Source organism: Salvelinus namaycush, chromosome 21, assembly GCF_016432855.1.
Source record: "Salvelinus namaycush isolate Seneca chromosome 21, SaNama_1.0, whole genome shotgun sequence".
NCBI lineage: Eukaryota > Metazoa > Chordata > Actinopteri > Salmoniformes > Salmonidae > Salvelinus > Salvelinus namaycush.
The window spans coordinates 23,109,905-23,231,800 of NC_052327.1; the positions used below are offsets into that span (position 1 = coordinate 23,109,905).

Sequence of the window (121,896 nt, forward strand, 5' to 3'; positions counted from 1 at the left end):
TCGCAATAGCTTCTCCCCTCACAGACTTAACAAAGGCACAACTACCCCAGACGGTGCGATGGAGGACACAGAGGCGGCTTTCCAGGCCCTGAAGGATGCGCTACGTTCGCACCCGGTACTCGTCACCCCGGACTTCTCAAAAAACCTCCTGGTCCAGACAGACGTGTCTGACACAGGGGTAGGTGCCGTTTTGTCCCAGGAGCAGGAAGGTGAGGAGCACCCCATGTATGTCAGCAGGAAGCTCCTCCCGAGGGAGAAGAAATACTCGATTGTCGAGAAGGAGGGCCTCGCCGTGAAGTGGGCACTGGACACCCTCAAGTATTACATCCTCAAGAGGAAGTTCACCCTAATAATTGACCATGCTCCACATGTGTGGATGGCAAGAGGTAAGGACACGAATGACCGTGTCACCCACTGGTTCCTGTCCTTACAGTGATTCTCTGTCATCCACAGGTCGAGGGCCCAGCACAGCAATGCGGACGCCCTATCCAGGAGGGATGCAAACCTAGCCCATGAGCATGCCTCCCTCCCAGTCAGGGCTAAGGGGGGGTATCTCAGTAGGTCTACCCCGGGGGGTGGTAATAGAGGGGAGGTACGTGAGGTGACATTGGCTCCCTCTGCTGGGAATACGGGAGCTGGGCACCCCGACACGGACAGCTCTAAGTGGAGGTAATTAGAGGTGGCACACCGCGGGAGAGAAGGGGGAGAGACCGACACCAAGCAAAAGTAGAGAAGAAGGACCGAGCGAAACCGAAGTGATTTTCTTTGTTATATTTATTTTCTGTCTTAGTAAAGTTGTTTTTGCGGACTAAAGCCTCCCTGTCTCTGTGTCAATCTCTGTGTCAATGCACGCTCAACCCAACACCCCACTGTTTACCACAGTATCTTTACTTTTACTCAAGTATGACATTTGGGTACTTTTTCCACCACTGATTTTTCCCATAGGGATTTTACCTTATGACAAACAATGGCTTATTCATCACAAAACCATTTGATGTTGCCTATTTTAATGATGACTTTATTGGCAAAGTGAGCAAACTTAGGCAGGAAATGCCACCAACGAAGAGTGAGCCATCGTACTCATGCATAAAAAAACAATTATGAAAGAAAAGCAATACAAGTTAGAATTTTGTAAAGTTAGTTTGGGAGAGATGGAAAAGGTATTGATTGTTATTGATAATAATGACACACCTCCAGGCATTGACAACTTAGCTGGAAAGCTGCTGAGGATGGTAGCTGAGTCTCTACCCACTCCTATCTGTCATATCTTTAATCTTAGCCGAAAGGAAAGTCTTTGTCTTCAGGCCTGGAGGTACGCCAAAGTCATTCCGCTACCCAAGATTGGTAAAGCGGTCTTTACTGGTTCTAACAGCAGACCTTTCAGCTTGCTGCCAGTTCATAGCAAACTGTTGGGAAAAAATGTGTTTGACCAAATACAATGCTACTTCTCTGTAAATAAATTGTTCAGGATGCTTATAGAGAAAGGCACTCAAAATGCACTGCACTGACACAATTGACTGATGATTGGTTGAAATAAATTCATAAGAAGACTGTGGGAGCTGTACTGTTAGATTTCAGTGCAGCCTTTAAATATTATTGACCATAACCTGTTGTTGGGAAAACGTATGTGTTATGGCTTTTCAACCTCTGCCCTATCGTGGATTCAGAGCTATCTATCTAATAGGGGTTTCTTTAATGGAAGCTTCTCTAATGTCAAGCATGTAAAGTGTGGTGTACTGTAGGGCAGCTCTCTAGGCCCTCTACTCTTTTCTATTTTTACCAATGACCTGCCACTGGCATTAAACAAAGCATGTGTATCCATGTATGCTAATGAAATCACTGAAACCCTTAAAGAGTTGTAGTCTGTTTTGAAATGGGTGGCCAGTCATAAACTACCCCTGAACATCTCTAATACTAAGAGCATTGTATTTGCTACAAATCATGTTCTAGACCTCAGATGAATTTAGTAATGAATGGTGTGGCTGTTGAACAATTTGAGGAGGCTAAATTGGTGTCACCTTAGATTATAAACTGTCATGGTCAATTGTTTGCATAGTCACTGACACACACACTTAGCCCACCAGACATGCCATAAGTGATCTTTTCACAGTCCCCAGGTCCAGAACAAATTCAAGGAAACGTAGAGTATTATACCAAGCCATGAGTGCATGGAACTCCCTTCCATCTTATATAGCGCAGGTGAACAGCAAACCTGGTCTAAAAAAACAAATAAAGCAACATCTCATGGCACAACGTCTCTCCCCCATGTGGCCTACTTGTTGTGTGTACTGTATGTACTGACATGTACAGTACCAGTCAAATTACTATTGTTTGTACAGATTAATGTGGTACCTTCAGGCGTTTGGAAATTGCTCCCAAGGATGAACCAGACTTGTGGAGGTCTACAATTGTTTTTCCTGAGGTCCTGGCTGATTTATTTTGATTTTCCCATGGTGTCAAGCAAAAAGGCACTAAGTTTGAAGGTAGGCCTTGAAATAGATCCACAGGTACACCTCCAAAACTATAGTTTGTTAACAAGAATTTATGGAGTGGTTGAAAAATGAGTTTTAATGACTCCAACCTCCAACCAAGTGTATGTAAACTTCCAACTTCAACTGTATATCATTGGAAAGATTCAGAGCTATATATTAGACACATTTTTGGGATGTTCAGGTCAACAGAACCTTGACCATTGAGCTCTAGGATACCATGATACCTTTAATCTCTAGGGGCGTCAGGTAGCGTGACAGTTGGGCCAGTAAACGAAAGGCCGCTGGTTCGAATTGCCAAGCCGACTGCGTGAAAAACATATGTTGATGTGCCCATGAGCAAGGCACTTAAGAGCATCTGCTAAATGACAACAATTGTAAACATGTAAATGATGCTACCAAGATTACAGATAACCCTGAATGAATCGTGAATAATTATGAGTCTGAGAGTTACAGTGTCAAAGACCATACCTCCAAGACATGCTAACTTCTCACCATTACCAATAACTGGTAGGTTACTTGTATGAAATATAATTGTAGTATGCCGAATAAAATCTTAACATTTTCATTGTGATGTTCAATACACAACCAAATGAGCCAGGTGTGCCAGATATAAAGATGTTAAATTATTTATAGAGCTGTGGTAAGAATGTGCCCAAAAAGCTGTGTGAATTGCAGATTTCTGAATATGTCATAATTGCAACATTTAATCTTCAAACATATAAAAATGTTATCCTGTTAACTCTTTTCATAAAATTCCAATACATTTAACCTAGTATCTTGATGATGAGAGCAGCAAACCATTACACATAGTTTGACTCAATTAAGGTGTATTCTTCCAATGGGGCCATAGCAGATTGGTCTGTTACTAGAATACTAAAAGTAATATAATTGGCCTCAACAGGCCCAACATTGGATTTTTACTACATTGTAATGGAATGTATGGGGCAGGTTTATAGTCCTCAGTTAAAGGATAACATTGTTATAATTTTAATCCGCCCAAATCCATGATTATTTACATGTTTAAATCCATTTCACATGTTTGAAGATGAAGTATTGCAATTACGGATTGAAACACATACAGAAATGAGTGATTCGGACAGGTTTTTGGGAACATTCTTACCACAGTTCTGTGAATAATTGAACATCTTTACATATCTGTCGCACTTGGCTCATTTGGTTGTGTATTTTACATCACTATGAACATTTTAAGATATTATTGGGCATGCTACAATTATGGTCATACAAAATTGAGTTGTTTGGCGGCCATATTGGATACGTGAATCCTTTGATGGCCCTTTTTCTACAAATCTTTTTAAAACCCCGTTCTGGCTGTGTGTGTGAAATGTTGTGCCTCTATCACCAAATTTATAATCCAAAAACATAGCTGCCCAACTACATGGAATTCAAAAGCTAATCTTCTGACATTTTAATGTGAATTGGCTATTTTTAAACAATAGTTGTAGCTGATAGCAAAGTTGATTATATTATATATAATTTGAAAGGTAATTTTATGACATTTCAGAACCACTTCAAATGTATCAGGGTTTTGTTTTTTAAACTATTTATACAGGTAATTATGATATGTACCCTAGAGTTCCAAGGTCAAGGTTCTGTTGACCTGAACATTCCAAAAATGTGTCTGATGGATAGCTGTGAATCTAAGCTCTACAATGATATACTGTACAATTAAAGGGTATACGTGAGTAATAACTTGTTCAAAGGAGGCTGGTGGGAGGAGCTATAAGAGGACATGCTAATTGTGATGGCTGGAATGGAATAATGGAAACAAACACATCAAACATATGGAAACCACATGTTTGACTCCAGTCATTACAATGAGCCTGTCCTCGTATCGCTCCTACCACCAGCCTCCTCTGATTTTGTTATATACTGACATTGTTTGTAATAGGGTAAAATTCTTATGGGAAAACTGAATGGGATGGAGGGATGAAAGAAAGTGTGATAACACATAGAACGCTACCATTGCTTCACTGCATTCACACATTTACCAACTTTAGGGACGTTCAAGAAAATCACTATGAAACATCATCGGCCCAAGTGAGCCCGACCAAACCCCTTGGCTCATGGACTAGAGATGATTGGAAGAAAAATAATTCTGTATTGTGGTCAGTAGGTCATCATCTACAAGCTGCAGGGTGTACCTTTAACGAACTGTTTAATAAACTACTAAGTTTGTCCTTGAAAAAATGGAAGTAAGCCTTGTCTGCGAACAACAGATACCTTGCATTTAAAGGCCTTAATTTCATTGTTTCAATATTGCATATTCATCTAATGACATACATCTTTACAGTGTTCTCTGCAGTCTGCTGCCATCGGTTGCTCTGCTCATCCCTGCGAAACAGACAATCGTGAGAGTCATCATTGCGCTGGGCTTCAATTGCCTTGCTGTGTCATGACGAATGGCAACTTTAATTCTGATTGTGTTGGAAATGACATGATGGTAACTGAAGTCATGTGACGTGAATTAAACTGTTGCAGATTTTGTGTCCCCTGACAGAATGGTCATAAATGGAAGAAACAATTTGGAACTTGTTTGTCAATCTGTCAGTGTTTTTGTGCCTGAGCTTAATAGCAGTATCTGTGACAACAGCATGAGAATCCATGGAGTCCAGTACAAGTTGTTTAAAATAGGTGGCTCATAGAGGCTTATCACAATATTTGGGCATCAAGGAGTATTGTCACTTCAAATGTCCAAGTAAATTAACTAAAACAGTACTGTCAAACAGATCTGCATAATTATTGAAATCAATTACATTAACTAATCATCAAACTCATTAATATATACTCAAACTCATAAATAAATATTAATTCGTCAGTATTCAGCATTAACTTTACTGAGAATTAAATGTGATAGGCTTATCAGGTCGTCATGTCTATTTGAGAGACTTATCCACAAAATAATAAACAGCTACAATCTCCCACTACATGTCATTCTCAAATGCATAGCCTATCATACTGTCACCAAAACCCACAAAGATATTCCACAGAACCCTGCTGTAGCGGCATCTTCCAGAGATTATAAAAAATGTATGGTGAATTTTGCAGTAAAATTGCAGTAAAGTATTAGGCAAACAATATGAATGAATTATGGCGTTAATAACTTTGATATCTTGCACATCTCTGGCACTAGTCCACCACAACATTTGCGCACCTACCTTATATCCATTCTTGATGATTGATGTGCATGGACACACTTCCCCAATTTCTTGTTTCTTCAGATTATTTTCAGCTCTGTTATTCACCTTGAATACTGTGTAGCTAATAATTGTTTGTTGTCTAAGAGAATTTACAGTCTCGCGGACCAGCAATGAGGCTATGATGCGCCTTCACAGCCTCTTCAACGCTCTAAGTACCGCATGCTTTCATCATGGCTCATGGCTCCCCCTTGCGTTGAACCGCTGCCCAAGTGCTGTCATTCACATAGCCTAGGCTACTACTTTTCTTCCATCTTTCACTTACATTAAACTGGACCCAATTTATGCCGTTTTGTTAATCATTAACCCCTGTAATCCTAAAATATGCCGTTCTGCATGCAGGAATACACACTCCTATAGATAATTCAGCCAGTCATCAAGGCCTACAATTATTTTTGACTCAGCTATGGAGGCTTTCTTACAGGGTTCTGTTATTCTGATGGTAATCACTAGCCTGTAGCCTACAATGTACATTATTCCCTAAAATTAACACAGCAGGTCTAGCCCTCTACTTGCACTTCACCTTCACAAGTCCATCACCTATGGGACAGCACCATCCCACTCAAATCAAATCGTATTTGTCACATGCCCCCAAATACAACAGGTGTAGGTAGACCTTACAGTGAAATGCTTACTTACAAGCCCTTAACCAACAATGCAGTTTTGAAAAAATACATAAAGAAAAATACAAAATAAAAGTAACAAATAATAAAAGAGCAGCAGTAAAATAACAATAGAAAAGCTATATACAGGGGGTACAATATGTGGGGTCACCGGTTAGTCAAAGTAATTGAAGTAATATACACATGTAGGTAGAGTTATTAAAGTGACTATGCATAGATAATAACAGAGAGTAGCAGCAGCGTAAAAGAGGGAGGGGGAGCAGTGCAAAAAGTCTGGGTAGCTATTTGATTAGATGTTCAGAAATCTTATGCCTTTGTGGTAGAAGCTGTTTAGAAGCCTCTTGGACATAGACTTGCCACTCCGGTACCGCTTGCAATGTGGTAGCAGAGAGAACAGTCAATGACTAGGGTGGCTGGAGTCTTTGACAATTTTTAGGGCCTTGCTCTGACACCGCCTGGTATAGAGGTCCTGGATGGCTTGAAGCTTGGCCCCAGCGATGTACTGGGCCGTACGCACTACCCTCTGTAGTGCCTTGCGGTCGGAGGCCGGGTAGTTGCCATACCAGGCAGTGATGCAACCAGTCAGGATGCTCTCGATGGTGCAGGATCTGAGGACCCATGACAAGTCTTTTCGGTCTCTTGAGGGGGAATAGGTTTTGACGTGCCCTCGTCACGACTGTCTTGGTGCTTGGACAATGTTAGTTTGTTGGTGATGTGGACTCCAAGGAACTTGAAGCTCTTAACCTGCTCCACTACAGCCCCGACGATGAGAATTGGGCATGCTCGGTCCTCTTTTTCCTTTAGTCCACAATCATCTCCTGACACCAATGTAAGATTTTATTTATATACAGTTGAAGTCGGAAGTTTACATACACTTAGGTTGGAGTCATTAAAACTCGTTTTTAAACCACTCCGCAAATTTCTTGTTAACAAACTATAGTTTTGGTAAGTCGGTTAGGACATCTACTTTGTGCATGACACAAGTAATCTTTCCAAAAATTGTTAACAGACAGATTATTTCACTTATCATTCACTGTATCACAATTCCAGTGGGTCAGAAGTTTGCGTATACTAAGTTGACTGTGCTTTTTAACAGCTTGGAAAAATGTGTGTCAATTGGAGATGAACCTGTGGATGCATTTCAAGGCCTACCTTCAAACTCAGTGCCTCTTTGCTTGACACCATGGGAAAATCAAAAGAAATCAGCCAAGACCTCAGAAAAAACATTGTAGACCTCCACAAGTCTGGTTCATCCTTGGGAGCAATTTCCAAACGCGTGAAGTTACCACATTTATCTGTACAAACAATAGTACGCACGTATAAACACCATGGGACCACGCAGCAGTCATACCACTCAGGAAGGAGACGCGTTCTGTCTCCTAGAGATGAACGTACTTTGGTGCGAAGAGTGCAAATCAATCCCAGAACAACAGAAAAGGACATTGTGAAGATGCTGGAGGAAACAAGTACAAAAGTATCTATATCCACAGTAAAACGAGTCCTATATCGACATAACCTGAAAGGCCGCTCAGCAAGGAAGAAGCCACTGCTCAAAAACTTCCATAAAAATGCAAGACTACGGTTTGCAACTTCACATGGGGACAAAGATCGTACTTTTTGGAGAAATGTCCTCTGGTCTGATGAAACAAAAATAGAACTGTTTGGCCATAATGACCATCGTTGTGTTTGGAGGAAAAAGGGGGAGGCTTGCAAGCCGAAGAACACCATCCCAACTGTGAAGTACGGGGGTGACAGCATCATGTTGTGGGGGTGCTTTGCTGCAGGAGGGACTGGTGCACTTCACAAAATAGATGGCATCATAATAAAATAAAATTTGGTGGATATATTGAAGCAACATCTCAAAACATCAGTCAGGAAGTTAAGGCTTGGTCGCAAATGGGTCTTCCAAATGGACAATGACCCCAAGCATACTTCCAAAGTTGTGGCAAAATGGCTTAAGGACAACAAAGTCAAAGTATTGGAGTTTTTCTTCTAAAGTATTGGAGTGGCCATCACAAAGCCCTGACCTTAATCCCATATAAAATTTGTGGGCAGAACTGAAAAAGTGTGTGTGAGCAAGGAGGCCTACAAACTTGACTCAGTTACACCAGCTCTGTCAGGAGGAATGGGCCAAAATGTACCCAACTTATTGTGGGAAGCTTGTGGAAGGCTACCCGAAACGTTTGACCCAAGTTAAACCATTTAAAGGCGATGTTACCAAATACTAAGTGAATGTATGTAAACTTCTGACCCACTGGGAATGTGATGAAAGAAATAAAAAATGAAATAAATCATTCTCTCTACTATTATTCTGACATTTCACATTCTTAAAATAAAGTGGTGATCCTAACTGACCTAAGACAGGGAATTTTTACTAGGATTAAATGTCAGTAATTGTGAAAAACTGAGTTTCAATGTATTTTTCTAAGGTGTATGTAAACTTCCGACTTCAACTGTAAACTCAGCAAAAAAAGAAACGTCCTCTCACTGTCAACTGCGTTTATTTTCAGCAAACTTAACATTTGTAAATATTTCTATGAACATAACAAGATTCAACAACTGAGATGTAAACTGAATAAGTTCCACAGACATGTGACTAACAGAAATGGAATAATGTGTTCCTGAACAAAGGGGGGGATCGAAATCAAAAGTAACAGTCCATATCTGGTGTGGCCACCAGCTGCATTAAGTACTGTAGTGCATCTCCTCCTCATGGACTGCACCAAATTTGCCATTTTGTGCTGTGAGATGTTACCCCACTCTTCCACCAAGGCACCTGCAAGTTCCCGGACATTTCTGGGGGGAATGGCCCTAGCCCTCACCCTCTGATCCAACAGGTCAAAGACGTGCTCAATGGAATTAAGATCCAGGCTTTTCGCTGGCCATGGCAGAACACTGACATTCCTGTCTTGCAGGAAATCACGCACGGAACGAGCAGTATGGCTGGTGGCATGGTCATGCTGGAGGGTCATGTCAGGATGAGCCTGCAGGAAGGGTACCACATGAGGGAGGAGGATGTCTTCCTTGTAACGCACAGCATTGAGATTGCCTGCAATGACAACAAGCTCTGTCCGATGATGCTGTGACACACCGCCCCAGACCATGACAGACCCTCCACTTCCAAATCAATCCTGATCCAGAGTACAGGCCTCGGTGTAACGCTCAGTCCTTCGACGATAAACGAGATTCCGACCATCACCCGACAGGACAAAACCGCAACTCGTCAGTGAAGAGCACTTATTGCCAGTCCTGTCTGGTCCAGCGACAGTGGGTTTGTGCCCATAGGCGACGTTGTTGTCGATGATGTCTGGTGAGGACCTGCCTTACAACAGGCCTACAAGCCCGCAGTCCAGCCTCTCTCAGCCTATTGCGGACAGACTGAGCACTGATGCAGGGATTGTGTGTTCCTGGTGTAACTCGGGCAGTTGTTGTTGCCATCCTGTACCTGTCCCGCAGGTGTGATGTTCAGATGTACCGATCCTGTGCAGGTGTTGTTACACGTGGTCTGCCACTGCGAGGACGATCAGCTGTCTGTCTTGTCTCCATGTAGCGCTGCCTTAGGCGTCTCACAGTACGGACATTGCAATTTATTGCCCTGGCCACATCTGCAGTCCTCATGCCTCCTTGCACCATGCCTAAGGCACGTTCACACAGATGAGCAGGGACCCTGGGCATCTTTCTTTTGATGTTTTTCAGAGTCAGTAGAAAGGCCTCTTTAGTGTCCTAAGTTTACATAACTGTGACCTTAATTGCCTACCGTCTGTAAGCTGTTCGTGTCTTAACGACCGTTCCACAGGTGCATGTTCATTAATTGTTTATGGGTCATTGAACAAGCATGGGAAACAGTGTTTAAACCCTTTGCAATTAAGATCTGTGAAGTTATTTGGATTTTTACCAATTATCTTTGAAAGATAGGGTCCTGAAAAAGAGACGTTTCTTTTTTTGCTGAGTTTATATATATTTTACCTTTATCTAACTAGGCAAGTCAGTTAAGAACAAATTCTTATTTACAATGACGGCCTACCAAAAGGCAAAAGGCCTCCTGCGGGACAGGGGCCTGGAATTAAAAATAAATAAAAAATAAATACAATATAAATAGGACAAACACACATCACAACAAGAGAGACAACCCAACACTACATAAAGACAGACCTAAGACAACAACATATGACAACACAGCATGGTAGCAACACAACATAACAACAATATGGTCGCAACACAACATGGTAGCAGCACAAAACATGGTACAAAAATGATTGGGCACAGACAACAGCACAAAGGGCAAGGTAGAGGCAACAATACATCACACAAAGCAGCCACAACTGTCAGTAAGAGTGTCCATGATTGAGTCTTTCAATGAAGAGATTGAGATAAAACTGTCCAGTTTGAGTGTTTGTTGCAGCTCGTTCCAGTCGCTAGCTCCAGCGAATTGAAAAGAGGAGCGACCCAGGGATGTGTGTGCTTTGGGGACCTTTAACAGAATGTGACTGGCAGAACGGGTGTTGTATGTGGAGGATGAGGGCTGCAGTAGATATCTCAGACATGGGGGAGTGAGGCCTAAGAGGGTTTTATAAATTACCATCAACCAGTGGGTCTTTCGACGGGTATACAGAGATGACCCGTTTACAGAGGAGTATAGAGTGCAGTGATGTGTCTTATAAGGAGCATTGGTGGCAAATCTGATGGCCGAAAGGTAAAGCACATCTAACCGCTCGAGAGCACCCTTACCTGCCGATCTATAAATTATGTCTCCGTAATCTGCAGGGGGTGGCAGGTACTCTAGTGGTTAGAGCGTTGGACTAGTAACCAGAAGGTTGCGAGATCAAATCCCCAAGGTAAAAATCTGTCGTTCTGCCACTGAACAAGGCAGTTAACCCACTGTTCCGAGGCTGTCATTGAAAATAAGAATTTGTTCTTAACTGACTTGCCTAGTTAAATAAAGGTAAAATAAATCAACATTTTATTTGTCACATTCACATGGTTAGCAGATGTTAATGCGAGTGTAGCGAAATGCTTGTGCTTCTAGTTCCGACAATGCAGTAATAACCAACAAGTAATCTAACCTAACAATTTCACAACAGCTACCTTATACACACACAAGTGTAAAGGAATGGAATATGTACATAAAGATATATGAATGAGTGATGGTACAGAACGGCATAGGCAAGATGCAGTAGATGGTATCGAGTACAGTATATACATATGAGAAGAGTAATGTAGGGTATGTAAACATTATATTAAGTGGAATTGTTTTAAAGAGGCTAGTGATACATTTTTTACATGTATGGCAGCAGCCACTCAATGTTAGTGGTGGCTGTTTAATAGTCTGATGGCCTTGAGATAGAAGCTGTTTTTCAGTCTCTCGGTCCTTGCTTTGATGCACCTGTACTGACCTCGCCTTCTGGATGATAGCGGGGTGAACAGGCAGTGGCTCAGGTGGTTGTTGGCTTTGATGATCTTTATGGCCTTCCTGTGACCACGGGTGGTGTAGGAGGGCAGGTAGTTTGCCCCCGGTGATGCGTTGTGCAGACCTCACTACCCTCTGGAGAGCCTTACAGTTGTGGGCGGAGCAGTTGCCGTACCAGGTGGTGATACAGCCCGACAGGATGCTCTCGATTGTGCATCTGTAAAAGTTTGTGAGTGCTTTTGGTGACAAGCCGAATTTCTTCAGCCTTCTGAGGTTGAAGAGGCGCTGCTGCGCTTTCTTCACCACGCTGTCTGTGTGGGTGGACCAATTCAGTTTGTCCGTGATGTGTACGCTGAGGAACTTACTACCCTCTCCACTACTGTCCCGTCGATGTGGATAGGGGGGTGCTCCCTCTGCTGTTTCCTGAAGTCCACGATCATCTCCTTTGTTTAGTTGACGTTGAGTGTGAGGTTATTTTTCTGACACCACACTCCGAGGGCCCTCACCTCCTCCCTGTAGGCCGTCTCGTCGTTGTTGGTAATCAAGCCTACCACTGTAGTGTCGTCTGCAGACTTGATGATTGAGTTGGAGGCGTGCATGGCCACGCAGTCGTGGGTGAACAGGGAGTACAGGAGAGGGCTCAGAACACACCCTTGTGGGGCCCCAGTGTTGAGGATCAGCGGGGTGGAGATGTTGTTACCGACCCTCACCACCTGGGGGCGGCCCGTCAGGAAGTCCAGTACCCAGTTGCACAGGGCTGGGTCGAGACCCAGGGTCTCGAGCTTGATGACGAGTTTGGAGGGTACTGTGGTGTTAAATGCTGAGCTGTAGTCGATGAACAGCATTCTCACATAGGTATTCCTCTTGTCCAGATGGGTTAGGGCAGTGTGCAGTGTGGTTGCGATTGCGTCGTCTGTGGACCAATTGGGTCGGTAAGCAAATTGGAGTGGGTCTAGGGTGTCTGGTAGGGTGGAGGTGATATGGTCCTTGACTAGTCTCTCAAAGCACTTCATGATGACGGAAGTGAGTGCTACGGGGCGGTAGTCGTTTAGCTCAGTTACCTTAGCTTTCTTGGAAACAGGAACATTGGTGGCCGTCTTGAAGCATGTGGGAACAGCAGTCTGGGATAAGGATTGTCCATAAACACACCAGCCAGCTGGTCTGCGCATGCTCTGAGGACGTGGCTGGGGATGCAGTCTGGGCCTGCAGCCTTGCGAGGGTTAACACGTTTTACTCACGTCTGCTGCAGTGAAGGAGAGTCCGCAGGTTTTGGTAGCGGGCCGTGTCAGTGGCACTGTATTGTCCTCAAAGCGAGCAAAGAAGTTGTTTCGTCTGTCTGGGAGCAAGACATCCTGGTCCGCGACGGGGCTGGTTTTCTTTTTGTAATCCGTGATTGACTGTAGACCCTGCCACATACCTCTTGTGTTGAATTGCGACTCTACTTTGTCTCTATACTGACGCTTAGCTTGTTTGATTGCCTTGCGGAGGGAATAGCTACACTGTTTGTATTCGGTCATGTTTCCAGTCACCTTGCCCTGGTTAAAAGCAGTGGTTCGCGCTTTCAGCTTCGCTCGAATGCTGCCATCAATCCACGGTTTCTGGTTGGGGAATGTTTCAATAGTTGCTATGGGTAAGACATTGCCAATGCACTTGCTAAGGAACTCACTCACCGAATCAGCGTATTCATCAATGTTGTTGTTTAATGCAATGCGGAACATATCCCAATCCACGTGATCGAAGCAATCTTGAAGCGTGGAATCAGATTGGTCAGACCAGCGTTGAACAGACCTGAGAGCGGGAGCTTCCTGTTTTAGTTTCTGTCTATAGGCTGGAAGCAACAAAATGGAGTCGTGGTCAGCTTTTCCGAAAGGAGGGCGGAGGAGGGCCTTATATGCGTCACGGAAGTTAGAATAACAATGATCCAGAGTTTTACCAGCCCTGGTAGCACAATCGATATGCTGATATGCTGACAGTTTACATAGAGTCAAATAAAGTTCGTTCAGGGCCATCGATGTGTCTGCTTGGGGGGGAATATATGCGGCTGTGATTATAATCGAAGAGAATTCTCTTGGTAGATAATGCGGTCGACATTTGATTGTGAGGAATTCTAAGTCAGGTGAACAGAAGGACTTGAGTTCCTGTATGTTGTTATGATCACACCACGTCTCGTTAATCGTAAGGCATACCCCCCCGCCCCTCTTCTTACCAGAAAGATGTTTGTTTCTGTCGGGGCGATGCGTGAAGAAACAGCTAGCTGTACCAACTCCAATAGCGTGTCTCGTGGGTAAGATGGTCATCTGAATCAGGGTTAGTTTGGCAGCTGGGGTGAAAGAGGAGTGATTACAATAGAGGAAACCAAGTCTAGATTTAACTTTAGCCTGCAGCTTTGATATGTGCTGAGAGAAGGACAGTGCACCATCTATCCATACTCCCAAGTACTTGTATGAGGTGACTACATCAAGCTCTAAACCCTCAGAGGTAGTAATAACACCTGTGGGAGGAGGGGCATTCCTCTTACCAAACCACATGACCTTTGTTTTGGATGTGTTCAGAACAAGGTTAAGGGTAGGGAAAGGCTAAACAAAATCTTAAAATAGGATATAGAAAGATAACCCAGATGAACAAATAGGTCAAAAGTCTTTAACACCACCATCCTCATAAAAAAGGTTAAACCACATGACCTTTGTTTTGGAGGTATTCAGAACAAGGTTAAGGGTAGAGAAAGCTTGTTGGACACTAAGAAAGCTTTGTTGTCGAGCATTTAGCACATTATATGGGGAGGGGCCAGCTGTATCATCTGCATATAAATGGATAAGAGAGCTTCCTACTGCCTGAGCTATGTTGTGATGTAAATTGAGAAGAGCGTGGGGCCTAGGATTGAGCCTTGGGGTACTCACCTGGTGACAGGCGATGTCATTATCAAAATAGCCTCCAACACTCTACTCAGCAAATTGGATGCAGTCTATCACAGAGCCATCCGTTTTGTCACCAAAGCCCCATATACTACCCACCACTGCGACCTCTATGCTCTCGTTGGCTGGCCCTCGCTTCATATTCATCACCAAACCCACTGGCTCCAGGTCTTCTATAAGTCTTTGCTCGGTAAAGCCCCACCTTATCTCAGCTCACTGGTCACCATAGCAGCACCCACCCGTAGCACGTGCTCCAGCAGGTATATATCACTGGTTACCCCCAAAGCCAAATCCTCCTTTGGCCGCCTTTCCTTCCAGTTCTCTGTGGCCAATGACTGGAACGAACTGCAAAAATCACAGAAGCTGGAGACTCATATCTCCTTCACTAATTTTAAGCGCCAGCTGTCAGAGCAGCTTACAGATCACTGCACCTGTACATAGCCCATCTGTAGATAGCCCATCCAACAACCTCATCCCCATACTGTATTTATTTATTTATCTTACATTTATTGCCTTACTTCCCTTATCCTACCTCATTTGCACACACTGTATATAGACTTTTTCTATTTTATTATTGACTGTATGTATGTTTATCCCATGTGTAACTCTGTGTTGTTGTTTGTGTCGCACTGCTTTGCTTTATCTCGGCCAGGTCGCAGTTGTAAATGAGAACTTGTTCTCAACTAGCCTTAAATAGAGGTGAAATAAATAAAATAAAAATAAAAATAATTGTGGAGTGTTTGTTGTAGTCATGTTTAATATTGAGCGCACGGTAGCGCCAAAGCACAATAACGTTGCCCGTTTATGGCTTAAGCTGACAGTGTCGTATTTTGATGACGTCACTGCAATGGCCGCTCTCACTGTATCGTGTAGGTTTTTTTTATTTCCTCCAGCATAGCAGATAAATAACCATACCATTATTTATTGTAGAGCCTCAGACAAAGAGGAAGAGAGACGGGGTTGTTCTTAACGCCGCCTGTCTTCAACGAGGTTCAGGTTGGAAAGGTGACTGAAAATATTTCAAGTTTATCTAGCTAACGTTACTGGTGTTTGTAGGGGGAGGGTTGCATTGTTAATTGAACAGACAAGCATGCTTCGATAGCAGACCAGAAAGTGGTATTTTGCGTGTATAAAGTTGCTTTTCAGTTGTATTGGTTGGTTAAATCTATGTTTAACTCATTGTGGCATCTTCTAAATACAAATCAGACGTTAGCTTCTTGTCTGGTATAGCCCTCGCAGTTTTCGGGCCTGCTTCACCCGGTAACTAGCTAACGTTAGCATTGTTGTTGTAAGCTAACGAGACATCTTTTCGTCCTACTGCGCCTCTTATTTTGCTTATCTATCTAGCTACGTCATTGTTCTACTAAAAACACCGAGTCCCCCCAGTTTTAATATGAACATTGTGTTGAAGGCAGCAATGATCACCTGCTCTAGTTGAAACATAACTAGTTAACGTTCGCTAGTTAACTTACCTATAAAATGTGATTTGATTTAAAATATCAATATGTAATCATCTCTGACAGACTTATTGACCTGCGTGAAGTTTACCATTCTCGAGATATGGCGGATGCACTCGCTACATGCATGTAGCTTATTACGAACTTTGTAGCCATATGCAATCAGATAACTAGTTACAATTCGCGCTTTGACGTCTTCCATCGAGAAATGGATAGACTCCCTATATAATTTCAATGAGGTCACATTTTCTTGGTCACATACAGTACCAGTCAAGTTGACGCCTACTAATTTAAGGGGTTTTATTTTTACTACATTGTAGAACAATAGTGGACAAACTATGAAATAACACATGGAATCATGTCGTAACCAAAAAAAGACAAATCAAAACATATTTTAGATTCTTCAAAGTAGCCACCCTCTGCCCTGACAGCTTTGCACACTCTCCACCATCTTTACCTGGAATGCTTTTCCAACTGTCTAGAATGAGTTCCCACATGCTGAGCACTTGTTGGCTACTTTTCCTTCACTCTGCTGTCCAACTCATCCCAAACCATCTCAATTGGGTTGAGGTCAGGTGATTGTGGAGACCAGGTCATCAGATGCATCACTCTCCTCCTTGGTCAAATAGACCTTACACTGCCTGGGTGTGTAAAAAATAAATAAATGATAGTCCCACTAAGCGCAAACCAGATGGGATGACGTATCACTGCAGAATGCTGTGGTAGCCATGCTGGTTTAGTGTGCCTTGAATTCAAAATAAATCACTGACAGTGTCACCAGCAAAGCACCATCCCACCACCTCCATGCTTCACGGTGGGAACCACACATGTGGAGGTCACCCGTTCGCCTGCTCTGCGTCTCACAAAGACACAGTGGTTGGAACCAAAAATCTGAACTTTGGACTCATCAGACCAAAGGATAGATTTCCACTGGTCTGTTGCTTGTGTTTCTTGGCCCAAGCAAGTCTTCTTAATATTGGTGTCCTTTAGTAGTGGTTCCTTTGCTATAATTTGACCATGAAGGCCTGATTCACACAGTCTCCTGTGAACAGTGGATGTTGAAAAGTGTCTGTTACTTGAACTTTGTGAATCATTTATTTGGGCTGCAATTCTTGAGGCTGGTAACTAATGAACTTACCCTCTGCAGCAGAGGTAACTCTGGGTCTTTCTTTCCTGTGGTGGTCCTCATGAGCCAGTTCCATCATATTTCTTGATGGTTTTTGCGACTGCACTTGAAGAAACTTTAAGTTCTTAAGAAGAAGAAACTTTCAAAGTTCTTAATTTTCGATATTGACTGACCTTCATGTCTTAAAGTAAGTATGGACTGTTGTTTCTCTTTGCTAATTTGAGCTGTTGCCATAATATGGACTTGGTCTTTAACCAAATAGGGCTCTCTTCTGTATAGCACCCCAACTGATTGGCTGAGCTGCATTAAGGAAAGAAATACCACAAATTAACTTTTAACAAGCCATACCTGTTAATTGAAATGCATTCCAGGTGACTACCTCATGAAGCTTGTTGAGAGAATGCCAGGAGTGTGCAAAGCTGTCAAGGCAAAGGGTGGCTGCTTTGATGAATGTCAAATATAAAATAAATGTTGGTTACTACATGATTCCATATGTGTTTTTTCATAGTTTTGATGTCTTCGATATTATTCTACAATGTAGAAAATAGTAAAAAAAAAAAAAAAAAAAAAATGAATGAGTAGCTGTGTCCAAACTTTTGGCTGGTACTGTATACTGAACAAAAATATAAACCCAACATGAAACAATGATTTTTCTGAGTTCATATAAGGAAATCAGTCAATGTTCTTTTATAATCTCCACCCGGCACAGCCAGAAGAGGACTGGCCACCCCTCATAGCCTGGTTCCTCTCTAGGTTTCTTCCAAGGTTTTGGCCTTTCTAGGGAGTTTTTCCTAGCCACTGTGCTTCTACACCTGCATTGCTTGCTGTTTGGGGTTTTAGGCTGGGTTCCTGTACAGCACTTTGAGATATCAGCTGATGTAAGAAGGGCTATATAAATTGAATTGAATGGAACTAAATTCATTAGGCCCTAATCTATGGATTTCACATAACTGCGGGGGCGCAGTCATGGGAGGACATAGGCACACCAACTTGGGATCTAGGCCCCGTCAATCAGATTTACTGACAGACATATGGGCCTAGCTCCAAAGTGGGTGGGCCTATGGCTGCGCCCAGTTTCATCAGCTGTCCGGGTGGTTGGTCTCAGTTGACCCCGCAGGTGAAGAAGCTGGATGTGGAGGTCCTGGGCTGGCGTGGTTACACGTGATCTGCGATTGTGAGGCCGGTTGGACGTACTGCCAAATTCTCTAAAATTATGTTGGAGGTGGCTTATGGTCGAGAAATTAACATTCTATTCTCTGGCAAAAGCTCAGGTGGACATTCCTGCAGTGAACATGACAACTGCAGATTTTATAGCGTCCTTTTATTGTCCCCAGCACAAGGTTTAATCAGCTTTTTGATATGCCACACCTGTCAGGTGGATGGATTATCTTGGAAAAGGAGAAATGCTCACTAAGTAAACAAATTTGTGCACAAAATTGGAGTGAAATGTGGAACATTTCTGGGATCTTTTATTTCAGCTCATGAAACATGGGAACAACACTTTGCATTTATATTTTTTTCTCTGTATGTTTATCAGATGTTATTGCAGGTGTTTCAAAATGCTTGTGATCCTAGCTCCAAAAGTGCAGTAATATCTAACGATACACACTAATGTAAAATAATGGAATTTAGAAGTATTAGGACGCGCAATGTCGGAGTCAGGAATATGTATATGTACAGTTGAAGTCGGAAGTTTACATACACCTTAGCCAAATACATTTAAACTCAGTTTTTCACAATTCCTGACATTAAAACATTTCCTGTCTTAGGATCACCACTTTATTGTAAGAATGTCAAATGTCAGAATAATAGTAGAGAGAATGATTTATTTCAGCTTTTATTTCTTTCATCACATTCCCAGTGGGTCAGAAGTTTACATACACTCAATTAGTACTTGGTAGCATTGCCTTTAAATTGATTAAGTTGGGTGAATTTTGGCCCATTCCTCCTGACAGCTGGTGTAACTGAGTCAGGTTTGTAGGCCTCCTTGCTCGCACATGCTTTTTCAATTCTGCCCTCAAATTTTCTATAGGATTGCGGTCAGGGCTTTGTGTTGGCCACTCCAATACCTTGACTTTGTTGTCCGTGAGCCAATTTTCCACAACTTTGGAAGTATGCTTGGGGTCATTGTCCATTTGTAAGACCCATTTGCGACCAAGCTTTAACTTCCTGACTGATGTCTTGAGATGTTGCTTCAATATATCCACATAATTTTCCTTCCTCATGACGCCCTCTGTTTTGTGAAGTGCACCAGTCCCTTCTGCAGCAAAGCACCCCCACAACATGATGCTGCCACCCCAGTGCTTCACGGTTGGAATGGTGTTCTTCGGCTTGCAAGCCTCCCCCCTTTTCCTCCAAACATAACGATGGTGATTATGGCCAAACAGTTCTATTTTTGTTTCATCAGACCAGAGGACATTTCTCCAAAAAGTACGATCTTTGTCCCCATGTGAAGTTGCAAACCGTAGTCTTGCATTTTTATGGAAGTTTTTGAGCAGTGGCTTCTTCCTTGCTGAGCGGCCTTTCAGGTTATGTCGATATAGGACTCGTTTTACTGTGGATATAGATACTTTTGTACTTGTTTCCTCCAGCATCTTCACAATGTCCTTTTCTGTTGTTCTGGGATTGATTTGCACTCTTCGCACCAAAGTATGTTCATCTCTAGGAGACAGAACGCGTCTCCTTCCTGAGTGGTATGACGGCTGCGTGGGTCCATGGTGTTTATACTTGCTTACTATTGTTTGTACAGATGAACATGGTACCTTCAGGCGTTTGGAAATTGCTCCCAAGGATGAACCAGACTTGTGGAAGTCTACAAACGTTTTTTTCTGAGGTCTTGGCTGATTTCTTTTGATTATCCCATGATGTCAAGCAAAGAGGCACTGAGTTTGAAGGAAGGCCTTGAAATGCATCCACAGGTACACCTCCAATTGACTCAAATGATGTCAATTAGCCTACCTAAAGCCATGACATCCTTTTCTGGAATTTTCCAAGCTGTTTAAAGGCACAGTCAACTTAGTGTATGTAAACTTCTGACCCACTGGAATTGTGATACAGTGAATTATAAGTGAAATAATCTGTCTGTAAACAATTGTTGGAAAAATGACTTGTTATACACAAAGTAGATATCCTAACAGACTTGCCAAAACTTTGGTTTGTTAACAAGAAATTTGTGGAGTGGTTGAAAAACGAGTTTTAATGACTCCAACATAAGTGTATGTAAACTTCCGACTTCAACTGTATGTGTGGTGGGAAGTATAGACATTATGGAGAGTATATGAATATAATATGTAGTATATCTAAAGAGTGGTATATGTACAGCAGTAGTTATACAGCGCATTCGGAATGAATTCAGACCCCTTCCCTTTTCCACATTTTGATACATTACAGCCTTATTCCAAAAAGGATGACATAAATACAAATCCTCATCAATCTACACACAATACCCCACAATGACGAAGCGAAAACAGGTTATTAGAAATGTTTGCTAATTTATTTACATAAGTATTCAGATCCTTTGCTATAAGACTAGAAATTGAGCTCAGGTGCATCCTGTTTCCATTGATAATCCTTGAGATGTTTTTACAACTTGATTGGCGGCCAACTGTGGTGAATTCAATTCATTGAAAAAGAAAAGGAGAGCTGCACACCCTAGGAGCTCAGATGCAATAATTAAATAACCTAATATCCAATGTTTCGACAGACGAGCTGTTTTCATCAGGGTTTTTCAATTCATTGGACATGATTTGGAAAGGCACATACCTGTCTATATAAAGGTCCCACAGTTGACAGTGCATGACAGCGCTTTCTTTGGTACAGGAACAATGGTGGACATCTTAAAGCAAGTGCGGACAACAGACTGGGATAGGGATTGAATATGTCCGTAAACACTAGCCAGCTGGTCTGCGCATGCTCTGACGCGGCTATGGATGCCGTCTGAGCCGGCAGCCTTGCGAGGGTTAACACGCGTAAATGTCTTACTAATGTCGGCCACGGAGAACGAGAGCTCACAGTCCACGGGAGCGTTGGTGGCCCGTGTCGGCATCACTGTGTTTTCTTCGAAGCAGGCAAAGATGCTGTTTAGGTTGTCCGGGAGAAAGATGTTGGTGTCCGCGACGTGGCTGGTTCCCCTTCATAATCTGTGATTCTCTGGAGTCCTTGCCACAAATGTCTCGTATCTGAGCCGTTGAATTGCAACTCAACCATACGAAGGGCATGACTGTTTGTACTCAACCATTTTCCCACTCACCTTGCTGTGGTTAAATGCGGTGGTTCACGCTTTCAGTTTATTTTGGCAGTTATCTGTATATTGCCTAGAGACATTGTCTTTGTGTACTAAACCAAATGTATCTATTTTAATAACAAGACAGTTCTATAAGTAAATACTTTCTTCTGTTTTAGTGGATCATTCTCCAATGGACAACCCCGAGAGCCCCACCCAGTCTCCTGAAAGCCCCAACCAATCACCCCAATCCCCAGAGGAAGAGAGGGGCATTTCTGACAGCGAGTTCCTGGCATCCCCCGAGGAGGAGGACAGGCTGCTCTCTGACAGTGAGCTGCTGAATGATGAAGACAATGGTGGTTTAGATGAAGAGGGTGGTGAAGTTGGGGACTCTGAGCTGGATGATGAAGAAGATGGGGGGGTGGTTCAGGAGCGTATCTCTGACCCAGAGGATGATGAGGCTGATGGGGAAGGTGGAAGGGATAGGCATACTATTCTAGAACAGGAGCAGGAGGAGTCAGTGGGGATGGTGATGATGGGACAGGAGCGACAGGAAAGCCAATCAGATGAGGAGGAGGACCGGATCAGCCAAACTCCTAAGTCCCCTGATTCTGAGCCAGAGCAGGAGAGGTCATCCCCCTTAGCTGAGGAGATGTCCAGACATGAGAAGGAAGATGAGAGTGGGGAACCGTCTGTGAAGCTGGCAGTGGAGACAGCAGAAGTAGATGATGAAGAGGAGGAAGAGAGACTGAGGAGGAGGAGGGTGGTGGTGAATCAGATGAAGGAGGAGTTGTCATCTGTGTCCAGGGAGCTTGATGAGCATGAGCTGGACTATGACGAGGAGGTTCCTGAGGAGCCCAATGTTCTAGCGCCTGAAGAAGATGACGAGGTGGAGAAAGGACCCAGAGAAGGGGATGAGAAAGAGGACAAGAGCGTCAAAAAGAAAGAGAAGATACCAATCCTTCCTCCATCCCCGAAAGATGGTCCACCTAAGAAGCCTGAAGAGTCCAGGGCTCAGGACAGAGGAAGGAGAGATTCCTTTCGTGACAAAAAGGACGAGGATGATGGAGAGATTGATGAGGGAGAAATAGATGTAAGTAATGTGATTTATATGTTCTCTTCAATCTGCATTATAGTTTTAATCAAGAGACTGATTTCTTTGAGTATGCAGGGCAACTCACACTGAGATAAGGGAGGGAAGCAAAACAGGAGAACAGATCAAGTACAGAACTGCAAAGTCAGAACTGGGGCTGTTGCAGTGACCATATTACCGTCACACCAACAGGCATGTGTATTGACCGCAGTCAAATTCACTTAAAAGAGGATTCCAGCTTTCTACTGCAACTAGATTCATTTCTCAGCTGCTAATATTAAGCACATTTCTCCTCTAAACCAGAGTAGCGTAACCCGGCACGATGAAAAAAGGAACTGCAGGTAAACGCAGCCTCCATTCGCTATTCGAGTGCATAAGGATAACGTCTTTTTTTCCCTTGCCCCAGTTTTGCACATTTGATAATGGCCCATTTTAAATCGAAACTAATTCCACATATTATTAAAGACAAGATTATATTGAGAATAATCTGATGGGTGAAAATATGATCACTTGATGAGAGAACAGCGATCGCAGCCTGAGGCAAGGAACAGAGCACAAGCTTTTTTTGTGACTTTCTCAAATCATCAATATACTTGCATCATGCAGCCCTTATATGTTTTGATTTCTAAGACATTCTAAGGTTTGTATTATTCACAGCTAAAGTTGCAAAAAATGATGGACTTTTTAAAGGGTAGACTTTCCAAAGGCGCCCATCAGCGGCTTGTATGTGTGAAGGCCTGAAGATGCTGAACGTGTTATGTTAAAGGTAAATTACAGTGAGACCAGCAGTCATTTGCATGACAGTTACCATCTGACAAAATTTAACGACCGCCACAGCCCGAGTCAAAACCATGTGACAATACAAATAACCTGCCCTGCAATACAAATTGCACCCTGTCCCACTGACCTAGGGTTCCAGCAGTGTCATAAGGTTACTTCACGGATGCACATGGGTAAGTGGGTTGATATTTAGCTGTTCCATTTGTGCAGGATGATGACCTGGAGGAGGGAGAGGTGAAGGACCCCATGGACAGGAAGGTCAGACCCAGGCCCGTCTGCAGGTTCTTCATGAAAGGTACCTCAACGTACTCTCCTGTGCACCACTCGTGTGTACAACACCTGTCTTTTGACGAAACTACACTGTGCAAACATTGCGTGTGCAACTTGAGCATTCCATTCTACACCAGAGACGTATCATGAAGGTAAAACCGAAGGTAAAAACGTGAACCACTTGATCAGCAACACAAGCCTTGCGTTTTGTTTCTTCGCTGATGTTCTGCTTCTGTGGCCTGGCCTGTGTAGCGTTTCTCTTCAATGTTATGGTCCTTTTGAAGCAGTGATATTGAAGACACTTGTTTCATACAGCAGGGGGAAGCATTGTACTTCATAACTTAAATGAAGATAATGTGGTAATGGAATATTATTAGGAGCCAAGCCACATACAGCGATGATGGATGTCAATTTACACCCAAACGCAATTTACTTCAAAGTATTTGAATTCAATGAAAATATGCTTTTTCCAATTCCCATGTATCTGTTTTCAAAATGATACAGCTCTGTTTTTCTTTTCCAGGTAACTGCACATGGAGTATGAATTGTAGGTTCATCCATCCAGGGGTCAACGACAAGGGCAACTACTCTCTCATCTCCAAGCCAGACCCCTTCTCTCCCAACGGGGCACCACCTGGAGCACCCCACCCTCTCATTCCTGGAAGCAACCCCTGGGTATGCACCACCTCTGGCCCGCAGTATGTGGACGTGAAGAGTGTGTGTGTGTGTTTCTGCATTGGGTAAATGTATTGTGTTTACATCTGTTTCCCTGTCTCAGGGTGGACCTGCTGTTGAGGAGCTCCCTCCACCCCCTCCTCCAGTGGAGCCTCCTGTGGAGAGTGCCTGGGAGAGGGGTCTGAGACATGCCAAAGAGGTATACCACCCTCTCAGCTCTTACAAGCATATATGTACTCCTCTTCTGTACAGGTTATTTTTCAGCACCAGCTGATTTTGAGTATGTTGACTTTTTAATTGACATGTTTTCTGAGAGGGTTCCCCTGCTACATTTGGCTCGTGAAGCGTCTTTATAATGATAAAAGTGTGCATGTGTGTTGGGGTTGTTCAGTCAGCAGGTTATGGTGAAATCCCAGACTTTCCTCGTGTAAAAACTGCCCTATTCCTCTAGGTGTTGAAAAAAGCTACCATACGCAAAGAGCAGGAGCCAGACTTTGAGGAGAAGCGCTTTAACGTGACCATTGGAGAGGATGAGAGAGACTTTGACAAGGAGAATGATTTCTTTAGGGAACGCAGCTACCGCATCACCAGAGAAATCAGAGACCCAGGGTAAGCTCAGGAGCTATGGTTCAAAAGAAAATATCTTGCCATAGTGGATGTTTTTAAGAATTGTTTTAGACTACGTCTCTGTTTAAACCGTTTTTGGCCTTTTCTTCCCCCGTAGTGACTTGGAGTTCAGAGACCCAGTCTATCCGTAAGTACAATGTAGGGGAGGTAGTAACATCCTCTTTTCATGCATCTCTTATCTCTACGTTTCCCTGCTTGATGATCAGCTCCTGCTCTGCTGTGAGAAAACAGCTGGTCAGTTATAATGATCAGCCCACTCCACTAGGCCTTATGATTCATTTGTCAATACATGTCTAATTATGGGTTTGTTCAAATATACAAATAAAATTAACCCTAAATTATATAGATGGTGTATATAGCTGCACAGCTATTTATCTCTATTGTACGATTTGTCCTTGTTTCTGATGTCATTTCAGTAACGACCCTTATGCTGATCCATATTATGACTATGAGATGGAGGCCTTCTGGAGAGGGGGACAGTATGAGAACTTCAGAGTGCAGTACACAGAGACCCCTCTGCCCTATCACTACAGTGTAAGTACACTCAGAGAGACATCCACCACCCAAGGACTACACAACTTTAAACACAAATGCACAATCGATATTAACTTTGTCGAATTTGCATTTTACTTGTAAGCCTTTTGGTTAAAGAGATTCTTGAATGTGCCGTTAAAGCGTAAAGCAGGTTGAGCCTTGCTGGAGGTCTATGGCAGTGTGTTTACAAACCCACCTGTATGAATGTTAGGAGCGTGAACGTGAGCGGGACCCGCGAGAGCGCCATCGTGACCGTGAGCGGGACCACCGCGAGCGAGAACGCCGGCAGAGAGAACGTGAAAGGGAAAGAGAGAGGGAGCGAGAGAAGGAGAGAATGCGCAGAAAGGAGGAGTGGGAGCGGGATCGCATGAAGCGTGATGAGAAGGAGAGGCCCGTCAGGGAGCGGCCTCCACGTGAACCTCGGGAGAAGAAGGAGGGGGAGGACAAGCAGCCTAAAGGTCCCCCCATGTCCCCCACCGATACCAACATGCCCCCCAAGTGAGTAGCATGTCCTTTATTACCGGTATCATGTCCTCTAGACCAGGGTTTCCCAAACTCTAATTTATCATAACTATTACAGATAACAAATCCTAATTGCTGAATTGCCCCATATATGATATACATACATACATACATACAGTTGAAGTCTGAAGTTTACATTCACTTGGGTTGGAGTCATTAAAACTTGTTTTTCAACCACTCCACACATTTCTTGTTAACAAACTATAGTTTTGGCAAGTCGGTTAGGACATCTACTTTGTGCAGGACACAAGTAATTTTCCCAACAATTGTTTACAGACAGATTATTTAACTTATAATTCACTGTATCACAAATCCAGTGGGTCAGAAGTTTACATACACTAAGTTGACTGTGCCTTTAAACAGCTTGGAAAATTCCAGAAAATGATGTCATGGCTTTAGAAGCTTCTGATAGGCTAATTGACATCATTTGTGTCAATTGGAGGTGTACCTGTGGATGTATTTCAAGGCCTTCCTTCAAACTCAGTGCCTCTTTGCTTGATGTGAAAATCAAAAGAAATCAGTCAAGACCTCAAAAAAATGTGTAGACCTCCACAAGTCTGGTTCATCCTTGGGAGCAATTTCCAAACGGCTGAAGGTACCATGTTCATCTGTACAAACAATAGTACGCAAGTATAAACACCATGGGACCAAGCAGCCATCATACCGCTCAGGAAGGAGACGCTTTCGGTCTCCTAGAGATAGTGCAAATCAATCCCAGAACAACAGCAAAGTACCTTGTGAAGATGCTGGAGGAAACAGGTACAAAAGTATCTATATCCACAGTAAAACGAGTCCTATATCGACATAACCTGAAAGGCCGCTTAGCAAGGAAGAAGCCACTGCTCCAAAACCGGCATAAAAAAGCCAGACTACGGTTTGCAACTGCACATGGTGACAAAGATTGTACTTTTTGGAGAAATGTCCTCTGGTCTGATGAAACAAAAATAGAACTGTTTGGCCATAATGACCATCGTTATGTTTGGAGGAAAATGGGGCGGAAGAACACCATCCCAGCTGTGAAGCACGGGGGTGGCAGCATCATGTTGTGGGGGTGCTTTGCTGCAGGAGGGACTGGTGCACTTCACAAAATAGATGGCATCATGAGGGAGGAAAATTGTGTGGATATATTGAATCTCAAGACATCAGTCAGGAAGTTAAGGCTTGGTCTAAAATGGGTCTTCCAAATGGACAATGACCCCAAGCATACTTCCAAAGTTGTAGCAAAATGGCTTAAGGACAACAAAGTCAAGGTATTGGAGTGGCCATCACAAAGCCCTGACCTCAATCCCATAGAAAATTTGTTGGCAGAACTCAAAAAGTGTGTGCAAGCAAGGAGGCCTACAAACCTGACTCCGTTACACCAGCTCTGTCAGGAGGAATGGGCCAAAATTCACCCAACTTATTGTGGGAAGCTTGTGGAAGGCTACCCAAAACATTTGACCGAAGTTAAACAATTTAAAGGCAATGCTACCAAATACTAATTGGGTGTATGTAAACTTCTGACCCATTGGGAATGAGATGAAAGAAATAAAAGCTGAAATAAATCATTCTCTCTGCTATTATTCTGACATTTCACATTCTTAAAATAAAGTGGTGATCCTAACTGACCTAAGATGGAATTTTTACTAGAATTAAATGTCAGGAATTGTGGAAAAACTGAGTTTAAATGTATTTGGCTAAGGTGTATGTAAACTTCCCATTTCAACTGTACATACACTGTACCAGTCAAAAGTTTGGACACCTACTCATTCAAGGGTTTTTCTTTATTTGTACTATTTTCTTGGTTGTAGAATAATTGTGAAGACATCAAGACTATGAAATAACACATATGGAATCATGTAGTAATGAAAAAAGTGTAAACATTTCAAAATATATATATACATACACATACAGTGCCTTTGGAAAGTATTCAGACCCCTTGACTTTCTCCACGTTTTGTTACGTTACAGCCTTATTCTAAAATGGATTAAATAAAAAAACACCTCAGCAAACTGCACACAATACCCTGTAATGACACAGCGAAAACAGCTTCTTTTTTTTTATATATATATTTGCAAATTTATACCAAAAAAAAAACAGATACCTTATTTACACAAGTATTCAGACCCTTTGCTATGAGACTCGAAATTGAGTCAAATCAACTTATATTTGTCACATGCGCCGAATACAACAGGTGTAGACCTTACAGTGAAATGCTTACTTACAAGCCCTTAACCAATAATGCAGTTTTAAGAAAATACCAACAACAAAAAAGTAACAAATAATTATATAACGAGGCTATATACAGGGGGTACCGGTGCTGGTACACTGGTTTGTCGAGGTAAATGAGGTAATATCTACATGTAGGTAGAGTTATTAAAGTGACTATGCAAAGATAATAACAGAGTAGTAGCAGCATCGTGGAAGAAGGGGTAGCCATTTGATTAGATGTTCAGGAGTCTTATGGCTTTGGGGTAGAAGATGTTTAGAAGCCTCTTGGACCTAGACGTTCCGGTACCACTTACCCTGCAGTAGCAGAGAACAGTCTATGACTAGGGTGGCTGGAGTCTTTGACAAAGTCTATATAAGTTTCCACAGTTGACAATGCATGTCAGAACAAAAACCAAGCCATGAGGTCGAAGGAATTGTCCGTAGAGCTCCGAGACAGGATTGTGTCGAGGCACAGATCTGTGGACTCCAGTCTGCTGTTGGTCCCGCCTCTAGGTACCTAGTTGTGCGTGTTGTGTGTGCTATGGTTGCAGTCTAATTTCTATATGGGGGAGAGAGCATGAATTTGCACATCCCATATGTGGTAAGGATGAGTCGAAATCCCCCAGTTACTGACCCGACAGGTCCAGTAACCTTTCAAGGATGTCTCTGTACTTTGCTCTGTTCATCTTTCCCTCGATCCAGTCTCCCCGTCCGTGCCGCTGAAACACATCCCCACAGCATGATGCTGCCACCACCATTCTTGCTGGAAGGCCTCCTCTGAGCATCCCATTGGTTTCATCATCCACACCCACCCCCTGGAGCACCCCCGGGTGGTACGGTCCTCCAGGACATCTACAGCACCCGGTGTCACAGGAAGGCCAAGATCAGAGGACCTCAGCTACCCGAGCCACTTCCTGTTCACCCTACCACCATTTAGAAGGTGGAGACAGTGCAGGTTTATCAAAGCTGGGTCCAAGAGACTGAAAAACAGCTTCTCTCTCCAGACTGTTAAACAGTCACCACTGAGCCAGCTGTTGCGAGATAATTGAAAGTACATTTCTTTACCATAAGCTGCCTCCAATGTCGTTTTAGAGAATTGGGCAGTACCAACTGGCCTCACAACCGCAGACCACATGTAACCACGCCAGCCCAGGACCTCCACATCCGGCTTCTTCACCTGCGGGATCGTCGGAGACCAGCCACCTGGACAGCTGATGAAACTGTGGGTTTGCACAACCGAATAATTTCTGAACAACTGTCAGAAACCGTTTTAGGGAAGTTCATCTGAATGCTCGTCGTCCTCACCATGGTCTTGACTTGACTGCAGTTTGGAGTCGTAACCGACATCAGTGGGCAAATGCTCACCTTTGATAGCCACTAGCACGCTGGAGAAGTTTGCTCTTCACGGATGAATCACGGTTTCCCGGTATGGCATTGTGTGTGCGGGCTGTTTGCTGATGTCAATGTTGTGAACAGAGTGCTCCATGGTTGCGGCGGGGTTATGGTATGGGCAGGTTTAAGCTACGGACAACGAACACAATTGCATTTTAACGATGGCAATTTGTAAGCACAGGATACCGAGATGAGATCCTGAGGCCCATTGTTGTGCCATTCATCTACCACCATCACCTTATGTTTCAGCATGATAATGCACTGCCCCATGTCACAAGGATATGTAAAGAATCCCTGAAATCTGAAATGTCCCAGTTCATGGCCTGCATACTCACCAGACAAGTCACCCATTGAGCATGCTTGGGATGCTCTGGATCGACAGCGCGTTCCAGTTTATATCCAGAAACATCGCACAGCCATTGAAGAGGAGGGGGACAACATACCACAGGCCACAATCAACAGCCTGTTCAACTCTATGCGAAGGAGATGTCACGCATATATATTTTTTAAGGTGTCTGAACAACAGATGCATATCTGTATTCCCAGTCATGTGAATTTCATAGATTAGGGCCTTATTTATTTCAATTGAATAATTTCCTCATATGAGCTGCAACTCAGTAAAATCTTAGAAATTGTTGCACGTCGCCTTTTATATTTTTGTTCAGTGTACATAGTCATTGAACACCGGCCACTTTAATACATTGTACATACCGTTTTACCTACTTCATATGTATATACACTGTATTCTAGTCCAGGCTCATCCTAAATAACTACTGCTGTACACACTTTATCTATTCATATAATTGTCCATACAGTCTATACACACAATCATATACATATATATTTATTTTCCGGACTCAGACATTGCTCGTTCAGATTTTTTGTGGATTTGTGTGTATTGTTTTGTATTGTTTGGTATTAATGCACTGTTGGAGCTAGAAACATAAGCATTTCGCTGTACCTGCGATAACATCTGCAAAATGTGTACGCGACCAATAACATTTTATTTGAAACTGACAAAATAATGGAAACACAAACATAGTGTCTTAATAGGGCGTTGGGCAACCACGAGCCATAACAAATTCAATGCACCTTGGCTTAGATTCTCCAAGTGTCTGGAACTCTATTGGAGGGATGCGAGACCATTCTTCCACGAGAAATTCCATAATTTGGTGTTTTGTTGATGGTGATGGAAACCGCTGTCTTAGGCGCCGCTCCAGAATCTTCAATAAGTGTTCAATTGGGTTGTGATCTGGTGACAGAGACAGCCATGGCATATGGCTTACATTTTATACATGCTCATCAAACTATTCAGTGACCACTCATGCCCTGTGGATGGGAGCATTGTCATCCTATGGGGGCGTAGCCAAAATAATGGCTTGCCCAGCATTTTTCTACATGTCCCTAAGCATGATGGGATGTTAATTGCTTAATTAACTTAGGAACCATGTGTGGAAGCATCGGCTCTCAATATACTTCGTATACCTAATTTACTCAAATGTTTCCATTATTTTAGCAGTTACCTGTATCTTAGTTTGCAAGGTTGGAAGACTTTAGAAAAGCAAGTACTGAATAAGACTCACATTCCTTTCAGTCTTTTACCCAGATTTTAGCAGAGAAGGATATTTACACCAGTCAGGAGGATACAGACAGGTCACTACTGTATACAACTTAACAAGCAGAGGGGGATTCAAAAGTACAGTCTTCGTCAGCCGATATGTATAAATCATTAGGGCCGGGACGATACCAGTATGACAAAAAACATTCAAATCCTGCTGTATGTAAAATATTGTGTGCTTGGAAAATAAATAAACTGGACTCTGGATGACAACAATGATGTTTGTTTCCAACATTAGGGCTGTTTTCCTAAAGAAATTTAAATCTGTTTTGTTTCTTTGCCACAACACTAACGAGTATCCAGATAAGGGTATCGTCCCGGCCCTATAAATCATGTCAAAACATTTAGAAAAAGCTTTCTCGAAATATCCCAACCTAAAAAAAGACCAATCAAATGTGTGTGTGGAAGTGGGCATGACCAATGGCCAAACATTTTAGAGGCCCCCCTCTTGGCTGCAGACACAACTTTGGTGTTTTAAAGCTAATTTCCTTAAATTCTACACTTTTTGCCATGGGACTGAGAGGAAAAAATCAATTTTCAAGCTAATTTCCTTTTCTTAAAAGGGCCAATCTGCAGTTCCCACATACATTTTTGGATATATACCCATTAATTGTTGAAGAATATAATTTAGGCTTATAAATGCCTCATAAGCTTAGTTAAACTTTCAAACCCCATCAGAACCCTAAATATTTGCTTATATTTACGCTAATGTCAGTAAACATTGTAAATGTAAACAAAAACACGGAATGGCTCTGTTGATGAATTTCAAGAGTGGTTACATTTCTCCAGGCCCATCACTATCCAGCTACCTGCCCGGTTTTCAGCTCTGCACATTGAGACTAATGCCCCTTGTATATATAGTCATTAAATGCTGGTCACCTCATATTCTGTTTATATACTGTTGTTTACTCACTGTGTATGTATACAGTGCATTCGGAAAGTATTCAAACACTGATTTTTTCCACATTTTGTTAAATTACATCCTTATTCTAAAATGGATTAAATAGTTTACTTTCCTCAGCAATCTACACATAATATCCCATAATGACAAAACAAAAACTGTTTTTTAGAAATGTTTGCAAAATAAATTTTACATTTTCATAAGTATTCAGACCCTTACTCAGTACTTTGTTGAAGCACCTTTGGCAGTGATTACAGCCTCGAGTCTTCTTGGGTATGACGCTACAAACTTGCCACACCTGTATTTGGGGAGTTTCTCCCATTCTTCTCTGCAGATCCTCTCAAGCTTGGATGGGCAGCGTCGCTGCACAGCTATTTTCAGGTCTCTCCAAAAACGTTAGATCGGGTTCATGTCCAGGCTCTGTCTGGGCCACTCAGAGACTTGTCCCGAAGCCACTCTAGGCTGTGTGCTTAGGGTCGTTGTCCTGTTGGAAGGTGAACCTTCGCCCTCAGTCTGAGGTCCTGAGCACTCTGGAGCAGGTTTTCATCAAGGATCTCTCTGTACTTTGCTCCGTTCATCTTTCCCTTGATCCGGACTAGTCTCCCAGTCCCTGCCGCTGAAAACATCCCCACAGCATGATGCTGCCACCACTATGCTTCACCGTAGGGATGGTGCCAGGTTTTCTCCAGACGTGACGCTTGGCATTCAGGCCAAAGAGTTTGATCTTAGTTTCATCAGACCAGAGAATCTTGTTTCTCATGGTCAGAGTCCTTTAGGTGCCTTTTGGCAAACTTCAAGCGGACTGTCATGTGCTTTTTACTGAGGAATGGTTTCCGTCTGGCCACTCTACCATAAAGGCTTGATTGGTGGAGTGCTGCAGAGATGGTTGTCCTTCTGTGCCTTTCCAAATCATGTCCAATTAATTGAATTTACCACAGGTGGACTCCAATCAAGTTGTAGAAACATCTCAAAGATGAAACCTGTTTTCGCTTTGTCATTATAAAAGCCTGTTTTCGCTTTGTCATTATTGTGTTGTAGATTGAGGATTTGTTTTTAATCAATTTTAGAATAATTCTATAATGTAACAAACTGGTAAAAGTCAAGGGGTCTGAATATGTTCCCGAATGAACAGTAAATGTTGAACTGGAATGCAAAAATGCGCTGTAAAGTTACTGGCCCTGTCGAGCCAGTGACTGACAAATGTTAATGTTGAACCATGCACAAAATAAAATAAAGGTTGAGAATTGTGCGACCTGCAAAACACGACCCAGCCAAGCCGCACTGCTTCTTGACACAATGCCCGCTTAACCCGGAAGCCAGCCGCACCAATGTGTCGGAGGAACACTGTACACCTGGCAACCATGTCAGCGTGCATGCGCCCAGCCCGCCACAGGAGTCGCTAGAGCGCGATGGGACACGGACATCCCGGCCGGCCAAACTCTCCCCTAACCCGGATGATGCTGGGCCAATTGTGTACCGCCCCATGGGTCTCCCGGTCGAGGCTGGCTGCGACAGAGCCTGGACTCGAACCAGGATCTCTAGTGGCACAGCTAGCACTGCGATGCAGGGCCTTAGACCACTGCACCACTCGAGAGGCTCCCCACACCTATTTTCAAACATTCTGGTTAACAAACCTTATTTACTAGCTTTGTATGAAAGCGCGAATGTTCAGGTTGGGAAACTCCAATACCGGAATCTTCACCACACACAAGAAGCAACAAAGAACTGTTGGCTTTCTATTCAAAAGAGGTTAGGCCTACATTTAGGTTATACCCAGCCATACAAGTACTGGAACTGTGATTGATGGCCTAGATGAGTGCATAACATGGCATCAGCATATGATGTAGTCTAGGCTGTGTGTTTACACTGCAGCATCAGATTTGGCTCTGGGTTTGTTGAGACTTTCTGTTCGAGCATCTGTCCAAATATTTGGCTGAGTAAATGGGAAAGATTCCCAGTGTTGAAACAGCTCTGATCCATACCTTACTCTACAGACTCTACAGAGAGGACAGTGAAACATCGCATCCCTTTAACCTCCAATCAGTCAGTGACTGGACTGGTGCCGTCACTGAACATTCTTTTGCCATCACAGGAACAGTCTTTTGTGCAGAATGTTTTGAATGTGTGAATAATTTTTTGGGGGGTCATCAGATAAGGTCTGTGACAGCTTGTTCTGCGCTCATCTCCTCCAGGAATGTTGCAACATATCATGTTGTGATTTCAGTGTCTTTGTTTCTCTTACCTGGGAATAACTGAAGGGATGTCTTGCCATACTATGTAATGAACATAAACTGAGGAATGTAAACATTGTATGGAACCTTTTTTATTTTGTATTTCTGTCTCATTCATTTGTGATGCTTTATTGCTAAACGTGTGATTGATTTGATTGCCTCTCTCAACCCCTCTTCCCAGTCGGCCGATGATGGAGCCGCCTCTCAAAACGGAGCTGATATCCATGTCCAAGCGGCCAGATGAGTGGAAGGACCCCTGGCGCCGGTCTAAATCCCCCAGGATACGTCCGGGCATGTCCGGGTCACCACCGCGGGGCCGCCGGCATCACCGGCCCTCTGGATCCTCTGTCTCACTGTCCAACTCCTCTAGGTAGCTTTCAATTCAGCCTTACCTCTAGTCTGGTACTCTGGTAACACCTTAAATCAACACTTTAAAACAATGTTTTTATTCTTCAGTAAGTTATATCTACTTGAGTACTATGGGTTTCTGTGCGTGTGTTAGAGTGAGGTTAACTGTGGGTTCTGTTTTGCAGGTCTTCGTCCCGCTCTTCCTCCTACACAGGCTCCGGTTCATCTCGGTCTCGCTCTCGCACCTCGTCTTTCAGCTCATACTCCAGCCACTCCTCCCAGCACAGCTCCTTCAGCGGCAGCCGCTCCAGGTCCATAACACACACACTGCCTGTCTGTCCACCCCCACAACACTGTGTGTTGAATAGGACACCCATTCACTGAGAGCATGGTAACCTGTAATCTCAGGTCTCCCATAAGAGAGCTGATATGTATCATGGATCGGAGATGACTTAGGGTTGTATTAAACGTGGCCTCCTGTTTGTCTCACTGCAGGTCCAGATCGTTCTCCTCGTCTCCCTCTCCGACCCCTTCAGCACAGAGAAATGCCAAGAATAAAGCAGCGGCCCCACTGGCCCTAGGGCCCAAAGGGTAAAGCTATGCTCATCCGTCCATAGACATACTGTATATTCATCAGTTGTGCTGTGCACTTCCATACACAACTCACACAGATCATATGTACTTTTCCTTTCATGGCTCAAGTCAATATAGATACTGAGTCAATATTAATACTTCAAAGTCTTACATAATAATAGGGTCGTTTGCATGTAATGCACATGCTGTATTGTTCATCTTAGACATGTAGCTAGCATGCCTCTAGTATTAGTCTGTTGAATCACTGTCTCTTGAACAAAGCATGTGTTTTTCCCTCATGGATGTGACGTGTGTGAATGCTGCATGCCAAACAACAAACCAATGCCTTATCATCCTTAAGCATCCCGTCGAAACCTGGTGCACCTTCCCCTCCTGGTAGGGAGAAGGCTCCCCCCAAGAAGGCTCCAAGCCCACCACTGCCAGGCCAGCCTGGGAAACCCCCCAAACCCACCCTAGAGGGGGCTAAGCCTGGCAACTCCCGCGAGCCCCGTGAGGTGGGCCGACCCATGCCACCTCAGGAGGGGGGCCGACCCATGCCACCTCAGGAGGGGGGCCGACCCATGCCACCTCAGGAGGGGGGCCGACCCATGCCCCCTCGGGAGGGGGGCCGACCCATGCCTCCTCGGGAGGGTCAGGGGGGCCGACCCGTGCCCCCTCGGGAGGGTCAGGGGGGCCGATCCATGCCGACTCGGGAGGGTCAAGGGGGCCGACCCATGCCGCCTCGGGAGGGTCAGGGGGGCCGACCCATGCCACCTCGGGAGGGTCAGGGGGGCCGACCCATGCCGCCTCGGGAGGGGGGCCGACCCATGCCGCCTCGGGAGGGGGGCCGACCCATGCCGCCTCGGGAGGGGGGCCGACCCATGCCGCCTCGGGAGGGGGGCCGACCCATGCCACCTCGGGAGGGTGAGGGGGGCCGACCCATGCCACCTCGGGAGGGTCAGGGGGGCCGACCCATGCCGCCTCGGGATGGTCAGGGGGGCCGACCCATGCAGCCTCGGGAGAGGGGCCGACCCATGCAGCCTCGGGAAGGGGGCCGAGCCATGCCGCCTCGGGAGGGGGGCCGAGCCATGCCGCCTCGGGAGGGGGGCCGAGCCCTGCCGCCTCGGGAGGGGGGCCGAGCCCTGCCGCCTCGGGAGGGGGGCCGAGCCCTGCCGCCTCGGGAGGGGGGCCGAGCCCTGCCTCCTCGGGAGGGGGGCCGACCCGTGCCTCCTCGGGAGGGGGGCCGACCCGTGCCTCCTCGGGAGGGGGGCCGACCCGTGCCTCCTCGGGAGGGAGGCCGACCCGTGCCGCCTCGGGATGGAGGCCGACCCGTGCCGCCTCGGGAGGGGGGCCGACCCGTGCCTCCTCGGGAGGGGGGCCGACCCATGTCACCTCGGGAGGCGGGCAAACCCCTCAACCTGCGGGAGGGCCGACGGAAGGAGCGGCAGCAGCACAACCCACCCAGGAGGTAGGAAAGAAGTACACATTTGGTCAGAGATGGCCATTTGTCTATCACAAGTTTCTTTGTCACATTCAACACAGCCAACCTGAAATCTCAAGGTTATCCAATGATATACGAAGGTGTAACAGGGCTCGACATACAGGGCTGCCCGCTTGCCTAGGGATGTTTTGGACACCCTCCGGGCCTGTCAATCATTCATGTCAGTGGCTCGCTTTGGCCAGTGAAAAAAATATCGTAATAATGGTATTTTCAGTCTAGGCTATAAAATTAATTAAAAAATTACATTAATGCCCCTAAGCTGTTAGTTCATGTACATTGCTGTGAAAAAGTATTTACCCCCTTTCTAATTTTCTCTACTTTTGTATATTTTTGATACTGAATGTTAAAAGATCTTCAACCATAACCTAATATTAGATAAACGGGACTTGAGTGAACAAATAACACAACAGTTAAATACTTCTTTAATTTATTTCGTAAACAAAGGTATGCAACACCCAATGCCCCTGTGTGAAAAAGTAATTGCCCCCCCTTACACTCAATAACTGGTTGTGCCACCTTTGGCTGCAATGACTCCAACCAAACACTTCCTGTAGTTGTTGATCAGTCTCTCACATCGCTGTGGAGGAATTTTGGCCCACTCTTCCATGCAGAACTGTTTTAACTCAGTGACATTTGTGGGTTTTCAAGTATGAACTGCTTGTGTCAAGTCCTGCCACATCTCAATTGGGATTAGGTCTGGACTTTGACTAGGCCACGGCAAAGTTTCAAATGTGTATACTTTTTAGCCATTTTCATGTAGACTTGATTGTGTGTTTTGGATCATTGTCTTGCTACATGACCCAGCTGCGCTTCGGCTTCAGCTTACAGATGGGTGGCCTGACATTCTCCTGTAGAATTTTCTGATACAGGCAGAATTCATGGTTCCTTCTATTAAGGCAAGTCGTCCAGGTCCTGAGGCAGCAAAGCATCCCCAAACCATCACACTACCACCACCATGCTTGACCGTTGGTGTAAGGTTCTTACTGTGGAATGTGGTGTTTGGTTTTCTCCAGGCATAATGAGACCCATGTCATCCAAAAGGTTATACTTATGACTCATCTGTCCATAGAACATTCTTCCAAGAGTCTTGATGTTCTTCCAGGTGCTTTTTGTCAAACTTGATTGAACTTTTTGGATGAGATGGGTCCCATTATGCCTGGTGAAAGCTCAACACTTCATTCCACAGTAAGAACATAGGCCTACCCACTTGGCAGTCAGGCCCAGCCAATCAGAATGAGTTTTTCCCCACAAAAGGGCTTTATTACATACAGAAATACTCCTCAGTTTCATCAGCTGTCCGGGTGTCTGGTCTCTGAAGATCCTGCATGTGAAGAAGCCGGATTTGGAGGTCCCGGGCTGGCGTGGTTACACGTGGTATGCGGTTGAGGCCGGTTGAATGTAATAACAAATTCTCCAAAACAACGTTGGAGGTGGCTTATGGTAGAGAAATCAACATTAAATTATCTGGCAACAGCTCTGGTGGACATTCCTGCAGTTAACAAAATTGTGGAATTGTGTTTTGTGACAACTGCACATTTAAGAGTGGACTTTTATTGTCCCCGGCACACGGTGCACCTGTGTAATGATCATGCTGTTTTATCAGCTTCTTGATATGCCACACCTGTCAGGTGGATGGATTATTTTGTCAAAGGAGAAATGCTCTCTACCAGGGATATACCGTAATTTCCGGACTATAAGCCGCTACTTTTTTCCCACGCTATGAACCTCGCGGTTTATACAATGACGCGGCTAATTTTTTTAATTATTTTTTTTTCACAAGATTCATGCCGCCAAAAAACTGACCACCGTCACATAATGTGACGTAAATCGAGCGCGCTCAAACTTGCCATCATTCTGATTACGGTAGTCATTTTGTCACCCTCATCATGGCAAAGACACGGAGAAATGCATATGATGCAGCTTTCAAGTTGAAGGCGATCGATCTGGCTGTTGGAAAAGGAAATAGAGCTGCTGCACAGGAGCTTGGCCTTAATGAGTCGATGATAAGACGTTGGAACTGTGCAGATCCGACTGAAAGCCATAACAATCGCCACCGCAATGAAGTTTGACTTTCTTGGTAGGCTACTGTTTACTGCTATTTATTTTTTATTTTTGTTACAAGCCGTGTTTCGTTTAAAGGCTGTGTAAAGTTCATTTGTTTCAATGTACCGGTAGGCACTTGCGGCTTATAGACGTGCGGTTTATTTATGTACAAAATACATATTTGTAAAAAATTCTGTGGGTACGGCTTATATTCAGGTGCGCTTAATAGTCCAGCAATTTGTGCATACAATTTGAGAGAAATTTGCTTTTTGTTGCGTATGGACATTTTCGGGGATCTTTTATTTCAGCTTATGAAACATGGGACAAACACTTTACATGGTGCGTTTATATGTGCAGTTTTGTCATGCATCACAATGCCACAGATGTCTCAAGTTTTGAGGGAGCGTGCAGTTGGCATGCTGACTGCAGGAATGTCCACCAGATCTTTTGCCAGAGAATATAATTTTCATTTCTCTTCCATAAGCTGTCTCCAATGTTGTTTTTGAGAATTTGGCAGTACGTCAGACGTATGGCGTCGTGTGGGTGAACGTTTCGCTGATGTAAACGTTGTGAACAGATTGCCTCATGGTGGCAGTGGGGTTATGGTATGGGCAGCCATAAGCTATGAACACAATTACATTTTATCGATGGCAATTTGAAAGCACAGAGTTCCCGGGACGAGATCCAATGGCCCATTGTCATCAAATCAAATTTTATTGGTCACATACACGTGTTTAGCAGATGTTATTGCGGGTGTAGCGAAATGCTTGTGCTTCTAGTTCCGACAGTGCAGCAATGTCTAACAAGTAATATCTAACAATTTCTTAACATATACCCAATACACACAAATCTAAGTAAAGGAATGAATTAAGAAACTATAAATATATGGACAAGCAATGTCAGAGCGGCATAGACTAAGATACACTAGAATAGAATACAGTATATACATATGAGATGAGTGCAAGATATGTGAACATTATTAAAGTGGCCAATGATTTCAAGTCTGTGTATATAGGCAGCAGCCTCTCTGCTAGTGATGGCTGTTTAACAGTCTGATGGCCTTGAGATAGAAAGTGTTTTTCAGTCTCTCGGTCCCAGCTTTGATGCACCTGTACTGACCTCGCCTTCTGCATGATAGCGGGGTGAACAGGTAGTGGCTTGGGTGGTTGTTGTCCTTGATTTTCTGCCTGTGACATTGGGTGCTGTAGGTGTCTTGGAGGGCAGGTAGTTTTCCCCCAGTGATGTTGTGCAGACCGCACCACCCTCTGGAGAGCCCTGTGGTTATGGGTGGTGCAGTTGCCGTACCAGGCGGTGATACAGCCCGACAGGATGCTCTCAATTGTGCATCTGTAAAAGTTTGAGGGTTTTAGGTGACAAGCCACATTTCTTCAGCCTCCTGTTGCACCTTCTTCACCACTGTCTGTGTGGGTGGACCATTTCAGTTTGTCAGTGATGTGTACGCCGAGGAACTTAAAATGTTCCACCTTCTCCACTGCTGCCCCATCGATGTGGATAGGGGGGTGCTCCCTCTGCTGTTTCCTAAAGTGCCATTCATTTGCCGCCATCACCTAATGTTTCAGCATTATAATGCACGGCCCCATTTCTTGAGGATCTGTACACAATTCTTGGAAGCTGAACATGTCCCAATTCTTCCTTGGCCTGCATACTCACCAGACATATCACCCATTGAGCATGTTTGGGGTGCTCTGGATTGACGTGTACAACAGCGTGTTCCAGTTCCCGCCAATATCCAGAAACTTAGCACAGCCATTGAAGAAGAGTGGAACAACATTCCACAGGCCACAATCAACAGCCTAATCAACTCTATGCGAAGGAGATGTGTCACGCTGCATGAGGCAAATGGTGGTCACAACAGATACTGACTGGTTTTCTGGTATCTGTATTCCCAGTTGCGAAATCTATGGATTAGGGCCTAATGAATCATTTCCTTATATGAACTGTAAATCAGTGAAGTCTTTGAAATGGTTGAATGTTGCGTTTATATTTTTGTTTAGTACAATACTACTCCGCTAGCTAGAGACTTCACTGGGTCTCATTTTGATCTTTTACAAATCAAGTTGTTTACCTTATTTTCAGGCTGTATTTCACAGGGAGGCCTAATACCAGGCGTATTTGTGTGGGTGTGTTTTATTTTTATTGAACTTGCATGACCGGTATCCCTCAGCTCACAAAGACACTTTGTATGGTAGCTAGATTAGCATCAGGAGGGGCCTTTTCCGTGAGCATTGCTGTGTGTTGGTGGAAGAGCTATCCTCTGTCTCAGGGTCAGGTGACACTATGGCTGGGCCTTCATCGGAAAGAACCTAGGTCTGGTGCTGTGCTGTAGAAGGGAAGGAAAGGACAGCGTGGGGGCGAGCCACTGGCTGTGGTTTCTCTGCCTGCCTTGGTAGAATACACTAGGCTCACACTATGTGTGTGGTGTGGTGTTCCCTGTGGATGACCTCATGTAAAACTTTTTGTCCAGTGGTCCTGCAGCTCTAAAGACACATTGTCCTCCCATGTAAAATGACTTTACCACACTTTTTATGTTAGTAATTTTGTTCAGCAATGATTCATAGTCAATGGGGTGGCATTTTTCCACTTTTGCTTGACTCCTTCTATTTAGTGGAACATGATCTATTACTTAAATTCATACCATGCATGCATACATTTTGAATAGGCTACTGTATGAATGCTTTTCTTTGATCTCCACTTTTAGTGGTTTATAATATTGAAAGGATGTGAAAAGTAGTACAAATATTTGTGTTTTTATGTTAATTTCATTTACGTAGAGTGCTTTGGAACTGATCACCAACCTCCATGTACAGTAGTGGCCAAAAGTTTTGAGAATGACACAAATATTAATTTCCAAAGTTTGCTGCTTCAGTGTCTTTAGATATTTTTGTCAGATGTTACTATGGAATACTGAAGTGTAATTACAAGCATTTCATAAGTGTCAAAGGCTTTTATTGACAATTACATGAACTTGATGCAAAGAGTCAATATTTGCGGTGTTGACCCTTCTTTTTCAAGACCTCTGCAATCTGCCGTGGCATGCTGTCAATTAACTTCTGGGCAACATCCTGACTGATGGCAGCCCATTCTTGCATAATCAATGCTTGGAGTTTGTCAGAATTTGTGGGGTTTTATTTGTCCGCCTGCCTCTTGAGGATTGACCACAAGTTCTCAATGAACACATTCTTATTTTCAATGACGGCCTAGGAACGGTGGGTTAACCTCTCTGGGGTAGGTGGGACGCAATCGTCCCACCTGGCCAATAGCCAGGGAAAATACAGAGCGCCATATTCAAATAAAATGATATAAAAATCAAACTTTCATTAAATCACACATGTAAGATACCAAATTAAAGCTACACTCGTTGTGAATCCAGCCAACATGTCAGATTTCAAAAAGGCTTTTCGGCGAAAGCATAAGATGCTATTATCTGATGATAGCACAACAGTAAACAAAGAGAGTAGCATATTTCAACACTGCAGGCACGACACAAAACGCAGAAATAAAAATATAATTCATGCCTTTGACGAAATTCTTTTGTTGGCACTCCAATATGTCCCATAAACATCACAAATGGTCCTTTTGTTCGATTAATTCCGTCGATATATATCCAAAATGTCGATTTATTTGGCGCGTTTCATCCAGAAAAACACAGCTTCCAACTTGCGCAACGTCACTACAAAATATATCAAAAGTTACATGTAAACTTTACCAAAACATTTCAAACTACTTTTGTAATACAACGTTGGGTATTTTTAAACGTTAACCTGTTTGGGCTGCAAGCCCGACGTCGGTACACTTATGACAACATCCAGCTCAAGTGCAGGGCGCGAAATTCAAAATGTATATTTTTAAAATATTTAACTTTCACACATTAACAAGTCCAATACAGCATTTGAAAGATAAACATCTTGTGAATCCAGCCAACATGTCCGATTTTTAAAATGTTTTACAGCGAAAACACCACGTATATTTATGTTAGTTCACCACCAAATACAAAAGAGGACAGACATTTTTCACAGCACAGGTAGCATGCAGGTAGCATGCACAAAGCCAACCTAACTAACCTAGAACCAACCAAACTAACCTAGAAACAACTTCCTCAGATGACAGTCCTATAACATGTTACACAATAAATCTATGTTCGAAAAATGTGCATAGTTGAGCTATAAATCAGTTTTACATTACTGCTACCATCACAGCTACAGTCAGAAATAACACGGGAGTAGCCAGAGTAAATACAGACACCAACGTCAACTACCTAATTACTCATCATAAAACATTTCAGAAAAATATATGGTGTCTAGCAAATGAAAGACAAAGATCTTGTGAATACAGCCAATATTTCCGATTTTTTAAAGTGTTTTACAGCGAAAACACAATATAGCGTTATATTAGCTTACTGCAATAGCTAACACACAACAGCATTGATTCCAGGTAATCGGTAGCGATAGCACAGTTCGACAGATATATGAAATAGCATCCCAAATTGGGTCCTACCTTTGTTGATCTTCCATCAGAATGTTGTACAAGGGGTCCTCTGTCCAGAACCGTCTTTGTTTGGATCCAGAACGAACTCTTTCCCTCTTGAATTAGCAAGCACACTGGCCATGCGGCGCTAACCTCTCCTTCGTGAACAAAGTCATACAACGCAACACGCCTAAAGTCCCGAATAAATTTCAATAATATAATAAAACTATATTGAAAAAACATACTTTAGGATGATATTGTGACATGTATCAAATAAAATCTAAGCCGGAGATGGTATTCGCCCATAACGACGGCTTTCCAGAAGGCGAGTCCAGGTTCAACTTCGCGCTTTCGGAAGAAAAAAAAATGGCGGACCCTTCATTCCAAGATGATGTATTCAATCTCAGAACAAGATAATCAACTCATTTCTGCTCTCACTTCCTCTTGACACCCAGGGGAAGGTGTATGACGTGTATGTATAGTCCTAAGCGACATGCCCATTTATAGACAAGCTCTTGAACAGAGACCTCGCTTTCAGAAATCTCACTTCCGGATAGGAAGTGGGCTGCAGAAGGAGTTCTGTTTCACTTAGAGAAATAATTCAAACGGTTTTAGAAACTAGAGAGTGTTTTCTATCCAATAGTAATAATAATATGCATATTGTACGAGCAAGAATTGAGTACGAGGCCGTTTGAAATGGGCACATTTTTCCAGGTTACTCAATACTGCCCCTTGCAGCCATAACAGGTTAATAATCGATCAATTTGAAGACGGGATGATCTGTGTTCAATACAAAAAGAAAACAAACTGACGCAACTTTTTTGGTAATGTGCCTCTCTCAAACAATTTACTTCAAGTGACCCTCATTTACGATGGCCGTACTTCTTCATTACACAAAGGAATAACCTCAACCAATTTCCAAAGACTGGTGACATCCAGTGGAAGCGGTAGGAACTGCAAACAAGGCCCTTAGAAATCTGGTGTCCCAATGAAAACTCATTGAAAAGACAGTGACCTCAAAAAAATAAAGATTCTGAATGGTTTGTCCTCGGGGTTTTGCCTGCTACATAAGTTCTGTAATACTCACAGACATCATTCAAACAGTTTTAGAAACTTCAGAGTGTGTTCTATCCAAATCTACTAATAAAATGCGTATCTTATTGTCTGGGGAGGAGTAGCAGGCAGTTGAATTTGGGCTTGCTATTTATCCAAAAGTGAAAATGCTGCCCCCTACCCCGAAGAAGTTAACTGCCTTGTTCAGGGGCAGAACGACAGATTTTTACCTTGTCAGCTCAGGGATTCAATCTTGCAACCTTACGGTTAACTAGTCCAACGCTCTAACCACCTGCCTCACTAGGGGCCTGCCTGTTACGCGAATGCAGTAAGAAGCCAAGGTAAGTTGCTAGGTAGCATTAAACTTAATCAATCATAATCACTAGTTATAACTACACATGGTTGATGATATTACTAGTTTATCTAGTGTGTCCTGCGTTGCATATAATCGATGCAGTGCGCATTTGCGAAAAAGGACTCGTTGCTCCAACGTGTACCTAACCATAAACATCAATGCCTTTCTTAAAATCAATACACAGAAGTATATATTTTTACACCTGCATATTTAGCTAAAAGAAATCCAGGTTAGCAGGCAATATAGGTGAAATTGTGTCACTTCTCTTGCGTTCATTGCACGCAGAGTCAGGCTATATGCAACAGTTTGGGCCGCCTGGCTCATTGCGAACTAATTTGCCAGGATTTTACGTAATTATGACATAACATTGAAGGTTGTGCAATGTAACAGGAATATTTAGACTGATGGATGCCACCCGTTAGATAAAATACGGAACGGTTCCGTATTTTATGTATAAATGTTTTGTTTTCGAGATGATAGTTTTCGGATTTGACCATATTAATGACCTAAGGCTCGTATTTCTGTGTTATTATGTTATAACTAAGTCTATGATTTGATAGAGCAGTCTGACTGAGCGATGGTGGGCACCAGCAGGCTCATAAGCATTCATTCAAACAGCACTTTTGTGCGTTTTGCCAGCAGCTCTGCTGTTTATGACTTCAAGCCTATCAACTCCCGAGATTAGGCTGGTGTAACCGATGTGAAATGGCTAGCTAGTTAGCGAGGTGCACGCTAATAGCGTTTCAAACGTCACTCGCTCTGAGACTTGGAGTGGTTGTTTCCCTTGCTCTGCATGGGTAACGCTGCTTCAAGGGTGGCTGTTGTCGTTGTGTTCCTTGTTCGAGCCCAGGGAGGAGCGAGGAGAGAGACGGAAGCTATACTGTTAACCTGGCAATACTAAAGTGCCTATAAGAACATCCAATAGTCAAAGGTATATGAAATACAAATGGTATAGAGAGAAATAGTCCTATAATAACTACAACCTAAAACTGCTTACCTGGGAATATTGACTCATGTTGAAAGGAACCACCAGCTTTCATATGTTTTCATGTTCTGAGCAAGGAACTTAAACGTTAGCTTTCTTACATGGCACACTTTTACTTTCTTCTCCAACACTTTGTTTTTGCATTATTTAAACCAAATTGAACATGTTTCATTATTTATTTGAGGCTAAATTGATTTTATTGATGTATTATATTAAGTTAAAATAAGTGTTCATTCAGTATTGTTGTAATTGTCATTATTACAAATACATTTAACCCTCCTGCTGTCCTCTGGTCATTTTGACCCCACACAGTGTTGACCCTCCCGCTGTCCTTGGGTCATTTTGACCCGACACTGTGACCCGGCACTATGTTGATTAACTCTCCCGCTGTCCTCGGATCATTTTGACCCAACCCGACACTGTGTTGTCCTCGGGTCATTTTGACCCCACACAGTGTTGACCCTCCCGCTGTCCTCGGGTCATTTTGACCCGACACTACAGCAGTGAAAACAATCACCTCCATGATATTATGCAACTTGAAATTTGATGACTTGTTCTAGACTGACCCCAGTAGTACAAAAGTGAATGGGTACATGTTCGTACATGTCCAGACATGTGGAGCAGTGAAAACAATCCCCTCTAGGATATTATTCAACTTGACATTTGATGACTTGTCCTAGACTGAGCACAGTAGTACAAAAGTGAAATGTTGCCTTTATTCATGTATCCGTGTAAGCTGTAGGAAACAACAGATACTAATATTGTCATGGGTACATGTCCGTACATGTCCGGACATGTGGTCTTGTCCAAGGTGCTGAAGCCATGACAGTGCGTTTCACTGCTGAACAGGTTCTAGAACAGATTTATTTAAATGTCCAGCAAGACTTCTCTGATTCTGAAGAGGAAGTGGAGGATGTGTCAGAAGATGAAGATGGGGAGGAATACAACCCAGAGCAGGATGCATCAGAAGAAGAAGAGGAAGAACTCCCTCAAGCTAAGAGAGACTTTCCTGTCAAAAAATGGCAAAATCAAATGGTACTCAGTAGCATATCACAACCAGGGCAGGGTGGCAGAGCATAAGGGCCTGGAGATGACCCCGGGACCCACAACGTATGCCGTTTCCCATGCCCATGACATGGCCTCGACATTCTACCTGTTCATCACACAAGCAATAGAAAAAATCATCCTGGACATGACAAATCTGGAGGGGTTTCGAAAATATGTAGACAGCTGGAAAGGGATGGATGAGACTGCCTGCATGCCTCCATAGGGCTGCTAATCTTAGCAGGTGTATACAGGTCCCGAGGTGAGGCTGCAGCTAGTCTATGGGATGCAGAGAGTGGAGGGGCGATTTTCCGTGCCACCATGCCACTCAAACGCTTTCACATTTACTCAAGACTGCTACGATTTGATGACCGTGAGTCAAGACCTGCAAGACGTGCGAAAGACATGCGACAGACAAAGTCCTCTACAACCCAGGGCCTGACGTGACAGTGGATGAGCAACTGGTTCCATTCAGAGGTAGTGTATATAGGTTATCTAGGTATATCTAGGTTTCTTCCTAGGTTCTGTCCTTTCTAGGGAGTTTTCCTAGCTACCTTGCTTCTACACCTGTATTGCTGTTTGGGGTTTTAGGCTGGGTTTCTGTACATCACTTTGAGATATCAGCTGATGTAAGAAGGGCTTTATAAATAAATATCAAATGATATATATATAATACATCCGTGACTGTTTCTGTGTCAAATCAAATCAAATCAAATGTTATTTGTCACATACACATGGTTAGCAGATGTTAATGCGAGTGTAGCGAAATGCTTGTGCTTCTAGTTCCGACAATGCAGTAATAACCAACAAGTAATCTAACCTAACAATTCCACAACTACTACCTTATACACACAAGTGTAAAGGGATAAAGAATATGTACATAAAGATATATCAATGAGTGATGGTACAGAACGGCATAGGCAAGATGCAGTAGATGGTATAGAGTACAGTATATACATATGAGATGAGTAATGTAGGGTATGTAAACATAAAGTGGCATAGTTTAAAGTGGCTAGTGATACATGTATTACATAAAGATGGAAAGATGCAGTAGATGATATAGAGTACAGTATATACATATACATATGAGATGAGTAATGTAGGGTATGTAAACATTATATTAAGTGGCATTGTTTAAAGTGGCTAGTGGTACATTTTTACATAATTTCCATCAATTCCCATTATTAAAGTGGCTGGAGTTGAGTCAGTATGTTGGCAGCGGCCACTAAATGTTAGTGGTGGCTGTTTAACAGTCTGATGGCCTTGAGATAGAAGCTGTTTTTCAGTCTCTCGGTCCCTGCTTTGATGCACCTGTACTGACCTCGCCTTCTGGATGATAGCGGGGTGAACAGGCAGTGGCTTGGGTGGTTTCTGTGTGACACCGATACTAATAATTACCCACGATGCTAATCTCTTCTTGCCAAAGGACGTTGTCCTTTCCGGCAAGCCAGCAAAATATGGCATCAAGTCATGGGTGGCCTGCGACGCCAAATCCAGCTACGCTTGGAAGATGCAAGTCTACACCGGGAAGCCGACCAGTGGAGGCCCAGAGAAGAACCAGGGGATGTGGGTTGTGCTTGATGTGACAGAGGGACTGAGGGGTCACAATGTCACGTGACAATTTCTTCACCTCTTATGAACTCGGGCGGCAGCTCCTGAAGAGGAACGTCACCATGGTTGGCACAGTTCGAAAGAGCAAGCCTGAGCTCCCACCTGCACTGATTGCGTCAAAGGACAAAGAGGTCTTCTCATCAAGGTTTGCCTTCACACCCACCACCACTAGTTTTCTACCTCCCAAAGAAAAACAAGAATATGTTACTTCTGAGCACACTGCACACAGAGGCTGAAATTAGCCATCGCCAGGACAGGAAGCCAGCCATGATCCTAGACTACAACTGCAACAAAGGAGGTGTGGACCACCTAGATAAGGTGATTGGAACATACAGCTGCAGAAGGATGACTGCCCGCTGGCCCCTGGTCATCTTCCACAAAATCATTGATGTTTCCTCCTACAATGCCTTTGTGATATGGAGAGATCAACCCTAGCTGGATGCCTCGTAAGCGCAACAAGAAGAGGGTGTTCCTGGAGCAGCTGGGAAAGGCACTTGTAACTCCATTCATCGAAAGAAGGGAGCATCTCCCCCGCACAGACGCATCTGCAGCAGTTGTGAAAGCTGTTCAGAGGGCCAGATCTTATGATCAACCTGAGGAGCCACTAGACACTGCCCCAGCCACTGCCCCAACTGGGGCAAGTAAGAGCTGTCAGATCTGCCCACCAAAGAAGGACTCTAAAACACATACTGTGTGCTGCAGGTGTAAGAAATATATCTGCAAAGGCTGTGCACATGCATACTGTCACACATGTGCTCATTGGGGGTTTAGTCAAGGCGGGTCAGTTTGACCCGGAGCACACGGGGTGTATACAGAATATGAGGACAACGGGAGGGTTAAAAAATCGGCCGATTAATCGGTATCTGCTTTTTTTGGTCCTCCAATAATCGGTATCGGTATCGGCGTTGAAAAATCATAATCGGTCGACCTCTAATGAGTAGGACAGCTTGATTAGATGAGTAGGTTAGCTTGATTAGATGAGTAGGTTAGCTTGATAAGATGAGTAGGTTAGCTTGATAAGATGAGTAGGACTTGAAGACATGATGCTGTTGTAGGCATTTCCTCTTGGGTTTCCCTCTCGGGTGAACTTCAGTTTATGTCAGTCAGTTTGTTAGTGATTCTCCTATATTTAAAAAAAAAAAAAAATCTGCCGGGATGCGCTTTTAAAGGGATATGGTGAGATTTTGCCAATTAAGTCATGAACTCATGGACACCATTTTTCTCTGTGTGCAGTTAGGAGGTTGCTAACGAGCGTCAGCGCTGTTTCTAACTAGCGCACTGACTGGAGGTCTATGGGAATAGCTAGCTATGCTAGACTCAAGTCATTGCGCTAACACTAACTTCGAACTGCACGCAGAGCTATGCAAAAATCTCACATTATCCCTTTAAGATAAGTTACAATGTATATAAGTAAACAGAGAGAGCAGTGGCGCGACTGAGCGCCACGAGCACACAGCCACCGCTTGCTCCTCATAATCTCCCTACGGTGCAGAGGTGACCATCAGTTATATTTCAGTTGGTGGCAACATAATTAAATGTTCATGCATTTTGGAGTAGAATGTCCTTTTAAAAAGTCACCAAAAGTGGCCTTCTCACAGTCATTCTACAACAACACTCCTGCTCTGACTAAAATCTTCCGTCATATGTGATACCACACTCCATTCCTCCTCTGCAGGGACAATAGTTTCTTTTCTATTATATGAATATGACCTATAAACCCTTGCCAAGTATGCAATGGAACTGATGCGTTGTTACAGTGATGTACAATCTGCTATTAAAAGTATGCTGATCTTTTCATTAACTCAAATATATACCTTTTTCCCCCCTCTCCTGTTTTTCTATTCCCCTGCTCCAGGCAGACGGTCAGTGGCAGTGTGAGTGGCAGTAGTTACTCTGGCTCCAGCTCTCGCTCAAGATCTCGTTCCTCCTCTGCATCCATCTCACCTTCCGGATCCAAGAAGTCCAGGTAGAAAAAACAGATCCCACTTCCACTGCTGGGTAAATGCAGTGGTGGAAAAGTACCCAATTGTCATACTTGAGTAAAAGTAAAGATACCTTAATAGAAGTAAAAGTGAAAGTCACCCACTAAAATACTACTTGCGTAAAAGTCTAAAAGTAATTGCTAAAATATACTCAAATTCCTTATTGGGAATGGGGTGGCAGGTAGCCTAGTGGTTAGAGCGTTGGGCCAGGTTGCTGGATCGAATCCCTGAGCTGACAAGGTAAACATCTGTTGTTCTGCCACAGAACAAGGCAGTTAACCCACTGTTCCCTGGTAGGCCGTCATTGTAAATAAGAATTTGTTCTTAACTGACTTGCCTAGTTAAATAAAGGTAAAACATTTTTATATTAAGCAAACCACGGATAGCCAGTGGCACACCAACACTCAATCATGATTTACAAACGAAGCAAGTGTGTGAATTAGACCATTTTCCTGTCTTTGCTAATCATTCAAAATATAACGAGTACTTTTGGATGTCAGGGGAAAATGTCAAAATAAAATTTGCTTTAGGAATGTAGTAATGTAAAAGTTGTCAAATTTAAATAGTCAAGTACAGATACTTTCAAATATTTTTACTTAAGTACTTTACACCTCAGGATAAATGAGCATTGCACTGATTTACACACAAATACAGAATAAACTACAACGTAACGTCTGAGGAAGTGATGCTGAACGGGTATTCCTTTGAGCAGGTAGTCTTATCCGCCCACAGCTTAATTATTAGGATATTGGTAATCCTCCAAATCGACAAGATGTGGATATGATTGTTACTTGGTTTCTTTTCAAACCACACTGAACAAACTACATATAGAAAGCCAGATATGACTGCTTTAAAAGCTGGCAATAATGGTGTTTAGTAAAGCACTTTGAAACGGACATGTATTGAATCCTTTCTCTCTTCTTGCTATGTATCCACTGGTCAACTTTGTAGAAAATCCAGGTACTACGTCAATTTTATCAGCCTTTTCTTTTCCCTGTACACCTGCTTTTCTTCATTCATCTTAACTGTAATTCATTTGTTTGATATCTTTGCCATGTTGCCCCACCATTCACTAATTTGTTACTCTCTTTACGTGTGTGTTGTAATCATAACTTTTTTCTCATTCTATAATATATATATTTTTACTGTGATGTATGAGTTAAACTACGTGTAAACAATGTGTTTTTGTGGAGCAGCACTGAGTCTCTTTCCCTGTGTTCTGTGTGGTCTCTGTGCAGGTCTCTGAGTGTGAGCAGTGTGTCTAGCGTGTCCTCGGCCTCCAGCAGCAGCTCTGTGAGGAGCGCTGACTCAGATGACATGTACGCCGACCTGGCCAGCCCTGTGTCGTCAGCCAGCTCCCGCTCCCCAACCCCAGGACACCCCCATGCCCGCAAGGAGAAGGGCCCACCACGGGACAGGGGCCCCAACAAGGACAAAGGTAGTGGTCAGGCTTTTGTTATAGACTCTTGACTCACTCTGTATTGTGTTTAGGTTGGTGTGACACAGCTATAACAGAATCACAGCATTTAGTGGTTGTTGGTGATATACGTAGTGCTCTCCACACAGGGAAGCCCACTAAGAAAGATGAGCCCCATCCCCCCAGGGAGGACCGGAGGAAGATGGATCCCTCAGGCCTCCCTCCCAGAAACACTCACGGTCCCATGCCCAGGTCTGGGCCTGGCAGCAGGGGCCATGGTCCTGGTGGCCACCCCATGCACCCGCCGCACGGACCGCCCATGGGTCCCCCTGGAGGTTACGGCCAGCACAAAGACATCAAACTCACGCTCCTCAACAAGGTGACTAGTACTGGATTACTGTTGGAAGTCAACTTCTCTTACCCCAACCCAGGTAGACTACAAGTGATGAGTCTTTGAAGTTCTCTGAAGAATATGTAGATACGAGTTACACTAATATTACACCCTGTGACACTGATGTCATTACGGGGTTTTGACTTTGGGGAAGGACAGTCAGTGTCTGACTTCCTCATACTCTTGTGATGTTATCAGTGAGACTGAATAAGTAGATATATTATTATCAAGCCTCTGTATACAATACTTTTGTTTTCTCTAACATTTACTCTCGGTTAACTGATATACAAACATTATTTGAATACCACCATTGAAGATGTGATTTGATCTCAATTTAATCTACTCCATTTTGCATTTGTTGAATGTCTGACGAACCACGGCTCTCTCTCACTCTGTAGCAGCAGGCAGAGCGGGGTAACAGGAAGCGATACATGCCTTCAGACAAGGACAGGCCGACCTCTCCACTCAGCAAGAGGATAGCAATGTCTCCTGAGAGAGGTGAGGGCCTCAAACTGTCGAGAAAAGTCAGGGATGAATGTGTTCTTCCCAAGGAAATCACACACACAAACATGCACACACACATACACACACAAATATGTGGTTCAGTTAACCCAAATGTGGAAATCCAACACCAGAGAAACCTCACAATAGGCTGCATTCTCTATGATCTGTCCACACGTCCCTGTGGTATTGTTGGTAATCAACTTCCCCTCAATGTCCTGCAGGTCGTGGTGACAGGAGGATGCCTGGACGGCCCCCACTCTCTCCTAGAATGGACCGGCCCAGAGGCCAGGGCCCTCGTCCCATGCCCCCACTGGGAGAAAGGTAGGTGCCCTCTGTACTGCTTCTCACCCCAGATCACACACACGACCCCAACCTGCCACCTCTTTGTTGGTGCTGCCCTTCTCCACTGCAGTAGTGATGTGATTTTAAGATGTAAGAGCAACCACATGCCTTTGTTTTGAATGTAGAACAAGTCACGAAAGTGGAATCCCAGAAGTATATGATATTTAAGCAATAAGGCCCGAGGGGGTGTGGTATATGGCAAATATACCACGGCTAAGGGATATTCTTATGCATGACGCAGCGTGCCTGGACACAGCCCTTAGCCGTGGTATATTGACCATAAGCCACAAACCCCAGAGGTGCCTTATTGCTATTATAAACTGTTTACCCACGTAATTAGAGCAGTAAGAATTTATATTTTGTCATACAAATGGTCTGATTTGACAAATCGATACTTGTTTTATGTTCAAGTGTGTAAGGAGGGCAACAGTGAACCTGACACAATGCTGTAAAGCTAAAGAGACTTCCTTAGTTGGAAATCTAGTGGCCAATCAGCATTCAGGGCTCAAACCACCCAGTTTATAAACACCAATAATACACAGGGCATGTGACCATGGTGCCACACCATGTAGAAAACTCACACAATGTGAGCCAAATCTACAGGTATCGTCTCTACCCTGGTAGATGTATCCCCATGATAACCCTTGTAAGTTGTCATAGGCATGTGGCTCTAAACCCAATCTTGTGATTTCCCTTTTTAGAAAACGTCCTTTGTCCCCACCGCCCAAGTCGTCTGGGAAAGGTCCAGGGGGGTTGTCATCGGGCTCAGGCAAGCAGCCCCCAGGCGGCCCGGGCTCAGGCAAGCCTAGCAGCACACTGTCCCGCCGTGAGGAGCTGCTGAAACAGCTTAAAGCTGTGGAGGACGCCATCGCCCGCAAGAGGGCCAAGATCCCTGGGAAATAACCCTGACCCTGCTCGCCCGCCTGTCTGCCCAAGTCACGCAGGCAACATCAAGCATCAAGGGACATAAAATCACCAATCCCATTCATGACGCCTAGCGTTCTTTGGAGATTTTTAAAAGGTTTCTGTCCCAAAATGTAAAGGCTATTGTGTAATTGTTCCTCAACAAAATGGCCACCAAAACATTTTTGCTTGTTTGCCCTCAGAGAGAGGTTGTCTTGATGATTTTACAGTACTGAATAAATTTAGTAGCAGGGTGTCATTGTTGCTCTCTCGTCTGTTTAATGAGAAAGGAGAATCTTGACATTGTCTCAATGATAAGGTGAATTTATATACTTTTGATCCACTCTGTCTGCCCCTTTTACTGTCTCATATCTCTCTTGTCTTATTTTTATTCCATTTTATGTTGTTATTTTGGGGTTGGAGTTGGTCTTGCCCTGTTCGATTCTAAAAATCCTGGAAACCGCTTCTAGGCTCCCAACTGGTTCTCTGTACAAACATTTAGCATCTGTATTCATTCAGACAGAAACATTGAACACGCTCAAAGGACCTCTTGTTCATGGTGGTCACATCTTAACCAATTACTTTTCCTCTTCTAGGTCTGCATTGTGTTATCGTATTTTACATACTGTTTTCAATCATAGTGAGCATATGACAAGCACCCTTTTTTTTCTCTCAAGTATATGATTAAAGAGAACAAATTGACAAATTGCTTTTTTTCTCCAGCTCTTGTGATAAACTGTTTTATTTGTCCCACATTTTTAGTTGACACAGGAGTGTATGTTTGTGCTTTTGTGACAAAAGGCTTCTAAATAAACTATTTTGATAAAGCACAACCATCTGAGCCTTTTCCTTCTCTCCACACTCTCACTCTGCTACGTTTCCACGATCCTACATGACTTTGATGAATCAATTCTTCAATCGCTTGTTTCATATTGTTTCTCACAAGAGATGGAGCTTCATGTACTGCATGTTAACATACATTTTACCTAGCAAATATAATTAAGACACCTGGACAATCTCATGATTACTGCAGATTGTATGCATGTCAATGGGCAGGACACAATGTGGTGCTTTCAAGGGTGGGGCAAGGACATCACGAATGCATTCTGCTTCGCAATTCACTTTTTTTGCCCCTACTAGCACTGACTCTAATAATGACTGAGATTTGTGGTTGTCCCACCTAGCTATCTTAAGATTAAATGTTTCCATGTAGGTGACATGTCATGATAATTTACTGAAAGTTAGTAAGGTGGAAATGTGAGCCCAGCTGAACTGGTCAATGGTGCAAGTCTTCTGATTTAACATTTGATTATTGGAAAGTGAAACAGACATTGGAAAGTTCAAGGTACCAGCATTGGAAAGTTCCATTGTACAAGTCTATTGATTTAATATGTTTGCTCTTCGGGGCAGGGATTTGATCATTGGAAAGTTCATGGTACTTGCCCTTATTGGGCTAGACTCATCTTTTCACCGAGCCTTTTCAAAGTTGCAGATGTGAATTTGTATCTCTTAGACATGTTATTCAGTGGCAGATTGATAGTCTAGGGTCAGGTCCATCATGACCAGAATGTATTAGAAGAAACAAACTAGTAGTTTATCTGCATGACAGCTCATTAACTTGCAGATGGAGGGAACTTCTACTTTATCACAAAGAAAACAACCTATTTATAATGAAGCATGTTGACTTCTGACAGTTTACTCTACCATGTGGAGTCCTTTCCAGATTTCTCTTTGCCTATGTATTGGCTTGATGGTGAGAATACCTGGCATTTTGACAATCTCACCCGATAGTTTATTACAATGCACTGATAAGGCATTATTGTATGCCTATCTCTCACTGCTGTACAAACACGTCACGCTGTTCAAGAACCACCTTTGTTGGAATGAATTCAATCAGGAAAAACACAGATTAAAAATACTTTTGGGAATCTGTGGCATCGACTTGCTCAGTGTGAACTGCATTGTTGGTTAAGGGCTTGTAACTAAGCATTTTACGGTTGTATTCGGCGCATGTGACAAATACAATTTGATTTGATTTGATGGTAGTGAAGGAAAAGGTTCAGATGGGGGTTCAGATGGTTTTGCTTTATCAAAATAGATTATTTAGAAGCCTTTTGTCACAAAAGCACAAACATACACTCCTGTGTCAACTAAAAATGTGGGACAAATAAAACAGTTTATCACTTGAGAAGAGCTGGAGAAAAAAAGCAATACTTCACATCACTGTCAATTTGTTCTCTATAATCATACACTTGAAAAAAAAATTAACTGTTGAAGTGGCTGTGCTGATGAAAACCATTGATTGCATCAGAGTGGGAAGACCCATGCTGCAGGAGAAAGTTGTGGTCTTGTAGGAAGGCTGATGAGGTTGCCTAGTGAAGCAGCTAAATATACTGTAATGAGAATTTAAGCATCATGCTCTGATGAACAAAGCAAAATCATCAACAAAGCAAAAGCCCATTGGTCTAACAACTAAATTAACCATAAAAATATATAATTGTATGTTACATTTATTATTAGTAGAAAACTGAAAATGTGTAGTAGGATAAGCCACAATTAGGCTACATTTATAGATGGATGCAGATCGAATCAGTTTTAGCGTTGTATGTATTAATGAACAGTTTTGTTACATTTCTTCATAATTCCTAGCTTCTGTCTTGACTGAGAACATATCAGTAAGATTACTGTCAGTCATAAATGACTAGGGGATGCAGGTTGTCTGATATTAGATCTGTCGTCAGCGTCAATATAGTAATTACATCAGATAAAAAAATCTATATGTGTATAAGCTATAGTATAAATCACATGAGCTCATATAAATGAATTTAATAACAGGTGATGTAATCTTAATGTAGACACTCACTGTAGGAAAGAGGATGCAGGGAACTCAATATTCCATTTCCTCCTACATGTGGATTTCCCCAAGCAGATTGTAGACTTGCCTATAAATTGTGTAGGAGCATGGGCATGATGGCACAAACCGAGCAAAAGCACCTGGGCTCCTCTACTACCAAGATATTTGATATTTTAACATGCCAGGCCTATTCAAGATTATGCAGGTAAGTGAGAGATTGACTGCCCTGATGGAATGAAGTATATACACCTCAATTCATGTTGGGTTGCCTTCTGATCCATCATTATGGATAGGCCTTATTCAAATGGAAATTTCCAAATGTTTTTGATTAATTTATTTCATCATTCCTTTGCAGACTCTAATTTTACTTGGACTTGTTATTGCTAAATGTACATGGACATCAGAGGCACACAAGTATAAGGGATGCTTCAGTACAGAAAAACTGGAGCATAGAGCTCTCAAGATCCTTCACCGAAACCGGTACCAGACAGATGTTCATATTGATGAAACACAGTATCACAAACTGGGTATGAAGAAGACCTGCCCCACTGTGCTTCGTTCACAGTCAGTAGACTACAACAATCGTTCAGTCTCCCCCTGGCGGTACAGGTAAGGCATCTCTTTCTACTCTAAGTAAATACCTTTTGATAGGTCGAACATTGTTTTAGCCGTGCATCCATAATATTATCAGTCTGACAGTAACATCATTTGAGTAAATGTGCATGCCATATGGTTGAGAAATACATTTTCGAATAGCATTGATTAATAATTAGCTATTTGGATAACTGGATTGCCACTTTTCCCTTAGCATCGATAGCGTGGAGGGACGATTCCCTGAAAAGATTGTTGTTGCTGAATGTCTATGCGAGGGATGCCTCATCATTAAAGGGCCCGGACACCACGGGGCCCAACATCATGCATATAACTCTGTGCCTATAGAGCAAACCCAGATGGTTTTGATGAAGACCGTATGCCTGAACAACCCAGAAAAATACTCACTTACATCACACTTTGTCAAAGTGCCCATTGCCTGCACCTGTGTTAGGAGTAGGATATGATTGCCTCTCATAGAGGACATTTTTTAGACAAACTGTCGTGACATGTTTCACATTTTGTTGTTTGTTTTTAAAATGCACTTACGCTATTGAAAGTATTGCACTTAATATGCTTATGGATAATAAGCTATCGAGAATACATGCATTTTTATATGAGACAAAATTATTTGTGTACAGTATTTATGTTGCATGATTGTATTTATTTAATGATCTATTGACTATTTATTGAACTAGCTATGTTCTAAATGTTCTAAAGTTCTATTTATATATGGTTTTTGGTGACTTTTGTTAATAGGCCTGCCTATTCCTTTCAACATCCATGTGTTCTTCTGTTGCTGTTTCCCATCAGCTGCGCCACAGGCTCCCGAGTGGCGCAGCGGTCTAAGGCACTGCATTTCAGTGCTTGGGGCATCACTACAGACACCCTAGTTCGAATCCAGGCTGTATCACAACCGGCCAAGATTGGGAGTCTCATAGGGCGGCGCACAATTGGCCCAGCGTTGCCCGGGTTTGGCCAGTGTAGGTGGTTATTGTAATTAAGAATTTGTTTTTAACTGACTTGCCTAGTTAAATAAAGGTTAAATAAAAATAAAATAATAATATATATATATATCCATGGATATTGATTGGTAGTGATGCATTTATAGAAATGTAGCATCATTTATGGGATTTTATTGTTGATTCCTTAATAAAGATGCCTAATGAAATATCTGCCCCTCTTGCTTTATTTAGTCCAGCCTACACATTCAAGAATGACAGATTTTCTATACACTTGACCAATAAGCTTGACCACTTGATCAGTAGACAAGGTTAATTCATTTAGGATTAAATATTGATTTAGCTTCATGGTGGTCATAATGTATAATAACGTTATTACATAGGCTAAACAAAAAAACGCGCAATGGAAAGCGCTGCATTATTACATTAATAGCCATACATTTTTTTTTAGATTTGAGAATCAGCGCAGTTGAAGTCCCTGATCTATAGCCAACATCATGGCTGCAATTCCTTCTAGGCATCCGCCATTTCTTTATCCCTATTTTATGCTTTCAAATCTATGAAATTATGACCAATCGGATGCACTCCTGAGCTACCCACAATATTACGTATACTTTCGGCGACAACTGTTTTTAGTAGCATGGCTAAAAATGAGTAGCGGGTCTTGAATAGAAAACTGCAGGACCTCTGCTGTAGCGAAATAAAACATAAATATGACTTCAGCCATACTGTCTGCACTTAGTGTCCTCACTAAACCTATCGGAGGTAAGTTAACATTCAGTGTGATTTAGCTAAATACGTTCCTCATTAACATATATGTGTACAGTGCTAGCTAGATTAGCCACATATGATACGGGAACGCTGTCTTACGTTTAATTTGATCCGCTATACTGCATTTCATTTGATCCATGTCAGAAGAAAACGCGCTGTTACTTGCTAGCTTGGTAAATCAGCTCAATCAATGGGCTTTGACTAAATCTGTCTGGATTTATGTGTGTCTGCTGACCCTATATGTCCCATCCAGAGACCACAGTGCATGGTACTCAACACACTGAACAGGAGGCACTGATGGCTGCACTCCAAGCCAACCAGGCCCTGCTGGAGGAGCGTCTGCAGGGGGAGAATGGCCTGTACGAGGTGCGCAGCCTGCGGGAGGAGGTGAGGGCAGGGGTGCCCTGGATCTGCACCGATACAGAGGACGTCACATGGAGCTTTGTCCAGGAGTGTCTGTTGCTGTTGCTAAGCCTGGCCCGTAACCTCACTCTCCAGCTAGAGCTCTTCAACCAAGCCCCCAGTCCTGCTATGTCCAGACTTCGGACCCCTGAGATGGCCCCTCCTCTGCCTCCTGACGTGCTGAGCGTGGCCCAACAGAAGACACTTGGTGCAGCTCTTCAATTCGTTGTCTCCCTGGGCCTCTGCCCCTACCTGTCCCTGGGGGTGGGGGTGCCCCTGGGGCGCAGGTCAGCATTTGGGAAGTTGGTGGAGGGGTTGGTGTGTCATGATGTGGCCCCTGTCCCTGAGCGCCGTCTCCTGACCACCACTGCTGTTCTGCTGGAGCTGTGTGTGCTGTCATCACTGGCCACCATGGTCTACACTCGCCACCTGGGAGATGTCATGGCAGCGCTATGCCAGCTAGGATACCGCCCCCACCGCCCAGAGAAAGGCACCACTAAGGAAGAGAAGGTAATTCACTGTTCCGGCCTGACGATGTTGAATATGAATGGTATTATTATAACTTGATATCATGGATTTGGATATCAGTTTGATAGGATTGTCATAACACCCTTTTGCCACTAGATGGTGGAAGTATTAAGCAGAGGAACAAGCAGGCTCACTCTTTTGATCACTCTTTTGATAATGTAGGAGATCAGTAAGGAGGAATGCAAGAACTGCAGGGAGGCTCTTCAAAAACTCTTGGGGAAAGTCTACCAGCCAATCGTTATCAAAGAGCTGCTTATTCTCCAAGGCGGTCCCAAACAGGTAGAGCGCAGTGAAGTATCTGTACACCATTACATATCAGTATGTTTTCCTCTATGTACTTGTATATGGTGCTGTGTCTGTCTAATCTGGTGTAACCGAATGTAGCAGGCGTAAAAGAAACGCCTGAGCGGCCTTTCTTTCTTTTTGATCATAACAAGAGAGAAAAAACTGTAGAGGGAGATTCTCTAATGCACTATTCATCCAATCCAGTAAATGTGGAGGAGGAGTTAAGATGGAGTATCAACTTGTTAACGTTTGAAAGCGGAAATCTCGCCACAGGCTCTTTCCATTTTTCCTGAAAACTGTAAACATCTGGTTGTTTTTGACCCTGCTGATGGTAACTCTGGTATGATCTTCAAAGAGTATCTTAAAGGTCCAATGCAACTGTTTTATCTCAATATCAAATTATTTCTGGGAAATAATTAAGTACCTTACTGTGTTTTCAATTCAAATGGTAAAAAATAAACACAAATAGCTTCTTAGTGTAAAGGAAGTCACGCTGCTTGCTTAGCGAGTACCACTTCCTCCCGAATCGGGCCATACCTGGCGCAAACTCGGGACCCCTGCCTTGATAGCACACGTGACCACCCTTCTCAAGCATCTTACCAGCTTGCACTGACCTGTCATCTGGCGCCGGTCTTTATAAACAGTGGGGACACTTCAGGCTGAGGAGTAAGTTTCACACATCCCCATGTGCTACATTAGCAAAGAGCATTTCTCAAGCAGTAATTTTGCTAGGACTGTCTGGGAGTGGTCTGAGTGGGGAGGGGATACTGAAAACTCTGTTATTGGCAAAGATGTTTAGAACTCTTTCTTACTAGTTTATTAACTAAGGTCAACATGCAAGCCAAAATTCCAAACAGCTCTTACACTAAAAGGGCATTACTTACTACGACTGTGATATGTGGTCGTCTCACCTAGCTATCTTAAGATGAATGCACAAAGTCGCTCTGGATAAGAGAATCTGCTAAATTACTAAAATGTAAATGTCTCTCTGCCCTTCCAGGCCCCTCCAGGCCCTGGTACTAGTGGTGGCAATAGGAGCCCTCTGAGCCAGGCTCCCCCATGGCTGAGGCGTCTGTGTGGGCAGCTGCTGTCTGAGAGGCTGATGCAGCCCAATGGAGTCCAGTCTGTGGTGAGGGCTATCCTAGAGGGAGGCGCAGGTGAGCTCAGCTGGAGACGTAGGGGGAACATTTAGAAAACCCTGGCCATGAGATGGGCAAGAAACATCTACCAAACACTTAGGTATTATCAGTTGTGATGAGTGACCCATAAGTGTCATTCATACCTGCTTTATAATAATGCAGTTTCACTTTTTGTTCCCTCTCTCTCTAATAGGAGGAGAGTCTGATTGGAGGAAATGTGATGGTGTAGCCAGGATCCTAGCAGCCTGCCCTCAGCAGTCTCTATCTTCAGACAGCTACTACAGTCAGGTTTGCCCCCAGGTAAACCTGTCATGTTTTTAAAGATTTATGGAAATTGAACTTGCTGTACATAATGGCATAAAAGTCATAATAATTTCTAGATTCATTCTGGTAATAATATTCTGTCATAATGGTCAGATTCTGGAGCTTCTGCACTTCAGAGACAAGCTGACAGCTCAGCAGTTCCAGCGTGTGGCCACCAGGGCGGCTCTCACCATGGTGCAGGACTGCCCAATGTTTGCCCTGCAGTACCTGCTCACTCCCCTCTTCAGCTCCCTTCACCGCTGTGGCCGGATGACAGGTCAGTGCAAGCTGTGCAGTATCTCTGAGAGAACAAATGTACTAATTAGTTACCTAAACTATATATGCAAAAGTATGTGGACATCCCTTCAAATTAGTGGATTCAGCTATTTCAGCCACACCCGTTGATGACAGGTGTATAAAATCAAGCACACAGCCATGCAATCTCTATAGACAAACATTGGCTGTAGAATGGCCCTTACTGAAGAGCTCAGTGATTTTCAATGTGGCACCGTCATAGGATGCCACCTTTCCAACAAGTCATTTCGTCAAATTTCTGCCCTGCTAGAGCTTCCCCGGTCAACCGTAAGTGCTTTTATTGTGAAGTCGAAACATCTAGGTGCAACAACGGCTCAGCTACATGCTGTAGCGTGAAGGGAAATCTTAAAGCTACAGCATACAATGACATTCTAGACAATTCTGTGCTTCCAACTATGTGGCAATAGTTTGCTCCCGTGCACAAAGCGAGGTCCAAACAGAAATGGTTTGTCGAGATCGATGTAGAAGATCTTGACTAACCTGCACAGAGCACTGACCTCAACCCCATCGAACACCTTTGGGATAAATTGGAACGACTACTGGCCAGTCCTAATCGCCCAATCTCAGTGCCCAACCTCACTAATGCTCTTGTGGCTGAATGGAAGCAAGTCCCTGCAGCAATGTTCCAACATCTAGTGGAAAGCCTTCCCAGAAGAGTGGAGGCTGTTATAACAGCAAAGGGGGGACCAACTCCATATTCATGCTCATGATTTTGGAATGAGATGTTCGAGCAGGTGTTCACATACTTTTGGTCATGTAGTGTATGTTGGTTTGTTTAAAATTACAACTTCTGTAGGCTATATAACTGAAAAATAACCACCACTGTTGTTAGCTTGCAGAGCTGATTGCAGCTGCTCACCGCTTTCTATCAAATGATTTGGTCTGTGCATCAGGGAAATTGACACTGCTGCAGAGATGGACTCCGCTGGCTTTTAATTAGAGTCTGCCGGTCAATGTCCTTACCACTCTGAAAATGACACTTGGTATTTACTTGTGTGTGTGCGTGCGTGCGTCTGAATATGTGCCTGTGTGTGTGCACGTGTGTGTGTTTTGGGTTTGTTTGTGTGTACATGTATGGGTGCCCATGCCTGTGTGTGTAAATTGTGGTATTGCTTGAGGAGCACTCCGTAAAGTTGGGCTAATTGAATATGGATGTCCCCCTGCTGTTAACAGGCCTGTGGTCTGGCTGCTGCTCTGACAGATAGATAGGACACAGACACAGCAAATCTGCATCAGCAAAGAACTCCTCATTGATCCACTTAACCAACACAGGACACATCTACCCTATGAGACTCATCCTTAGCCTCTTTCTGTTTTGTGTTTTGAATAGTATCTACGTTTTATTTAAATCCTGCCCCAGTTACTATATTTTTTTAACATGTATTATGTGTGTGTGAAAACAATTATCCTCTATTCTGTAGGTATTGTCCCTCGCTGAATTCAGTGGGGGTTTTTTAGCTAGCGAAATTCTGGCTCACGATTAAAGATGTCTGCTGGCTGTAAGTGCTTGCTTACGTGATGCTTAACATGAACCTCTAGGTTCAGACACAGCTTGGGTGGCTCCAGGCACTGAGTATGTCTGTATTTGTCAGGGGAGGGTCAAACCCAGGTCACAGTGGAGGAATGGGAGCTGACGCGCTGTGCGGAGGACGTGTTTAAGGTGAGTGGAACACAGACGATTAACTCAACCATGTGTAGGCCAAACCTAGAGATTTACTGTATCACTCTCTCCTTCCATCTCTCTATCTCGCAGATCTGTGTGGTGGGGAACAGCCCGTCTGCTCCTTTGCTGAAGGCTCTGGGAGAAGTGATTCCTGTTCTCTTCGATCTGTACTGCTTCACCAAAAAGAATGCTTCCCACCTACGGTCAGTTCTCTGTTATTGAAATGCTTCAACTGCTGAGTATTTCTCTATCTGGCTATTACTATATAGTCTCAATAAGCCCTATTTGTGATGGTCACTTCAGCGATATAACAATGGTTTCACCTGTATCTTGTCGTGGATCAGTCTCTGCTTTTTAGGTAGTTTCTAACTTTTCCCTGTGTATGTGTATGCTGTGTGCTCCACAGCGCCCCCTGTCAGGAGATCCTGCTCTGGTACTTTGGCAAATCTGAGCTTCCTGTAGCCCTCTCAACCCTACAGCAGCTGTGTGCCATGGATGGAGGGGCAGGCGGGGTGGCCTCTGGCTTCCACTTCACCCCTGGTAGTGACGGAGGGGCACAGCTTAACCCCTCAGAGACCATCAGGTGACTGGCATTCAACATCACACAATTACTGGTCTCCAATGCTCCCATATGAGAAGAAGATGCTAGTAAAGCCTCTTCATTGGGCGGAGGGGTTGTTATCACTGATCTGATGACTGGGATTGATGGATGTAATGTAGTGGAAACTGCAAGTACACCTATCCAGTCATGTTAGAAAAAAACATTTAAATATACAATCATGCCCCAAGTCTCTCCCATCATGTGTGTCGGTCTCCTCTACCCTTCATGTCTCAGTGATGAGGATGATGCTCTGTATGAGAAGGTGTCTGGGGAGCAGTGGAGGGTGGAGTGTCTGGCCCAGCTGCTGGCTGAGATGAAGGATAGTGACCTGCCTGGAGACTTCTTCCTGGAGCTGCTGCAGGTAGCTAATGTACCACACACCGAGACACAGACAGACACCGAGACACAGACACAGACACAGACAGAGAGGCAGCCTATGGCTTTGGCCAGTATTGTCCTGCTGCGTTCCCCAGATGGGGTTGGTGTAGAAATATGGACGCTCTCTTCCCTGGCAGGCGCTGACTTGCTGGGCTGCAGAGGAGGAGGAAGAGGAGCAGGAAGTGGACACGTCAGCCATGACACTACTGCAGCTGGAGCAGCATCTGTTAGGGAAAGTCACGGGGAGGGGTCAGAAGCTGGCCATACTGCAGGTGCTGGCTGTCATGTGTGAGGGCCTACCACACACTCTACTGCTACGCAAGCCAACCCAGGTAACTACTGGTATACACCCCACAGCTAAACTCAATAACCTTGCTCCTGTATAAGATTGGATCATGTCAGATGCCAACAGTTGATTGACTTGAGTATTTGTTTTTCACTGCTTAACTATTTATTTCCAGCTCTAAAGTTTCAGTCTCCCATCATTTATGTTATTATCTCAGTTAATGTTCACCATCTTTCCGCTTGTAGTTTTGTGATGAGCTTTTATCAAACTTTAACTTTAAGTCTTTCTGTCTCTCCCTCCGCATCAGGGCTTTACAGAACACTGGTCCTCTGGGCCTCCTTATTAAGGAATGAGGGCATGATGAGTAATACTTTAAGAGCTCTAAGAATAGTGTGGTCTATCTCTGATTAGGTAAAAGACCCAGGGCTAGTACTGTGCCATTTTGCCAGAGGAAAACCATTCACTCTCAGATTAGGAAACTTCTCTGATAAACTGGCTTCACTTCAGTTGATAAGCAGTATTTTTAGCCATTTTATCTTGAGGGCCCTCAGCCAGGGGTTTTTGCAGAGACATTTTAAAACTTTTTTATGTTTAAATCTGTGGGTGTGAGAATTGAATAGCACTAGTTAATATGCACCTCTTGGTAGGAAATGTGTGGTTTGTATACATGCAGCTGTCTGTCCGTCCGTCTTGTAACTGATACGTCTGTCCGTCCGTCTTGTAACTGATACGTCTGTCTGTGTGTCCTGTCCTAGGTGGTGGAGTTCATCGTGGCCATGCTGCAGAGGGCCTGTGTGGGTTTGGACCAGGTCCGGGCTGCTGCAAGTCCAGTTGAGACCCAGACACTCAGCATGGGAATGGGCCTGGTGGCCACCCTGCTGTCAGGACCCTCACCGGTACTGCACACAGCTAGGGAACACACACCATTCTGTTCAGGCAACAGGCTTTACCTTTGATACTACTGTAATTGAGTATGGTATCATACTGTATGATATGTGGCATTTTGTTTTGATGTCTCTCTCTCTCTCCTTGTCGCAGCTGAGTGCTGAGGACTACTCCTCAATGTCCAGGCTCCTCCCACCTCTGGAGGAGATTTCCCAGAGGCACCCTGAGGTGGTCATCCAGGAGCTGGCCTCAGACCTGCGAGCCGCCATTGCCACACACGGTGCCTACCAACCTGACAACGTGACACGAGCCACTCAATATCAAAGTCCCAAAACGGACAATAACGTGCCTACTAAGAAAAACTTCAAGACACAAACAAGTCCCTCGCAAGTCTCCCAAACAAGACTCTACTCACCCACCCTTCATAACAACCCCAGCACACACACTACTCAAACGCCTAACACCCGAGCCCCAATTCAGACCTGTATCCCCAACCTCAGAACACAGAGCAGCTCTGGTGATAGTCTGGCCCAGAAAACGAATCTATCCCAGAGGGTATCATCTGGGGCTGGCCAGGGTCCTGCAGGGGTGTCTGCTCCTGATGGGGGGCAGTCAGGTGAGAGGGGTGGTAGCAGTAGCAGCAGTGTGCCCTCCAGTGGCACCCCCAGTAGGGCCTTCTCAGACTGCCTGCTCGGGGCATGTGATCCTGAGGTCCCCACCAGAGCAGTGGCCCTGAGAACCTTAACACGGGCCATACAGAACGGAGACAGGGAGGCTCTTCATAATCAGGAGAAAGTCCTCATGGTGAGTAGAGTGGTGGAGAACCAGTAGATATTGCATGTAGCTAATAGAATATGACTCAGTGGTCTGACTGTGTATCAACCAGGGGACCCATTGCAGTCATGGCAATGGGTCAATAGGTTCCCTCTGATTCAGTGTTATCTATCTTTCTACCTCCATCGCTGACTTCCAGGGTCTCAATCTCCCTTGAGAGGGGTCTTCCTCTAACACCGTAGCCTCACGCAGGCCCTGGAGGTGTGGACAGTAGCAGCAGAACCAGTCTCTGTGGGGGTTACTGTCTGTTTGGGTGGAGAGGATGTTTAATAGATGAGGGGAGTTGATCAGAGACCCTGGGGGAATGCAGTGTGGTCTATGGGGACTTGTTAATCTGGTTGAGGGGACTGGATTATCACACTGGGTCTGGATCTCATTTAGTATTCAGTGTAATGAGCACCCCTTCTGTGTGCACCTTCCACGACCCCCCCCCCCCCGTCTCAGCCTAGGGGGTCCAGTGCCTGGTGGGGGGTGGGGATCCTCTTTAATCTCCATCCTATTGTACTTCTCTTTGTGTTGGGTTGTTTTGGGACAAATTATAAACCCTATGAAGAAAATGATGTAGTGGTATAATTATAATTTTTATAGGATGTCAGATGGGAACGTTGAGCAGCTTTGGTGTAATGTGTCCTGTAATGGCTTTGTCTTCCAGCTCTTCCTGGAGAACTTGGAACATGAGGACACGTTTGTGTATCTGTCAGCCATTCAAGGTAGGAAGTCGATGGTCTCCAGGTGATGCTTAACCTTACATGTGTAAACCTTTGGTCTTTTACTTTAGTTTTGTGGGGTGATATTAACCTTTGGCTTCGGCTAGCTTTCCTTTAGCAAGTATAACTAGGATACAACTGTTGTATCTCGTCTAATTTGCCTTAGAAACTGGAATGACATTAACTTGCAGTGGCATCTTCTTCATGGTATATAGGTTTTGCTGGGCTTAGAGTTTCTCAGTGACCCATTCTGTGTCCCTCTCCTCCCTGCAGGCCTGGCGGTGTTGGCTGACTTCTTCCCTGAGAGGATCCTGCTGCGGCTGCAGGAAGAGTACCAGAATGGTCCATCCTCTCAGAAGGAGAGGTCCCTGGAGACACGGCTGAAGGTTGGAGAGGTGCTGATGAGGGCTAGCAGGGCTATGGGTGAGTGGACTATTATCAACACAACTAACTGACCTACTAAAAACCTGCTCACCACACATCCTGGGAGAGGCTCCAGCAATAGACTCATTAACTCAGTGAGATTATTATCTTTTGGTGTGTAGATTTGACCACACAGAGAAGGAAGCGCCTGCAGCTAGCCTCAATGACACAGTTTACTAGGTTTTGACAGATTCATAGGCTGTTTTGTGATGGACATGTGTATGAATGATTGTGAATTTGCTTACTCATGTTAGTGTTTCCATTTTAATTATGCATACATGTGTGTTGGTCTATGTTAACGGTGTATGAGGCCCAATTATTATAAAGTCATAAAACGGTCGTAAAACAGACAGTACATGCTTGTTCCACACTGAGGGGACTATATCAAAACCTATCCCTCTCTGTTAGAATTCCTTGTTTGTGATTTTTCCCTCTCCCTGGTTTTGTCTGCCAGATCTCGATAGTACCATTTTCCCGGGACAAGTGAGGGGTTATTCGGCATTCCCCCTTCCCCTCCCTTATCTTGGATGTGAAAGGCACCCAGACAGACCAGCGACGGTCTCTAATTGGCCCTGCTCCACTAGCCTAACAGAACATCATCTCAGCTGGTTTGTCGCCCCATTAGATACCCACAGGAATCTTTTGTCACTCCTCTGGATCATTCTCCCCTTTCTTATGCATCTGGGAAAATACCCCCGTCCGCCAAACCCTATATTCTGAATCGAACCATATTAGCACCCCATCTTATTTTTGTGTCCCCCCACGTACTACAGATGGGCATTTGAAATTACTTGACTATTCAAGTAATATCATTATATTTTTCTGGGATAGCCAGAATGCAAAATCATAATACAGAAATTGCTCTACAATGCAAAATGATGGCAGAGGTCACCAGCGGACCATTTCTCAGGTAGTTTTCGCTAACAGCAACAGTGAAAGAGAAGTCTGATTTTCGCCATGATAGAACTGATTATAATACAAAAAGGTTTTCTGGTGAGTATTTTGTATTGATCTGTGCCAGGTCCTGTGGAAACTCTGTTAGGTGTGCACCTGTAATTGCTATTTGAAGTGCGGAACATAGCATACCAATGCTATGGAGGGATAAAAACAAAGTTTACATTTAAAATACAAAAATGTAAGAATTTATAATGTTATGCTCTATCCTTGCAGGTAAAGCTTTTTCATTGTTAAAATAGGCCTAAAAATAATTTAACACTCACTCATGTAAGCGAATACTAACATCTGTTAGGATATTCGATTAACCGTGCCCATCCCTACCACGTACTGTGTCCCCAGTGCACAAAAGGCCACTTTTCCTTTGCTTTTTCAGTGTATTGCACATTAATCCATTTCCATCAAAGGAATTCTTGAGATTCTTAGGCCCAGGTCAGATCTTGGTCTGAGAGTGATGTAAATGTACAGTTACAGTTTTGACTGACTGGACAAAGGAGCTAGAATGAGTCAGGAACAGATAGTAGTAAATGGGCAAGGGAAGCATGAGAGTAGCAACTGGACGAATACAGGCCTGCTGACCTAGATAAAACACACAATCATTCACAAACCGACACCTGTTTTCTCTTTTATTAAGGCAGTTAATAAAAGACCATCCTTTGAAACATGGCTCTGACTGAGGAGTGGCCAGCTGAACTGGTGTGTATGGGTATCTGGAAGGTGGAGGCCAGGGCAGGCAGAATGATACCTCTCATGGTGGGTCTGTCTGACTGGGCCAGCAGACTCAGCTGCAGGGACCACGGCCCAGTCCACCCATCTGGGTCTTACTTGGACACCCAGTCACCTGGCCAACTCCATGGCTCCACTCCCACTGCTTTATGTTGTGGAATAGAGCAAGTTTTGCACTGTCAATGGGGGGCTGCCTTAGTAAGACAGATACACACACACAAACACGCACACACACTTACACTGAAAGGAGAAAAGCGTCTTCTCTATTTTAGTTTCTTTGCAGATTTAGCAACCACCTTTGTAAAAAAATAAAAAAAAATAAAAAAAAAATAAAAAATGGGTCAGCTCGTTGTATAGATTAAAACAACTTCACCAGCTGGACCAAGAGGCAGGTAGTGTGATGCCATGTCCTCCTGAGGTGCATTGAAGGACAGACCAGACGTGGGGAAGTTTCCTCAGCACTGTCAGCAGCCAGTAGTCAGTTTTGCTGGCAGCCAATAGTACAGTATTGATAATCGTTAATAAGAATACAAACCTTATCATCTTCCTGTGTTTCAGGTGACCTGGCTCCCCACCATGGCCGGCCCCTGATCGGGGTCTTCCTGAGGGGGACGAGGGACGAGGACCGCAGTGTCCGCGCTAGCTGCCTGTCCAACCTGGGAGAGCTCTGCCAGAGACTCAACTATGCCCTGGGGCCTTGGGCTCAGGAGGTGAGGACCACTAGTAAACCATGTCATATGGTTAAACAACTAATGTCTGTCTGTTTATTTGCCTATAGTTTCTAAGTACAGTACCAGTCAAAAGTTTGGACACACCTACTCATTCCAGGGTTTTTCTTTATTTTTGCTATTTTCTACATTGTAGAATAATAGTGAAGACATCAAAACTATGAAATAACACATATGGAATCATGTAGTAACCAAACAAGAACGTTGAAAGTTTCTTCAAATGCAGTCGCAAAAAACATCAAGCGCAATGATGAAACTGGCTCTCATGAGTACCACCACAGGAACATGCTGCCAACATGCTGCCAACATACTGACTCAACTCCAGCCACTTTAATAATGGGAATTGATGGAAATTATGTAAAAATGTACCACTAGCCACTTTAAACAATGCCACTTAATATAATGTTTACATACCCTACATTACTCATCTCATATGTATATGTATATACTGTACTCTATATCATCTACTGCATCTTGCCATCTCTATGTAATACATGTATCACTAGCCACTTTAAACTATGCCACTTTATGTTTACATACCCTACATTACTCATCTCATATGTATATACTGTACTCTATACCATCTACTGCATCTTGCCTATGCCGTTCTGTACCATCACTCATTCATATATCTTTATGTACATATTCTTTATCCCTTTACACTCGTGTGTATAAGGTAGTAGTTGTGGAATTGTTAGGTTAGATTACTTGTTGGTTATTACTGCATTGTCGGAACTAGAAGCACAAGCATTTCGCTACACTCGCATTAACATCTGCTAACCATGTGTATGTGACAAATAAAATTTGATTTGATTTGATTTGAGGAAAGGAAGACCCAGAGTTACCTCTGCTGCAGAGGATAAGTTTATTAGAGTTACCAGCCTCAGAAATTGCAGCCCAAATAAATGCTTCACAGAGTTCATGTAACAGACACATCTCAACATCAACTGTTCAGAGGAGACTGTGTGAATCAGGCCTTCATGGTCGAATTGCTGCAAAGAAACCACTACTAAAAGACACCAATAAGAAGAGAGACTTGCTTGGGCCAAGAAATATGAGCAATGGACATGAGACCGGTGGAAATCTGTCCTTTGGTCTGATGAGTCCCAATTTGAGATTTCTGGTTCCAACCGCTGTGTCTTTGTGAGACGGATGATCTCCGCATGTGTGGTTCCCACCGTGAAGCATGGAGGTGGAGGTTTGATGGTGTGGGGATGCTTTGCTGGTGACACTGTCAGTGATTTATTTAGAATTCAAGGCACACAACCAGCATGGCTACCACAGCATTCTGCAGCGATACGCCATCCCGAAAGCATTCCACTGATGCTGGCCCATGTTGACTCCAGTGCTTCCCACAGTTGTGTCAAGTTGGCTGCATGTCATTTTGGTGGTGGACCATTCTTGATACACACAGGAAACTGTTGAGTGTTAAAACCCCAGCAGTGTTGCAGTTCTTGACACAAACTGGTGCACCATGCACCTACTACCATACCCTGTTCAAAAGCACTTTTGTCTTGCCCATTCACCCTCTGAATGGCACTCGTACACAATCCATGTCTCAAGGCTTAACAATCCTTCTTTGACCTGTCTCCTCACCTTCATCTACACTGATTGAAGTGGATTTAACAAGTGACATTAATATGGGATCATGGCTTTCACCTGGATTCACATGGTCAGTCAATGTCATAATGTTTTGTACACGTAGTGTATTATTATTTGTATTGTTTCATTCACTTCTGTTGTACCTGCACTATTGGAGCTCAGAGCGTAAGAATTTCACTGTACCCTGCAAATGCATCTGTGACCCTGTGCATGTGACTAATAAAATAATCTGTCAATGAATCATCCTGAATTTTCCAATCACGCATTATATAGTGACTTAACTACTCCCTCTATTAAATCTGTCAATGAGTCCAGATGTCCCCTGTCTTGGCGTATTGTTGTCTACACTTATAGCCATAGGATGGTTGGGGTCAGGATGGGATTCAGCTAGGGGTCCGGTGTCAGGGAACAGCAGGTATTGCCCAAGGTTAAAGGTCACGGTTCACTTTCTTCAGAGGGAGAGAACTGTGACTGTCTTGTCCTACTGCCCCTCTCTCAGCCTGTGCCTCTGCCCATGACACATTTTTCCCAGCTCAGCAGTATTGTGTGTTGGAGTGTCCTCTCCTAAAGAGCCCCTCCCTCAGTGCTGAGATCAGGCTTTTCACTGGTGGGGAGAGCATGAGGGGGAGGGGCCGGAATCACTTCACTCAAACGCTCGTCTGCTCTAGTCAATGTTTGAGTTGACAGAAATGTGTGTGTGTCAGGGCAGCTTGTGGAAGGCCTGTCTGCCTGCTGCAGTGGTCAGGGCCCTAAATAAAGCTGCTTTGACGGCCAGGGGTCTGTCAGCGAGGTCTGTGCACTGCAGACTCTGCTTCATGAATACGCATCTCTGTCAGGCTGAGTAACAGGGATGCCTATTCATGAGAGCCATGGCCCTCTGCTCTCTGCTACAGCCTAATCCCTCTCAGTCCATCGCAGCCTGTTGTCAGTGTGTGTGTCTATCCTACCAATATGTTAATCAACCCAGTGCACTAGCGGTAACCACAGCACTGTGGACCTTGGCAAGGTCACTGCTCCTTTATAGATCCTCTGAGAGTGTGTATTTATCTGTGTATGTGTTTGTTCTTCCTTAGTTGAGCACCTGTTTGACGGCACTGATAAAGACAGAGAAGGAGGCCGAGGTGCGGCGAGCTGCTGTCCACGTCATTTCCCTGCTGCTCAGGGGCCTGAGCGACAAAGCCACCGAGGTACAGTACTAGAGCAGTTGTCTGTACCCATACAGGTACAAGAACCACATGGATACACAAATGTGTTGAGCACTCCTACACACATTTGTTGAGCACTCCTACACACATTTGTTGAGCACTCCTACACACATTTGTTGAGCACTCCTACACACATTTGTTGAGCACTCCTACACACATTTGTTGAGCACTCCTACACACATTTGTTGAGCACTCCTACACACATTTGTTGAGCACTCCTACACACATTTGCTGAACAGTCATAAGAAGTAAAACATTGTCATTGGTATGGCCTCTTACAAAATGTAATCTAATATAGTTGACATATTAGTGAGTGGAGATGTGTGTTGGAGGGCGGCAGGTTGCAACAGAGATCGTTGTGGTCATCATATTGCAGGCAGAAGCGGGCGGTCAGACAACTTTGGAGGGTTTTTTGTCCTGCAGAATATTTTGAAACGGTTGTCATTCTGCTTTGTGTGCATTAACTTTGGACTACCTATTGTATTAAATGTAGGGGTAAAAGTGTATTTTATTTCTTACCGGTACAGGACAAACACATTTTTGTTTAATAGGCTAGGTGTAATCATAGAATTACATAGGCCTATAGAATACCTAATCATTTCATATATGATCTCTGTGGTCTTAGTAGCCTAGGCCTAGTCAAAAAAAATATTACCTTTTAATGTGGCATAAACACAACCAGTCATGATGATTTCATCTGATTGTCAAACAATCACTTCAAAAAGGTGCTCCTGTAGGCTACCTGTGCATGTTCGTCCACTCACTAAATAATTCCAGCATCCAAACCCCAACAGTGCACTGTGCATCCGCAATTTAATGAATGAAAAGAGACATCTGTTACAAAACACCTATGTGTTTTGTAATGACATTCTGCGGTTGTCATTATGCCTACACTTGTAGCCTGAATTGATACGTCCACTACCTATGCATAGGCAGAGAATCACATTGCAGTTATCTTTCCAAGGAAATTAACTTAAATATGATTACACTATAGTTTACTACAGTGTCTGTAAATAAATATTGATAATGGAAACAAGTGGAGGGCACTTAACCAACGTGAGTCGAGGTACAGTCAAAAAATGTGATTATCATTAAAAAGGAAAAGATGCAATGCGCATACCATGGTAAGCAAACGCTGCGCCTTTTCAATAAACATTGTTTGCCCATTTATCTGTCTCTACCTGCAATGTTTGCCCATTTATTTGTCTCTATCTGCAAATCGTTCTAAAAGGTAGGGTAAGCATACCTATTAACCCTGTCGGGCTGGGGCGGAAGGGTGGCCTAGTGGTTAGAGCGTTGGACTGGTAACCGAAAGGTTTCAAGTTCAAATCCCCGAGCTGACAAGGTACAAATCTGTCGTTCTGCCCCTGACCAGGCAGTAAACCCACTGTTCCTAGGCCGTCATTGAAAATAAGAATTTGTTCTTAACTGACTTGCCTAGTAAAATAAATAAAAATTAAACCCACTTTCCCATTAAGCCCACTTCCATCTTTGGATGCAAATTTTTTTTATAAAATAAAAAAACTTTTCTGCTGTTTAACGTTTCAACTAATTAATTTGGTTGTTACACCCAACTTTTTTATTCTAAGCCAATCAGTTGTTTTATTATTAAGGTATTGACTGTTATGTGTAAGTTCCCACTAATGGCTCATTTCAAAGCTGCAAAAGAACTTGTGTTGAGGCTTCCCTCAGATGAACAACATCTTCAGATATTTTAGAATGTGTTGATTGATATATGATAGCGTTTCATGAGAATTCATTGCTATTTCTTGCCAATTGAAATATGGGTTTTTCATGCTAGCAGTCATACATGCATGTCACAGTTACACAGTAGCAACAAATTGGTGAACTACAGCAAGATAATAGATTCCAGGCATTCTCAGCTTACATTTTTTGTCAAAGCATTTTGTCTAATTTTACTGTTAAATCAACCGTGCATTGTTATACATAGATGCCATTGACATTTAGTTGGGCTTAAAGGGTACAAAAAGCACTCCCTCTATACAGAGTGTAAATGACAAAGAAATATTGTTCAATATGATCAATACTAACTTTGCATAATATTGTAGTCTATAGTGTATATTTATAGCCCAGACCATTGGTTTCCAAATATTTTATGAGTAGACTTTGCTCTTCTGTCTTTTTCACCATAAATCACTGTATGTTCCAATTAAGCCCAGTATGCTCCTTTTAGGCCCAGTATGCTCCTATTAGGCCCAGTATGCTCATATTAAGCCTGGTTTGTATTGAAACACATGGGGATAGTGTGTTGATATCCCTAATATGCAATTAACAAAAAACAGTTTTTTTTCTCAGATTTGTTGGTTAAAACACACAAAAACTACAGGTATGCATATTATGCATCTAGCTATGGTGCCTTTACCAAGATAGAAACCTCTGTACTCTCTCCAAGACTTTTGGAGTGGACAGGTAGTCCTTGATGCAGAGAGAGAAGAATAAGATCAGGGTTGAGGGATAGAAGACCTACAAGAGGTGACAAAAATGCAAACAAATGAGGGACAAGAAGATGACAATTTGAAGACTGCTCATGCACTTTTGGGTGGGGGAATTGTCATATTGTTGTCTTTCATTCATCCAAGTGATTCTGTTTTTTGTTCCACCACCTGTACGTTTTTTAATACACAGTAGTAAGGAAGATTTTAAACTGTCAGCAGATAGGCTTTAGCAAGACAAGTTGAACTAATTAACAAGAATAGCAGTACAGCAAATGTGAATCAGCTTTCAGATAATTTATTGAAAGTTGGGTGGGTTATGGTCTTTGTTGCATGGCTTCTTATCCAGAGGGCCATTGTGGGTTCAGGTTTGTGTTCTAACCAATCAGTAACACACCTGATTCAACTAATTGAAGTCAATGATTAGTTGAGTCAGGTGTGTACTGGTTTGCAAGAACAAATGTCCACATTGATCTGGACTTTCAGGATGAATAGCGATGATCAGTTTATTCTAATAACTTTAGGGGAGATACGTTTTATATTAGAAGGATTTCCACGTCTCCCTCTGTTGGTTCTCAGTCCAGGAAAGTAGAGTTGGTTTTGTTCTTTCTTTGATAATACCTGTAAATGTGATATTTCAGTTTTTAATACATTCTGGGGTATTGTGTGTAGACTGATGAGAAAAACAACAACAATTTTAATCAATTTTAGAGTAAGGCTGTAACGTAACAAAGTGGGAAAAGGTCAAGGGGTCTGAATACTTTCGAATGCACCATATGTTAGAAATGTGTAAACTTAGATTTTGGTGGACTTAATAGGTACCCTTACCCTATATGCAAAGTGTAGCTCAAGAAAAAGTTAGTGTCTGCTTTCATCATCCATGCTGCTTCAAGTTCAGTAGCCGTACCTCTACGCTCCTAGTTGAGCGTGCGAGATCAGGTGTGCGTGTGGCCACAATTAAATAGAGTATTCATGGGAAGAGAAGCAATAGGCAGGTATCTTTCCAAGGGAATGTACTTCCTAAATATGATTAGGCTATAGTTTACTACGTTGCCTAAAAATAAATATTGCTCACTCATATTTGTCTGTCTGAAAATCATCCCACTCCTAAAAGGTAGGCTATATGCAAAATGTAGCTCAAGAGAAAGTCCAACTCTGATCTCTTCAAACTATGTCTAGCCTACTGGCTGATATAGCCATAGCCGCAGGAAGATGTTTGCCCTCTCTACAGATGACTATATTGGTCTGCTAATACAGGACTAGTAAAGGCCCAGTGCACTACTTTTGTGAGAGAAAAAAGTCTCCACATATGTTTTTCTATTAATATACAGTGGGGAGAACAAGTATTTGATACACTGCCGATTTTGCAGGTTTTCCTACTTACAAACCATGTAGAGGTCTGTAATTTTTTATCATAGGTACACTTCAACTGTGAGAGACGGAATCTAAAACAAAAATCCAGAAAATCACATTGTATGATTTTTAAGTAATTAATTTGCATTTTATTGCATGACATAAGTATTTGATACATCAGAAAAGCAGAACTTAATATTTGGTACAGAAACCTTTGTTTGCAATTACAGAGATCATATGTTTCCTGTAGTTCTTGACCAGGTTTGCACACACTGCAGCAGGGATTTTGGCCCACTCCTCCATACAGACCTTCTCCAGATCCTTCAGGTTTCGGGGCTGTCGCTGGGCAATACGGACTTTCAGCTCCCTCCAAAGATGTTCTATTGGGTTCAGGTCTGGAGACTGGCTAGGCCACTCCAGGACCTTGAGATGCTTCTTACGGAGCCACTCCTTAGTTGCCCTGGCTGTGTGTTTCGGGTCGTTGTCATGCTGGAAGACCCAGCCACGACCCAACTTCAATGCTCTTACTGAGGGAAGGAGGTTGTTGGCCAAGATCTCGCGATACATGGCCCCATCCATCCTCCCCTCAATACGGTGCAGTCGTCCTGTCCCCTTTGCAGAAAAGCATCCCCAAAGAATGATGTTTCCACCTCCATGCTTCACGGTTGGGATGGTGTTCTTGGGGTTGTACTCATCCTTCTTCTTCCTCCAAACACGGCGAGTGGAGTTTAGACCAAAAAGCTCTATTTTTGTCTCATCAGACCACATGGTCTTCTCCCATTCCTCCTCTGGATCATCCAGATGGTCATTGGCAAACTTCAGGCGGGCCTGGACATGCGCTGGCTTGAGCAGGGGGACCTTGCGTGCGCTGCAGGATTTTAATCCATGACGGCGTAGTGTGTTACTAATGGTTTTCTTTGAGACTGTGGTCCCAGCTCTCTTCAGGTCATTGACCAGGTCCTGCCGTGTAGTTCTGGGCTGATCCCTCACCTTCCTCATGATCATTGATGCCCCACGAGGTGAGATCTTACATGGAGCCCCAGACCGAGGGTGATTGACCGTCATCTTGAACTTCTTCCATTTTCTAATAATTGCGCCAACAGTTGTTGCCTTCTCACCAAGCTGCTTGCCTATTGTCCTGTAGCCCATCCCAGCCTTGTGCAGGTCTACAATTTTATCCCTAATGTCCTTACACAGCTCTCTGGTCTTGGCCATTGTGGAGAGGTTGGAGTCTGTTTGATTGAGTGTGTGTACAGGTGTCTTTTATACAGGTAACGAGTTCAAACAGGTGCAGTTAATACAGGTAATGAGTGGAGAACAGAAGGGCTTCTTAAAGAAAAACAAACAGGTCTGTGAGAGCCGGAATTCTTACTGGTTGGTAGGTGATCTTGCGGTTGCGGTTGCGGCCGGTGCAGTTGCCGTACCAGGCGGTGATACAGCCCGACAGGAAGCTTTCCATTATGCATCTGTAAAAATTTGTGGGTTTTAGGTGGCAAGCCTAATTTCTTTAGCCTCCTGAGTTGAAGAGGCTCTGTTGCGCTTTCTTCACCACACTGTCTGTGTGGGTGGTCCATTTCAGTTTGTCAGTGATGTGTACGCCAAGGAGCTTGAAGCTTTCCGCCTCCACTGCGGTCCCGTCGATGTAGATAGGGGGGGTGCACCCTCTGCTGTTTCCTGAATTCCACGATCATCTCCTTTGTTTTGTTGATGTTGAGTGAGAGGTTGTTTTCCAGGCACCACACTCCCAGAGCCCTCACCTCCTCCCTGTAGGCTGTCTCATCATCGTTGGTAATCAAGCCTACTACTGTTGTGTCGTCTGCAAACCTGATGATTGAGTTGGAGGCATGCTTGGCCACGCAGTCATGGGTGAACACGGAGTACAGGAGGGGGCTGAGCACGCACCCTTGTGGGGCCCCAGTGTTGAGGATCAATGGAGTGGAGGTGATGTTTCCTACCTTCACCACCTGGGCGCGGCCCGTCAGGAAGTTCAGGACACAGTTGCACAGGGCGGGGTTCAGACCCAGGGCCTCGAGCTTAATGATGAGCTTGGAGGGTACTATGGTGTTGAAAGCTGAGCTTTAGTCAATCAATAGCATTCTTACGTAGGTATTCCTCTTGTCAAGATAAGATAGGGCAGAGTGATGGCGATTGCATCGTCTGTGGATCTATTGGGGCGGTATGCAAATTGAAGTGGGTCTAGAGTGTCAGGTAATGTTGAGGTGATATGATCCTAGTCTCTCAATGCACTTCATGATGACAGAGGTGAGTGCTATGGGGCAATAGTCATTAAGTGCAGTTACCTTTGCTTTCTTGGGTACAGGAACAATGGTGGCCAGTGTGTGGGGACAGCATACTGGGATAGGGAGAGATTGGATATGCCCGTAAACATGCTTGTGGTCAACTAAACAACAATTTCATCACCTGTAAGGGGTGCGAATTGGCGGCAGAGAAGTCAGACGCAGGAGAGAAATAACTGTGTTTCCAACGACGCAGTTTATTAACAAAACCCACCGGAAAACAGAATAATAAAATAAATGGGTACATAACCCAACGCACACCAGGACAGACGTGCACAAGCACTTACAATCACCGACAAGGACATGAGGGGGAACAGAGGGTTAAATACACATGTAATTGATGGGATTGGAACCAGGTGTGATGGAAGACAAGACAAACCCAAAGGAAAATGAAAAGAGGATCAGCAATGACTTCGAACGCCGCCCGAACAAGGAGAGGGACCAACTTCGGCAGAAGTCATTACAGGCGGAGGAACCTCCCGCACCTCAAACTCCTGGAGCGGGCCAGCCACCACCAGCCTGAGGAGAGACACATGGAACGAGGGGTTAATACGGTTATCGGGTGGAAGCTGTAACCTATAACAAACCTTGTTCACTCTCCTCAGGACTTTAAATGGCCCCACAAACCGCGGACCCAGCTTCCGGCAGGGCAGGCGGAGAGGCAGGTTTCGGGTCGAGCTCCAGACCCGGTCGGGGTCTCACTGCAGTGGCAATCTGCATTCCTCTTTTGGCATTCCTCTTTTGGCGCGTCACGGCCTGCTGAAGGTGGACACGGACGGCTTCCCATGTCTCCTCCGCGCGCCTGAACCATTCGTCCATCGCAGGAACCTCGGTCTGTCCCTGATGCCAATGCGCCAGAACCGGCTGGTACCCAGGTACGCACTGGAAGGGAGAGAGGTTAGTGGCGGAGCGAGTTCTGTGCCATCTCGGCCCAGGGCACGAACGCCGCCCACTCCCCCGGCCGGTCCTGGCAATAGGACCACAGAAACCTGCCCACATCCTGGTTAACTCTCGCCACCTGCCCATTAGTCTCGGGGTGAAACCCTGAAGTAAGGCTGATCGAGACCCCCAGACGTTCCATGAATGCCTTCCAGACCCTAGACGTTAACTGGAGACCCCGATCAGACACTATATCCTCAGGCACCACGTAGTGCAGGAAGACGTGTGTAAACAAGGCCTCCGCAGTCTGTAGGGCCGTTGGGATATCGGGCAGAGGGAGGAGACGACAAGACTTAGAGAAACGATCCACAACGACCAGGATCGCGGTGTTACCCTGTGAGAGTGGAAGATCAGTCATAAAATCCACCGACAGGTGCGACCAAGGCTGCTGCGGAACGGGTAATGGGTGTAGCTTACCTCTGGGCAGGTGCCTAGGAGCCTTACACTGGGCGCACACCGAGCAGGAGGAAACATAAACCCTCACGTTCTTAGCCAAGGTAGGCCACCAGTACCTCCCGCTCAAACAGCGCACTGTCCGACCGATCCCAGGATGACCAGAGGAGGGTGACGTGTGGGCCAAATAGATCAACCGGTCACGAACAGCAGACGGGATGTACAGACGCCCAGCCGGACACTGGACGGGAGCGGGCTCTGCACGTAACGCCTGCTCAATGTCCGTGTCCAGCTCCCACACTACCGGCGCCACCAGGCAGGAGGCAGGGAGTATGGGAGTGGGATCCATGGGCCGCTCCTCTGTGTCATACAGCCGGGACAATGGATCTGCCTTCACGTTCTGGGAGCCTGGTCTGTAAGAAAGGGTAAACACAAAACGGGTGAAAAACATGGCCCACCTTCCTGACGAGGGTTCAGTCTCCTCGCTGCCCGGATGTACTCTAGATTGCGGTGGTCAGTCCATATGAGAAAAGGGTGTTTAGCCCCCTCAAGCCAATGTCTCCACGCCTTCAAGGCCTTGACGACAGCCAACAGCTCCCGGTCCCCCACTTCATAGTTTCGCTCCGCCGGGCTGAGCTTCTTCGAGAAGAAGGCACAGGGGCGGAGCTTCGGTGGCGTACCCGAGCGCTGAGAGAGCACAGCTCCTATCCCAGCCTCGGACGCGTCCACCTCCACTATGAACGCCAAAGAGAGATCCGGATGGGCCAGCACGGGAGCCGAGGAAAACAGAGCCCTCAGTTGACCAAAATCCCTGTCCGCCTCAGCTGACCACTGCAGCGTACCGGGCCCCCCTTCAGCAGTGAGGTAATGGGAGCCGCTATCTGACAAAAACCCCGGATAAACCACCGGTAGTAGTTGGGAAACCCTAAGAACCGCTGCACCTTATTTACCGTGGTGGGAGTCGGCCAATTACGCACGGGCTGCAATGCGGTCACTCTCCATCTCCACCCCTGAGTAAATGCGATACCCTAGGAAGGAGACAGACTGTTGTAAGAACAGGCATTTCTCAGCCTTGACGTACAGGTCATGCTCCAACAGGCGACCAAGCACCCTGCGCACCAGGGACACATGCTCGGCGCGTGTAGCGGAGTATATCAAAATGTCATCAATATACACCACTACAACCTGCCCGTGCAGGTCCCTGAAAATCTCATCTACAAAGACTTGGAAGACTGATGGCGCATTCATCAACCCGTACTGCATGACGAGGTACTCATAGTGCCCAGAGGTGGTACTGAAAGCCGTCTTTCCTCTTGCTCAGTTGTGCACCGGGGCCTCCCACTACTCTTTTTATTCTGGTTAGAGACAGTTTGCGCTGTTCTTTTTAGGGAGTAGTACACAGCGTTGCACGAGATCTTCAGTTTCTTGGCAATTTCTCGCATGGAATAGCCTTCATTTCTCAGAACAAAAATAGACTGACGAGTTTCGGAATAACGTTTTTTTGTTTCTGGCCATTTTGAGCCTGTAATCGAACCCACAAATGCTGATGCTCCAGATACTCAAGTAGTCTAAAGAAGGCCAGTTTTATTGCTTCTTTAATCAGGACAACAGGTTTCAGCTGTGCTAACATAATTGCAAAAGGGTTTTCTAATGATCAATTAGACTTTTAAAATTATAATCTTGGATTAGCTAACACAACGTGCCATTGGAACACAGGAGTGATAGTTATTGATAATGGGCCTCTGTACGCCTATGTAGATATTCCATTAAAAAATTGCCATTTCCAGCTACAATAGTCATTTACAACATTAATAATGTCTACACTGTATTTCTGATCAATTTGATGATATTTTAATGGACAAAAAAAATGCTTTTCTTTCAAAAACAAGGACATTTCTAAGTGACCCCAAACTTTTGAATGGTAGTGTATATTCTAAATGGATTTATTGAAATAGACACCCTTCCACATCTGCACACCACTACTACCACTCATCCCCGGCATGCACACGAGAGGTATAAAAAGTGTATGCAGGCAAGAATGTGATAAAAGTAGGCCTGTTTTAAGGGGGAGAAAGAAACATTGCCCTTTTTTTTACAGGCAAAATACCGTAACTCCTATGTGAAAGTAGTTAAAGAAAACAGTGGATCTGTCATTTCCTCTTCCCTTATTTGGAACACCAGTCTGAAAGCCACCTTTTATAGTTTATCCCTGAATACCTTTCTGTAGACATCATAATTCTCTCACTCACACAACCTTCAATACACACACCACAGTTTACAGCAAGTACCAGTGTTCTACAGTACAGCTCCCTGAATTCAACTGTTATTATGTCATGCACGGTTATAAATATGGAGTTACTGCCCAGACAGGATATTTTTAGTTATAGTGGAATAATGGTTTTACATCAGAAGTATTTTGGTGTGTGCTGCACTCTGTGACCCTAGAGCATGTGAATCAGGTGTAGTAGGTTTGCTTCCACACTAACTGATTTCATTGCACTGTGGCCATCCTGGTTCCACACTCAGGAGGTATATGTTTGATGTGGTAGGTAGGTAGGTATGTTACCTTGGTGCCAGCCTGTGCCACTGTGACTCACATTGGTTTCCATTGGTAGATGCCCCTCCACCCCCCCAAACCTGATTGTTTAAACTAAGTTAACAGTCTGCTTATGGAGAACAGAGCCCGACCGATATGGGAATTTTGGGCTGATTCCGATGTTTTTTTGGGGGGAAAACTTACAGATACCGATATCTGCTGATATACTGTTTTACAGCGGGAAAATGAAGAAGTAATATTTTTCCACACAGGCTTCTCAAATTTGCCATCCAAAAGAGCAATTATCAAAGAAATATGCTTCAAATGTTGATTTCTTACATTGTGACAATATTGACACATTATGAGAATGGCCACAAGTGTTCAGATAAGCATGAGATTCCCTTTTTTCCATCATATCTATTGAATTTGGTTATTGGTGGAAATATCGTCCGAGATCGTTAACAGCGAACCGATATATTGGTCAGGCTCTAATGGAGAGGCCACACTAATACAAAACTGATAGTTGGTAATAGCCAGGGATTTTCCACAATGTGTGATGGGACTGGCCACTGTTGATGAGTTGCCTGGGAAAGTCTTCAAATTGTGCGTTAATGCTGTAACACTCTGTATTTTGAGAGTTCTATATCTTAAATTGATTGAAGGAGGGACTGTATACAAAAAAGTTGGGCAAAAGACTCAAGGGGTTACAGGCAATACTGGTTCTTTTGATCTCTCAATAGTTGGTTCTCTGCTAACCGTGTGTGAAAAGGTTTGTGTGTGTACGCTTAGTTTCATTGTATCAGTAGAACCAAACGGCCAAAAGTTCAGAGATGTCATGTAGACAACATCCCTGTGTAGCCAGGGCCTCAGAATGTGTACACCAAATATGGGCATTCCTGAAAACAATATAGGCTAGTGGAGGAAGAAAACAATGTCCATATTATCACCTCTGGTGCTCTACACTGGCCGGCACACTGAACACACTAGTAGAAGTGTGAAAACATTAGGTGTGTTCAACAGTAAACAATTCGTCCTGTAATCTTGTGTCACCATGCTCCACAGTGTGATTACAGACTGTTGGCAGATTCTCACCAAGAACAGGAAGGAGACTTTTAGTAAAAGCATCCTGTTTTGGACTTGCACTGTAACAAACATGTTATCTGGGGAAAGTCCATGCTCATCTTGTATTTTTATTTATTTATTTCACCTTTATTTAACCAGGTAGGCAAGTTGAGAACAAGTTCTCATTTACAATTGCGACCTGGCCAAGATAAAGCAAAGCAGTTCGACACATACAACAACACAGAGTTACACATGGAGTAAAACAAACATACAGTGAATAATACAGTAGAAAAATAAGTCTAAATACAATGTGAGCAAATGAGGTGAGATAAGGGAGGTAAAGGCAAAAAAAGGCCATGGTGGCGAAGTAAATACAATATAGCAAATAAAACACTGGCATGGTAGATTTACAGTGGAAGAATGTACAAAGTAGAAATTAGAAATAATGGGGTGCAAAGGAGCGAAATAAATAAATAAATACAGTAGGGGAAGTGGTAGTTGTTTGGGCTAAATTATAGATGGGCTATGTACAGGTGCAGCTCTGACAGCTGGTGCTTAAAGCTAGTGAGGGAGCTAAGTGTTTGACATACTCTCTGTCCAACCAGAGAGTCAAACGCTGAATACAAAGAACAGCTAACTCCTGTGACTGTCTAGGACCAGGACTGGACACTGATGTGTTGCTAAGGGTCAGTACAGTCTGGACAAAGAACCTGTTAACTTTACCCCCTTGTTTTATAGGGTTATTCACTCTCCATTCTATCTAGGCTGCTTGTCTGACCTTTGAATTACTGACCATTTGATTCCTTCGTAAAGGCCAATATCTAGTCCCGCGTAGCATAGCTCCAAACCACGTTGTCCGCTCCTTTGGAAGTCTGAAGAATTTTGTATTAGCCGAAACAGCTAGAATGGTCCAGTCGCTACATTTTGACTGAATGTTAAATGTCAAGGACCCTCCCCCCACTGATTTTACACCGGGTTTCCAACCCATTGGAGCTACTTTCTGCCATTGACTTCACCAGGCTTACCGATTTAGAGATGCCTGGTTCTCGACTAGGCTAGCCAATATCTAGTTAGCTGTCTTTTGGTCGTAGGACTTTTCAAATCTGTAACTGGTCTTCACAACACGCCTTTCCCTTGGTTAAGTTTCTCAGGCCTTTCTCAGTCCTGTCATTTGGTTAATTGCTGTAGCTGTGTGTGCAGCTGTTGTGGTGGCAATAACACTGAGTCCATGTGAAAATATCAGTTAGGTAGACCAGACATGACCTTAAACCTGATGACTCAAACCTGGTGTTTGAGAAGAAACAGCTGATGGCTGAAGACCTGTGTCTACCTTGTGCTCCCAGGAACACTGATCACCTACCTACACCACACTCATTATGGCTCTGTGAGATCACTCTCTTATTCAGTTCTGTATACATCCCTCTAATCTCTCTCCCTCCATTTTTTTCTCTCACCTTTTCTCATCTCTCTTAATCTCCCAGGTCCTGAGTGATGTTCTGCTGGACCTGTACCGGGCATTGAAGTGGGTGGTGCGCTCAGACACTGATGATGTCACAGTGCTCCAAGCTCAGCTGGCTCTGGAGGACCTTGACGATGTCATGAGGAGGTTCATCTTCCCTGCTCAGAAGCTGGAGAAGAAGATAGTGGTTTTGCCATGAGATTTTAGGAACATGAGCCCACAGAACAGCACACCAACTAACCAGTGTTACGAGAACTTTTTAGGAGTATCCAGGAGTAGGAACTTCAGACTCGGCATAACATGCCACCTTTTTGTCCAAGTTCCCGCTGAAGGTGAAAGGGCAGGCATTGAATGATAGCTGAACTGTGTGTAAAACATGACTCTCTCAACAAACACTGAATTACCTCTCTTGGTCATTTTCTCATTGTTTGCAGTACATGGGGTTCCCCCAAGCCAGTCTGTGTCATGCTATCATTGTGACCATAGGGAATGAAGGGTATTTTATCACAATGACAGATCTAGGCCTTCTGCAGAGGCACCAAACTTTCCCTCTCTGGAAACCACACCTGTATGTGCCTATGAATCTTATAAACAGAGGTTAGAGGTCAAAATTAGAGGTGATGATGAGCAGCTGATAATGTGTGTGTGCCTCTGAATAAAATCCCATTACAGTGAAATAAAATAAAGGGATATGAGTTTCCTTTTGTATGAACAAGTGCATGTTCTTTTGTTTGAGCGTTGTTCTTTACAGTGACCTCAGGCTGTTGCAGTTTGTGTTCTAGGCAGATGGCCCAGTGGAGCTGAAAGTAGCTCAGGAGCAGGGACTCCGAGCCACTAGGGACTAACCATGAATTCACCAGCAAAGCACTTTTAGCTTCCAGCAATGAGCTTGCACTGTAGTCCCGTATTCATAACCATAAACAAGGTCAATTCTTGTAAGCAGTTGGCTAGTTATGTGATCCTTGCCATTATAAGTGTATTGAATTGAGGACTGTACTGAAAATACTTTCGATCTAAACATGCCATGACGATATGTTTTATATCTTTATTTAGATCAAATTTCATGTATACAGTTATGGTTATGTCATGAGGCACTTAATCAAACAGCGTATCATTCTCTATGGAGAGAGGGATGTTACATTAATACTGTAAGGAATTTGCCTAACAGTAGATATAAACTCAGCAAAAATGAAACGTCCTCTCACTGTCAACTGCGTTTATTTTCAGCAAATTTGTGTAAATATTTGTATGAACATAAGATTCAACAACTGAGACATAAACTGAACAAGTTCCACAGACATGTGACTAACAAATAGAATAATCTGTCCCTGAACAGGGGGGGGGGGGTCAAAATCAAAAGTAACAGTCAGTATCTGGTGTGGCCACCAGCTGCATTAAGTACAGCAGTGCATCTCCTCATGGACTGCACCAGATTTGCCAATTCTTGCTGTGGGATTTTACCCCACTCTTCCACCAAGGCACCTGCAAGTTCCCTGACATTTCTGGGGGAAATGGCCCTAGCCCTCACCCTCCGATCCAGAGGTGCTCAATGGAATTGAGATCCGGGCTCTTCGCTGGCCATGGCAGAACACTGACATTACTGTCTTGCAGGAAATCACGCACAGAACGAGCAGTTTGGCTGGTGGCATTGTCATGCTGGAGGGTCATGTCAGGATGAGCCTGCAGGAAGCGTACCACATGAGGGAAGAGGATGTCTTCCCTGTAACGCACAGCGTTGAGATTGCCTGCAATGACAACAAGCTCAGTCCAATGATGCTGTGACACACCTCCCCAGACGGACCCTCCACCTCCAAATCGATCCCGCACCAGAGAACAGGCCTCGGTGTAACGCTCATTCTTTCGACGATAAACGCGAATCCGACCATCACCCCTGGTGATACAAAACCACGACTCGTCAGTGAAGAGCACTTTTTGTTAGTCATGTCTGGTCCAGTGACGGTGGGTTTGTGCCCATAGGCGACGTTGTTACCTTTGATGTCTGGTGAGGACCTGCCTTACAACAGGCCTAGAAGCCCTCAGTCCAGCCTCTCTCAGCCTATTGCGGACAGTCTGACCACTGATGGAGGGATTGTGTGTTCCTGGTGTAACTCAGGCAGTTGTTGTTGCCATCCTGTACCTGTCCCGCAGGTGTGATATTCGGATGTACTGATCCTGTGCAGGTGTTGTAACACGTGGTCTGCCACTGCGAGGACGATCAGCTGTCCGTCCTGTCTCTCTGTAGCGCTGTCTTTGGTGTCTCACAGTACGGACATTGCAATTTATTGCCCTTGCCACATCTGCAGTCCTCATGCTTCCTTGCAGCATGCCTAAGGCACATTCATGCAGATGAGCAGGGACCCTGGGCATCTTTCTTTTGGTGTTTTTCAGAGTCAGTAGAAAGGCCTCTTTAGTGTCCTAAGTTTTCATAACTGGGACCTTAATTGCCTACCGTCTGTAAGCTATTCGTGTCTTAACAATTGTTCCACAGGTCTGCATGTTCAGTAATTGTTTATGGTTCATTGAACAAGCATGGGAAACAGTGTTTAAATCCTTTACAATGAAGATCTGTGAAGTTATTTGGATTTTATGAATTATCTTTGAAAGACAGGGTCCTGAAAAAGGGACGTTTCTTTTTTTGCTGAGTTTACCTTTATAAGCAACATGAGGTTCAGGTAAGTCATACTAGTGCAGCCGGACATAGAAATGCAGAAATTATATGTGTGCCAGCCTGTCAGGGTTTGTCTCCTCAGCTTGACTGCCAAGGACATTCACACAGTGAGAGGGATGCTTTGATAGTGTGATGCTATGCTCTGATTCACCTCAGCTCACCGCAGGACAGTAACCCTGAAACACAGCCAGCCAGGTGGCATACCATCCCACAGGCCCCATGCCATTGCTATCCATGAAATGGCTCTTACACTAATTACAGTACTGCCACACCCTCTGAGCAGGAGATGGAGTGTGAGGGTGAGAGAGTAAGTGGGACCAGACACAGTTGTATACAGTATGTGTTATAAGATAATTGGTAACTTGGTGTTCAGGGTATGACTTGAGTAGTGTATGTGATTACAGGATGTACTGAGTGTGTGTGTCAGAGCATTCTGCAGTTTCTCTCCCTCAGTCTATCAGCTTGTGTCTGACCTGCAGGCTGTCGGCAGCACCGGCGCAGGAGAGGAGGGGTGGGTAAATAAATAAGCCCATAAAGGATGCTTTGAGCCAGGCAGTGTGGAGGAGAGGAGAGGGGGTCTGCCTGAACAGTCCTGAGTCTTGTTGGAGGCTGGCTACACTGCAGTGAGCTAGGACAGGGAGGGGGAGCTAGTGAGAGGGTAGAGGGGTCTTGAAGGGGAGAGGAGGAAAAGCAGCATCAGTCTAGGCTGCTATGCACCGAGCCGGGACAGTGTGACAGAGGAGAGGGGAGCAGGGATTTGGGCTGTGCTGCAAAGGGATGCAGAGTGGAGCTTCCACTGCAGCAGGGAAGCGAGATCGAAACAGAGAGGACGACTGAAGGACAGGCAGACAGGAGGCTACAGAGACCCCGTATTAGACCTCCAACCTCTACCACATTGTGGCCCGACCGCTTGCCCATGGGAGAGACCACCGAGCAGACATGGACTCAAGACCGGATGGGTGAGATCCAACCAGGATCAGGGATGGGATCAGTTCATCTGCTATCCTCCTGTACACTTATCTCTGCCTAACACTCTCAGCTGTTGGGTGAGACTGTGATCTGAGGGCCTTCATGCCCTGAGACTGTCCAGGTAGATAGAGGAGAGGGAGAGGAGGAGGGGCAGGGGGAGGTGGGACAGGGGAGGCTGAGGGTGAGGTAGAGCTGTATTTTTGGATGAGGGACTCCCGAATTAAGCGAGCTGGAAGAAAGCTGTAGTGTGTGGGAAGCAGAACAAGTAGTGTGCTGTGCTGCAGAGTGTGGTGGAGTGGGGCAGACCGGGAGCCGGGGGTGGACTAACGGACACACAGGCGGCCTGACGGAGCTGCAGGGGTGACTCCAGTGGGGGAGACAGAGCCTGAGCGGTCCACTGGATCAGGAAGGTATGGGACAATACTATGTTTTATGTTACTATGTGTGAAAGAAAGAAAGAAAGAGTGGTACGTTTGTGAAACCTTTGTGTAAGTAAGAACTTAGAGAAAGCCTTGTGTAAAGCAAATGTATGCAGAATATTTTATGGAGAAAATGTGCTTGTCCACTGTGCTAATGGCCAAAAAAGGATGTCAGACGAAAGGTAGAAAGTAACATTTGGTTTGAAACAAACATTACCATCTCAGAATATATGTATGTTTAATTGTATGTAAGTTTAAGAAATAGAGGGAGTATGTCATGGGGTAAAGAATGAGTCACATTCTGTTTATGAGGAGATGAATGTCTCTTTGTGTGTGTGTCTGTGTGTGTGTGTGTGTGTGTGTGTGTGTGTGTGTGTGTGTGTGTGTGTGTGTGTGCGTGCGTGCGTGCGTGCGTGCGTGCGTGCGTGCGTGCGTGCGTGCGTGCGTGCGTGCGTGCGTGCGTGTCGGCTTGTGTCAGGTTAGTGTTTTGAAAGTGTATGGTACAGAATGATGTATTTTGTGGTAGAGCACAGTGGTTGGTTCCCTGAGGCTGGCGGAACGTTAGAAAGACACGACAGCAACGCCTCAGAATTCTGTTTGAAGACATGTGACCTCTCCAAGGAAAACGTTGACTCTTTGACTTTCCATGGCATCACTGGTTGACTCCAAATTGGGGTCTGGTGGCCATTTGAAAAGGCCCTGTTGGGATTTGCCATCAGGCCTTATGGGAAGCGGTGCTGGTTTCTCAGTGGTTTCTATTTGACTAACTGGCCCAGTTACCAACTACCTCAGCTCAGTCTGCCACAGAGCTGCATTACCAAAACTCTCTGCAACCACATGTCTCTTTGTATGGGGGAACGTGAAAGATTACTTTATATTCAATAATTTAAGAAAAGAGATCAATGTATTTTCCATGAGTATTTTTGCCATATAGTCTCTGCTTTTTGTGTACTCCTTGAAAGTGCCTCAGCCATTGTAAATGTGTTGTGAGATTAAAAGAGAGCCCTCTAGTGGGGAATAGATGTGAATTGTTATACATTGGCCTAACTGAAGATGATATATTATCATATTCTGAGTCATGGTGACAATATTACTAAATACATACTGCAAGAAGCTGAATCTCCTGTGCATGGTAAGGAGAAAGATCTCTGGTCTACTGTGTTTCTCAGAGAAAACTCCAGGGCTTTGATTCACAGGCTTGTATCTGATTGGATGAACCATGACTCATGAAAGCAAGGCTGTGGGAGTTACAGTATTGATAGAGTAGATTGATGAAGAGTCAAGTTGAAACCCAGCTATCAAGGGACTCCACTCACTTTCCCCATCCATCTCTCCCTTCACATGGTCATCCACTCCCCCTCCTTTGCTTTATGTCATCCCTCCCTCCCTCCTCTCCTCCCTCCTACCCTTCTTCACTAGCCTCTGTAGATTTCCCCTGTCCCACAGCCCAAATGCTCATTCAGTCTGCACCAGCCTGCCATCACACCTGAGAATACAATCCATTCATTCTGCAGGAGGGGCACATTACACCTGCAAATACCTACCTGGGACCTGGGACTCACCTGGGAATAGCTACCTGTGCCTATGCTTGGCTCTCCTCTGTGAATGCTGAACTGCAGCTCACCCTAGAGCCACTGGATTACACAGCAGATCCTTCATTTGAATGGGACATCCAAGATAGAGGAGATACTCCAGGAGATACTCCAGGAGATGTATGTTTAGGTAGCAGGGACAGAAAAAGCCTTGATCATGAACTGAAATCCTGCTTCTCCAGCTGTCACCATTACCACCACAGTGAGTACTTGCCTTTGACCACTCACTATTATTATTTAAGTACATTGTGCAAGTGATCAATGTCGTTTGAGATTCTGCGCAGATTATTATAGCAATTGTGAAGATTTCCAGAGACCTACATGCACTTGAACATGCACGCTTTCTATGATTACGTAACACATTTATTGTCAGAACAACCTCAAAATGTGGCCAGGATGTATTAATCATTTTAAAGTTGAATAAATGCTTTTATGTTAGTTTGTAAGATAGACCTAACTTTAGGCTATTTATTGTATTACAGAGTAATATTGAATTGTGTTTGCTTGACAATGCAACCAAATATCAACATTTAATGGAGACTGCTTGGATAGTTCCACCTGAATCCAACATATTGTTTGTTAACTGGTCGACAAGTTAATATTTACTCTACAGCAAAAGTGATTTTGAATTGTGTTTGGTTGTCAATGCAACCAAATATCATCATTTGAAGGAGATGTATCCTTGGATAGTTCCGTCTGTGCCACTGAATTCCAGTTTGTCTACAAATTAATAATTGGTACAGTATGTTAGATTCACGTCTCCAACCAAAAATCTAAGTTAATTAATAGGACTAAATCAAATCAAACTTTAAACGGGGTGGCAGGTTGCCTAGCGGCAGGTAGCCTAGCAGTTAAGAGCATTGGGTCAGTAACCAAAAGAATGCTGGTTTGAACCCCTATTCAGACCAGGTGAAAAATCTGTTAATGTGCCCTTGAGCAAGGCACATAGCCCATAGTAAAATGACCAAATCGCTCTCTAGTGGCCTCACATGTGGAATGTTATTCATAATTAATCAAATAAATGAATAATTAAACCCTCTGAAAAATCCAGTGTTCCTATGTCAAATGGTTTCGTTTTATTTCAGTTTTCTGTGATGTACGGTACCAGTCAAAAGTTTGGACACACCGACTCATTTCAGGGTTTTTCTTTATTTTTGCTATTTTCTACATTGTAGAATAATAGTGAAGACATCAAAACTATGAAATAACACATATGGAATCACGTAGTAAGCAAAAAAGTGTTCAACAAATAAAATATATTTGAGATTTGAGATTCTTCAAAGTAGCGACCCTTTGCCTTGATGACAGCTTTGCACACTCTTGGCATTCTCTCAACCAGCTTCATGAGGTAGTCACCTGGAATGCCTTTCAATTAACAGGTGTGCCTTGTTCTTTCCTTCTTAATGCGTTTGAGCAATTGCATCAAGTTAGGGGTGGTATACATTAGATAGCCCTATTTTGTAAAAGACCAAGTCCATATTATGGCAAGAACAGCTCAAATAAGCAAAGAGAAATGACAGTCCATCATTACTTTAGGACATGAAGGTCAGTCAATGTGGAAAATCTCAAGAACTTTGAAAGTTTGTTCAAGTGCAGACGCAAAAACCATCAAGCGCAATGATGAAACTGGCTCTCATGAGGACCGCCATAGGAAAGGAAGACCGAGAGTTACCTCTGCTGCAGAGGATAAGTTCACTAGAGTTAACTGCACCTCAGATTGCAGCCCAAATAAATACTTCACAGAGTTCAAGTAACAGACACAACTTTTCAGAGGAGACTGCGTGAATCAGGCCTTCATGGCCAAATTGCTGCAAAGAAACCACTACTAAAGGACACCAATAAGAAGAAGAGACTTGCTTGGACCAAGAAACACGAGCAATGGACATTAGACAGGTGGAAATCTGTCCTTTGGTCTGATGAGTCCAAATTTGCGATTTTTGGTTCCAACCGCCGTGTCTTTGTGAGACACAAAGTAGGTGAACGGATGATCTCCGCATGTGTGGTTCCCACCGTGGAGCATGGAGGAGGAGGAGTGATGGTGTGAGGGTGCTTTGCTGGTGACACTGTTGGTGAATTATTTAGAATTCAAGGCACACTTAACCAGCATGGCTACCACAGCATTCTGCAGCGATACACAATCCCATCTGGTTGCGCTTAGTGGGACTATCATTTGTTTTTCAACAGGACAATGACCCAACACACCTCCAGGCTGTGTAAGCGCTATTTGACCAAGGAGAGTGATGGAGTGCAGCATCAGATGACCTGGCTTCCACAATCACCCGACCTCAACCCAATTGAGATGGTTTGTGATGAGTTGGACCGCAGAGTGAAAGAAAAGCAGCCAACAAGTGCTCAGCATATGCGGGAACTCCTTCAAGACTGTTGGAAAAGCATTCCTCATGAAGCTGGTTGAGAGAATGCCAAACGTGTGCAAAGCTGTCATCAAGGCAAAGGTTGGTTACTTTGAAGAATCTCAAATATAAAATATATTTTGATTTGTTTAATACTTTTTTGGTTACAACATGATTCCATATTTGTTATTTCATAGTTTCGCTGTCTTCACTATTATTCTACAATGTAGAAAATAGCAAAAATAAAGAAAAACCCTTGAATGGGTAGGTGTGTCCAAACTTTTGACTGGTACTGTACATAAAGTGTAATATTGGGATGCAAACCCAAAATGTAATACATTTCAACTCCATATCTGACATAGTACAGGTATGTTATTTTTTTGTTGTTGCCTATAACCATGTGTGTGAGGTGTGTTTCAAAGTAGATTTGTTTAGGACTACCAAGAATCACTCTATGTGACCTTGACTTAGCCCACTGCAGTAAAGGTTAACCCTAATTGCTCCTGTAAGTCACTCTGAATAAAGAGTCTCCGAAATTACTTTGACTACTAACTTGTAGATTACTACTAACATGTAGATTCCATTTGAAATCAGCCAAAGCTTGAAACCTTAGGCCTATATGTCTTGTCTCTTTTTAGTTGAACCCTGGGTTGAATTTATACAATAGCTGTTGATGACTTTCCAAATGCTATATAGGATTAATAGCATCATTGATGATATATGAATGATAAAGTATAGTTACATTTAATTTGCTCTGTTAAATCTACCTTTTGGAATTACTTTGATAGCAACAGTGAATACGTGGATATTTCTCAGCAATCATCCTCACAATAGCATATTGGTAAAAGTCAGTGATACATATTAAAGCAAAGCTGGGCTTGGTTAAAACCCTGGATGGGAGACCAAAGGGTAGCTGTAGATAGATTCAGTAGGAGGTGCTTCCCAGCCTATTGTTTTTTGCTTTTAGCGGATATTACATTGAAGATCTGGCTTTGCTTCAAAGGTACAAATTCAACATATTTAATAGAAGGTTTGTCAATTGGTTACCATGATGGCATAATGATGTGGTTGAAATTTCACCCTCAAAACAACAGTTTACATTGAAGACTTTTTTCAAATCCAATGTATTTTCCATGTAGATTCCATGTCACAATACGTTGACATATTACGTTGAAAGAACATATGAATTAGTCAGTTTGTGCCCAGTGCGGTCTCTCTCTCTCTCTTTTCATTTAGGAGATGTTAATGAGAGTTTGCAAAAGAGGGTGGGGTCCAGAAATTCCAGGTGATTATACAGTATGATTGGTGATGTGCCACTGCAAAGGCTGGAATTCTATGGATTTCTGCATCAGTGATCAGTGACACTACTCAACTACTATACATTTTCAAGATGCCATAAAAACATTAACTACTCTTTTTTCATTTATTCATTGTTTTATTCATCGGCTGTGCAGTCCAACTTGGAAGTCCATCTTTCTACCTGAAACATGATTTTCAGTCCATACAGTTTGACATGGAGCCCCCTCTCTATTCTTCTCTAATCCTGACTGCTAACAGCAGTGTGGCCCTCTAATTAGTCTGTCTGCCTGCCTGCCTGTCATCTCCTGTATGCTCAGGGGGCATTAATAGCGTGCTGGCTGCCTCACCCTCTTATTGTCCCCCATGGTCCCCAGATCATAGACTGGCCCTCAGAGGGGAATAGTTACTGTATATGTGTTGTCAGTGGACACTGAATTAATCTGCACTCACTTTCACATAAGCAATTCTAGATGCAATATCAGGCATGGTGGAATATTAATGGTATAATGTAATATTATGGAAATTCTGTTCAGGTAGTGTATTACTTATCCTGGTGGTGTACAGTATTGACAATGCCTACAAGTAGCTTACAGAGTATTATTACATTGAATGCAGGTTGTATAGAAAAGATGAGTGGTAAACTGCCTGAGGACCATGATGTAAATTCACTTCATGAATTCCATTTCTGCCAGTGCTTTCCCTACAAGTGGATGTTATGATATGAGGTCTGTGAATGAAGGCCGTCTTTCTCCAGCAGAACCGAAGCAGGGGGCACAGGGAGGTAATTTCATCAATGAAAGGGGGGATTGTTCTCCATTCTGGCCACTCCCGAGTGCCGTCCAAGCCCTGCCTGGTCTTTAATTAAAGTAATTAACCTGGGGGGGGGGGGGGGGGGGGGGCAACAGCAGATGTCTAACTCAGTGAACTGGTCTCGTTTCCATTTAATGTTTAAAGGTTGTAAATGGCTATGTTGTTTCCCCATGTTTATTCAGCTTTCTGTAGGTGGGGTCATTCACATTCTTTCATTTGGAATTTTTGAGATAATGTTTAGATCTTCATCTTTACATATTTAGTGTTATGAACAATGCATATAGTTATTTATGTTTCAGAAGAAGACTGGTTATGAAGAGTGTGACAGATAAGACAGGAACGTTCAACGTGATGACGTTGAATCAAATTCGAGAACTAATTGAATTATAAAAAAGTCATTAAAGTAAGGGATGACACACAACTACTTTTCTCCTTCCCCCCTTCTGACACCCAGGTGGCGTCACGCATCTCTGCATGCCTGGCACCTATCTCAGCTTGGATGTCGGCCCAACACCTCAAGCTCAACCTCGACAAGACTGAGCTGCTCTTCCTCCCAGGGAAGGCCTGCCTGTTCCAAGACCTCTCCATCACGGTTGACAACTCCACTAAAAGACCATGGTACTTGCCTACAGAGCAGCAAGAGAAACTTCTCCTCTCTACCTTCAGGCTATGCTCAAACCCTACACCCCAACCCAAGCACTCTGTTCTGCAACCTCTAGTCTCTTGGCCCTCCCACCCCTACGGGAGGGCAGCTCCCGCTCAGCCCAGTCCAAGCTCTTCTCTGTCCTGGCACCCAAATGGTGGAACCAGCTTCCCCCTGAAGTTAGGACAGCAGAGTCCATGCCCATCTTCTGAAAACATCTGCAACAACCCTACCTCTTCAAAGAATATCTTAAATAATCCCACAGCCCCACAAACACTTTATTGACGAAAAATGTACTTACTATGGCTGTGATATGTGGTTGTCTTAAGATGAATGCACTGTAAGTCGCTCTGCATCAGAGCGTTTGCTAAATGACTAAAATGTAAATGTAAATGTAGTCATTGACATGGTTAAAAAAAAAATCTTTCACATTGAATTCACGTTAGTTGACAACTCAATCAAATGTAAATAAAAACTAGACGTTGAACGTCTGTGCACAGTGGATGAGCTCTGTCTTTCGTCCATCAGTTCTTTCTGGAATCATGAATCCATTCCCTCTCTTGTTCCCCCCAGATGCCTTCTCGCTGTAGGACTGTGCTGCATATCGTGACGACCACCCTCTTCGCCGCTGTGGTCCTGTTTGGGATCCTGCTGGCTTACGTGACTGGCTACCAGTTCATCCACACAGAGCAGCACCACCTGTCTTTCGGCCTGTACGGAGCCATCCTGTCTCTACACCTCTTCCTCCAGAGCCTGTTTGCCTTCCTGGAGCACAGACACATGCGCAGCCCCGCCCGGCCCCAGCATCTGCGGCGCTCTGTGGCCCTGTGCATCGCTGCCTACCAGGAGGACCCAGACTACCTGAGGAAGTGCCTCCGCAGCGTGCGCCACATCTCTTTCCCCGGCCTGAAGGTGGTGCTGGTGGTGGACGGGAACAGGCCGGAGGACGGCTACATGATGGACATCTTCCAGGAGGTGATGGGTGGAGCGGACCAGGCAGGCAGCGTGGTGTGGAAGGGGAACTACCACAGTGACGGGGGCGGGGGTGGAGGGGTGGGCGGAGGGGGGGCCAGAGCAGCGTCCCTGCATGCGGAGGAGGCTGCACGTGTGGCCAGCCTGGTGAGGAACTGTCGCTACTCCTGTATCATGCAGGAGTGGGGAGGGAAGAGAGAGGTGATGTACACAGCTTTCAAAGCCCTGGGAGACTCTGTGGACTATATGCAGGTAAGTCTCTCTCAGTGGTTAAATTTTGCATCAGTGTGTCCTCTGTCCTGCTTGATAGAAATAGGTAGTCTAATCTCATTGGACTCAGTCTCCACAGACATTGGCACAAGGCCTTGTTTTGATGCTCTTCGATTAGAGAACAATATCACAAACCTGCGAACACGTACACACATGCAGACACACATATACTCACACACACACACACAAACACACACACATCCTTTTATTACATATTATAGCAACGGGCTGATATTTCTGTGTTGCTCCTGGGCTTGTGGATTGTTATAAAAACAAAGATGCACATTGAGCCGTACACAGTCCATTACTGCATTGTCAGGGTCGAAGTTCAGTTGTTCAGCTGACCCTCACCTGTGTGCTTCTGGAACACCTGTGTGCTGTCAGCAGTCTCTAATTTCTCTCAGGTAACTTGACTGGCATCTGATAAAACACAATGGAACTAAAACACCTGCTGTGGCCCTAGGCTGCCGTCTTGAGTATTTCTCACTCATCAATAGACAGTTAATCACTCATTTGTTAATGTAGACCAGTGTGTATTGTAAACATACTGTATGATCCCAACAGCTATCATAACATCAATAGTAAGATCAATCGCCTATTGTGTGATGGATAAGCAAATCAGATTAATCCACTGTCAAAACCAATACACATTACCACCAACTTGGCTTCATGTCAGTTATATTATAAGGGTAGAAATAAGGCCCCCATGTGTGTGCCATTGCAGGTGTGTGACTCAGACACAGTTCTGGACCCAGCGTGCACCATAGAGATGCTGAAGATTCTAGAAGAGGATGCAAAGGTGGGGGGAGTAGGTGGAGATGTTCAGGTGAGAGACTTCTTTCTCTAAGAAGACCCTTCACAATGGTGTTATTGTCTTCCTTCCTATACTAGTACACTGAATCAATCATCAGCAACAGTTTCTTCTGTCCTCTTATTGTTTCCCTTCAGATCCTGAATAAGTATGACTCGTGGCTCTCCTTCCTGAGCAGTGTGCGTTACTGGATGGCCTTCAATGTGGAGCGGGCCTGCCAGTCCTACTTTGGCTGTGTGCAATGTATCAGTGGTCCCCTGGGCATGTACCGCAACTCTCTGCTGCAGCAGTTCCTGGAGCCCTGGTATCACCAGACCTTCCTGGGCAGCAAGTGCAGCTTCGGTGACGACCGCCACCTCACCAACCGCGTGCTCAGTTTCGGCTACAAGACCAAGTTCACCGCTCGCTCCCAGTGCCAGACTGAAACGCCAACGCGCTACCTCCGCTGGCTCAACCAACAGACCCGCTGGAGCAAGTCCTACTTCAGGGAGTGGCTGTACAACGCTCTCTGGTTCCACAAGCACAGCCTCTGGATGACCTACGAGTCTGTGGTGACAGGCTTCTTCCCCTTCTTCCTGGTTGCCACAGTGATCCACCTGTTCTACCGTGGGCGCCTGTGGAACATCCTTCTCTTCCTGTTGACAGTGCAGCTGGTTGGCATGGTGAAGGCTACCTACGCCTGCTTCCTGAGGGGCAGTCTGGTCATGATCTTCATGTCTCTCTACTCCCTCCTCTACATGTCCAGTCTGCTGCCAGCCAAAATCTTTGCCCTGCTCACTATCAACAAGGCTGGCTGGGGCACATCAGGGCGGAGGAAGATTGTGGTGAACTTCATTGGGGCAGTGCCTGTCACAGTGTGGGGGGCTGTGCTGCTGGGTGGGGTGGCATACACCATCTACTGTGAAACCCAGGAGCCCTTCAGTGAGACAGAGAAAGCACTGCTCATCGCTGGGGCCATCCTGTACGCCTGCTACTGGGTCATCCTGCTGGTTCTTTACCTGGCTATAGTAGCCAAACGCTGCAACAAGAGGGAGGAGCAATACCACCTGCCGTATGCAGAGGCATAAGACATGAATCAATTGTCAGTGTTTCAATGGTGCTGCTGGAACAGCTGAGCCAGTCTTTGGCCCCACCCCTCTCATGCCATTCTGTCTCCATGGTGCTAAACCTCTGGTTCTAACGGACATATGTGGTATGAATGTGTTATAGAGTGCTCTACCAGTGGTCATGAGTTACAAGGGCATGGTGCTTTCCATAGATATAAAGCACATTATCATACAACCCGTTTACAAGAGATTGTAAGAGCTTTGACACAGGCCTGGAGGTTTGGGCTTATCGAAACAAGTATATGTGTCAGTATGAACAGTATGAAGCAGTGTTGATATGTCTCCAGCATGAGTTGAATGACTGAACATAGAGACAGTTAGACATGTACGGAGGGCCCTCTTTGCCTCAATCAGGTGACACAATGATCTACAGTTGTATTTCTGTAATACAGTAATTTAAAGACAAGCCAACATTTATACATAACATAACTCATAAATACATTTTTGGTGCTGTTGAACAGTGCCCAAGATAAAAGTTTAGCTCATATGGTAATAGTCCAATCTTCCATCGCCTGCAAGGATATTTACATCCAATTGAATGAGTCAGTTCATTTTGTGTGGGCATTTTATTGTATGAGTGCCACATTGTATACACATTACATACAGTATCAATGCTCAATACAGGATATAACTTACCAACTGAGGATAATCAATCATTCATTCCATCATGTAAACTGCTATGACCAAAGACCACTTGTTTTTTGACGCATGCCTTACCATTAATATAATACAAGTACAAACTCCACATTGCTGTTATTAGTTGTTAAATCCAGAATAAGAAAATAGAAAACCATGATCCCCTGTTATCAAGGCCATTGGTATTAGTGTAGGTGTCATATCTAAGTTGACATGTTTTTGTTGTTGGAGAATGGAGATAAGTTTCCACTCTTGTGCTTTTTAAGTTGTGTTAATATTATTTTATTCGGTGAGAATTGCATAACTTGAAAGTGCAAACAAGAAACAACGCTTGTTTACAGGGTTGCTCAGCCTCTCTCTACCAATGGTGCAGTAGGTCAATTTGACGGTACAGTATATTTCCATGACCACACAGAGGAGATCAAAGGTGATATGACTTTCTTTCCCTTCTCAGTCTGAATAGATATTAAAGTACAAACTTGGTAGGCGGCCATCCATATGCATTTGCAGTATTGTCTTGGCTGTAAATCAGAGTTAGCTGTTGTTGGGGCTCAAAACTGCAACCTCAACATTAGCCACAGGAATAATGTCCCCTGACACGAGACGCAAGATTGTTTGCAATTCATTCAAGTATTTGTGGCCATGAATTGTGAACACACCATTTTTTCCCCCAAAACTGAAATTGGGGTTAAACAGATAAAACAGCTCCCCCCCAAAATGCAATACTTTGAAGTTATTTCCTGAATGCAAGTATACTCGCAATTTAAGCGGTCATGAATGGGTTTGGTTTTAGGCAGTGCATTTAAAAACGTGTTGGAGTCACAAGGCCATTGAGAGAGGCCAGAGTGTGAGTGGGGGTGGATGTGGCCATGCGCAGAAGGGGGGAAGTTATTTACTGTGTGGCTGGATGAATTGGCCCCTTTAGCCATCATGAGTAAAAAGGGTGTGTTTTTTACTTTTATGGTTATACCTCTATTTGCATGCCAAGAAGGAACCTCCCTTTCCCTTAAACACACACCCATACAGCCCCTTTGGCCGTCTTTCAGAAATCATAACAGAATGCAGGAACACTGAATTTAGTGTTTAGAATTGTGTACAGACAGCGAACTGATCTCTTTTAATCATCTGACTTGTCTTCAAACGTATATGTGGCCTACCTTTCCCTCTACTTTCAAGGGTGTATGTAATGTGACTGTGTAATAAGACTCACAGTGGTATAGATATTGGGATTACATGAAGAAATTAGAGGCATAAATAAAATACAGAGATGACTGTGATTGATGTTGTATGGTGTGTAGATATCATATACAATATTTGTTATAGTAGCCTATCTATCAGGCTGAACATCTTCTCAGTCTACAATATTGTCTTTAATGCCATTTTTGATTTCCTTGATACTTCCTGCCTCTGATGTACACTCAGTCCCTTGAGCTGTGACAGTTTCAGACCACTCATATTTGACAAATCAACGGGTCTCATAATGCTGAGTGACAGTAGATGTCCACCCATATTTTGTAGGCATATCTTACATGGAAAAACATTCTTATAATATAACTTGTTTGAATATAATTGTAGAACTATTCAATAAGTCTTAACGTGACTTAAAATCTATACCAGAATTTTCTAAGCATTCTCTCAATGCCGCAGAACAACTGTCGAGCGTAACCAAAACGCCATGGCAGCTCAGCTCATATATCATTCAATGTTTACAAAAGAAAATGGTTCAGAAAATATTGCAAAGTAATATATTTTCTGTATTGAACATATTCAAAGATATTTTGAAGATGCGTAAGAATGATGGGGTGAAGAACAGGCTTATATTTAAAAGGATTATGGGGTTCTGACATTTCATGAAACAGCTGTTTACATCATGTTTATAGTATGATGTAGCTAGCACATCATGGTCAGTGAATTCAGTGTAGTTTGGTCTCTAGAGCTCAACATTGCAACACTGGTATTTGTGTAGTTACATGGATGAGAGATAAGACTTATTTTATATTACCATTTAGGGATGATATGTAGATTTAGAACAGGTAGGTATAACTGACATGTAGAAGTAATTAACCAACAGATAACATTTCTAACACAGTAGCATGGTAAAAAAAAACTCTCAGAATCAAGCAACAGCATATGGCTATTGATACACAACATAACACATATAGTTTTATTGGTATAGAATAGCTGAAAATAAAGTATTGTAACCACCCATGTATTCCATTATGAACATATTTAAATACAGTATAAAAGACATGTTTTTGGAAAAAGGTTTTGTATTTCAATTTCAATCAGAACATTTATTTTTTAAACTTGTACAGCGGTTGAAAAACTATGTTTTTGTATCTGAATAAAAACATTCTCATTCCACTGTTGTACTGACTTCTTTCCCATCTGAAAATAAACACAGTACAAATGGCATATCAACACATTCAATCCTGTCACAAAAATGCAAAAATTATTGAAATATCTTGATTTTACTAATACACCACCGCATACAGCAAATTCCAGGAGCATAACCACTTACATATCGAAACAAATATGCACACAGTCTAGTTCCAGTGGTCTATAACCTCAAGCCAGAGGAGTGTGTCCCAAATACAGTCTTGCACTGTGTGCTCCATACTTGTGGATTTGAAGTCATTAAGAGTGCAGCATGTACTTTCCTCCCACAGGAAAGAGAGGGACAATCTGAACTTGTCAAATTTTTCAGTAAAAAGGGTTTTGCAACAGTGAGCCCTAATGCATACGACCAAGTACTTTACTACACTTTCTTGGGCACATTAGTGATGATGGGCTTTGGGCGAGTCTTGAAGATGAGCTTCTTCTTGATGAGGGCAGCGACAGAGTAGGTGGTGGGGTTCTGATGGTTGGTTTCCATGGGAACCTCGTCCCCCTGCGGGAGGCCGGAGTGTTTCATCAGGACAGCAAAGGGCTTCTCCAGTTTGACCACCTTTCCATAGAGGATGTGGTGTCCCACGATGAGCACAGGCACACCCTGGGGGAGGGGATACAAGTGAAGACAAACAACCTCTCAGAGTGGAAAGAGGTGAGGTAAGAGAAGAGTGTACTAACACTATATTATAGTGCCATGTTGTTCTGTACCTCTTTGGTGTAGAGCAGATCTCCCATCAGGTTCCCAGCCAGTCCAGAGTTCTGCCTGGACACCATCTCCCCCTGGAGTTCAACCAGAAGCCACTCAGCAGGACCAGCCCCATCCACACTGGACAGGGATGGATAGGGGAGTAAAAACAGACGTACTCACCAATTACATACCTAGACATCAAGCAGTCACTAAACATAAATTCATCTTTAACACACTACAGCAGACTGATTGACACTCACATGTTTTATTTTTTTAACCCTTAGTTTACCAGGTAATTTGACTGAGAACACATTCTCATTTACAGCAACAACCTGGGGAATAGTTACTGGGGAGAGGAGGGGGGTGAATGAGCCAATTGTAAACAGGGGATGATTAGGTGGCCATGATGGTATGAAGGCCAGACTGGGAATTTAGCCAGAACACCAGGATTAACACCCCTACTCTTACAACAAGTGCCATGGGATCTTTAGTGACCACAGAGAGTCAGGACACCTGTTTAATGTCCCATCTGAAAGACAGCACCCAACACAGGGTATTGTCTCCAATCACTGCCCTGGGGTATTGGATATTTTTTAAACCAGAGGCAAGTGTGCCTCCAACACCACACACTCCCAGCAGCATCTGGTCTCCCATACAGGGACTGACCAGGACCAACCCTGCTTAGCTCCAGAAGAAAGCCAGCAGTGGGATGCAGGGTGGTATACTGCTGACAGATCTAACTCTGTTCATTAACATCTTATGAAATTAAATAAATAGCTAGGTAAGGTACACTACTCTGAATCAATGTTTTATACTGCGACGAGACAGACAGAACCTGTGTGAATTGACCATTTATAAGAATTCAGATGATTGACAAGTCTTACCTTGAATTTATGATTATTTGAACCATCGTACTGCTCGCAGAAAGATAACTAAAACATAGAGGAGGTGAGGAGAAGGAGAGAGATGCAACATAGGCACTTAACTAGACATTGTTAGGTACATATAATGATGCGTTAACGCTTATTCTGTCGATGACAAATCCTGATTGTTTTCATGTTTTTCCCGCCAGCAACATGTACCACCTTTTTCCGGCGCACAGTCGCGTCACTCACATCTAGGGTTTCCGGGTCAAAGGTGTCCAACGTGGTGTCTGCTGTAATTCAACGTTTGAAACTCTTAGCAATGAACGTTTGGTGAAAGAGAAGAAAATACTAAATAAGGGGGTGATACAAGTAAGCGTATTTGTTTTACTCTTTCTATGTTCATTATATATCGGTACTTGCCAATAATGTAATTATTTGTTGATAGGCATGCTCTGCTCTTTTAATGTAACGTTACAGCGAGCTTAGCTAGCTAACCGGCCAAATTGGGAGCTAGCAAGCTAACTTTAGGTAGCTATCGTTATCCAAGTAGGCTAGTTTTGTAGGTGATAGTTCTCTTGTTGCGGCTTACATTTCAAATTATATCTTTAGCATGATGGTCGTTTATCCGCTAACTAGTTATTGTAACTAAGTCCATCAACGTTAGCTAACATTACTGTTTTCCATGCAAAACTATTGATCCTCTTTTTAATTTTAAAATGTATCTGTTTTCTATAGATACGCAGCAATGGGGGAGTTCAAAGTGCACCGGGTTCGGTTTTTCGACTACATGCCCACAGCGATCAGAGCCATGGCATTCAATGCCCACACAGAGAGACTAGCCCTTGCACGAATGGATGGGAGTGTCGAGATTTTCAACTTCACTGACCACTATTTCCAGGAAAAAGTTAGTAGCTTACTTAATTATTTTATGGCATGTTCAGAATGTAAAGAAACATTTTGTTTGGCCATTACATTCTACCACATTTTAAACTTCAAACCTCTCTCGTTTGGCTATTGTGTGTGGTTGCTAAACCCTCAATGTGGTTGCTAAACTTGCCATTAACACTTGTTTTGGATCTGCAGGTTATCCCAGGGAAAGACTCCCGATCCATTGAGTCTCTATGTTGGGTTGGAGGACGCCTTTTCAGTGCTGGCCTGAATGGCGAGATCGCGGAATATGACCTGGAAAACCTAAGACCCAAGTACTCCCTGGAAGCGTATGGGGGCCCCATTTGGACCATAATCAGCAATACTCAAGGGACACAATTAGCGGTCAGTTACCCCTCTTGAATCAATGTATTTTCAGAAATATTCAAAGTATGCCTGCTGTAGGTGTATTTATTTTGCTATTGAAACAATGTAAATGTGGGTTTTTCACCTGTTAGATTGGATGTGAAGATGGGACAGTGAAGTTGTTTGAAGTACTTGAAGAGCACATACAGTTTGAGCGCAATCTGGACAGACAGAAAGGTAAGAGAAATAGTCCTTCTGATTCAATTGTCAAAAAATGTGTTACTTCCTTAGATTGCTGCCTTTCTTATGCTATATGGGCATCCTCACTCACACTGTCAATGGGATTAGGGACATTGCCCATGGTTGTTGAGAACTTAACCTCTTGTTGTAGTGCAGCCCTGTTAAACATTCTAATCCTGTCTTTCAGGTCGCATCATATCCCTCTCCTGGCACCCCTCTGGCACACACATCGCTGCTGGCATGATGGACATGATCCGTGTCTTTGATGTTCCAACTGGTGAGCTATGATCTGCTTTGAATAATCAATTTACATTTGAAAAATAGTGTTGAATTCATACTTGTTCCAATAGGCCAGTGAGGTTGTGGTGTTAAGTTGCAGTCTTTGTCAGTACACTGATGTCCATGTAGCTACTTGTAGTTTGATCCTGACCCCTAGTGTTTGTTGTCTCAGGTCATGCTGTACAGAGGCTCCTGGTGGACCGGGGCTTTGGAGGCTCTAAGAGTCGGGAGACAGTAGTCTGGAGCGTGGCCTTCCTGTCAGACCATACTGTCGTCAGCGGGGACTCTGCTGGGAAGGTCCAAGTCTGGGATGGACACACCGGCACGCTTGTCAAAACACACCTGGTGACCAAGTGGGATGTGCTGGCACTGTCTGTCTCTAAGGTGAGAGGATATTCTCTGTGATGGACACCTGGCGTTAACAAATATCTTATCTCTCCTTCCGGATTGGTGCACTCTATTTTTATTCAGAGGGGAGAGAGCAGGGTGACATGTCTGAAGGCATGTATTTGTTTGACACAACTACTGTTTATGTTTCACTAGAATGGAGCTTCCTTCCTGACTTGGCTGTGTTTGATTGACAGGATGAGAGCAGTGTGGTGGCAGGGACGTCAGAAGGCACTGTGATCCAGTTCCAGTTCATTGCTCCTACTCTGCATCAGCAGCAGGACAAGGAGTGGGTCAGAACCAGGACCTTCAAGAACCACACGCATGATGTCAGAGCCCTGGCTGAGATCGAGACTGCCATCGTCTCTGGAGGTCAGTACTAATGCTCAAATGGAGGAAGATGAAATGCTACTGTAGTACAATAAATGTTGCTTTATTTGACTGCATAAAGACTCATTCTGGATACATTATTTTCTCAGGCATGGATACCCACCTTGTAGTGAGACCCCTTTTGGAGAAGTTTGATGAAGTCACACGCTTCAGGACTTCGGAAGATCCACTTTCCCCACGTGAGTACAGAAATGGCAGAAATTACTCTGCTGTCAGAGTTGTTGCAAATAATATCCATTGCATTGATTCTGAATAGTGAATTCAATGGAATATTCCTATTAACTATGAACATGTTTTTTTATTATTATAGAATTGCATTAAGGCTGGGTTCGATCCTGTTTTATTGTTGTTTTTTTCCAGCGGAATCTAGTATCCTGTGCAAAGAAGGCAGGACTACTGCTCTTGCAGTTCCCTGGTCAGCTGGAGCTGTGGAGACTGGGAGATAGTGATGGACATGGTGAGAACCACACACACACACACTGTCTAGGAAGATGGGAGAAATACAGTCAATATCGTTGACTCTTTTTCAAACAAAAGGCAGTGGTCATCACACTTGTCTAGTAGGTATAGTTGTTGTGTGCAGTATTTGACGACTCATCTGTCTTCCTTTCAGGGAAGACAGGAGACCGCTTGCCTCTGAAGAGGAAGCCTGAGAAACTCCTCCTTCTGAAGAGAAAGGTAGCTACGTGGCTCATGCATATCAACTTGATCAGTAGAACCATCCAAGACCACCCGACCCTTTGGCCTTTCCTCTTAGCTTATCTGAGCACAGTATACAGTGAATCTGAGTGGCATAGTCTTGAGTTTATAAACGCAGCAAAAAATTAAACGTCCTCTGACAAGGCTATTAAGATACAGAAAATGTAGCTAAATCAAAGTTTTATGTTGATTATCCCTTCCCTTATGTTCTGGGGAAATTTGACCCGGAACAGAGTTTGAAATCACCAAAATACTATTTTACGTAATTATTCCACCATGACCGTTAATGACCCTTCTAAACTCAGCAAAAAAAGAAACGTCCTCTCACTGTCAACTGTGTTTATTTTCAGCAAACTTAACTTGTAAATATTCGTTGAACATAAGATTCAACAACTGAGACATAAACTGAACCAGTTCCACAGACATGTGACTAACATAAATTGAATAATTTGTCCCTGAACAAAGGGGGCATCAAAAGTAACAGTCAGTATCTGGTGTGGCCACCAGCTGCATTAAGTACTGCAGAGCATGGACTGCACCAGATTTGCCAGTTCTCGCTGTGAGATGTTACCCCACTCTTCCACCAAGGCACCTGCAAGTTTCCGAACATTTCTGGGGGGAATGGCCCTAGTCCTCACCCTCCGATCCAACAGGTCCCAGACGTGCTCAATGGGATTGAGATCTGGGCTCTTCGCTGGCCATGGCAGAACACTGACAGTCCTGTCTTGCAGGAAATCACGCACAGAACGAGCAGTATGGCTGGTGGCATTGTCATGCTGGAGGGTCATTTCAGGATGAGCCTGCATGAAGGGTACCACATGAGGGAGGAGGATGTCTTCCCTGTAACGCACAGCGTTGAGATTGCCTGCAATGACAACAAGCTCAGTCCGATGATGCTGTGACACACCGCCCCAGACCATGACGGACCCTCTACCTTCAAATTGATCCTGCTCCAGAGTACAGGCCTCGGTGTAACACTTATTCCTTCGACGATAAACGTGAATCCGACCATCACCCCCGGTGAGACAAAACCACGACTCGTCAGTGAAGAGCACTTTTTGCCAGTCCAGTGACGGTTGGTTTGTGCCCATAGGCAACGTTGTTGCCGGTGATGTCTGGTGAGGACTTGCCTTACAACAGGCGTACAAGCCCTCAGTCCAGCCTCTCTCAGCCTATTGCGGACAGTCTGACCACTGATGGAGGGATTGTGCGTTCCTCGTGTAACTCGGGCAGTTGTTGTCATCCTGTACCTGTCCCGCAGGTGTGATTTTCGGATGTACCGATCCTGTGCAGGTGTTGTAACACGTGGTCTGCAACTGCGAGGACAATCAACTGTCCGTCCTGTCTCCCTGTAGTGCTGTCTTAGGCGTCTCACAGTACGGACATTGCAATTTATTGCCCTGGCCACATCTGCAGTCCTCATGCCTCCTTGCAGCATGCCTAAGGCACGTTCACGCAGATGAGCAGGGACCCTGGGCGTCTTTATTTTGGTGTTCTTCAGAGTCAATAGAAAGGCCTCTTTAGTGTCCTAAGTTTTCATAACTGTGACCTTAATTGTCTACCGTCTGTAAGCTGTTAATATCTTAACGATCGTTCCACAGGTGCATGTTCATTAGTTGTTTGTGGTTCATTGAACAAGCATGGGAAACAGTGTTTAAACCCTTTACAATGAAGATCTGTTAACTTGTAAAAATCAAAATAACTTATCTTTGAAAGACAGGGTTCTGAAAAGAGGACGTTTCTTTTTTTGCTGAGTTTATAATGTTAAAGAAATGCTGTTTAACTGTAGTATTGTTGTGACCTTTACCCCCAGGGTGAAGATCATATCTGCTGCAGTGCCCTGTCCTCCTGTGGAGGATGGCTAGCTTATTCCACCGTGTCCTGCGTGCGTATCTACAGGCTGCAGACGGACAATAATAACATCAGTATTACCAAGGTATTACCAAATCCTGAATGTGGATAAAGTCAGCTTTCTCGCCTCTACTGTATTATGCGTGTCGCTCTGGCAGTAGTGGCAATGACAACAAAATGTATTCATATATTGAGATATTTCTTCTACTATTTGATCTCTGGTTATGAACTGATTTCCCCGATTGTGATCTCAAGTCAACATTCCAGGTATGATTTCTCATTGTTTGACTAATTCATAAGATCCCGTTCTTGTTGATTGTCATTTGAGCTTGTGCAATCTGATCGTGGGTTGTGTTCAGTTTTCCAAGGGACGACGATATTTGCAATCATTCAAATGGACCAGCCATTATTTCTATGCCATTATTAATTCATCCCAAAGGTGTTCGATGGGGTTGAGGTCAGTTCTTCCACCCCGATTTCGAAAAACTCTCTTTATGGACCTCACTTTGTTCATGGTGGCATTGCCATGGTGGAACAGGAAAGTGCCTCCCCCAAACTGTTGTCATAAAGTTGGAAGCACAGAATTGTCTAGAATGTCATTCTATGCTGTAGCATTAAGATTTCCCTTCATTGGAACTAATGGGCCTAGTCCGAACAATGAAAAACAATTAGACCATTATTCCTCCTCCACCAAACTTTACAGTTGGCACTATGCATTTGGGCAGGTAGCGTTCGCCTGAGATTCTTCCGTCGGACTGCCAGATGGTGAACTATGGTTCATCACTCCAGAGAACGCGTTTCCACAGTTTTACACCACTCCAGCCGACGCTTGGCATTGCGCATGGTGATCTTAGGAGTGTGTGCGGCTGCTTGGCTATGACAAGCTATTGACACAGTTCTTGTGCTGAAGTTGCTTCCAAAGGCAGTTTAGAACTCGGTAGTGAGTGTTGCAACTGAGAACAGACACATTTTACACATTTCCACTTCACAGTAACAGCACTTACAGTTGACCTGGACAGCTCTAGAAGGACAGAAATTTGACAAACGGACTTGGCATCCTATGACGGTGCCACGTTGAAAGTCACTGAGCTCTTCAGTAAGGCCATTCTACTGCCATGTTTGTCTATGGCGATTGTATGGCTGTGTGCAAGATTTTATACACCTGTCTGCAACGGGTGTGGCTGAAGTAGCCGAATCCACTGATTTGAAGGGGTGTCCACATACCTTTGTGTGTATATATAGTGTAGCTCAGCAATATATTTTATTTTTAGAATATATTTGAACTACCTCACTTGTCACCCCCTCCCAGGTATCCAAACTCCCAAAGGTTCTGCGCTCTGCACACCAGCTCTGCTTCTCCTCGGACTCCTCCAAGATGTTTGCTGCCTCCAGCCAATCATCAGTCCTCGTTATTGCTCTTACCCAGTCTGAGTGCAAGTATGTGCACACCCTCAAGCCCAAGTCAGGTCAGTGGATCCACCGATACGTCACCTCAGTTTGGTTGTTCTTCACTGAAAAACCATAGCTTTCTTTTGTATAATTCCGATTCTAAATTCTGATTGTGGCAGCGTGGTCTCACTCTGACGTTTCCTTCTCCAGGGTCCAGACAGCCCATTCACCTAATGACTACCAGTGTAGATGGGAAGTGGCTGGCGGCCGCAAATAGTGACTGTGAGATCCACGTCTACAATCTACAGAAACTAAAGGTGGGTGGTTTTTCCACTGATCCAGCCAAGCACTACAGCTGCTTGTTATTCTACAAGTAACATTGTAAAAGTTGTATAATCTGCTACCAATGACAGCCTCTCACGGCCCTGTTCTTGTGTTCCAGCTCCATTGTATAGTACCTGTTTATGGTTCCTGTCCCAGTGCCATGGGGATCCACCCCACCACCAACAACCTGACCATGGTGCACGCTGACCAACAGGTAAACACCATGCCACCTCTCATACTGCCACTGCAGTTGTAGATAGTAGTATCTCTCAATTATACCTTTTACAGGATTGATCTTGTTGAAATTGTTGTCATTTCCCCTGTAGGTTTAGGATTTAGTACTCTTGACACGTGTAGTTATGCTGACTGTTCTGTGGTGTATGTCTGTAGTTATTTGAGTACTCTATAGTGGAGAAGCAGTACACAGACTGGAGCCGAAAGCTGCAGAAGCAGGGGCTCCACAACGTGTGGTTGGACCGGGACACACCCGTCACCCATGTGACCTTCAACCCGAAAAACCCAAATCAAGTTGTCCTGCACGACATGCACATGTTCTGCATAATTGACCAAAGTCTGGTAAGAAACCTGCATTTCCCAAAGGCATCCTCCTTTTTGTTGTTCTTTCAAGTGTTTATTCATCAATGTCCTTGTCATAATGGCCTTATTGGTTTTAGTGGCCTAGTATGGATCATATTGAATGTATCATTTAGAATACACCTGCTGTAAGTGCCCTGTGAGGTTAACGCTGTCCCTTTCTCCCCCCTCAGCCCCTCCCTGACCAGAAGACCCAGTTTTACAATCAGATGACCCTCAGGAGCATATCAGAGCAGGAGAGGCCCAGTCACCTCCATGCTTTCAAAATATGCAAAACCTTCCAGGTGAGAGTCTCCTCTTTTTGGCCAGGTAGAACCCAACCCCAAACTGGGACAATATCAGGATTCTGTTGGATATACCCTATACACAGTTATGTTTAAATTCTGTAAATATAACCGGTCAAATCAGTATGTTTTATTCATGTTGTCTGTTCCTGTGTAGGACCTGCTGTGTGTGAGCCTGTTGGATGACCAGTCTCTGGTGGTGGTGGAGCGCCCTCTCCTGGCCATCACATCTCAGCTGCCTGCTCCAGTCCGACAGAAAAAGTTTGCCACATAAACATGGAGGAGAAGTGTGTTTTTATGTTTGTCTGTGGCTGCACTTCAATTCTCTACCCTTCTCCCTGAGGTAGACATACATTCATTGGATTTTAAAAGAATGCCATTTCAGGGAGCAGGGGAGGGAATCGGAACACAGCCTGTGTCTTCACCCCTGACCCATGCTTTGTAAAGACTGTTTGATACGTTAATAAATTAAATATTTACTGTAATGTACAGACTGTTTTGTCATCCACCGCAAGGTAGTCACCTAAAGCTAGCAAGAATGGTAAGTCGTGCTTTTGCGTTAATGGTTAGGTTTTAGTGTATCGTTTCGCAGTTATTTAGGTCTGTACAATAATGTAAATAGCAGACCATGCCTCAAACAAAGTTTATTTAGAATACACAAAGCAACATTACAGCACCAGTTTGACAACATTTGGATATCACTGTTTCACTCAGAGTTACATCTTGTTCATACCTCTAGCTTATTAGTTGTGGAATTCAGTCTTTGTGTGTAGACCAGCTTATTGTCCTGTTAGAAGAGGCAGCCTTGGAACTGAGCACCATTTCATATAGTACTCAAATACAGACATGGATATTTGACGTGGACTCCTAACCACTCACTTTTTTATTATACTAAAGCACATTTTTGTGAAAATACTGGATGGAATAGGATCAATTTGATTCACTTTCGATAGTTTGAACTGTTCGATGTTCTGATAATGATTAGATCATTGGTGTAAGGCCTAGCTTGCTCTCCCACTATGATAGACAGACAGGCTTTGTTCAAGCTGTCAGTAGAGTGGAGGGTAGTTGTGAAGTTATTACATGAATGTATGGAGTCTGTCTGTGGTTCTGGTTGACCCCAGCTGTTTCTGGGTCTGTTTCTGGGTTTCAGTCTGATAACCATAAATCCGGTGTGTTTATGGGACCTTCATCCTGCTCGCCTGAAGGGTGAGGGGGCCAACAGTTGCACATGGTTCTTATTTCCTATTGACCAGCCCTCGATGGGCCTCAGGTTAGGATTCAATGGCTGGGTTTACACAGGCAGCCCAATTTTGATATTTTTTCCACTAGTTTTGAGCAATCGCATTTCTTTTCACAGGTCTTTTTCAGAGCTGATCTGATTGGTGAAAATACTTATTAGTGGGAGAAACATTGGTCTGCGTGTGTGTCTAGTTGTGGAGTGTTTTGCAGTAGATCTACTTAGATATTATGTATAGAATAATGGCATGTTTTATTTTTATTTCCCAGTTTGAGATGGAAAGAAAAGTGCTTTGATGTTTACTGTCTTGTACCTTTCTCTGCTTCAACCATAACGCCATTATTCTTTACCCATAACTAAATCACAACACGTTCCCGTGTGTGTAAATCTCTCAAAGTAGGGTATTATGTGTTAACCCTGCATGGACCATTATTACAACAAAATTGAGTATACCAGTTATAGAAGAGGTAGGAAATGTAGGCTTGTTTTCATCCTTTTCCCAGGCCAGACATGAGAAATGTAACGCACCGTGAGGTTACCAGGTCTGGTCTGGTTGTGTTCTGTTGACCTGGTTGTGTTCTGTTGACGAGAGGTTTGGTATCTGGGCTCTGATAGCTGAGGTTCTGGGGAGAGGTATCCGATGCTCTAAGGAAAGACATTGATCTGTTGTGATGAGTATGAGCATTTACTATCTGTCAAAAATTGTTATTATAGATTGTTAGATTGTCCTTTGATAGCTCTGGCATAGGCAAAACATTTTGATGAGGGGAAAATCGATACTGTTATATAGAGCAATATTATTTTGGACAATATATATTTTTAGCTGGTGCTAAATTGACTGTACCTGTGCCAAAATGCTTGTATTTTTCATCTTATAGCTTCTTCTCCATCTTTTAAAATGGTGAGCCAACATGTTTTCAGCTATTTCATTTCCATGATTGATCAAAACAAATGTACTTATGCTCTCTCTAGTCTCTCTGCAGCAGACATATAGAGAGCAGTATCTTTGGAACATCAAATCGTAATACATATTGTATTGGCACCTAAATATCGTGATAATATCATATAGTGAGGTCCCTGGTAATTCTCAGCCCTAGCAAATAATATAGGCTATATTATTTCCTTTTTTTTTTTTTTTTTAATGCCATCTAGATCTAGTTTTCTATCCCAGAAAGACCTACCTCATCCCAGATGTTTGTGGTGGTGTTTCTCATAGGCCACAGCATTATTAGAGCTGCTTCCAGTTCCTATGGTGGAGAAATAACAGGCGTATGAAAGAGGCCCCAGTAGTTGATCCAAATGCAGTATAATGATTGAGTATACAGGACAGTTGATCATCACACCTACCCAAGTAATCCTTATAGTCCTTGTAGGACCTTTGCCTCATGGGACGTCCATCTGGAAGAGAAAGAGCACCTCCAGTTAGTTTATGGCAGTTTTTAGAATTCCATCGAATGAGTGACTGAATCTGACCTTACCAGAGTTACCACGCGACTTGATGCACTGTCCCCTGTTGGGGATGCCAACGGCAGGGTTTCCTTGGTTGATGATGTGGCACTCGTAGCCCGTGGGACAGTGAAGGGGCTCGTCACCATCCTCTGTGGTGCTGCATGCCTCCGCTAGAGGGAAGGGGACACACAGGTCAGAGGTCAACTAAACACACATACTGGTGATGTAGAGTTCAGGTGGGTTTAATGGTTCCAGGCTACTCACCCTGCAGTACCTCCTCTGGACCGTCTAGAAGCCAGCCATTCCCTCCCAGCCACCGAGGCTTGGGTTGAACCAGCCAGTCCAGCACTGATCAACACAAACACACATCATTGGAAAGTTTGTTCCTAATTATATCATCAGGACTTTACTGCATATCCTTGTGCCAATGGTTAGAACCATGCCCATGCTATATATGACCATGTGTGTTGTCAAATGTGTTGATAAGTATGGTTTTGTGTACTGTATACTAGATCTATGGTGCTTACCCGGTGGTGGCTGCACTGACTCCAGACAGGCGTAGATGCAGCCGTTGTAACAGCAGCGTTTGTGGCGCTCACACTCTGAGTCAGAGCGGCAGCCGGGCACCTCGCAGGCCCGCTCCGGTAGCATCTGAGGTGGGGGTGGGCAGCGGTCGTTCTTCTGGTGCTGGGTGGACTGGGACTGCTGGTTCGGATACTCATAGTCCTGAGAGGAGATGAGATAAGATAATTACTTTATTGTTTGCACAGAAATTTGCAATCTATTATCCTGAGACTGAAATATAAAGAGACCTGGATCATTTCCAACATAATAGCTACAGTAGGCCTACAAAGATAAATAATGGTAAGTGTGCTTGTCCTATCCTTTTGACCAGCAGGTGGCAGTAACTCCTTTATGTAACATACTTGTTGCAACATTTTCCATCAGCTTCTTCTATTTCTTATGTTTTCAGTGTTATGTAGCTGTCATGTCTGTCAGTACTCTAAACATGTGGGGGGATGAAGAATTGAAGAGTAAGTCAATATGGAGGGAAATAGGGCTGTGAACATGAGCCAGAGATCTCCACATGTGATACACTGTCAAGGAGGTCCTGCCTGCCTCAAACCCACACACATTCTCCACCTTCTGAACAGTGGTGGTCTGTGATTGTGCCTCAAACCCACACACATTCTCCACCTTCTGAACAGTGGTGGTCTGTGATTGTGCCTCAAACCCACACACATTCTCCACCTTCTGAACAGTGGTGGTCTGTGATTGTGCCTCAAACCCACACACATTCTCCACCTTCTGAACAGTGGTGGTCTGTGATTGTGCCTCAAACCCACACACATTCTCCACCTCTCCTGAACAGTGGTGGTCTGTGATTGTGCCTCAAACCCACACACATTCTCCACCTCTCCTGAACAGTGGTGGTCTGTGGTTGTGCCTCAAACCCACACACATTCTCCCCCTCTCCTGAACAGTGGTGGTCTGTGATTGCTCGTAAAGAGCTTGTGAAACACTTACATAATCAGATCTGTAATACAGCCATGACTGTGCTTACTGCTTTGCTTGCTTCAATAAGCTACAACTATTTCCATGATCCCATGTGGTGAACTTCGCCCATTAGAGGCTGCACTTCCTGTAAGCTCTGGAGGAGGTCATAGGTCAAACACAGGTTTATTTAGGTTTGTGGTCACTGTATGTGATGTGCATTTAACCACACCACTTTCCTCATATTTTCTAGTGTTATTGCACAGAGGAGCTGCTCTGGCCCAGCAGCAGATCCAGTGAGGTCAGGTTTCCAGTTGAGGTATTGTACAGTGTCAACCAGACTCAATCTGGGAGGCTCACTCTGCCAATACAAATTCCTCTCCTCTATCATCCTTCATCAAGCAGTAGTTCATCAGAATGCAAATATTCCGCATTGTCTGGCCAAGAGAGAACCAAAGCCCATCTATAGCATGGAGCTCCATAGCAGATACTGTAAATTCAGGTGTACATCCTGCTGCTCACGAAGTGGATGCCCTCTCACTAATTAGTTTATGTGCTTGCAGACTGCACAAAATTGTTAAAACTGCACTGTTTATATGGCAGGCTAAGCAACTGCTCTTCCAAATCAACCGTCAAAATGAAAGCAAATGTTTGGTGTGGGTGTTTGTGACACACAGAATGCATATTTGTAATAAACACACAAATCGTTTGCTTCATCAGCTGCCAGCCTGGTGGGTGGGGTGCCAGGTCTCACCACGGCTCAGTGACTGAATCAACTTGTGGCGTTGGCGTGGCAACACACAGAGCCACTACTTTCTGGCCCTCCCTGTCAGTGTGACCACAGTGCGTCCTCAGGCTGTGCCTTGGTTAGGGTATTGATCTTGATTTGACGCCAATTGACTACGTCTTAGGACCACTTCCAGATTGTTTATGTATTTTACAGTGATTCACCTTCCTCAAAGTTAATCTTTTGAGCTCTTGACTTCATCAGGGTTCTCTTCGTACTGAGAATCTGTGCTTTTAGCAGCCATGGTCTACGTTGGCCAAATTGGAACAAGCATCTCTCAGATCTTCTGACTGTCTGTCTCCTGAGGGCTTCTAGGCCTAGTCATATTAACCTAACCTATAGTATCTCAAAACCAGTGGAAAGGTGAAAGAGAAGCTAATCAAATGTCATAATGCTGTTCAGTCTACAAAATGATTCTAATCCTATAAACACATGATTATGGGATGCAAAGTAGGCCATTCACTTTCATCCTCATGTCATCCTATATCTTTACAAATGCAACTCCAGGTTTAAAGTACAAGAGTGAGACTGATTATCTCTGTGAATGGATAATGTCAGTTACAGGGACCATGGTTCATTATATGCTCAGTTCCCATCGTTTCCCCTCAGATCTCAGTACCGGAGGAAGTAGTGTCTGGATCCTGTCTATCAGTCTGCCTGTCTGAGTGCCAAGCTGCCCTACCCTGCGATGCACTGTGCCGTGCTGCATGTGTCTGTTTGATGTTCAGTCCCACATTGTTTATTTATTGTTTATTGGTATCTTCCTGCTGGGCCACAGAGATGCCGGCAGCCCTGTTATACCGGTGTTTACTGGGAGCATTGTCTTCCAGGACAGGGATTTCAAAGCTGAGCGCTGCAGCTGTGGTCTAACGCAATCAGAAACCAAATTTAGCTCCAGACTGCGATGTAAACTGTGATCAGGCCATTGAGGTCTGTATTGTATCTAGTTCTTAGATCTGACACTTCCTGATTCCGAGAACTCCAGGAAGCACACCATGCAGCCTCTCCAGTGACTATGTGTAATGTGATACTGTCATACAGCTCAAATGGATTGCACTGATTATTTCATGCTAGTCATACTTATGGCCATGCTATTTGGATCGGTATCTCCTCCTTTCTCATGTAATACAACTACATGTATTATCCAGCCTCCTTTTCATGTAATACAACTACATGCATTATCCAGCCTCCTTTTCATGTAATACAACTACATATATTATCCAGCCTCCTTTTCATGCAGAGTTCTCCTGTGCTGTGAAAGGTCTCTAGACCAGCCTTGCTCTAGACTTTGTGTGGCCCCTGGGCACTTAGTTCATTTCCTGCACCGACTCTGACTGACAGCTGGCAGGGTCTGACCTTAGTCTATAAAGAGATGGAGTGTAGCCAGACAAATGCTGGGGAGGGGGTGAAATTATGTTTTAGTCAGATATTATATCTGTTTGGGCTTCTTGCGGTCAATTTGCAGTCTACAAATTAATTGTAGCTTTGTTCCGGCCCCCTGACCATCCACTCATGAAAGAATTGTCCTGCGGCTGAATTGGCCATGCTCACATCATCTGACTGAGATTAACGTTCAGAATGCCTATCAAAGTCCACATCACCTGACCACCTCTGCCAGTGGGCTAAGTGTATTAACTCTGACCTACCCAGCAGTATACTCAAACCAAGTATAAAACATACCTTACCTCCTGTGGATTTCTTCCAGAATATTTTTTCCAATATATTACTGTATGGCAAGGCCATATGTTTTGTATTTGTTACGAATATTTTACATTTTTGTCCTACTCATAGACAGAGTGGTATTTACTGGCTACAATAGAGGGATTATCTGCTATATTGAGTCCAGCCATCTTGGAATAGCCTATACTGTAAATGAACTTGGCCACCATGCTGGAATGTGCAAAGTTAGGATGCCTTTTCCAATTTGGTTCGTTCTGACGTTTTAGCACACAGACAGCCCAATTCCATGGGATTCATTCCCTTATAGCTCCCATGGATAAAGAGCTGTAGCTGTGAGATGGTAAACAGAGGTGTGAGAATCACCTGGGGAGGACATAAAATGCTGAGAGAGGCCAAGGCAGACGGCCCAGAGCAGAAACAGAACAGGAAGGCCAAGGATTTGCTGAGCATCTGCAGGCCCAATCTAATTTCAGAGCCTGACAAAAGCCTGTCCCCATCGAGGGAAATTAATGGAACTGTACAGATTTAGTGCAGTTCAGAACTTCATGAACATGCCCAGACACATGTCAGAAGCAGACTATATCCCCCTGGATGGGACACAATAACAGGAGTGTTACTCCAAAATTTGCATCAACATTCTCTGGGTGCTGTCTAAGCAGTGGCAGCTACGGTTATTGAAATGCTCTCCCCACGCTAGCAGAATGTTTGCATGTTTCTGGCTGTGCTGGCCGGCTGAGCTGGCCGGCTGCTCATTCTACTTTGCTGGTCTGGAGGGAGAAAGAGAGTTGCACCCTGTGCCCCTCTGCCTCCTGCACCTCTCCCATCTCTCCCCTCCCTCTGTCTGCTGCTCTCATACAGGAGCCCCTCTGTGACAATGGCCATGCTCTGTTTCTCTGTGGTCAGTCTTGTGCATGACTGTCTGTCACTCCTCCACTCCTCACACAGCCTTCATGAAACCATAGTGCTGCTATTGCTAAGACTGAGCACACTGGAAGGGTTTACATGAATAAGATGCCAGGGCTTTTAGAAGCTGTGTGATGATTGAATGACAAGGGCAATGATATTGACAATAGCTTATAAATGGCCTCACAACAAAGTGTCCATGCAGTCAATACTGAGTTCCTGCCTCAGCCATTAAACACCACTCTGTGGGCACTCTAATGGAGAGGGGTCACTGGGGGCTGCCTGGCAATGGCATGAAATCATTTAATTAAACAGTCCAATTCATTTGAGTCATCTCACTCAAGAACTTTGGCACTTATGAACTTTGCCGTTTAAGCTGCAATTACAGTGGAGCAAAGTGCCAGAAGGATTTGACCCAGTGCCCCAGTTCTGGACTAATCTGAGCCAACACTACACTACGACTACTGACCTGAGGTGACCCAGTGCCACAGTTCTGGACTAATCTGAGCCAACACTACACTACGACTACTGGCCTGAGGTGACCCAGTGCCCCAGTTCTGGACTAATCTGAGCCAACACTACACTACGACTACTGACCTGAGGTGACCCAGTGCCCCAGTTCTGGACTAATCTGAGCCAACACTACACTACGACTACTGACCTGAGGGGACAAGATAAGATTGCAGCACTGAGGAGGGTGCGCATCTTGTCGGTTCCTGTTCGAATTTGTTTGCTCAGAATGTCCGGGCAATAATTTCCTTCGACCGACAAGCACTTCTGGATCCCTTATCATCGGGCAGAAGGTATCAAAGGATGAGGTCTGATACAAACAGGCTCAGAGAGTTTCTATCAACAAGCCATCAGACTGCTGAACACTTGAACTGGACTGACCACCTGCTCTGATTCTCCTTACTATCACACACACACACACACACACACACACACACACACACACACACACACACACACACACACACACACACACACACACACACACACACACACACACACACACACACACACACACACACACACATTGCTGCAGCAACAGTGTAGGTACTCATTTCAGCTCTAACTATCCCCCACCTTTTGGTTAAGCCCTCTCTTCCTGATCCGCCGGGCGCCTCCTGACCCACACAGAGACATACATACATTTATGCTACACACACATCACAACTGCTGCTACCAGACACTTATTACACTGCTCAGTTTATATACTGACCCCCCACCCTCCCCAAAACACGTGTAAATATTGGACTATATATTGTGCCTTCCTCTATTATAATATTATATTCTACTGAGCCATTTACTTTATCTTCATATTTTAATATTTTATTATTTCTTATTGTTGATGCATTGTCAAGAAGGAACCATTTCGTTGGACGTTGTATACCATGCCTATCCCGTACATACGGTACGACTAATACAACTTGAAACCTGAAACCGACTGCCATCCACTGTACGGTAAGACAACTAAAATATTTAAACTAGTCGGATAAGCTCACCTAACATCCTGCAACCATTACTGGCTTATTCAGACAAAGAAAGAAAGGCAAGGGAAGGCAACAGGTGTTGCACATGCTGGTGCCATGGAGTTGTGAATGGAGAGTGATGGAAGTGAAAGAGGTGGAAGGCTTGGAGGGAGAAGGAGAATAAAGCATTAGGTCACGGCCATCTCAGCATGTTCCAATTAAAGTGGCTTTGAAGCAGCGTCCTTGAAGAATGTCAGTTTGGCCATCCGTCGTGAGGGAGGGAGGGAGAGAGAGAAAGAAAGCGGGAGGGAGAGAGAGAGAGAGGGGAGCACCATAGTGCACCGGCCCTCGTTAACTATGATCAATCAAACCTGCACTGAGCTGAGTTAACGAGCTAAGGCCCACTGAGTTCCTTCCCCAATAACCCTAACATCCTTTACACCAGGTTCACACAAACACATACACTCGTACCACACACACACGCATCCTGCTCTGTACCTTCTATTTTGTAGTCTTGTGAGAGTTTTTTTTATAGAATTCAAGCACATTACTCAGTACGTTTATCTTCAGACATACACACCTCTACTGACCTCTTCAACAGAGACATAGTCACATCACTGTTAACACCCACCTCTCACCTCAGCGCCAACACTGTTTTCAGTGTGAAACCTTCAAAATACACCCCTCTGCCACCCTGCTAAAACAGAGTATGTATTGTATTTACACCAGCCTTTCCCTCTCTCTTCACACACACGCACACGCACACGCACACACAAACACACACACACACACACATACACAAACACACACACACACACACACACACACACACACACACACACACACACACACACACACACACACACACACACACATTGCTGCAGCAACAGTGTAGGTACTCATATCAGCTCTAACTAACCCCCACCTTTTGGTTAAGCCCTCTCTTCCTGATCCGCCGGGCGCCTCCTGACCCACAGGACAGCACCAGCATGCAGAGCACCAGCACCAGTGGTGTCCGGACATGACAGCCAGGCATGGTCTAACGCTGAACTCTTCCTGTACTCCTCACACTGTTTCGTCTCTTCTTCTGCCACTCCTTGTATTCTGTATTGTATCCTTCTTCCTTGGAGTTTAGAAAAGGTGGCCTGTTTTTCTTTGTATGTCTTATGTTTTATCCTTCCCTCCAACGCTGTGTTGTTCCGTCCAGTGCTTGGTATTCCTTATTGGGCCGGTGTTGAGGCAGGGGCTCCTG

At 44.1% G+C, this 121,896-nt stretch overlaps 7 protein-coding genes across 7 annotated transcripts; 5 read left to right on the forward strand and 2 right to left on the reverse strand.

Annotated features, from left to right (window-relative positions):
* The first annotated feature begins 15,506 nt into the window (after positions 1 to 15,506).
* On the forward strand, positions 15,507 to 54,654 carry zc3h18 (zinc finger CCCH-type containing 18). Its single transcript, XM_039017424.1, has 20 exons — positions 15,507 to 15,654; positions 21,634 to 22,547; positions 23,538 to 23,622; positions 24,121 to 24,272; positions 24,376 to 24,471; positions 24,724 to 24,881; positions 24,997 to 25,026; positions 25,316 to 25,433; positions 25,645 to 25,931; positions 34,469 to 34,657; positions 34,821 to 34,946; positions 35,131 to 35,226; positions 35,570 to 35,723; positions 36,582 to 36,676; positions 50,141 to 50,251; positions 51,506 to 51,705; positions 51,834 to 52,063; positions 52,474 to 52,573; positions 52,801 to 52,900; positions 53,623 to 54,654. Exons 2-20 carry the CDS (start codon positions 21,648 to 21,650, stop codon positions 53,822 to 53,824), a joined length of 3,429 nt encoding a protein of 1,142 aa, XP_038873352.1. The 5' UTR covers positions 15,507 to 15,654; positions 21,634 to 21,647; the 3' UTR covers positions 53,825 to 54,654.
* Positions 54,655 to 56,856: 2,202 nt separating this feature from the next.
* Positions 56,857 to 57,736, forward strand: LOC120066526 (interleukin-17C-like). Its single transcript, XM_039017952.1, has 3 exons — positions 56,857 to 56,883; positions 57,034 to 57,287; positions 57,487 to 57,736. Exons 1-3 carry the CDS (start codon positions 56,857 to 56,859, stop codon positions 57,734 to 57,736), a joined length of 531 nt encoding a protein of 176 aa, XP_038873880.1.
* Positions 57,737 to 58,867: 1,131 nt separating this feature from the next.
* Positions 58,868 to 86,171, forward strand: tango6 (transport and golgi organization 6 homolog (Drosophila)). The gene is made up of 18 exons (XM_039017425.1): positions 58,868 to 58,996; positions 59,256 to 59,914; positions 60,095 to 60,211; positions 61,218 to 61,374; positions 61,550 to 61,656; positions 61,774 to 61,936; positions 63,567 to 63,634; positions 63,728 to 63,840; positions 64,044 to 64,220; positions 64,473 to 64,599; positions 64,754 to 64,948; positions 65,658 to 65,798; positions 65,941 to 66,591; positions 67,274 to 67,331; positions 67,602 to 67,751; positions 69,990 to 70,141; positions 72,835 to 72,948; positions 85,481 to 86,171. Exons 1-18 carry the CDS (start codon positions 58,945 to 58,947, stop codon positions 85,655 to 85,657), a joined length of 3,378 nt encoding a protein of 1,125 aa, XP_038873353.1. The 5' UTR covers positions 58,868 to 58,944; the 3' UTR covers positions 85,658 to 86,171.
* Positions 86,172 to 96,782: 10,611 nt separating this feature from the next.
* has3 (hyaluronan synthase 3) lies at positions 96,783 to 99,329 on the forward strand. The gene is made up of 3 exons (XM_039016844.1): positions 96,783 to 97,433; positions 98,176 to 98,277; positions 98,400 to 99,329. The coding sequence occupies exons 1-3, from the start codon at positions 96,783 to 96,785 to the stop codon at positions 99,327 to 99,329; spliced, it is 1,683 nt and encodes a 560-aa protein (XP_038872772.1).
* Positions 99,330 to 102,191: 2,862 nt separating this feature from the next.
* Positions 102,192 to 104,149, reverse strand: LOC120066662 (chromosome transmission fidelity protein 8 homolog). Its single transcript, XM_039018096.1, has 3 exons — positions 103,968 to 104,149; positions 103,104 to 103,221; positions 102,192 to 102,996 (listed from the first exon to the last, which is right to left on the reverse strand). The coding sequence occupies exons 1-3, from the start codon at positions 103,991 to 103,993 to the stop codon at positions 102,763 to 102,765; spliced, it is 378 nt and encodes a 125-aa protein (XP_038874024.1). The 5' UTR covers positions 103,994 to 104,149; the 3' UTR covers positions 102,192 to 102,762.
* Positions 104,150 to 104,226: 77 nt separating this feature from the next.
* Positions 104,227 to 112,098, forward strand: LOC120066661 (U3 small nucleolar RNA-associated protein 4 homolog). Its single transcript, XM_039018095.1, is given in 18 exon segments — positions 104,227 to 104,318; positions 104,685 to 104,853; positions 105,033 to 105,221; positions 105,335 to 105,419; positions 105,610 to 105,699; positions 105,874 to 106,085; positions 106,286 to 106,460; positions 106,568 to 106,613; positions 106,615 to 106,657; positions 106,839 to 106,935; positions 107,092 to 107,156; positions 108,991 to 109,113; positions 110,338 to 110,494; positions 110,628 to 110,734; positions 110,860 to 110,955; positions 111,132 to 111,317; positions 111,509 to 111,619; positions 111,777 to 112,098. Coding segments are annotated over 17 exon segments (2,058 nt in total). The 5' UTR covers positions 104,227 to 104,318; positions 104,685 to 104,694; the 3' UTR covers positions 111,894 to 112,098.
* Positions 112,099 to 114,041: 1,943 nt separating this feature from the next.
* On the reverse strand, positions 114,042 to 121,680 carry wfdc1 (WAP four-disulfide core domain 1). Its single transcript, XM_039017950.1, has 6 exons — positions 121,570 to 121,680; positions 114,836 to 115,034; positions 114,573 to 114,656; positions 114,338 to 114,478; positions 114,203 to 114,257; positions 114,042 to 114,096 (listed from the first exon to the last, which is right to left on the reverse strand). The coding sequence occupies exons 1-6, from the start codon at positions 121,678 to 121,680 to the stop codon at positions 114,042 to 114,044; spliced, it is 645 nt and encodes a 214-aa protein (XP_038873878.1).
* Positions 121,681 to 121,896: the final 216 nt, after the last annotated feature.

What these genes read in the sequence shown, in the direction of transcription:
- zc3h18 (XM_039017424.1), top strand. Translation starts at nt 21,648, where the DNA reads ATGGACAACCCCGAGAGCCCCACCCAGTCTCCTGAAAGCCCCAACCAA. An exon ending in TCCGGATCCAAGAAGTCCAG is followed by an intron (nt 50,252 to 51,505) that starts GTAGAAAAAACA and finishes GTCTCTGTGCAG; the next exon opens with GTCTCTGAGTGTGAGCAGTG. An exon ending in AGCAATGTCTCCTGAGAGAG is followed by an intron (nt 52,574 to 52,800) that starts GTGAGGGCCTCA and finishes AATGTCCTGCAG; the next exon opens with GTCGTGGTGACAGGAGGATG.
- LOC120066526 (XM_039017952.1), top strand. Translation starts at nt 56,857, where the DNA reads ATGCCAGGCCTATTCAAGATTATGCAG. An exon ending in GCCTATTCAAGATTATGCAG is followed by an intron (nt 56,884 to 57,033) that starts GTAAGTGAGAGA and finishes ATTCCTTTGCAG; the next exon opens with ACTCTAATTTTACTTGGACT. An exon ending in GTCTCCCCCTGGCGGTACAG is followed by an intron (nt 57,288 to 57,486) that starts GTAAGGCATCTC and finishes CTTTTCCCTTAG; the next exon opens with CATCGATAGCGTGGAGGGAC.
- tango6 (XM_039017425.1), top strand. Translation starts at nt 58,945, where the DNA reads ATGACTTCAGCCATACTGTCTGCACTTAGTGTCCTCACTAAACCTATC. An exon ending in AAGAATGCTTCCCACCTACG is followed by an intron (nt 63,841 to 64,043) that starts GTCAGTTCTCTG and finishes TGTGCTCCACAG; the next exon opens with CGCCCCCTGTCAGGAGATCC. An exon ending in TGAGCGACAAAGCCACCGAG is followed by an intron (nt 72,949 to 85,480) that starts GTACAGTACTAG and finishes TTAATCTCCCAG; the next exon opens with GTCCTGAGTGATGTTCTGCT.
- has3 (XM_039016844.1), top strand. Translation starts at nt 96,783, where the DNA reads ATGCCTTCTCGCTGTAGGACTGTGCTGCATATCGTGACGACCACCCTC. An exon ending in ACTCTGTGGACTATATGCAG is followed by an intron (nt 97,434 to 98,175) that starts GTAAGTCTCTCT and finishes GTGCCATTGCAG; the next exon opens with GTGTGTGACTCAGACACAGT. An exon ending in GAGTAGGTGGAGATGTTCAG is followed by an intron (nt 98,278 to 98,399) that starts GTGAGAGACTTC and finishes GTTTCCCTTCAG; the next exon opens with ATCCTGAATAAGTATGACTC.
- LOC120066662 (XM_039018096.1), bottom strand. Translation starts at nt 103,993, where the DNA reads ATGGTTCAAATAATCATAAATTCAAG. An exon ending in CAAATAATCATAAATTCAAG is followed by an intron (nt 103,222 to 103,967) that starts GTAAGACTTGTC and finishes ATCCCTGTCCAG; the next exon opens with TGTGGATGGGGCTGGTCCTG. An exon ending in ATCTGCTCTACACCAAAGAG is followed by an intron (nt 102,997 to 103,103) that starts GTACAGAACAAC and finishes CCCCTCCCCCAG; the next exon opens with GGTGTGCCTGTGCTCATCGT.
- wfdc1 (XM_039017950.1), bottom strand. Translation starts at nt 121,680, where the DNA reads ATGCCTGGCTGTCATGTCCGGACACCACTGGTGCTGGTGCTCTGCATG. An exon ending in AGAGAGGGCTTAACCAAAAG is followed by an intron (nt 115,035 to 121,569) that starts GTGGGGGTTAGT and finishes ATCTCCTCTCAG; the next exon opens with GACTATGAGTATCCGAACCA. An exon ending in TATAAGGATTACTTGGGTAG is followed by an intron (nt 114,097 to 114,202) that starts GTGTGATGATCA and finishes AGGAACTGGAAG; the next exon opens with CAGCTCTAATAATGCTGTGG.